The following is a 144,179-nucleotide window of genomic DNA, read 5'->3' as shown; positions in this document are numbered from 1 at the left end:
CTTGCTGGCCCACACCGTAACCTGCTTGACCTTCCTGCATGGGTTGCGGTTGCCAAGGCTTGTTGGTGCTCCAGCCGGACACTGACCCCTGAGCACTCTACATCCTTTGTGAGACAATCACATCCGGCTCCTGGTCATCCTCAACATTTCCTGGACCTCGTGACTGCAGAGTCAATAATCCCTTGTCGCACCTGAAGCACCCAACATCGGTGGACATTCGTCTACCGAGCCCCTGGTCACCCCGAGGTGACCCAGACTCTGTCCCCTCTGCTTTCAGGTTCCTTCCATCACACGTCCACCATTGGATACCTATGTACACTTTCTTCCTTCCTGGCAGCAGCTCTTCTTTGAAGCCCTCCACTGAAAACGACGGCGGTTTACGAGACCACTCCAGACCTATGCACCCGGCTCCTCTGGGATAGGTAACTGGGGTACTCCGGTATACACAGGTGGGTTGGCTCTCCAACCTCCTAAGTTCCAAAGGGTTTCCCGGAAGTCCAACAAGAAGGGTCCTTAAACTTTTAAATTGTAACCGCGACTTCCCCATATAACTGTACGGAGCCAGAGGTCGTGTTAGCACACCGCACCCGGCCTCTGCTGGGTCCCTTTCTGCTCGCCCTGGGTGGTTTCTTGGGGTCCCAGTGATTCTACATGTTCTAGACACTGTCTCAAATCCAGTCGTGGTTCTTATACCACTCTTTTAGTATATTGTTTGGTCTCTCCCTGGAGCCCACTGTGTATTGTGCTACTTACAACTGTTTCTTTGCTAAAGTATTGTGTGCTTTGTGTTGTACCCTCATGAAGAGGATACTAGGGAGTGTTATATAAATAAATACATATTTTTATAACTACTCTGTAGTTCCCCTTTCATTTAATTAACACTTAAGGTGATATTCTGGTAAAACAAGCTGCTTTACATTCCTTCAAGATTAAGCCTGAAGGCTGCTCTCCACAGCTACCACTAGGATAGCTTTCTAAAGGTTATCTTTGACCTCATACATCATAAGGGTCATTTGGACTGGTAAAAGGTGCCCACTTTAATTAGTGAACAGCATATACCAGGCCAACTTCTCACAAATATGATTTTGAAAATTCTCTAATAGAGCATTTGCCTAGATCAATAGGAGGAAAAACAACATTATTCATGACCACAACTAAACACAAATAGCGTCTTAAAGCAAGTACTTACCAAATACTGTGAGTTCGGGTTCTCTTTCCTTAAATGTTTAAATGGCGGATATGCACAAGGGTCACAGGCTGTGGTCACTTTTTTAGCTGGTGTTAACCAAGGCACTGATAATTTGTTGATTACTGTTGCCTAAGAAGAATACCACAAAATACTAAGGAGAGGATGTAGCCTTACGGTTAGAGGTCCACCGTGAAGCTGGGGAACCGGGTTCGAGTCTCGGCAATGACGCTAAAACATCCTGTGATTCTGGGCAAATCACTTAATCTCCTCGTGCCTAACAAAAGAAAAATGAATGTGTCCTTCTGTAACTAAACTGGTGCTCATGTACAGCGCTCTGATACCCGATATCTCGCGTCTAGTTCGCGCTATATAAAACGCTAAAAAAAATTAAAAAAGAACAATGCTCATGTTTACTTCATCATGTAAATGTAAATAACATGATCATAAAACTACAATACGTTTTTTGACTTGTTACCTGCCCCAATATAAAATTGAGTACATTATTTACTGATGAGTTACTTGAAAACATGCCCCACAAACCCCAGTTATTCATTCTGAAAGGTGGCCATTGTTCATAGGCCTTTATATATAAACTGATAATTTCATGTATTTTCAGGCTTCATGACATGAGCACATGAGTATTTCACACTAATTCATTGGTGTGGTTGAACCACAGGAAGTACCTATTCATGCTGGTTGTTTGGTAGCTCTAGGATGCCCATAGAAAACTCTGAATTTAAACTGCATTGAACAAACTCTTACCTACACCAGGCCACAAACAAGGTCTGTGGTCCTTGTAAATGACTGTAAAGTGTTCAGTATTTGGTTCCGTCCTCTGCAACTTTTACTCCTATGTAGGAAAAGGCTTTGGAAGTAGATGGTGGGCGATTAAAGAAGAGTCTGAGCCAAAGGCCACAGGAATGGCTGTTCAGCAAACAGCTACCAAGCTTTGTCAGATCACCCTCTAGCAAAAGACGCGCTAATGGAACACTGCCTTTGCACACCCGTGGCGGCCGCCATATTGCTGCTTGACAGGGCTCTGAATAACATGCTGCGCCGTTTCCTAAGTGATGAGTGCTCATCTATTGACCTTGAAAGGGTGAATCGAGGAGTGCCTTTAGGGGGCTTTTTACCCCTGTCCTCCGAGGTTCCACACATTAGTGAAGGATGTGCAATGACCCTCGTAACAAAAACAATAAGAATACATGTTAGAACATTGTGTTGCTCAAGGACGATACGTATAACCTGCGATCATGTAATAAAAAAACTTGTCTGAAGAAATCAGAGCCCTCCGCTTGATTCCCCCGAGGCACCTGACCCTCCTGCACCAGTGGTCACCAGGGGGTAAAAGTCAGTGGACACCTCCTTGACTGGGGCTTTTACTGAAAGGTGATCAGGGTGAAAGCTGGTAATGGGGCTGAAGATGAAGCATGCACCTCTACACTGGTTTTATGTATTGATGCGTTTTTATATAGCGCAGACAGGCCCCAAAGGTGTTAGAGGGTTTTACAAAAAAACATAGTTCGTTACATGAGATTCTAAGCTACAAAGTAGCAGTCGCTACATAAGGTACAGTATTACGGCTGCTTGTTACAATCACTACATGAGCACATGAGGCACAGACTTGCAGATGTTCGCAATGCAGGTAGTGTATGTGGAAGCAGCGAGCAGGTTATCGACTGGTAAGGTAAGGTGGAACAGAGGTAGTGCGGGTCATCTCAGGGCAATGGTCAGAGGCTGGACATTAGATGTGAGAGCACATTTCCACTGAAGAGGTAAACTGAGGGGACATTTAGCATAAATGTCTTTGAAAGAGAAGGGCTTTCAGCCAATGAGGTAGTAGTTTGTAGGTTCGGAGGAAAGGAGTTCCGTATTCTGCTCTCATTTCCTGAGAGAGATTGTGCCATGAGTCATTCACAATGATCTGGTTCCTCCAGGTAGCTTGCGTTTGTCCGCTAGGTAGCGAGGAGTGGGTATTTATAGGGCCTTGTGGGTGTAACAGGCAGTCTTGTGTCTAGTTCTGACTACAGTGAGCAAAGAATAACCAGCATAGGGTAGATAAGGTCATTCCTGTTGGCCCATGGACGAAACATGCCACCAATTGCAGGATGGGTTTCACTGGGTGAGATGGGCCATGGGGAGACTAGTCAAGAGAGAGCTACAACCGTCCATTCTAGAAAGCGTCCGCGATTGAACAAGAGATGTCAGATCTTGCTCTGGAATGTAGTGGCATATTCGCCAGAAAAGACGCAGTCCTGGCCGTGTTGCTGATTTGGGATTTTAGCGTGATCCTGTTATCTAAAGTGACTCCTAGGGATTTGGCACTGTCAACGATGGTGGGCTTGCTGTCAAGACTGTTGAGTGTATCCATCCGGGATTGTGCTCGGGGTGATGATTTCGCGGAGGAGGTGTTCAGTTTTGAAAGGGTTCAGTTTTAAATGATGGCTGTCAATAAACAGCGCAGAACAATGCGGAAATTCACAACACTAGTGTAACTAACGCGCATGGTACAGACACTACAGCGTGATCAGTCAGCCATCATGGAATGGTGGCAGCTCCACATGCTTGGGGATCCCAGCATGACGGGCGCGTTTGTGGTACTTAGAACCTAGCTCACATGCTCTGTTTGTGCTTAGCATCGTCATTGTCTGTAACACAGACTGACAAGAATGATGCTAAGTACAAGGAATGCATGTAACCCATCCACTCTGGAACTGAGGGGACAAGAGAGGATGCTGGGAAATGATGATCCTCTCATGTGAACTCTGCTCCGTTAGTGTGTGTATGTAGGGGGTTATTGGGACTTCTCTGGTGAAAGGTAAGATTAGATACTAGCAGCACACACAGTCTTGATGAGAGAGGGAGTTACTAGTCTAGGTTTAATGCCAAAGGATTCAATGTTTAGTTATAACTATTGTACAGCACAACTCGTTGCAGTGGCGCACTTTAACTCTGCATTACAAGTCTCTAATGTGTTAACACCGGGAGAAGCAAAACAGAACAAACATCAATTCATGATCTTAATTGGCAGCCTTAAAAGGAGAGTTCGGAGGCTGAGAGTAAGTACAACAGAATATTTGCATCTATCTTTTGACAGGCCCTCTTGGTTCGTGGTGAGGCCAAGTTCACCATCTGTCCTGCACCTCTGTGTACCATTCAACAAGAGTCTACGCTTCTCAGCAAGGGGCCAGCCAGAAATATGCCAGTCTGTCATGAAGAATGAACATTAAAAAACATAAGTCAGATGACACTTGGCACTCGTCACCTAAGGTTTGCATCGAAATGAAATAGTAACACTCCCAAAGTGTGACGTATCAAAAACCTGACACAAAATAAATACAACAGCTCAACTGCTCCAAACAATCCAACACAGCAAGAGATCAACAATACCCTTTGGGGGAAATCAAATGAATTCATATGTAGGTAAAAGATAACAGTTTCTTAATAAAGCACAAAAAAGAAGAAAGTTGACATGGAATTCGCTAATTATATTCATATTGCATTTATTTAGCTCTGAAAGAAAATATTAAACTTTGAAATACCGCCTTTTAGCATTTAACCAAGACACAAGAATTCACCTTTACCTAACATTCGTTTTAGGAAATGTCTTCTTTTGTTTGCAACCTTTGCGCCTTATCTCACAAAGCTTGGTAAATGTCTTGCTTCAGGATAGCTGAGTAAAAATAGTGAGTTTGACAACTATTTACATTGCATATATCTTTAATTATGGCTAAAATAATGGTTCAGTAGAGATAAGCTGGACAAAAAGCACTAAAAGGGTCATTATGACCCGTGCACTAAGACCTAGGTGCTAATACTGTACCCACAAAGTTTGATAATGCATAATATGGTACTTTGAGGTGTAGTATTTGTACACCATCCGAAGTTTCTGGAAAAAGGGATAATGACATAACTGCATGTCCCCTTTCAACCCCACTGGAGCCGGTATGACTTAGGGCCTTATTTAGAGTGTGGCAGATAGGGTACTCCACCACAAATGTGGAGGGGTACTCTGCCCACTAAAATCTCGGTGTGCCCACCTCGCTTGCTCCACTGACGGAAACCCTTCACAGAGAGTACGAATTACCAGACCATCCGCCCTATATAGGGCAGACATTCCAACTTATTTTTTAGGACGCCAGGGAACATCTGGCCGTCTAAAACAGGAAAACAAATAAACGACCCCTTACATAGAGAGAAATCTCCCAGGATGTCAGGGACATTCATATTTTTGTTTTCCGAAAAACAAACTCTCACTTTGAGAATTTGTTTTGGATTTTTTTGCTTTGGTGTACGAGTGCACTGAACATGGCAGCCACCCCTCAAAGCTTCTGACCCTTTAGAGGAGCTGCTAAGGTGGCTTCACTCAAGGGGCTGATATCTCTACTAGAGAGGTGGCAGGCAGTAATCTGCTGGGACGGCGGAGTACATCCCTCCCCTGCCCTGGTGGAACAGACTGCAGCCCACCAAGGACCAAATAATCCCTAGTGTTGTCCCACAATTTCGTACACAGTGGTGCTGAACACTTGAAATTTTGTTTTTTCGAGTAAAAGCTGCCCCCGAAATATAAAGGTTTGATTAGGATGATCTCATACCATTGAGTGGCAGCTGCTTAAATATGCCAGCTAGAGCCAAGGGAGGGCTGACACATGTCAAAATATGAGAAACCTTTAAAGAGCAAGATCTTTCACACCAGAGGTACCTAAGTGGAACATAAAGAAATATACTGCACTTACCTTGGAATGTTAGAAGCCAACGCATTTTTCTCTTTACATGCTTTCTTTATAAGGGGTGCAGGGACCTCAGTGAAAGGGTACCAGGAGAGATCAAGCAAAGGGCTACATGCTACGCCTATGGCCCAACCCCGTACGAGCACTGCTCATTCACAGACATAGGTGAAGGGAGTCTGTACACATCATCCCGGGTTTACTTAATTTGCTTCTTCGCCAGAGTTCAGGAGAAGATGGGGGCGCAAGAATGTTTTTAAATACATTTTAAAATAGTAAAATAATTAAAGAAGATATTGTTCTGATCAGGTTGATTCTAAAAATAAAGAGGATATATTACCTGGAGCATTAAAATCTCAAGCAAGGTCATAAATAAATAAGCAGACAGTAAGGATTAAGTATTAACACCAAGTTAGTAAGAATGTAGCTTGGCAGCCATTGTACAGAATGTGACTGCAGCCGCACAAGTTGCCCTCTCTGCCAAAATCTTGAAAATAACTAGACCACACAGATACCTATCGGAACTAACAGGACTTGTTGCAAGAAAACATTATATACCTGTTACTCTAACTAAAGGGAACTGCCTCGTATTGCTGGTCAGGGTCAGGCCGTCCTGGTGCCAGTGAGGCTTTCTCCGCGAGGTGCATGGCTAGACTGAGCAGGGTGGCTACAGGTTGGGCCCAGCACTAGGCATGTGCTACGTTTGGGCCTATGCGGTGTGATACCAGGAAGGAAGGCATCTGGTGAAGGAGATGAACCGTGGAGGAAGGTGATGGGGACTCCAGACTGCCAGTAAATGTGAGCCATGGTGGCAAGGGTGCAATTGGGCATGACGTTCTTCACTCACCCGGCACTGTGTCTCCTCCTAGAATGTGCTGAAAGGACCACACAATTACATGGGAAAGTTTGATTAATAAAATAATTTAGGTCACCCAAAGCCAGTGGAGCTTGAAAAATTGAAGGTGCCACCATCCATGTTACATCATTGAAGTCAGGGGTTGTGAAAAATCCAAGCGTCTTACAAAGAACAAGAGGAGCAAATGAGCCACGCCCATAAAGCAGGAGAGTGGTATGGGTGTAGTATGTAGACAGAGGTGCATTTTGGATCCCTCTGTTGCAAATATATTAGTAAAGCATGGTGTGGCAGCACACGGCGCATTTTCTACTGAAATGACCACTAAATTGGTACAATCATACAGCTTTACTGATAAACCTATGTAGCCCTCAAATGATAGTATGTAGAAAACGGGATTCAGCAAATATTTATCATTTGTGCTCATGTTGTGGTCCAATTAAAATCTTTGTTTCCATCACTCCCTGTACCCCAGCATGATTGTCATATAGTTCACTTAACAAAAAACCTCTCACTCTGCAATCTGAGAAAGTAAACTCCAACTTCTATGATAAAAGAATAAACATCAATTTGTCAAAATACATAGCCTGACATTTGACCTTTACAGCAAAGGATACAAGATAAAAAAGCAGGCATCTTTATTGCTTATTCCCCTTCTGAACTCCAGCGTGATTATTTTGGGGAGTGCTGCAGCTCCCCGCACCCCTACATCCTGCAGCTAAGGCCTGCGGTCTTTGGTGATAGTTTGTGCATATATAGCAACATTTGGTTCCACCAGTTCTGCAACTATCAAGAGGAAATCTGTAGCCATCTGTATTCGGCACAAGGTGTTGCAATCTGGTGCAAGGTGTGCAGTGCCAGGAGGCATCGACTTGGTCTAGAGTCGTTAGTAATAGTCGACCATTGAGGTCTGGGCATTACAAGTCCGTAAGCTCTGACATCCAGTCCCAAGTGTCCCCCACACAGAAGGCACTTGGCATCTGCCTCCCAGGTCAGTTATCTTAGGACTCTCAGCGAGCAGGCACAATTGATACTAGCAGTCCTCCTGGCATCTCATAAAGATGTATTTTCTGATCACTCATTTCTGGACAATTGGTACTCCGTTTTTTTCTCCTGCTCACAGTAAAACTTGTTCTAAAGGTACCAGGATGTGTGCGCCGGCCTGCAGGTCCAGTTGCTGGAGTGCAGCTGCAGAGGGGTGTGAGTATGCTGCAGTCACAGGTTTGAGTCCCGGAAGGTCGGACCTAGCTCTTCACCCTCGTAGACTGATGAAGTGAGTGAGGTGGTTTGAATAATAAGAGGAAAAGCATTTGAAGCTGTAGAGAGCCACCCGGGCTCTCCACTACAATGCAACGCACACATGCATCCATAAACCCCTCCGGGTGGGCTCGACCCGAGAGGATAAATAAACGGTAGGAGACCGCTCGGGTCTTCCCGCCAGTAACGTGCAAACTGTGTGGCGTACCTTTCATTTCAGCACTGCTGCGGCCTTCACTCCATTTGGCCCCACCACTCTACATTGGCGACGAGGCCAGTCGCATTCCACGCGTGCACCGCCTCCAGGTCTCCGCTTGGCAGGGAGCTTGCGGAGCCCACCCACGACGCTCCATTCCTTTTTGCAGAGGGATCCTCGCCCTGCACCTCTGTGTGTCGCAGTCTGTGGCCGGGGCTCGCATCACTCGCCCCTTGCTGCTGCCCCCACGGAGGCACACATGTGGACCGGCACCACAATCTCCACCGCTGCGCACTGCACCCGCCCGCACATCTCCCCAGAGGAGAGGGAGCGTGTTCAAGCCGGCGGTGTGCGCTGCAGCCGAAGACGTCAGCGGTGATTGACAGGCCTGGGAAGGGTCTTCCCTGCTGTGGCGCCTCACGGTACTGCAGGCCCCTGCACAGAGACTCGGAAGCGTCTCCATAGAGAGTCTCCCACGGGGCCTCTGCCCACTTCTCTCCCTGCCAGCACTTAAGCCAGCCAGAGCCCCAAGGTCACTGCACAGGCCCAGGAACATGTCCAAACCTCAGGCCCCTGAGCACCCACAGCTGCCCTGCTTGTTGCTTGCACCCAAAAGAGATGAAGACAGTTAGGCCCACCAGCAACCACAAGGGCCTCTTATCACCTGGGTTCCTTAACAAGCGAACCAGGAGGGTGTCATCTACCATATCATATGCAGGGGGATAAAGCCACCTCGCCCGGGTTAACAGGGCCTGAAGACCAGTCAGCCACACGTGGCCACGTGCTGGCGCTCAAGCTCACTCACGGGTCCCTAGCGCCAGGACTGCATCACCGCAAAGGCACACAGATACGTGGACACCATGAGCAACCCGGCTCAGGACGTGGGGGAAACAATCCAGACAGGGGTGCCAACGCACCACCCCCAGGATACAGTCACACGGCTGTCGCCCCGCTGCCGCCCTTCAGTGAAACAGATGATCCCGACGATTGAAGGCGTGGGTTAGAAGGCTGAATCATCATTTCAAGGGCACCAGAGAGACTGATGGCACCGTGAAAAGGTCGCTACTCATCTAGACGGAGGCTCAGAGATCTACGACCTCTTTGAGACGCTCCCCAACACGGGTAATGATGACGACTACAAGGCGGCGGTTGCCGTGCTCAACAGACATTTTGACCCTCAACTTAACCCCGACTTCGAGAGGTTCAAGTTCAGACAGGCGTCGCAGTCGGACATGGAGTCCGTGGAAATGTCCTAAGCATGTCTGCGCAGGCTGGCCGGCACGTGCGACTTTGCAGAACAGCGGAAGGAAATACGTGGCCAAGTCATCCAAGGGTGCCGCTCAAAATGGCTGTGGAAGCTGATTCTTCGACAGCCGGGGATCTCGCTGGACGAGATCCTCATCTTGGCCCGGTCCCACGAACTGTCGGATGTCCGGGCTGGCGAAATGGAAGCTGTTCTTCACAAGCCGGTCACGGTGCCAAACACATCTAGATATACGCCCATCAAAGAAGAAAGGGTGGAGGCAATCCAACGGCACCCCAACATGGCTCGCCAAACACCAAGGACGATGACTGGAGGACCATGTGGCTACTGCGGAGAGGACCACTCGGCGACGGCTGTGTGCGGAGCGAGAGGGAAGACGTGCTACCGCTGCGGGAAAGTAAACCACTTCGCCAAGGTGTGTCACAGCGGCTCATCCTGACAGGCTCCTCCAATGTGGTGGGGCATGTCGCAACGCCTGCACCAGGTCTCACTCGATAACCCGCCGTCGCCAAGGGATGACCCGCCACAAGAACGCTGCCAAAGAACGTTGTGTCTTTTGTCAGCAGGTCCGACAACCACCGGAGGCCATCACCGATGTGCTCTGTCCACGTAGAAGGAACGGCCGTCCGAGCGCTCATCGACACAGGCGCATTGGTCAACGTGATGGACTTGAAAAACAGTTCAGGCTCCACATCAACACCACCATGAGGCCCGTTGTCTGAGGCACCGGAGGGTGCCGTTCAATCTCTGCCCGCAAGTGAAAGAAGAGCTGAAGAAGCTGGAGGACCTCGATGTGATCGAGAAAGTGTCCGGCCCAACCCCGTGGGTGTCCCCGCTGGGCGTAGCCCCCAAACTGAAGCAGCCTGGAGCCATCCGGCTCCGTGTGAACATGAGACTACCGAACATGGCGGTCAATAGGGAACGCCACATCACGCCCACCATGGACGACATAGTGGCAGATCTGAACGGAGCAAGGTGGTTCTCGAAGCTGGACATAAACGCGGGGTACCACCAGCTGGAGCTCGAGTCTGAGAGCAGATACATCACCATGTTCTCAATGCACGTTGACCTTAGGAGGTACAAGAGACTGAGTTTCTGAGTGTCGTCGGCAGCCGAAGTCTTCCAGAACGCCATCAGGGAAGCACTGTCGGGGCAGCAGGGTGTGATCAACCTGAGTGACGATATCCTGGTGTTCTCGAACACCCTAGAACACCACACTCACCTCCGAGCTACCCTCCAGAGACTCGAAGACTGTGGCCTGATGCTCCACAAAGCAAAGTGCTCATTTTACCAGGAGTCTATTGATTTTTTCGAGTACACCTTCACCAGGAAAGGACTACAGGTAGACCCCAAGAAGGCAGTGGCCATCCTAACAGCCATCACCCCAAAGTCCCCCACAGAGGTACGCAGTTTTCTTGGCATGGCCACATACTGTGGCAGATTCATTCCAAATCTGTCCGCCCTGTCCGAGCCGCTCCGCGCTCTCACATGCAATGACCACAAGTGGGAGTGGACGGTGGCCGCCAGCGCAGCATTCAACAGCATCAAGGCAGCGCTCCTGGACAAGATGGGAATGGCCTACTTCCACCAAGGGCAGCGTACTGAACTGATCGTCGACACCAGCCCAGTGGGCCTTGGAGCGGTTCTCCGACAGGACCATGGTCAAGAAACCTGGAGACCCGTGGCGTACGCCAGCAGGGCACTCACAGACACGGAAACGAGATATGCCCAAATCGAGAGGGAGGCCCTGGCGATAAAATGGGCGTGCCAGCACTTTCATCTGTACCTCTAAGGCCAAGAATTCCAGGTGGTCACTGACCATAAACAGCTACTCCCACTCTTCGCAGGATCATCTATACCTGCGCCCCCGAGAATAGAGAGATGGGCCGTACAGCTGCAGGCTTACAACTTCAAGGTCATCTTCCGCCCTGGGGCACACAACCCAGCCGACTACCTCTCACGGCACCCCGAAGACATGCCATCTCGAAGCTCACCGACAGATGGGGCATACTCTAAAGCGTTCGTGAAAATGGTCTTGCAGGAAGCGTGTCCCACAGCCATGACGCTCGAGGAACTTGGACAGGCGACGGATGAAGACGAGACACTGTCTAGGGTAAAAGCCACCCTGCTGTGCAATGGTTGGGCACACTTGATGGACGGAACACAGGCTCTCAGAGCAGAAGATAGCCACGCGCGACAACAGATCTGGCAAGTACGCCATGAACTAAGCGTGGGGGAGCACAGAGTCATTCTGAGAGGACATGTGATCATAATCCGGAACAGGCTACAGCGGTGTATCCTTCAGCTGGCACATGTCGGACACCAAGGGATGGCAAAGACAAAAGCCAGGCTAAGGTACAAGGTCTGTGTAGTATCCTGCATGTTATAATGTAAGGTGTTTTATCAGCCCTGCTCTGCCAGTGCCTGTGCTCTGACTCATTAGAATGTTGGAGTCTGATGATGCCTCGGAATGTTGGGACAGAGAGAGACTGAGTGACAGTTGGTCATGGGCTGAGCAGCTGACAGGCAGCTCCTGGTGGGGCTCTGGTCTACTTCATAACTACATGATGTCCTATACCTTACTACATGTTATCCTCATGGAATAAAGCGTCTTGAAATACTACCTCTTGTGTGGACCTTCATCACTACATTTTGTGGCGACGAGGTGACGAAGAACCTACAGCTTCAAGCAAACCACAGGTACCTGACTTACAAGCTAACCTGGATATGGCGCAAATAAAAGAAACTACAGTGGCAACAACCACAATTTTCAGAAGAGGAGGCATCCACAAGATGGTAATTTCTACTTACAAGAAACAGACGTGTAGTACACAAAACTACAAAGATGACTACAAGGAAGATACAACTACTACAAAGAAAAGAAGAGAAGACATCAAGAAACAAGGAAAGATGAAGCACTTCGCCTTTCAGCCCCACCAGTGGCCTCACCATCGGCCAGCCCTAGCCCAGGCATGCTGTGCTTATCATCTCAATTCATCTTGGACGTTGGCTTTACCATCTCAGTCTGCTACACTACCACACGCCTTACTTCATTTTGTAGACACCTGTATGCTTCATTTTGATTTACAACTGTGGTAAGATGTGGCTAATAAGCTTTATGCCTTTTTAATCCATTACGTTGTGGGATCCTCTGCACCTGATTCCAGCATTGTGTTATCTTGTGCACATCGGAGCGCAAAGGTGGCAGAATCTACAATTCAAATATTGTTTTCACCTCATGCATTGCGCTGCCCTCTACCCTCACCTATAATGTTCTTGTGCCTGGAGATGCATTTCTGCTGAAAACTCTGAGGGAAAACATTTGGTGATTTCTTCTCTTTGGACACTGTTCATGTCGTTCGCTGTAATGGTTAGGCAACAACTTCATGTGAGGACTAAAAGAAAAAGAGGTATGTGAGGTGCTAATTTTCGCTACAATCTCACTAAAGAAAATGTTGATGGGGTCTTCACTTCCATATCATTAAGGAGTTCCATCATTCACCTTTCTGGTGAGAAAGACTTTTCCTTATTTGTTTCTTTTTCACCTCTGTCACGGAGTCTCTATTAGTTTTAAGCATAGCACTGTGCTAGTCTACTCACGCGTTTAATTTACCTCAAATAGAAGCGCGAAGTCGAACGCCACTTTAACCGCCTTCCAGCGCATCTCGAGCTCCAACTGTGACGCATTTCTCTCAGTGAATATTTGGCGAATTTGTGCGCCAGTAGCCATCCGGCATGACGTGCCGTGCGTGCCGCCATTTCCAGGAGATCTTCAGGACTTCAAACAACTCTGCTAATGGAAATGTAAACAGTCGGTGCTATACTGCGAAATTTCTTTCATCTACAAGTATTGCCACCATCGGGTCTTGTCTGCTTTATGGCAGAAAAGGAGAGTTTATTACTCAGCGGTGCTTGGGAAGCGTACGACGCTACCGACCTAAGTGGTAGGCGAAATGCCATTGGCATATTTTTTCTACATGTATCGAACTATTGTGGGTGTCACAGTACTACGGTGACACGCACACCTTGAACTTTAATTCTGTCACAGGTCAATGAAGACCTTTGCACATTTATTTGGGACATTTTGAAAAAGTTATTGAATGTTTTTTTCACATATGTTCTTCCTACAATCTGCGACTTTTGCTCTCTGTACCTCATTGCTTCAGTTTGCATTCAGGTACTGTGGGTACGTACATGACTTATGGCATTCGTGGTCCCAGCTACATGTTTTACGTGAGTCAATAGATATTTCCCTACATAGGGGTGGGAATGGGTTTCGCCCCATTTGCCCACATACATTTGGGATGGTTCGATTTGCATGTTCACATTATTTTTACCCTACATTGGGATGGGAATGGGTACTAGCCCCATTTGCCCTTATACTCTTACCTGGGAATGGGTACTAGCCCCATTTCCCTACATAATTTTGCCTACATAGGTAAATTACGGTTTTCACCCTTACACAGGGCACGTGTTATGGGTTACAGTCCCATCTTACATTTACATAGTACCCTTACACAGGACACAATTTTATGGGTCTTTTACCCATTTACATTTACTTAGTCTCCCTACATAGGGCGTCTTATGGGTCACAGTCCCATCTTACATTTACGTAGTACCCTTACACAAGGCACAATTTTATGGGTCTTTTACCCATGTACATTTACACAGTCTCCCTTCATAGGGCGTCATATGGGTTACAGTCCCATTTACAGTGCTCCTCACATTCCTGCACAGGAGTAGAGGGCGGTCATGGGTTTTAGTCCCAGTGACGGAAATTGTCTTTTTACATTCTGTAATTTTGATGTTTTGTATAACGCAAAATTTACATTCACATTGTATTGTTATGGTTTATTGGAAATGGGGGGGAAGTAATAGTTATACTGTATGTATCTACTTTGCCTCTTCTCCGTTTTCTTATTCGTCCAGTTTTCCTTGTGGTGTCATTCTTATTGCCATCCTTGGTTTCTGGATCTATACTCATTGTTGTCGTCTTTTGTCTCCAGCCTTCCCTTGTTCGCACTTTCGTTCTTTTCCTTCCCTGTTTAGGAGGAAATCCGTAACTCCCTCTTCCCTGTGTCTGTGTGGAGGCTGGTGTCCGTTTTCCATCGTGCCTTGTTCTTTCTTCCCTTCCTGCCTGCCTGGCCAGTGGGTGCGTTCGGGGGTTAGTCTTTGGTGCGTCTGTGTCCTTCTCCCCCTGGTTGTTTCCATCTTCTGGTTAATTGTTTTTTCCTCTCACCTTTTCTATGTCTATGAGTCTGGGTTATCTCTGTCGGGCTTCGCTTAACTCTTCCCTTCCTCTTCTTCTTCTTCCTCCTCGTTTTCTTCCACCTGTCTCTTCGCGCTGCTTTGCTTACTACTTTCCTTGATGTTGTTTCTGTTCCTCTGCTGTTCTTCCTTGTTATCTCTTCTTTAGTTCTCTCTCGCTATTTGTATTCACTTATTGGTTCAATGCTTCTGTTAGAACGAAAGGGGATATGTAGTATCCTGCATGTTATAATGTAAGGTGTTTTATCAGCCCTGCTCTGCCAGTGCCTGTGCTCTGACTCATTAGAATGTTGGAGTCTGATGATGCCTCGGAATGTTGGGACAGAGAGAGACTGAGTGACAGTTGGTCATGGGCTGAGCAGCTGACAGGCAGCTCCTGGTGGGGCTCTGGTCTACTTCATAACTACATGATGTCCTATACCTTACTACATGTTATCCTCATGGAATAAAGCGTCTTGAAATACTACCTCTTGTGTGGACCTTCATCACTACAGTCTGGTTCCCAGCAAGGGATTTCATGGTGGAAGAAATGGTGAGGCAATGTCATGCCTGCACCATCACTGGAGGAGACCCGGCGCCGGTGATCACCGAAGAACCCAGCGAAACTCCATGGGCCAAGATCAGCCTCGATTTCGGAAGTTTCCTGAATGGGCGCACCATGTTGGCAATGGTCGGCTACTTCTCGAAGTTCCCTATCTTAGAGGTAGTGGCGTTAAACAGCGTTCACGCATGTCGAAAGAGTCCTAAACAAGACATTTGCACTCATGGGTCTGCCAGAGGAAATTCGGACAGACAATGGGCCACCGTTCCAAGGCCAGGAATTCCAAGAGTACCTGGAACAAAAAGCAATCCTTCACAGGAAGATCACCCCTCTGTGGCCCCAAGCCAATGGGGAGGTGAAGCGTCTCATGCGAACACTCAATCGGGCCCTGCGCATCGCTGTTGACCAAGGGGAAGATGCAGAAGCTGCACTTGATCAGTTCCTTGATGCCTACCGGCAGACGCCACACATCACGACCAAGTGTGCTCCCTCACATTTACTCTTCAGGAGGCCTCCGCGCTATAGCATCCCGAAGGATCCCACGTGGAAGCCCCCAGAACGGGACAATGACGCCGTCCAAGCGAGAAGGGCCATGACTAATCAAAAGGCGAGCGAAGCCCTTCAGACCCGAGAGCCACAGCTGAAAGTGGGGGACCGCGTCGTGGTCAAGGACAGACACCCTGGCTGGAAGTTCAGGACACCCTATGAGCCAGAAGAGTGGACAGTGGTGGTTGTTTAAGGAACCCTGGTCACTGCCCAGCAAGGGCAGCAGTCTGTCACAAGGAATGTGTTGAGTTTCAAGAAGATTTACGATCAAAGTCCTGGCCAAGAAAAGTTGAAATGTCCCGAGGATACTCCAAGTCTTACCCCACCTGGCTCGCCAGGGCTGCTGGGTTCTTCACCGAGGAGCCCGCAATTGGAAAGGGAAGAGGCTGTCCCCAGGTCTGGTCGGCTCCGTCAAGACGCGGTGACTGGATCACCCCCGAACACACCATTGGACGCAGTGGTCAGTTCCAGCTCCCGGAGACAGATGTATGGTCTCCGGCCGAACCCTGCGCCAAGTCAAAGACTGAAAGACTTTGTATGCACCTCTTCGTGAACCTGAAGAACCTGATGGTCGGTCACTAAACGAAAGGAGGGATGTAGAGAGCCACCCGGGCTCTCCACTACAATGTAACGCACACACGCATCCATACACCCCTCGGGGCGGTCTCATCCCGAGGGTATAAATAAATGGCAGGAGAACGCTAGGGGTCTTCCCGCCAGTAACGTGCAAACTGTGTGGCGCACCTTTCATTTCAGCGCTGCTGTGGCCCTCACTCCATTTGGCCCCGCCGCGCTACAGAAGCGAGTTCCCTTTGTGTGCATAAATATAAATAGCGTCAATAATATGGGTTTTCTGCATATTGTTTAATTACTGGGGGGGCGGGCAGGGGTTAAACCCAGCGCAGCCATAGCATGCAGTAGAGTGCAGGATTTCTTCTGAAACAAACCTCTGTCTCAACAAACCAAACAGCAATGCACACAGGTAGAGTCCTGACAACTGTTCCATACAACCTGCTTTAGTCTGGTTCACAAAGCGCTAAATCCAGTAGCGTGGATGTGGCCTGACTGGCAGGCAAAGGGGCAAAACAGCGTCCGCAGAGGTGCAGAGGTGCGCTATATCTGACACAAACAGCAGGATGAGATTCAAAGGTGCGCGGTGCTGGTGCGGGTGGTGCTGCTCCCACAGTATCGTGTAAAGCGTAATGCTCTCCAATTAACCAAGCCCGGGCTCCGTGGGAGTAAATGAGCCCGCGCAGAGGCAGCAGTCGGGAACCAGGTGCTAATGTTGCTTGTACCAACTAAGCACCATATTGATAAATAAGCCCCGAAGAGATACATAATTAATCAAGTGAGGTGATAAATCTTGGAAATGGCTCCTCCGTCTCAGATTACATCCTGCCTCTTCTCCGTTATTGCCAATTTAGGCTCCACTCACTCAGCTCAGTCACTCTGACGTGTCCAGTCCCGCGAGGCTGCAGGCTACATGATGCCAACGCAGACGGGACTCGTCAAACGTGGGCCAGATTGCACACATTTTACACCGAGGCTGGGCACCCGTTCCTCTATCATGGAACTGACAGACCAGGGAAATTCATCGGCATTAGCTCTGCGCCAGAGCGCGGACATCAGCGTCTGGGGCGGTCGGTCGAATGAAATGTTATATTTGTTCTGGGCTGGCCACGTCATTGCCGGCTGAAACTGAACCGTGCACCGGTGTAAATAGGCAATAGCCCTATTCGAAGGCGGGACAGTGAGTGTGACTAGGGAGGACACGTTAGGGTCCCCTCTGCCCCGGTCCCGGATTCACCATAGCAGCCCGTCCCATCGTCCGCTCCAGTCCTATCCCCGCACCCATTTTAAACATGGTAAACATTGCACCTTTTTGTTAGATCACTGTCAGTGATCCATGAAATGCATAACCTGAGTTTTTTCAACCGTGCGCTTTCCCCCAAACACATCACTGTAAACACTCCTTTCTGAGCTGCTGTGTAAAAATCCACATAATTCTAAAGCTGCTTCAGTGTCACCTAACGTGCGTGTGCCTAAAGCCTTCTATTTAAAGCTGTTTACAAACTATTGTGCGCCCGGCTGGAATGCTAGGGCGAGAGCGGTCATGTTTAAATGAAATAAAAGTAAAGGCTGCTGTTCAAAACTGTGCCAGAGTCAAGGACACACACAATAACAGTCCGCGCGTTTACAAAAACAACAGCCAGACCTCAAGCACAAAGATGCGTTTGTATGGAAGAGAAGGGCCCTGTGTGCAGCACATGTGCCTTGAGAGGGGCCGTCGTGTTTATCTGTGTTACAACACTGCCCCCTAGCAGCTTTTTGCAAAGTCGCGCACGGCCATTTCATTCAGCGCCCAGTGTTCCAGGCAGCTGAACTCCAGCCATGAACTGGGATCGAGCGAATGATGATCGTTCTGTTCGCTATGACCTTTTGTCAATGCGCGTGGAGCATGCGTCACAATCGTTGTGTCCGCGTGCCAAATGAAAAACTTACAGGTTACTACTAAGGAATGGTAGCAAATGTAGCAGCCTGGCCACCAAAATGGTCCAATTCACAAATGACACCGCAAAAGAAAAATATATATGTTTACTTTTCTGAAAGTGCAAGTCGAGTAGTGAGTGTGGCATAGTCGATTTACTGCTGAAGAGATGGCTATCGTGAGGCGCACTACTTTCAAAACCCGACTGATTACAGCCCCAAATGCATTGTCAGGCATAGTAAGCTGTGTATAAATACAATTTCAATACAATTAGTATCTTACGAATGTCAAGGCAGGTTATGAAATACTGAAGGGAGGACCACAAGAGTCTTTACTGGTAATGTGTATGTGTAAATCCCACAATCACCTGCGAGGGTATCCAGGTGTTGAGCAGGTGTGCCGAGCCCTGCCTATGGTTGTTTGGTTAATTGAAAAGCCAGGTCTTCAGATTCTTGCAGAATTCAAGAAGAGGAAGAGGCTCTAACGTGAAGTAGGAGGGTGTTCTACATTTTAGGAGTGATGTAAGAGAGCACCCATCCTCCTGATCTGTTTCTGTGTAGGCCTGGGATGTGTGTGAGATGGCACTGTTCAGATAGGCGCGGCTTAAGTTTTGTAGTGCCTTGAATGTGTGTGTAAGGAGTTTGAAATTAGTGTGTTTGTCCATTGGAAGCCAGTGGAGCTCCCTAAGGTGTGGTGTGATGTGAGTTCTGAGTGGGAGGCTGAGGATCAGTGTGGCTTACAAAGCAAACACAAAGAGATGATGGACAGAGCGCTGCAACTTTTCAGACAGTCACTTCGCCGTTTTAGTTCAGACCGAGCTATATGCAAATCAGTCTTGACCCTGTGCCTCATGGGAACAGTCCAGCCCGAACTGCCAAGGCAGGTCTTCCTAGACTGTGTTGGGTTTCAGAGTAACACCCCTCATCAGCCAGGCTAACTTGAATCCAGTGGCAAAGAGAGCAAGGGACCCACGTCTGGGCATACCCTGCCAACTTAGTGCGAACAAAGCAAATACATAAAGATGATGGACGGAGCACCAATACTTTTCAGACACTCACCCCCAGTCACAGATCTGGGTTGAATCCCTCATCGTTCTTTAGCTCACTTCGCCACCCCAGTTCAGACCCAGCTATATGCAAATCAGTCTTGACCCTGTGCCTCATGGGAACAGTCCAGACCGAACTGCCATGTTCTGGTTAGCTTTCAGCCTTCTGGTGAGTTGCTTGGTGGTTCCTGTAGTCTAACTTGCTGGTGACTAGGGCATTATGATGGCTTTCTGGTGTTGTTTGGGGGGCATTTGAAGATCTTCCTAAGTGTCTTCAGAGTGTGGAAGCAGAAGCCAGTGACAGTGTTGACTTGTGAGGTGATGTCTAGTTTTCTGTTGATGATGATTCTAAGGTGCTTGGAATGGGTAAGGGATTGAGTTCGGCTGCTCATAGGTTGGAGTCCCATGGGTAGATGTTCTTGCCGAAGATCACTACTGCTGTCTTGGTGTTGAGCATGAGAGAGATGGCTTTCATCCAGTTAGTGACATGGGCCATGTAGGCACTGAACATTTTTGTATTGGGGGTCTTGTCCGAGAGGGAGAGTATGAGGTGTGTGTCATAGGATGTTGATGTGTGAGTTAATGACGCTGACCAGGTAGATCATGTATGTGTTGAAGAGAGTGAGGCTGAGCATTTAACCTTGAGGGGCTCCGCAGATGAGTTTGCGGGCTTCACTGGAGTGAGATGCTAGGCTAACAGCCTGTTTTATCCATTAAGAAGGAGCAGATCCAGAGGAGAGTGGGTCCTTGGATGCCAGTCTCATACAGGTGCCTGATGAAGATGTGGTGAGAGACTTTGTCAAATATTGCAGGGAGGTCCAAGAGAATGAGGGCTGCCGTGTCACCTCAGTCAAGAATCATGCATATGTTATCTGTGGTGGCAATGAGTGCTGTTTCTGCACTGTGGTTGGGCCGGAATCCAAGCTGTGTGACGAGGAGCTGGTTGTTTTTGAGGTGGTTGATGAGGCAGGAAAACATTGGCTGATACGTTTCTTTAGGAGCATTGCCAGCTATGGTAGGAGGGAGATGCGTCTGTAGTTTGAGAGCATGGCTGGCTTAGCGGATGGTTTCTTGGGCACTGGCATGGCTATGGTGTGTGTCCAGGTGTCCAGGAATGTGACTGAGTCAAAGGAAACATTCAGGAATGGTGTGAGTGCTTCACTGATCAGTAGTAACCCTTTGGGGAAGGCATGGTGGAGGCAAGGGTCAGATGGGCCCCCTAGTGGATGGTCTTCATGGTATCTTTGGTTTTGATGCTGGTGATTGTGGGCCTCAAGGTCAGGGTTTGTTCTTTGGCCATGATAGGACATTGAGTTGCGGCCATGATGGGATCCAGTTGAAGGTTGAAGTTGCTATATATAGCGGTGATTTTTGTTACAAATAAATTGCAAGAGCTTGTTATAAATATCTTGTGAGAAGGCGATGTTGCTGGAGGCGGCAGGGCCTCAGTGATGATGGTGAAAATGTATCTGCTGCTGTTTGTGCCAGCGTCGATGCAGTATGCAAGGGCTGTGCTCTTGGTAGTCCGTATCTGCTGGTGGTAGCATCTTAGTACGGATTTGAAGATGTCTTTATCCATGGTGTCTTGACTCAGCATTTCGTCAGCCTGACTTCCTCTCTACACTAGCTGGCCTGCGGTTGGGCACTTGCCATTGGGTTGTGCTTGAGGGGAGTCAGGGTGTCAGTGCATACAGTGATCCTACTTTTGAGGCTATTGGTGGCTTTTGGCAAGTTGCTAGGTTGCTCTGGCTTGTGCGTGAAGAGGGAGGAAGCCCAATCCTCTTCTGTGATGCTTTTCCTTCTGCAGGAGGTAGGTCCTGTGGTGATAGGTATGTGGTGGTGCAAGATGGGTATGCTGAAATTGAGGAGAGCATGGTCTGTCCAGGTCATAGTTGCTGGCTTTTCGACTATGATGTTGCTTATTAAGGAGAAAATTGAGTCCAACATTCGTCCAGCGGTGTGGGTAGTTTTGGTAACATGCTGGGTGAGGCTGATGTTTCTGATATTTTTTTAGGACTGTAGAGTTTGGGTCAGTGCAGACTTCGAGGTGCCAGTTAATGTCTGTAGGTAGGATGAAGGTACTGGTGTAGCTGATGATTGGTCTGCAATGACACTGGTGAAACTGGTGCAAGTCCTGGTGATCTGTATATGAGTGTTCCATCAGGAAAAGTTGGCTGTGATGCACATCTTGAAAGTGAGGTGTTCCATGTAGTTGCTGGAGGTGTCAATGTAGGTGATACAGCTGATTGTATCTTTGAATATAATGAGGCTTCTGCTGTCAGCCTTGCCTGGCAATCTCATCTCATCTCGTGGCTGCAGCGACATCTGGTGCAGAGGTTGGGTTAAGGCATGTTTCCATGAGGAAGAGCAACTAGAGGCCTGATTGTGTAGTATCTCCCATATCTCTGGGGTGTGTTTTGTGAGTGAGCAGGTGGTGATAGGCATACATGCAAGTGTGGTGTATTGCATGGTTGGAGGATGTCTGTGTGAGTGGTGGCTGGATAGTGTGAGAGTGAACGAGTGGGGTGCTGGGTGCTGTTGATGCATGAGTGGTGGGTGTAAGGTGTGGGAGAGTGTATGAGAATTTGCAGGAGGCATATGTGAATGCTCCCTCCATGTTGCTTGGTGCGGTGTGGCAGCAGTGCAGTGAGCGACGACCGGGGTTTAGAGCGAGGAGGAGCGTGGCAGGATAGAGGTGGGTAGAGAGAGAACCAGGAGTCCTGGTGCAGGACGCAGTCCATACATGGAAGGGTGCAGGCTGATTTGCCTCTGGCGTGCTAGAATTGCACCAGAGGTGCACCTGCTGCACTCATCCGCTGTGCGTAGTCACTTCGAATCGTCATTATGTAGGCCCTGGGAGGGGAAGGAGTGCAGGGGTCGGCGGGCAGTATACCGATGGATGACAGCAAATGAAGTCCTCTTGCTTGGCTTCTTCTTTTAAAGACAGCTTTGGCATGAAACTAGTGATGATCGGAAATGCAGTCATATCACTTCCTGTGCAGATGGATGATGGGAAGTGAAATCCTCTTTTCTGTCTTATGTTTTTTTAATGGTTTTGGAAGAGAACCACTGAAATCACTACGTGTGCAGATGGGTGATGGGAAATGCAGTGATATCACTTCCTGTAAAGATGGGTGATGGGAAATAAAGACATCTTGCCTGACTTCTTTTAAAGATGGTTTTGGCTGGAATCTAGTGATTTCACTTCTTATGAAGATAGATGTTGGGAAGTGCAGTTATGTCACTTCCTGTGCAGATTGATAATGGGAAAACATTAAGGACCCACACTAAAGTGTGCACTAGCCATTTCAAAAGGCAAGAGACATTGCTTTTCAAACCTAGACTTATCCTGGAAAATGTGGCAGGCAAGGCTAGAGTGTACATAAATTATTTGCAGCCATGTAAATGGTGCAATTGAAACATTGCTAACGAAAATGAGGGCATCTGCACTGTGTGTTGTATAATGGGCAAACTCTTATCTCTCAGTGAAAACTTTGGAGGCTGAATCAAGAAAAAGATCTCCTATGCTGCAAGTTTACAGAATGGGAGTTAAAGTGCATATTATGCGTGCATAAATTCACTATTTAAAAAAATGTACATGCGCAAAACTTCCTAAATGTTTATAAAATTGACTTTGCACAAGCATTTTGTTAAAGCAGATGCAACAGGGAAGGCTCTGCGCTTCACCCCATTCATTTTTTAGGTCTTGCTTAGAAATTACGTTCTGCCTCATCAAGACATTTTGTTCACTATCCGTGGGCTTGAAGGCTACTCATTACCTACCATTGGTTGGCTTATCATCACTTGCTTCCGGCAGGTCAGCTCTGGGATGGCCATTTCCTCTTCCTGTGTGTGGCCCTCCACTGGAGCATGCCCCAAGTACTTGTGTCCTTCCACTGCTCGTGCTTTTGGGAGCTATTTTTTTCTTTTTGTTGCAGTACTCTACATATTACATCTTTTGTTGCTGGCTGTGTTCTGTATTTCTCCCCTGTTCTTCTGCTACATCACACCCCCCTGTTGTCTGTGTTTTCTTGTTCCCTCCCACCAAGGTTCCGTGTTTTCCCTACCTCCTGTTGTCATTATGGTTTCCCACACACAATAATAAAAAAAGAGCTGTAAGGCAGACACTGCTCCCCACCTCATATCATCTTTTTACCTTCTCCCTACTCGCCCTCCAATCTTTTATCGCTTGTGTTGTGTCCCTAGTCCCTATCATCTTGCCTCCATTATACAAGTTACATGAGAAAAAAAAGCACTTTGACGCCGACACGTTATAGTGATTTTTCATTTTTTAGGTCTCGGCCTGGCAAAAGCAGCGCATGCGTTGCTCTGCCATGAGAGGCATTTTGGAATCGATACGATTCCAGCGTGCACGCGGGGAGACAAACGAGACAAAAGATGTGCACGCGGGATTGGATGCTTTACTCGTGGTGTGATACACTGAGGACTTTTTTTTTTGCCGCCAGTAAAGGCAGTCCCCGCGTGCACATCTTCTGTCCCTCCCATTACGGGCCGCGTTTGTTCCCTAGAATGGCTTTTGGTGGCGCGCGAGAGCCGATAAGGAGGAGCTTTTAAATTGAGCCTGTAACACGTCTGTCGCCAGGGGCTGCTCTGCTGAGTTCTGGCCCAATAAATCAATGCCGCTCATTTGTGCCCTTCAGATGGTCCTGGGTCCGTTTGGAGCAGGGAGCAGAGGGCTGGAACCCGCTTTCGCCTCATGCTGCGGACGGTGGCTGGCAGAGGTCTTTTCCCGGCACACCAGTGCCTCGCAGCTGCTGCAGATCATAGACATAGCACAGAATTGTGTTCCGGACAGATTTGTAGCCTATGCACCAGGCAGGCGGGTCTTGCACCCGATACACTTACCGCATCCCATAGCCTGCCCCTGTCTAATGATCTGTGATAGTTAATTAAGTTTTCCGTGGTGGTTTCCATTTCCCCCCGTGCAGCACTGCATAGATACATCGACTGCTCGAGATGAAGGCTAGGTCATTAAAGCTTGTGTCAATCCATTTAATTGCTACACATTGTAGCAGCACCTGCTCTGCATTGGAGGTGCACAGTACTCTGCATTACTTTGTGGGTTTGGTGCAGCCGTGGCTGCCTTGTTTCTTTCGACCAGCACGAATCAAAAAGGTGGTGTACTTGATTTACATTTCTTTGTTGGGCTGTAGCCAACGAAATAAATGACTTAAGAGGCATAACCAACAATTCCGCATCTTGAATTGTACATAAGTGCAATGTAAATATCTGCACTTGGCTATAATAAGTAGTGTACTTACTGTCTGTGTATTAATAGATTATCTCCTGAAGAGTGTTTAAGTGGGTTTTACCCAAAATGAATGTAGAAAGTTTCATACAGTATTCAGTTGTTTCTGATTTGCCAACACATGTTGCCCTCGTAATCAGTTTTTTCGCTGTCCACGAGTTTTGATGGAGGGCAGGACATTATAGTTTCATAATGAACACTAGTTAAGGTGTCCTGCGAGTACAGTGAGCGATTTTACTGTCCGTACATTATCCCATCCATGACCAGTCATTTTCACTGCCTCTGTATGTATGTGACCTTTTAGCCATCTGTTATGTAATGCCATGTTACTATGTACAGCGTTTCTGCTATAAATTCATTCATGAATCATTACAAACATGTTGAGAGAGGCATGTCTGTTTTTGGACCATAAGCTGTAGCCTCCCTGTTGATTATTTGTTTGCTACACCCATTAAAAGCACCATCTCCTTTTGGCACATCATGGATAAAACGTTTTTTAAAGTGTAAAATGTTTATTAAAAGTTAAACGTTCAGTTGCCCGGTTGTAATGCTTCACTTACTGTTGTGCAGTGTTGTGCATGCTTGATTGCAAACAGATGAACTCTCCCAGCTATGCAGGGTTGACCCTGAATGCTGTAAAACTGCACGTGCCAGTCACGCCTTGCAGCACGTATGCTCACGTCTAGGGTCTAGCCTTAGGGGTACACCTTCAGAAATGGATGTGGGTGCATTACAAAAGTCACACTGGTGGATGGATATATGTTGGCACATGGGGACTCTCAGCAGCTGTTGGGACTCAAACGCAAGCGTTCTAAATTTTGGATGGCGGAGCTCCAAGAGTTGTGTGCTTTAAGGGTGTGGTTGATTGGGGGCGTTCACTGGGCACTTGGATTGCGGTGGTCTTTGTTTGTTGGAGCATATGGGGAGCTTGGGGTGAGTGTTTGCAGCACAATGGGAGGAGTGTGTGACGTTGGATGGATCTGCCTCTAAAACTCCAAAAGAGGCTCAGATGAAGACTACAGAGGTTGTCTCGCTGGGCAGCAGCACTGGTCTCAGAAGCATTCCACGCATCATGTGTGATCCTCACTACAGCGCTCCTTGGTTGTTGATAAAGCAAGTTCTGCCCATGCAGAGCAGTCTGTCTTTTGCTCTTCTGCAGAACACAACTACTGAAGCCTTTCCCTCATCCCTTTGAGTCTGAGTCCGACTGGAGAGGACAGCTAACCTACTTTGGCTGCGCAGATCTTCCGCCGGGTCACAGGATGTGCTCCTATCCTCATACAGTAGCAATGGTGCAGCGCTTGACTTTTTTGGGGCATCTAATCTGGTTCACTAGCATTTTGCTGAAAATATAGCCCAAGGGATGTTTTGCGTTTCCTACTGAACCGTTGCTGCAGAAACCTGAATCTAGACTTCGGCATCCCATGCATTGATTCCTTTGTTCGCTGGCTATGATACTATTCCTCTATTATTCCCGGTTTGTACTCTTAACTATTCCAAAGACTGTTTAGTCTTACGTTTGTCTGCATTGAGATTGGTGTTCGGTTTGCCTCATTTTATTGCTTTATTTGCAGCTAGTAAAGCTAAGCACATTCTTCGCTTTATAAATTGCTCCATGACCGCAGAGCTAGATTCACAGCACGACAGGGACCTGTTAGATCTCCTTCTGACAGCGGCAGTGAAATTGGTACTTTCCAAATGGAAGGATACAACTAAGGCAACATTCAAAGGTTGGCTCAACTGGGTGACGTACCTCAGAGGCGCAGACAGTACCGCCCTGCAGAACTCACCCTGGAGCCCAGCAACCAGGGGAATGTGGGCATCACTGGACGTGTACCTGGACCCCTACAAACCCCCGTGAACTTAGCTGAGGAAGGGCGCTGGCCCACAAAGCACATCCCCACAGGCCCAGAACAGACCCACGACTGAACTGATCTTCTTGTATACTATCTCCTCCTTTCTCTCTTTTATTCTCTTTCTCTCCCCATTTCGTCCACTCTTATTTTCCTAGCAAGACAGTGGAAAGGGGGACAGCCAAACATATATACCACTTACCTGTATCCTTGACAGTTTGGGCTGTTACCCTGTAATGGTAAAGCGATGTTAACTGTATGTATAAAATTTCTTTAATAAAATACTTTGAAATAATAAAAAAAAATGTAATAGAGTAGAACCTTAAAATGTGCATACATTAACTTTGCTGGTCATGGAAATAAGTGAATAAAGGCATTTAACACAAAATAAATAAATACATTGCTTCACTGTGTCTCTTCGCAGCAAGTTCGCTCCCCTGTGTCATGCTCTTTGTACTGAGCTGCGCTACATTACTTTTCCTCCTGCTGGCTCAGTAAATGGTGGCATTGCAATGTTCCTTCATGTTAAGCAGCTCTGTCTGTCGCCTACTCTCCTTTTCCTAAAAGGTTGATAATCTTACAAAATCACTGTTAAATGTGAAGGCTTTCATTTATCACGGAAGGTTGCAGCCCCTTAGTCTGATGCGCTAATGCCATCAAACTCAGTCACGAGGAGCTCATTGCGAGGGCCGGAGGTCTTGTTTCACTTTCAGATGGAGGTAGAAAGCAGGTTGCCTCCCAGCTGCTTGTTCAGACTTTCAGTAAGCTCAGTGGTAAGCAATGTTCGGAGTACGTGCAATATAATTGGTGTTTGTTTGCCTATATCAAGCGACCCCCTTCTCCTCCGTCGCACCTCATGCCCCAAGTTATCCATTGTTTTTATTCCAGACGTTAAACTGCTCTATGTTCCCTGAAATAGTGGGCCCTTTATCACTGACTTTCTCAATGTGCAGCTAGAAGCAATGACATTTAGAGATTGTCTTGATGTGTCTTGCTACATGCCCAGGAGGATTGGGAGTGTAGAGAAGTAGGAGAGGGAGGGGCAGGTGAAATCGTGCAATGGGCCATCGCCTACTAGACCGAGCATGCTCTGTCTGTTGCGAGACATATTGTGGACTTACCAAGCACACATAGCGGCTTGGAGCCAAATACTTACAACAGTTTGGCTTTCTTGTCTCTCTCCTTTGCCTACTTCTTATTCGTGGACCAGCTTGTCATTCTAGGGTTTTGCCCTCCCATGGAGCATTACCTCTTTGCCATCACTTTTGCGTGGTTAGCTTCTGTTTCCCCTGCTTGCTTTTCAAGTGCTGCTTTTTTCTTGTTGCTTAAGCGCTCTGAGAGTGCGTGTACTTTCCAGCTGTCTAACTCATGTTCTTTCCTCCCCCCTGCAGTCTGTGTTGCTCTTTGTTCATGTACTACCGCCCGTTGGTTTCTCGCCTGTATGCTTCTCCCTGTCAGTTTTACGTTGCTCTCTGGCCCTTTGTTTCTTCTATGTACCCCTGCCCTCCATCGTCGTTCTTGCCCTGCGCTTCTCCATAGCCCGCTCCACGTTGCGGCCTCACCTTTGCTTCTCTCTCTGCTCCCTCCACCAGACCCCCATGTTGCTTTCCCCTGACCCCATTTAAATAATGAAGCCCATAAGTCTAATTGCTTCTTTGGGAAAAGTTATTTCAGATTCCATAGGTCTGACTTGTTCATTTTCAAAATTTGCGGCAGCAGGCATTACATATTTATTTTGATAAATGAATCTTAATGTCAGTAGGCCTTTAAGGAGGGGTAATTACACTTGTTAATGCCTTTCGACAGTTATCTTATTGCCTGGAATATCACGGTTTTCCATTATAGAAAAGGGTTTTGATATTCGATTATTCTCCCACACACAAACCCAGGCCTGGAAGAGTTGCACTGTGATGCAACTTTGTGTATATTCGTAATTTCCTGTGTAGTGTTCATATGTGTATATTAAAGTACCTTTTAGATCTGGCCTGACAATGTTAGCTGTCTGTCAGGTTATTGTAATACAAAAATCAATATATATCTAAATACAGAAAAAAAAGCTGAACAGAATTGCACCAAATTTGGCAAAACGTTAAAACTTAAAAGCGTGCTTATTATGATTTAGTGTAAATCCGCTCAGCTGTTTTAGAGAAATTCACATTGAAATGTATATCTGGGCAATTGCTTCCGGCGGTACTCAAAAAAAAAAACAAGCATTGAAAATGCAATATATCTCGCCTTTTCTCAACCCCTTCCCTGCAGGGGTAATTCCCCCACGGTGCGGGGGGGGGGGGGGTCCTTGGCGCCGCTGTGCTCGTAACGAGCTCAGCTCATCATAACTCACAGTGGATCTGTGCTCATGACGAGCTGAGCTCGTCACGGCCCCGCCCACTGATTAATTCTCCCGCACAGGCACAGAATTTATCGTGCATGGGTGGGCCGCGGCCGTTATGACGAGCTCAGCTCGTCATGAGCACAGCTTCACTGTGACTCATGACGAGCTGAGCATGGAAGGAGTTGAGGTAAAGCCATTTGCTTTGCTATACAATACCATTAGCAATGCAAATGGCTCCAACTTAATCAAAGGCGAGACCTATTGCATTTTCAACTATTTCTTTTTTTTCTATTTCGGCGATGAACCCCAGGCCTGTGAATAGAGCAACTGATTTAAGGAGCTCTTTTGCTTTGCCATGGCGCCCTTGTTGCTTCCTATCACGCGCCCCTAGCACCGTCCCTGTTTCTTCTTCCCCCACTGCCTCTGTTTCTTCTTCCCCTCACGTCTTCATCATGCTGTTTCTTCTCCCCTCCCACCTGCTAGTTTCTTCTCCCCCTCCCACCCGCCAGGTACCTGTTTCTTCTGCCCTCATCCCCCATCCGCTTCAACACTGTTTCTTCCCTTCCCACCTTCTCCGTCTCTCGTTCTTCTCCCTATTTCACAGCACACAGAAGGAAACAAAACGCTGTGAAACCACCGGAGCTACCCTCCCTTTCACCACCAGCACACAATTGCCAAAGCCAGTAGCACAAACATAGGCAAGACCTATTGGCTTTGCCAATGCTTGTTCACTGCATGAGTCCTGCCCCTGAGCCCCATTCCTCTTTCAGTACGCGAACTGTGACCCCCAGCCTGTATTTCAGCACGCAGAGCCTGACCCTTCCCCGGTCTCTCTTTCACTAGGTGAGTCCTGGCTTTCCTTCCATCAGTCCATTCAGTGTGAACGTCCAAACCCTCAAAGTCCCCCTTTCAATGCGCGAGTCCCACCTCGCCCCCTCGTAGTCCCTCTTTCAGAGGACGGCGCCGTGCAGACAAAGGACATATGTGATCTGCCTGCAGCATCTAAACAAGTTCATCAACAATCCTGCCAGGCACAGGTGCCGGTGTGTACAGAAGGGACGCCACCACCCACCACGCCCCCCTAAATTAGATTCAGGAATGAAATCCTAAACATTTGCTTGACGCCGCCCTGCCTTGCTTTACTAGAAGGGTTCTGTGGCAGAGACTGATGATGGGGAACCAAAGAAGCAATCCGACTACATTTAGAGATTACCTGAGGGGTTTCCACTACACTCTTCCAGGTTTATTTATGGCTGCTCATTTCTGCTACTATACTTCAGAGTTTCGGATGATAAAAATGGTTCAAATATTCCCCGGCTCTCTCTGTGCGGATGGCCTGGGTGTTATTGTTGGCTGCAATCAGCCCTGCAAGATCACTGCAGATATAATTCCCCTTCGGTTTGTGTAGGAAAAGTTGTTTTCAACGTCCCGCCTGTTGTTAGACACAGACACCACGACAGAAAGAGCAGCAGGCAGCCAGTAAAAAGAAATGACCAGCACACACGTCATCGACTTATAACTCTTTTCCTACAGTCAGTGTGAAAGGTTTAGTATGTGAATTTTGTCTAGAACGAATGCTCCGCGCTTCGAATGCTGGAAATGATGCATTTCATTTTTGGGAATGGATGAGCAACACGGCTCCACTCAATAGAAACGATGTGCCAGTAAATGCAGCCATCTAGTGGGCAAAGTCAGAATACCCACAAGCAGACATAAGAAACAAAGAGAACGAGCATTGGCATAGCCAATAGGTTTCGCCTTTGCGACCTTGTAAGTGCTTAGCCAGAGCTATTGGCTTTGCCAATGTGTTCAAGCTATGCTGTAGAGCAGTGTGGCTGCTGTCCAGCACGTTGAAAAGATATAATAAACAAGCATTGGCATAGCCAATTGGTCTCGCCTTTGGGACCTTATAAGTATTCAGTTATGCAGCAAGTTCCAAAGGTGAGACCTATTGGCTATGCCAATGTTTGTTTTCTCTTCCATTGCCAAAGGAATCAAGTCCCTGGCTCCAGCCTCCCGACTTTTCTGCCACCCTGAACTGAGCCCCATTCATTAAGCTGGCTTGATGCAGCGAGCCTGGGCCAGGAAGGTATACCAGCGGAGGCAGACAAGGGGGAGGCTGCTCAGTGCAAGGGTACCCCAGTATCTGGAGCCTGCTCGGGAGCTCAGTGTGAGGGCTCGCCGGTGAAGTCAGTGCGAGCTGCGAAGGCACCCCGGTATGTGAAGGCTGGTAGGGGTGGGCTGGCGGGAGCTCAGTGCCAGGGCACCCCCCTATCTGGAGGCTGCTCGGGAGCTCAGTGCGAGGGCTCACCGGTGAAGTCAGTGCGAGCTGCAAGGGCACCCCAGTATGTGAAGGCTGGTAGGGGCGGGCTGGCGGGAGCTCAGTGCCAGGGCACCCCGGTATCTGGAGGCTGCTCGAGAGCTGAGTGCAAGGGCACACCGGTATCTGAAGACTGCTTGGAAGTCAGTGCGAGCTGTGTGGGCAACTCAGTATATGAAGACTGATAGGGGCGGACTGGCGGGAGTTCAGTGCCTGGGCACCCCGGTATGTGGAGGCTGCTGGGGGCGAGCTAGTGGAAGCTCAGTAGAAGGAACCCCAGTATCTGAGAGCCGCTCTGGAGCTCAGTACCCTGGTATGTGAAGGATGCTGGGGCTGGATGGTGGGAGCTCAGTGCTAAGGCACACCGGTATCTGAAGGCTGCTCGGGAGCTCAGTGCTAGCTGTGAGGGCACCCCAGTATGTGAAGGCTGCTGGAGCGCGGCCGGGAGATCACGGTAAAGGCTGATGGCAGATCAGTGCAAGGGCACACCGGTATCTGAAGGCTGCAGGGGGTGGGCTGGTGGGAGCTCAGTGCAAGGGCACACCACTGTTTCACAGGGCACACTTCTCTTACACAACCTTCATTCAGTAAGACACTGCCACAAACACACGAGAGGGAGGGCTTCTGTTACACACCCTCTCACATGCATTCATGGGCCAACACAACCTCTCACGTATTTAGTGCCTGCAGCAACAAGCACGCGAGTGGTGCGCATGCAGTAGCGGTCCGTGGAGGAAGTTCCCTGGGGCAGTGAGGCGGGGCGTGGGAGGGGCAGGGTGGGGAAATGTAAACACCGGAATATGGATGAACGGAGGTAAGTACACATTTAAATAAATAAAACGAATTTCGTTGCGAGCGCTGCATCTCATTTTGCAATGCAGCGCGCGCGAAGGAATTCATTTTATTTATTTAAATGTGTACTTACCTCCGTTCATCCATATTCCGGTGTTTACATTTCCTCACCCTGCCCCTCCCCTGCCCCGCCTCACCGCCCCACGGAACTCCCTCCACGGACCGCTACTGTGCGCATGCCACAGCAAGACATCTGTTTTGAATTATCGCACACGGGGCTGGGCATGATAATTCAAAACAGATGGTGCCTGTGTGGGTAACCGCAAGCAATAGGCCGTGGGCGGAGCAAAGGCGGGACATGCTCCCGCTTTTGCCCAATTGCGTGCTGTCTTTCTTAGAAAGACGCATGCAAAGGCCAATAGCCTCTGACCAAAAACAAACCACACACACAAGCTTGTGGTCAGATTTTGAAGCCACCTTACAAAAAGTCTCGCAGAGGAACGCATGTGCACTAACTCAGGCGAGACCTAAAAATTGCTATAAGCATTTCTGTTTCCTTATACATAACTAAGAAGGCATTCTGTATTACTGAATTACCCTATTAAAAAAAGAAATAACAAAAAATCCTTCTAGATTTTTTGTGTTTGCTATGCTGGCAACTTCTTCCTGCTTGTTGCAATGCTTGCTTGTTATATATGTATTTTTGTGTTATGGTGGATATAAACAATGGGAGGGTAGAGTTTGGCAAATAGTGCTTGAATTATAACACAAGTAGCAGAGGGACACTAGGGGAGAATGAAGAGATAACAGATTCCTAGGGCAGACTGCATTTATGCCAATGTTACATATTAGAAACTGTGTAGACTGAGTCTGAAATCAGTATAATTTAATATATATAGAAGCATTAAGGCCAGAGATAGAGAAGGAATCATCGAGGTAGAGGCGAAGAAATAAACATCTTCAACACCCAAGGTGCACTAAGCATGGCATGTATAACACACGGGCACTGAGCGGGGCGTGGTTAACAGGCAAGGTGCACTGAACGAGTAAAGTTTAACACACGGGGTACACTGAGCACGGTTTGTTTAACACACTGGTGCACTGAACATGGTATGGTTAACACACGGTGTGCACTGAGCTCTGCGTGTTTCAAACAAGGAGTGCTCTGGGCTTTGAGTGCATAACACTACGTGGTACCGTGAGTAGGTATGTGTTTATTACAAAAACCTAACAAATTATTATAATTGGTATTTACTCAAACGAACATACGCCTACAAAAATACATATGGGCACACAACAAAAACGAGGGTTTTATCTACATACTAGACACACGCAGATGTACTTGGCGAGCTATCTATCGCTCTATGACCTATTGGTGACCATTACTGGGTTTAGGAAAGGGCCATAGCTCCCAAGAGGGGTAATTTAGAACAAAAAATGAGGTAATATTTATCTAGGCAAAATATGACCAGAACAACAAAAATCCAATTAATGAATCACATTATATGGACTTCAAAAGATTATATGCAATCAGTGCTTAAATAATCTGGGCTCCTATTATATGATATACTCTAATGTTGAAAGTCAAGGGAGGAAAAACACCAAGACTGTTCCTGGTTCAGAACCACATTAATGTTTATCAAAGTTCAGTGGTCTGTATGGGGGCTGGAAATGCAGCTGCATCAGGTTGTTGGGCAGCAGTGGAGACCGCACTGCCCTGCGTTACAGTACAGTTCCAGAAGTGAAGTCAGTGATCGCCGTACAGTGAGGGGTTAATGAATCAAAAGACATGGAATTTCAAAAGATTATATGTACTCAGTGCCTAAATCATCTGGGCTTGCATTATATGATATACAGTAATGTTCAAAGTCAAAGGAGGAAAACCACCAAGAAGGTTCCTGCTTCGGAACCACAGTAATGTTTATTGTTAAAGCTCAGGGATACATATGGGGGGCTGGAAATGCGGCCGTACGAAGTCGTGGGGCAGCGGTGGAGACTTTGCTAACTTGCGTTACAGTACCTTTCCAGAAGAGAAGTCGGGGATCGCTGGAGGGTGTGGTGGAAGCAGCATCCCTCTGCGCATGCTTACATAACAATAAAAAAAGGCCTTTCAGCATGTTCAAAATCACATAAAAAATGCTGTGTTTTTAAAAAAAAATACTAAAGCACACAAATAAGATGTTAACGAAAACAAACATTACCAATGTAGCGGACATATAGCCATTGCCATGACATCACAGCAGCTTTAGCAAAACAAGCAAACCGTAAGCTTTCAAATATGGTGTATAGCTTAGAAATGCACAGCTGAAGCGTGGCATCCATGAAGCATGTGTCACACTGATAAAGCATACACACAAGAAACACTTGAGGGAAGTGTGCTCAATTAAATGAAAGCACGGTGGCCGTGAATTGGGTGCTGCGCTAAATAGGAAGTGTTCGGTCAGAAATTTAAAAAAAGTTCCAATGACACAAAATGCAATGGCACAAGTGGAAGAGGACACATCATGCACCGATACTCCATGGAAGTTAACAATTGTGAAAAAGGTGGGACACACAGCCAGCATTAGCCACTTAGAAGCAAGGAATTTTGAATGACACTGACAAAAGAAAGTCGAAAGCAGGAGGCAGGCTGCAAGCCCACAGAGGGAATGCAGCATGTCTCAAAGACAGTGCAAGCACTGTGTAGGCTCAACCTACAAAGCATTACAAAGCCAATAGGTCTGACTTTGGCAATTGTTCATTTGAATTCTTTTTTTTTTTAACATGTAATGTGGAAAGAATAGGTAAATGTATTAAAAAAACTCCATTTCATTGGGCTCTGTGCAAGTGATCAGACTGTCTCTCACAGTTCAAGTCCGGCAGTGAATGATGTGGGTTGAATGCCCCATGTATCCCGGAGGTTGGAAAGCTCAACATGAATTGCAAAAGTTATACAACACTTACTACTCTTATGAGGGGCGCTGACGCACTTGTTCACATAGGTAGTATGCTACATTCTGTAGTATGTTTGATTGGATGTGTGTTGTCTTTGTTTTGATCCTATGTGGGAAGTGTTTCCATGTCATGCATGATGACCGCAAGGTATGGTATTGTGTTGCAGGATGCATGACTTAGCAGTGTGATGGTGTGGTAAATAAAATTCCTTTACCGGGACTTAATTTGATACAGAAACATAATAAAATAGCTCAGTAAAATGAGAGGCAGAATCCGTGGTATTAGAGGTTCGGAATGGGCTTTATTCCAATGATCGATTATAATCGGTTGCTCCAAGTTCCATCACCACGGAGGTTCAGGAAGTGAAGTACATACATTATTGACATGAAATAACTTTTATAGATCATACATTACAATGAAGCGAATGCAGTAGGCGTAACAATTGATAAGGAAAATGACGATTCATCTACGTAACCAAAAATGGGCGTAATGAGGAGTAAAACAGAAACATAATTGGTTATGATGTCATATATAGGTGGATCTATAAGATAATACTTGGCATAGATGCGCGCGCAGCAGCATGACGTGTAATTGACGTGCAACTAGGGGGTGAAGGGGACTTGACATTTAGCTCTACATGTGGAGACAAAAAGTCTGGGGGGTCAAGTCAACCTAATCCCAAATCATATCTAACATCCTATGTTTAAAGAACTATGTTATCCACAAAAGAAGGACTCTCGGACAGAATCTATTCTATACTGACTGTGCGTGCGTGTACAAGCGTCTAAGTGTCTACACTGAATGCGAGGGGGTAGAAATATTCCATGGTAACAGGACTATGAATTACTTGCATAAGGGCAGAGAAGCCGGGCCTTTTGCTCGGTAACTGGAAGAATGTTTACTTAAACTACTAGGCAGGAATGCATCGGCTGAGGGGGAAGCAGATAATTCGAAGGTGAAATACAGTTCTTGGCAGAGAATAGGCTGATGTCAGGCTTCGTGAGCCGCGCAGAGAATGAGACAGAGTTCATGGTCACAGATGCAGGCTCAGACTGAAGCTTTCAGAGGCAGAAGGCAAGAAGAGTTCGATGACAGAATCAGGGCCTACTTGCCTGGACTGTAAAATGGAGTAACTGAGCCATATAAAGTCGGTGGCCTTTCATACTTAGGAATAGAATATCCGGCCTATTCATGGCGGATCTGACAGAGGACATGTTGACGGTGGACGCACATGTGTTTGCGTCTTTATAACTGGAACTGGAGGGAACATACATGTACTTGTGACATGCACATAGAACCGTTGGGGTCCAAGATAGGGGACATAACTGACCAGAAAAATCCATATTTCCACATTCCCTCCTTGTCCCCTACTTGCCCGTTAAGAGATATCAATCTTCATCAATCCATTGATCTGTTCATATAACATCATTTGTTCTTCTTTCTTCTTCCGTGACGAATGAAATCTTGGTGGTGGAATACACGATGTGGCACACAGACCACAAATCGCTGGTCCACATTGTAGACATGGACAGCAACTGAATAGTATGAGAAGGCCAATACCTAGGAAGGATAAAACTCTCCATCCCCAGGCTGATATCACACTCCAAAACCAACTGGACCAAGTCCAAGTGCCTGGGTTCTGGTGTATCTGGCTTACAATCTTATGAAGGCGGGTTATGGCTTTATATACAGATGGCGAATTTTCTGGTATGAAAATGCAACAGCTTGATCCGATGACCCTACAAGCTCCGCCCCTATCAGCCAGGATGACGTCAAGGACAAGACGATTTTGAAGCACAACAATCCGCATAGCAGACTGCTCTTCTGTTAAATTGCCTAAGGCGGAAATAGTCTCATTCACTACTGCTTCAAGGGTTCTAGTTAATCTACGTATCAGCTTACTATTAGTAACAGTACCTATATAGGGAAAGATGCCTTTATTAAAATCTATATACTTGTCCCATGCCGTCTCAGTATAATCGACAATTGGGAGATCTCTCCGCTCTCTGTTGTGTACTAAATGAATATTTCTGTAATAATCAGGAGGAGCTAGGAAAACAGGTGGCAAAAGGAATGCAATGTAGCAGGTACCATCCCAATCTAGAGGTAGACGCATATATGCAGTCTGACCACATATGAAATAGGAATGGCGGGAAGCTCTAAATGTGGATTTGCCTTGATCACTGAATTCTACTGTAGTAGTGCATTTACTATGGCCCATATGTATGGAACCAACCTTTCTTACACACAATTCACCCTTTGCTGGGAATACTGACATGGTGGGTAAGACTAGTTCAACTTCGGATTCGACATTTAGAATCATGAGATTAGGTGTAAAATTACCTAATCCATATACTTCATTTTCTAGATCAGTTCCTGTTCTTTTGGGGCGACCCTCCTTGTCAGGGTAGCAGACCTTGAGTAAAACTAGGTTCAGGTTTCCCCATACCCAATGGTCTTGGTAAACTGCTGTGTCTGAATCTATGGAATTGATTAAACTAAACCATGCTCCACAGGATCCATTATGTGTAAACGGATGTGGAAAGAAAGGCAGGACTCCTTCATAATTCTGATAGGGAGTGAGTCGGCCACACACCCAGCAATTAGTTGCATTACTAGTCTGATGGGAATGATGTAACATACTAATGAAAGTGTTATTGCGCAGCGCAAGTCTATAAGACAATTCATGCGGAGGTAAGTCACTAAAAGAATGTTCAGTAGTAACATTGTAAACATGTCTAGAAATAGGATAATATATGTGCAACAATATACTTGCAGTAATTATTAAAAGACTCAAGAAAAACAAGATTAATAATGTCACTATGCAGTGGCTACGCAGGGATTTACAATACGCCTGTCGTTTCAACATTTTCCGCGACTGTCCATGATTCAGGTCTAGAGGATACATGTCAGAGACAAATTCAACCGCTTCACCTTGGAGAGGACTTAAACAATCAAATTGTCTGACGTTCTAGGCCTCAATTTTACTTTATAGAGTTCGGTTTTAGTCTTTTCAACCAAAGGAAGTTTTGAATCAGTCTGTGAGGGAGTGCAGGGCACAATGTCTATATCCGAGGATAGTCCATGAAATTTCTTGATATGACTTGAATGAATCCAGCCCTTGCGGCCCTCGATCTTCACGGCTGTCCTTGTAGTGAGCAGAACCAACTTGGGTGTCTTCCACCTGGGCTCCAGCTGAGTCTTTCGGTCGAAATTTCTCACAAATACGAGATCACCCGGAACTACGTCATGGGGTTTCACCTCAGTGTTGTCGGGAAAGGCTGCAGCTACCTGTGAACGACAAGATTGTAGTGCAGACATCAAGGAAGCCAAGTAATCTGTCAGCATATTACAGTCAACATCAGTTATTTTGCGTGGTATGGGCGTCCCCCACATATTTGGTGGTCTGCCGAAGATCACCTCATACGGGGATAGCCCTGTTCGAGAGTGTGCTACCATTCTCATGTAAAAGAGTGCAACTGGTAACGCTACTACCCAGTCGACACCTTTTTCTCGGCATATTTTGGACAATCTGATTTTCAGTATCTGGTTATGTCTTTCTACGAGACCTGCTGCCTCGGGGTGTCGGACACAGTGGAATCTCCACTGATAACCTAACAAAAGTGAAACGTGTTTCATTAATTCGGATGAGAACGGCTGGCCGTTATCTGAGTAGACAACACGTGGTAAACCGTATCGTGGGAAGAATTCTCGAACCAACTGTTTGGCAGTAGTCGGGGCAGTGTAATCTGAAACCGGGTATGCCTCTGTCCAACGGGACAGAGCGCAGACAACTACGAGAACATATTTGAATCCTCGACATCGTTCCATCTGGATATAGTCCATTTGGAGTACTTCAAAAGGGTGATCAGGAGGCTGAAATCCACCCTGTTCTACGGGAACGCTTTTTCCTGGGTTGAACTGGCAACAGATCATACAGGTACGGACCTTTTGTTTGGCTGCTGCTCGTAAATGTTTATTGAACCAAATGTGTTGAATGCTGTCTAGCATAGCTTTTTCTCCTAGATGTGCAGGACTATGTATAGTGTTAATTATAACTTGGACCATTGAATCAGGAAGGAACCACACAGATTTTTCCTTCATCATCCATCCCTGGTCCGTTTGGATCCCTCCTAATTCAGTCCATTTCTTTATCTCGTCTGGTGTAGCATGTGTCTGTATGTCAATTACGTCAAGAGTAGGATCTTTAACTGTCATACAATGTGTCGGTGTCGGGACTATTGTCTTTGTCATGTCGGAGGTTTGTGTTTGAGCAGTCTGTTTAGCTGTTCTGTCGGCTAGATCATTGCCTTGAGAAATGATATCAGTAACTTTCGTATGAGCTTTACATTTCATAATTGATATTGCCGTGGGTAAATGTATCGCATCTAATAAGGCATGAATGAGGGGTCCGTGCTGAATGTGGGCACCGTGGGAAGTTAAATAACCTCTCTCTCGCCACAGCACGCCGAAGTCATGTACAACTCCGAATGCATAACGTGAATCAGTGTATATGTTGACTTTTTTATTTGTGGCTTGAATACAGGCTTGTGTCAGAGCGATGAGCTCTGCGGCTTGAGCTGACAAGGTATTTATGCGATTTGTTTCAATGATTTCAGTATCTGTTGTGACTGCATAAGCGGCCACTAATTCTCCTGTACTTGTTCTCATACATGAACCATCTACATACAACGTCAGGTCTGGATCTGACAATGGAACATCTGTCAAGTCTTGTCTGGGTTTCGTCGTGATTGTAATAACTTCAATACAGTCATGATCTAGTGGGTCTGTTCCGATTACTGGCAAAAGTGTGGCAGGATTCAATGTGTTACAGCGTCTGATTTCTATATGTGGCTGAAACAATGTAAGTTCGTACCCTGTAAGTCGCGCTATAGTCAAGTGTTGTGTTTGCGTTCTATTTACAAGAACCTCTACTGCATGTGGTACTTGAACTGTCAATGGATGTCCTAACACTATGGCATCGCTTTGTCTGATTGCTAAAGCTGTCGCTGCTACTGATTTCAGGCACGCAGGCAAAGCCTGAGCTACGGGATCTAATGTACTAGAAAAATAAGCACATGGTTTGTGTGCCCCTGCTTGTTCCTGTGTGAGTACCGACAAGGCAGTACCTTCGCGTTCTGTAACAAAGAGTGTAAACTGTTTTCTGTAACATGGTGTTGCTAAAACAGGTGCTTGACATAAAGCTTTCTTTAAGCTTTCAAAAGCTTGTGTATGTTCCTGAGTCCAAGGGAGAACAGTCGATGTGGCTGCCTCCTGTGTGGTTAACTGAATGAGTGATTTTGCTAGAAATGCATACTGAGGGATCCACTGCCTACAGTATGAAGTGAGGCCTATAAAAGCCCGCACCTCCTTTTGTGTCTTGGGTATTGGCATGTTAGCTATTAACTGAATGCGGTCGGGTGTAAGCTGCCTTCCCTCCTTGGACAGCGAGTGTCCAAGATAAATAACTCGCTGGACACAGAATTGCAGCTTAGAAGGGGACACCTTGTGCCCCTTTTCGGCTAGAAATTGTAAAACTGTCAGTGATGCTTTTTCACATTCGGGTTCGCTTCTCGCGGTGATCAGCAGATCATCGACGTATTGGAGCAGAGCAGTGTTAACTGGCATGTGGATACTATCTAGTTCTCGTTTCAGTGCTTGGCTATAGATGCTGGGGCTTTCTGTAAATCCTTGAGGTGCGCGTGAGAATTTAAAGCTACGTCCATTTAAACTAAATCCGAACAAATATTGGCTTTCCGGATCTATTGGGACGCTGAAAAAAGCATTCTTGAGATCAATTACAGTAAAGAATGTTGCTTCGGAATCAATAGCTGTCAGTAATGACGAGATATCTGGGACCACAGGGAATTGTGGCACAATGCACTTGTTTAATTCGCGCAGATCAATAACCAATCGATATACTGGCGGGGCCTTTTGATCTGTTCGTTTAAGAATCGGCATTATCGGTGAATTACATTCATTGGAGTCTGTTTCCACAACTACTCCTTGGGCAATGAGCTCGTCAATGATTTGTAGTAAAGCCACTACAGCATCTGGTGGTAACTTGTATTGTCGCATTCGTGGTAGCACCACTCCTGCCTTTAATGTGACTCGATATGGTGTGATATTCATGCAACCAACATCAGTAGGGCCTTGTGCCCATAGATGTGTAGGTAAAGTCTGCAGTCGGGGATCCATGTCTCTAGACACATAGTGACCTTTAAAATCACGTAAAAACAACCTTACTCCTTCCGGAGAACAACATATTATAGCTCCTAGAGCTTTCAGTGTTTTTATTCCTAACAAGTTTTCTGGACATGATTTAGTAAGCAATAAATCTGTAGTTCGGGTCAAAGGTCCTATCGTAAGTGGCAGAGGTTGTGACACTTCATTAACAATAGGTTTTCCTGAAAAACCAAGGGAAATATTCTGAGAGCCTGAGAGGGGTGCCCCTGGAACTTCACTACGTTTTATAGTTGTTCGACTTGCCCCTGTATCGAGTAAAAATTTTCTGTCTTGACCTAATAATTCACTATGTACATAAGGTCCTTCTTGATCTACAGGAATCTCAATAAGGGGTAAGTCAACTTCCCTCTCTAGGCTAGTTCATGCGTAACGCTGATACTCAGGATATTCATACTGTGCGGTCTGATACATTTGTCGTGTTGTTGTCTGTGTGGCAGCAACAGGCAACGGTGGTGCAGCTGGCACAAACTGTATTGGCTGTTGTGCGGCTGGCATGGCCTGGGCATGCTGCAGAGCTCCTTGTTCATTCTGATCCTGTCTGAGTGGCCGTGATCTTTCTTGTGTTTTACCTATGGCGATATTATGTTTTAAAACTGGACAATCGTGTACGTAATGACCTGGCTTTTTACAATAATTGCATGTCCCTTTTACAGGTCCTGTTGAATCGGAATGTGTCATACCCTTTTTATGTCCTTCAGCTGGAACTGTCTGGGAAACTAGCATTTTCATTTTCGTGTCTTTCATGCGTCTGTGTTCATGTTCTTGTTCCTCTCTAATTCTATTGTGATGGTACTGTAACATTTGTAACATTTGTGATGGAGTGTTACCTTGCCAGGTACTCTCGAATTTTAATACTCTATTCTTTACTTGAGGCAGGGCATTTTCTACTAATTTTGTTACAAACAGATGTGGGTATGATTCGCTACTTGCTTTTATGCCACTATTTATACAAAAACATTTTTCAAATCGGGCATAGTAATCGCTAGTGTCTTCATCTTGCTTCTGTTTACAGGCTGAAATAGTACCCCAATCTTCCTTTTTCGTAGTTAATAAACGTGGCAGTACCTGTACTAGTAAACCTGGTAGTGCTTTAGTTTTATCCCCAAGTCCTGCTCCTGCAGTTCGGGCCCTTTCTTCTGCTTCTAATACTGACCATTCTATCTTTTGGTCTCCTACCTCCCACTCTTTCTCCCTGAGTTTTTCGTAAATGCCAGCAGGCATCAATACCTTCAGTATTGTCATAATGTCGGGATAGGTATACTCTCCCATGAGTAACATGTCTTTAATTTCTCGGTGAAAACCCGCTGGGTCTTTGTCATGACTGGGTACCACTTTCTTCATTTCTAACAATTCTATTTTCGATATGGGCGTATATACAAATACGCGCTTAAACTCGTTGTCCTCGCCTTTTATTGGGTGCACTTCTCGTAAGGGATTCTGTCTATCCATGTGATACGTGGTTCTTTCCTTGACGGGTAATGAGACGTGTTCTGGACATACAGAAAGAATATACTGCTTTCTTGATTCTAGAATTTCTTTAATTAATTTAGTACCTGAACCTCTCCATTTATTCATAAGCAATTCAGTCAATATGTCAGGTAAGGGACCAGGGTCCGAATGCTGACTCCGATATAGTATAATGAGTTGTTGAATCATATAAATCCCAGCTAACCTCTGTTCATCTGGGGTGAGATTCAAAAATGTGCGTGCTACTGTATCATCACTATATTTTCCGGGACTGTCCACCCAATGGACAGCTGCCCTGGCTAAATCTTGTTCATCCATAGAATCGAGAAAATGATAACCCCTTCGTTCTCGGAGTAGTTTGTCGGCGGTTTGGAACGAATGCTCGTTAGACCTTATATTAATTATAGGTATTTGGAAATTCCTGTTATTATCTGGACATATCGGACGTATCGAGTCAGTAAGACATCTATTACTATTACAAGATCTTCCTCTACCTACATAGGCTATGGTGTCCGACTGTCCCGCGGGCAGTCCTGACCCTTCTTCCTCGCTTTGTTCGAACTCGTCTACCTCTAATCTCTCTTCGTGTAGGCGTTCTATTTCTTTACGGATCTTTCGGCACATGGCTATTATACAATTTTGCTTATCATGTCTCCCTTCTGATATATTCTGGCTCCATCTGGTAAGAATTTGCATTGCTTCCGGGTCTACCCCTGGTCGGTCTTGATTTCTGATAACACAATTTATGAGGAAACGTAACAGTTCCCCCTGTATCTCTACTTTCTGGTATTCCATAGCTCTGTTAATACATTCTGGATCTCGCCCTGTTTGAACAAAATGATATATTTTATCTAGATGCGCAGTCATTCCTGGTAACTTCCCTAAATACACTGCGGCTCTTCTGATACGCAATGATGCCAGGGTCATTTCGTCCTCTTTACCGGGCACAGGGTCATATCTACAATCTATAAGAAGTTCCTTAAGCGTACGGGCACTTATGAGTTTGGGTGTACGTGAATGTGCTGACTCTTGAAAAGTAAGTTTATTTATTCTGGGTGGCGTAGAAAAAATGTTGGTAGCACCTCCCGTAGCCCCATCTGGGGTGTCGGGTGTGAAAGGATTCGTTGAACGTGACACAGCAACTACAGGTGTGGACACAGCTATAGAAGTAGCTGTAGGAACGGATGCAGAAACAGATGTGCTTGCCGGAACTTGTGTCAGGACTTGTTGCTGTAGAGATACGGGTACTGGATCTTGGCGTTGAACCTCCCTGGTATGCGGTCTATGTGGGGCGGAATTAGCATACTCGGGAGCTGCGTCATCTAAATATGAGGAAAGAAAAACATCTTCTGCGGTTCTAGGATGCCCCTTAGGGTGTGCCTTTATTGGGAATAATGGGGGTGGCAAGTCTTTCGGTATCTCTGGAGTAGCCTTAGGTAATCCTTCGGTTAGAAGGGGATACATACCATTCATAAGGGCATTTCTTTGTCTGTCTACTTGTTCTGATTTCACTCGGATACCTTCCTCAATTAATAGATTTTCTCGAACTTTATTTGAACTCTCTTTATTCTTTTCTTCCTGTCTACGTGCTTTTTCCATACGTCTATGAGATTCTTTACGCCATAACTCAACGGCATCTTTCTGTGACTGTCTGACTTTCCTTTTCCATAACTCTTCCTCGACTTTCATGATGCACTCTGCATCCCAGGTCCCCGCTGCGGGCCACCTCTGACTTTCTGGTAATCCCTTGGTGTAGTCTACCCATAAATCAAGAAATAATATAGCGTCTAAGCCATGTTTGTGATACATGAAGTGCCCTGGAGTGTCCCTAGGAGGAATAGGGACGGCTTCTTCAAATACCCCTTTTCTAGTAGTGATCTGTCTTAATTTCGAAAAGAGCGGCATATTGAGAACTGACCTTATACTTGATTTTGACCAACTGACCTGATACTTGATTTTGAACAGACTTAATACAGTAAACACGATAATGAACAGTCATTCATACCACAATATGCAGGACGTTTAACACATTAAACATTAAACATTAAACATTTTTACGAATAACCAACAATGATGATCGTCTGCATAACTAATCACCAAGCTTAATTCTTGACAATAACTAGATACTTCGGAATACTTGATATACTGCTAAACAGTACAGATACACTGCTAAAACAGTGCAGACCGGATTTGTGTACCCAAACCCGTCTTGACCGGCACAACCTATGTGCACGTCAGAAATGCCTCCCCAGTAATGGTACTCACCGGGTAGCTTCGGAAACGGAAGGCCTCGGAAACTGAACTTGAACCGGACTGGACTCGACTCGACTCGTCAGAAACTGGACTCGACTCGGGACTTCGGGAACTGGTGGGCCTCTGTATACCTCGGATCTTGCTCTTTCAGCTAGGCTCTGGTCGGGATACTTCGCACTTCTCACCGCCTCGTCTGGGTGTTGATCGCAGCCTCAGTCGCCCCCGCTTGACCGGAGGGAGATACAGGAAATCCTGCTGGTACGCGTAATTGTCCGTCCAGCTGTGGCAGGAGACCGGGCCTGCAACTCACCGCCGAAGCGTGAGATGAGAAAGTGTCCCTATTCGGGCGCCATTCTGTGGTAAATAAAATTCCTTTACCGGGACTTAATTTGATACAGAAACATAATAAAATAGCTCAGTAAAATGAGAGGCAGAATCCGTGGTATTAGAGGTTCGGAATGAGCTTTATTCCAATGATCGATTATAATCGGTTGCTCCAAGTTCCATCACCACGGAGGTTCAGGAAGTGAAGTACATACATTATTGACATGAAATGACTTTTATAGATCATACATTACAATGAAGCGAATGCAGTAGGCGTAACAATTGATAAGGAAAATGACGATTCATCTACGTAACCAAAAATGGGCGTAATGAGGAGTAAAACAGAAACATAATTGGTTATGATGTCATATATAGGTGGATCTATAAGATAATACTTGGCATAGATGCGCGCGCAGCAGCATGACGTGTAATTGACGTGCAACTAGGGGGTGAAGGGGACTTGACATTTAGCTCTACATGTGGAGACAAAAAGTCTGGGGGGTCAAGTCAACCTAATCCCAAATCATATCTAACATCCTATGTTTAAAGAACTATGTTATCCACAAAAGAAGGACTCTCGGACAGAATCTATTCTATACTGACTGTGCGTGCGTGTACAAGCGTCTAAGTGTCTACACTGAATGCGAGGGGGTAGAAATATTCCATGGTAACAGGACTATGAATTACTTGCATAAGGGCAGAGAAGCCGGGCCTTTTGCTCGGTAACTGGAAGAATGTTTACTTAAACTACTAGGCAGGAATGCATCGGCTGAGGGGGAAGCAGATAATTCGAAGGTGAAATACAGTTCTTGGCAGAGAATAGGCTGATGTCAGGCTTCGTGAGCCGCGCAGAGAATGAGACAGAGTTCATGGTCACAGATGCAGGCTCAGACTGAAGCTTTCAGAGGCAGAAGGCAAGAAGAGTTCGATGACAGAATCAGGGCCTACTTGCCTGGACTGTAAAATGGAGTAACTGAGCCATATAAAGTCGGTGGCCTTTCATACTTAGGAATAGAATATCCGGCCTATTCATGGCGGATCTGACAGAGGACATGTTGACGGTGGACGCACATGTGTTTGCGTCTTTATAACTGGAACTGGAGGGAACATACATGTACTTGTGACATGCACATAGAACCGTTGGGGTCCAAGATAGGGGACATAACTGACCAGAAAAATCCATATTTCCACAATGGATGAAGAAATATGAGAGAATGAGGAGCACGGTTTATTTGTATCAGAAAGCTGACTGCTTTAAGCAGCTCTGCACGTCCCTTTCTGGTATTTCTTGGTCCACTTAACCATTTACTTCACTGGGTTGCCCACTATAAGACATTTTATTCAAAGTTTATGGTCATGAGCAGGCACAGATTGGAGGGGGGGGAAACTTGTTTGGATGTGCTTTTGTAATATCATCCCATATCTGATTGTCATTGTGAGGTGTCAAGAAGTGGTCATAGTGTGTAACTGGTTGGGATCCCCAGTGGTGGACTAAATTAAAGTCCTCTGTTTGCCAGTGGCATGTGGCAGATTTCAGATAATAGTTCCTGTTCAGATGGTGATTGGTTGTTTATTGCAGTTGACTGGTATTCTACAGGGTGAACCACATGATCCGTAGCCGTTTTGTCTTATGTGAGTCTAAGTACACATGAATGATTATGCAGCCGGTTTGAACTACAATCAACTGACATACCACTAAGTGTCATGGTATTAGTATTAATGAAGGCCCAGGAGGGTTATATTTTGTATCACAATCACTTTTATATAACGCTTACTACCCTTGATGAGGAGTTGCTTCAGAACCTGTTAAGTGTTTTTTTCAGTGGTTATTGTTGGTTATTGGGACCACTCATGCACTGATAAGAAAACTATTCTATGTATTTACAAGATTAAATTGATGGTACTTAAGGGTGATACTTAGAGGGAGAGAAGGTATTTGCATTCATGCAAATGGTTGGCAGCATTATTAGATTAGTTACAGAAAATAAGTTAGGGTGCATAATTATGACCTTTAAATGATATGTTGCGCTCTTTGAAATGAAGTGAGCTTAGTTTGCAAAAATACAATAATAGAGAATAAGAATAAGGCAAACATGCATATGACTTTGAGTAGGCTGTGCTGGGAGAGATGAAACATGCAGAGGATGGGGAATAAGGAGAGGTTCATTTGAAAGAAAAGGAGAGTCAACAATTGGAAGTTTTGAGTCAATGTCAATTTCTATGGAAATACAGATGAGTCTTTTTTAGAATGAAATGCAATATGACGATGCAAAACTGTAGAAAGAAACAACATTATTTGGAAATGAGATAGAGCTATATTTGGTACTCTTGAGAAACACGGGCATCAAGCAAACAGTCTATCACCAGAAAGGCTACTGAAGAACACCGCTTTTGCAAGAAAAGCTGATCAGCTCAAGGGCTGCAAGTGTAAAATAATGGCTGGATCCATATACAAGGACAGATCAAGATCTTTAGGCTGCATTCAAAGGCAGCAGTAAACTCATGTTCATTGCAAAGCCAAGTGAGTATATGGGGTAAATAATGCAAACGCTGAATAGGAGATTCTGCAAATTTTGGAGCAGATGTCTTCTGATGTTCACCCTTTAAGTGAATAATACTTAAACAGACCAATGGATGAAAAGGGCTTACTGAAAGAATCTATGTATTAGTACATGTACGCAGTTTAATTATGCTTTTTTGGGAGAATATAAGTTTTGCCAGCTTAAAAAACTATATTTTTAGGCCAGGCCTAATAATAATCATGTGGTACACCTCATCAGGCACAGCAATGGACGTACTCTCTCAAGGGAGCCCAGAGATAATTTCAGATTTTGAGGCCCCTGGGTGTAATAAATATGGTTTGCACATAAGCACGTTTCTTAATGTGATGCCATCTCTGAACCTGGAGCCCACTGTGACCCTCCTCTCTTTTGACTGTCTGGGGAAGGTGCTAAACAAGGACAAAACATTTGGCCTCCACCCTGCATAATATTCTGCTCCTGGTAATAGAGGACATTTTTTAATCAATTCATTTCCCCTCCATCTTTAGAACTAAGATATTACCTCAATATTACAAACCTTTTTTTTATATTTTGGGTGAATTTCTATAAAAATATTACTATTTTTTGATAGGATTGCTAACAAAGGAGAGAGCTTTACTTTTGCATCTTTTCAAAGTCGCCCCTGTTGTTTTGATGTCACAATTTTAGGACTATGGAAATGCTCAAACTGGGGTCCAGAACTGCACCAAAAGCTCTTCCCTATTGACCAAGCTGTCCAAGATTAGTGTAATGCAGCTAGGTCCTTGTTGGCTAAGGTTTTGCTCCTTGGTGAGGTTGAGGTGAAATTGGTAAAATGGGATGCCTAACTTGGTTTACAAACTCAGTGTAGGAATGCGCACATTAGTTTAGCATACAGGCAACCACAAGCTGCAATAATCAACTTTACAACATTTTATCATAAATATGGAAGCCAGATGCAGGTCAAGGTATTTAAGAGCAACAGATACATTTAATACACCTGCATATATGAGTGCCATCTAGGGCTTTGCTGCCTCTTGGATTAGATTTCGAATCGATTACTGCACCTGAGGCTAGTTGCCACTAAATTGGCTCAAATGTGTGCATTATGCCATCAATATAGATGTATTGTTCACCTGAGTTCATATAACACATGGCGCCCTCGGGTGCAATGGGCATTTGGACTTGAGTTTTGTGACCCACAGCAGTTTGGTATTGCAGAATGGGCCGCAGATGTTTGTGCAGCCTCTACTGTATGAGGGATCGTGCCAGCAAAAAATGTGCTTCAGTGAGAACCTATGAGGGCATCCCCTTATTTATAGGCCGTGTACTCCACCCTGATGACATGTTTTGGGTTGGGGTTGGTGTGCACGAGCGCAACTTGTGTTGCACTTGTGTCACTCACGATATTCAAATAATGCAGTATATAGTTAGCACGAGACATAAGCACGACATGTATATGCGCTCATATCATCTGTGCGTGTTATTATTTGTAGATGGAGCCTAACTGTGGGGGCAGGCTCGTGGTTTGTTATGTTTCAAATGGTGAGGGAACATATATATAGCAGGCTGTTTATAGTTGACTGGTATTCTTTGTATGACAGGGATCTGATCACAGGTCCGGTACATGTTAATAAGGTATACATGTATTTGTACTCACCAATGTAGTGTTCTGCAGGACACGTTCTAGTGTTTGGCAGGCTATGACATTCCTGGCCACTCCCTTGAGGGCTGCGCACACTCGCACGTCCACCCATCCATCACGCTTGTCACGAGTGACGTGGCCCCGACAATAAAAGGGCCCAGGTGCACGTGCTCGTGGACAGTTACTATAATATACCACCTGGTGTCCGTGTCATTCATTGCCATCATGCGGGCCTGAGGTCTGACACTACATTGGCGACGAGGAGGGTAGCTAACCCCACATGCCTGCTGCTCGGCGCTTAATCGTCCTTCATGGGGAGGAAATGAGCCAGAACCTTGACAGCCCCCCTGTGGTGCTGTTTACGGCCACCCGTGACTACGGAGAGGACTGCACCCCTCGTGTCACCCAACCACCGCCTCTGCAGTCCTAGAGGATCAAGGTAGCCTGCCTGGAGGCTCACACATTGCCAGCATGACAACGGACAACCGCCCAGTAAGTTAATCGGTGTCCGCCCTGCCACCAGTCGCATGCGTGTGTCCCTGCAACCTCCCACAGTCAAACTGGCCAAGGACTAAAGTCACCAGATGCCACAGGTGATGAGGCTGCAGTCGTAGCGCAGTGGCCAAAGTGTGTGAGGGAGCGGCTCCCTGAAGCGTGTCAAGCCCATCCCCACACTGGAGGAAGCCCGCACCGGCAGTCCCAGCCTGACACTGCCCAGTGGTTCACCCAGGGAGCAGTAGCGGAGCCCGATCATGCTGAGAGCGGGCCATCACCAAGTGAAAGTAAAAACTGGCAACGTAGCACCATCGTGCTGTCACCGGGCAAGCAAAGGAAGCCTGTAAAGCGCCACGCTAAAGCAGTACCTGGTCCGCGGACCGCCTGGCACCTGCATCCTCTCAGCATCCACCGGAGACACACCGTGCTCTCCGCAGCGATGAAGGGAAAGGCTGCCGCGGCCTAATGAGAAGTTCCCCACGCCACCTAGCAGTCCAACGCAGCACCGCACCACGAGTCCCAGGCTTCAGTCTCTGCCCCAGAGTGGTCCGTGGCTGCTGAAAGACTGCCACCACAGAAAAAGGAGAAAAGACTCTTCTCCCGATGCAGCCTGGCTGACCTGAAGCCCGGGGCAACCTGACAAACTTCACACAGCGTTTCCTTCCGCCCGGAAGGCACTAAAAGCAACTTGTGAAAGGAGCCCCCAGAGGAGATTACCCTGTGCTCACATGCGCCGCACAACACTGCCCGCAATAGAAAGAAGCTGCTGTGGCTCCAATGCTGCCCACGCCGCAAGGGCACCCCCAGTAAACGGCAATGCCTGCAGTCGGAGGACAGACTACACGGCCTATAATGACAGCCATCAACAGCACCACCTAGCTGCCTTTTCATCACACCAGCACCCTCGGCATGCTGCGAGGCGGTTAGCGCAGTAAATAAAGGAAGAGGCACAGAGACATAGAATCCTGATGGGGTGCACCACGCTGTACCCCTACATCACGTGACACCTGTCAGCCCACACTCCTGCCACCAATACAACACAGATTATAGCACTCAGGCACACTGTAAGCAAAGACGGGCTGGAATTGCATTGCACGCCCCTGGTGGCCATCCGTCGCCACTGCAGGAAGACGAATGACTGCCTCACGCACTGCCTTCACCACGCTCATGATGCACCCCCATGACCTCACCAGAAGCAGCTCATGCAGAACGACCTGCAACAGAGCCTGTGATGCCAACACACACAGCACCTAGTAGAAGAGAGCCACTGTGACCTGACCTGCAAGAAGCGACTGCTGTGGCATCCTAACAAACATTCCTGCAGGACACATGGCACTCTTGCCGCCTAGTAAGCGTTGAGTGAAAGGGAGGCCTGGACCACAGCGCCACCCAAAGACTGACCAGTAATCTGCACCCAACAGGGCAACTCAAAATCCATGCCGCACCGCTGTCTACTGCAGGAAGAGCCCTAGTGGCCCTACAGGGCAGAGGAAAGCACGTCTGACCACTGCGCCCTACAACACAGAGCCCACAACAGCTGCTGCCACCTGTTACAGCGTCCACACAGCACTGCCGTCATCTGTAATTGCATTGCACGCCCCTGGTGGCCATCTGTCGCCACTGCAGGAAGACGAATGACTGCCTCACGCACTGCCTTCACTACGCTCATGATGCACCCCCATGACCTCACCAGAAGCAGCTCATGCAGAACGACCTGCAACAGAGCCTGTGACGCCAACACACACAGCACCTAGTAGAAGAGAGCCACTGTGACCTGACCTGCAAGAAGCGACTGCTGTGGCATCCTAACAAGAATTCCTGCAGGGCACATGGCACTCTTGCCGCCTAGTAAGCGTTGAGTGAAAGGGAGGCCTGGACCACAGTGCCACCCAAAGACTGACCAGTAATCTGCACCCAACAGGGCAACTCAAAATCCATGCCGCACCGCTGTCTACTGCAGGAAGAGCCCTAGTGGCCCTACAGGGCAGAGGGAAGCACGTCTGACCACTGCGCCCTACAACACAGAGCCCACAACAGCTGCTGCCACCTGTTACAGCGTCCACACAGCACTGCCGTCATCTGCAAGGAAGAGTGAAATAACCAGGACAGCTACAAGCGCCCAGGATACTCTCCGGTGGCCACCCGCAGCTACAGCCAGAAGACACTCTGCTACCTGCTGCAACGGCCCTCACCAGTTCACAAAAGAAACATAAAGGAACAGAAAGTCCTGGCAGGTTTACGGCAAGTCCCTCAGTCTCAATGCATAATGGAGGGAGCAAGCACGGTGGGTGCCTGAAATTGCCACTACGTTCACCACTGCCCGCAGCGGCTGGAGCAGCAGCATCAACACCCACCAATGGAACTGATAGGAGGACAATCGAGGGTACAGCAAGCAGGTAGCCCACACCAGAAATACCAACAATGCAACATTCCCAGGAGAAAAGAGGGGAAGAAGGGCCGAAATAGGCCTAAATGCCAGAAAGAAAAGTGGTAAAGCAAAATCTATCAAACGTCATAGGATCAAAAGCACAAGAAAGACTGCTGCAGAGCGCACACCACAAGTGGCTGCCCAACGCCACCGCCAGAGAAGAGATCGCATCACTCGCTTTCAAGGGTGTACAGACACAGCCACAAGATACAACACAGGCACACCAAGTGCCAGAAGAGAACGCCCAAGAAGAAGATGGAGCGCACTAAGTCAGAGGTGCGCAGAAGACCGCACCAGTGAACCTGACAGCATGGGAAGACACCCGGGAAATAGCGACCGCTCCATAAAGAAGCACCGCTGAACGCAGCAGAGAGTGATAGAGATCAGGGTGTGTACAATATTCCCACTACCACGAATAAAGCAATCTCACAGTTACACACACATGCATACATCATACGCTAGGGCCCATTTCACTAACATACGCTCAAATACTCTACCAGCAATAAACCTGTGGAAGGGAAAACACTCCTAAACACCCTGCATCTATACCGAGGTCGATAAGACCTGGTTTTTGTGACTGTCCCTAAGCATAACCTATACAATATATACAACAATAATCAATAATGCAAACCCAATAATTGACAAGAAAGAATATCCAACACCATGTTTAAAATTATATTGCTTTATCTAAAATTAGTCAAAGGAAATCAATCGGAGTAAATCATTTCTCATAGTTACCTATTCTAGCTAAATGTCAGAACGGGTCAGGACAAGTCTCTCGGTAAATGTCTCTCAAGACGAAGTCCCTTCAGCATCAATCCTCAGCAACGCAGATTCGGTACGCGGCAAAGGCAAAATGGCAAGTGGCAAGGGGCCTCTCTAGGCTAACATCTCTTATAGTTTCTAAACAATAGAAAGATACATTGGGAACATAGAAAAAACTATAATGTCCGCCGGACTTGCTGAGCAGAGCGAGAAGGAAAGGATGTAACATCGCTACATTTGAGAATCTCCGCTCAGGAAAAGTACACATAACGAAAACTACGGAACAGGAACCAAGAAAATAAAACATGTATCACAATAATCCTGCTTCTCCTCGGCCATCGAGCCACAGTTCAGAGCTTCTCTCTAAGGCTCCTTTGTTTCCCAAGGCTGCCAAGGACACTTTCACTTCTCTTGGAGACTTCCCAAAAACTGCTGCTGTCCTCATGGAAAGTTTTTCAACAAGGACCATGGTCAGTTAGCTTCAGGACCATTTCCAGCAGGGGTCTCCCTCGTCACAGTTTTCATATTATAAATCACAGCCAGGCTCACAATTCGGCCATCTTTTCTTAGGCCAACATAGGCCTCAATAGACCATCTTAATTAAAAGAGACAAAAACAACGTTACTACAGCATAGTGATTAAACAGTGTTAACCCCACTAATACCCTTATGTGTATGCATTTATCTAGCATTTGCAACATAGAAAAGCATTAATTCAGAAAGCGTTTTGTGCTCAAAAATAAACAGCACATAGCAACGTTTAAACATGAAAACACGCACGTTATTTTTTAAACAGCATATTTATGCACACCCACATGTAACTCTCTCTTCTCTTGTTAGGACAAACGGATTGATTAATATAAACGCACTTGCACAAGACAAATAATTAATTATTAATTATTAATAAATCAGTACAACGAATAGACATGCCAGAGCTTCAAAAAGCCCCAGAATTTTCAAACTGAAAACTCTACTCCAGCAATCCCCCCTTTGGTGATTTTATCACCAAATAAACCCCCAAAAAAAAATTAGTGAAAATTTAGTCCCATTTTAGGAGAAATTGGAAATGTCTTTTCCCCTTTACACAACATTAAACACCAGTCACTCTTTCATCATCCCTTTTTGTCTCTAAGTAAACACTCTCCCTCAATTCTTCTAGTTCAATTTCTTGAGGTTCTCTCTTCAACCTCTTGTTTTTCTTTTCTTTATTCAATTTCTTCCTCCCTCCCCTGTTTTTACAACACACACACACCAATCTTATTATTAATAAAGCAACAATTATACAAGACAAGGGAAACAATATTCTACCTATAATAGTACTACCTATTTTTGCAATAAAATCCTTAACAGCTATCATTTTATTAGCTATTTTAGTCCATAAACTCTCAGCTTCAAGTGGTACTAATTCTTCATGCAAATCAGTAATATTTTTGATATAGACCTTCAGGTCTTTGCTTTCATCTGGAATGTAAGTGCAACAATGTTGAACTTTCAGCATTCCACAGACTCCACCCTCCTTGGCCAATAGAATATCAAGGGCAAGTCGATTTTGCATAGACATGGCACGTACGGCACTTAATTCCGTATTCACCAAAAGAAACCCTCCAGCAGTATTTGTCGATAAGCGATCAACCACTGTGGACAGTTTCCGAATTCCATAAGCATTCAAAGAAATTCCCACTGCTGGAATCAAAACCCCAAAAATATCACCCACTATTTCAGACCAAGTTTCTCTCTTAAAACGCATTAGTAAATTAATATGTTCTACATCTGTTACTTTATCTATATGAAAAATCTTTGGAAAAACTAGGCCCACATAACATGTGCCATACCAATGGTCAGGCAACTTGTAATAAGCCTTATTCCCACAAACATAATATACTCCTGGAAAAATTGTATCTTCTCCACCTCTGAAACCCCAACCTGTTGCAATGAAGTATGTATCATGGCACTCACTAGTCCCGACAAAATATGTATCATATTGGGATTTCCTTCTTGTAATACAAAGTTTACCCTTCTGTGGTGCATCTAGAGCTAAAGTTGGACTAGCCCCATTCTTCAACTCTTTTCCCATCTCAATGTCCCAAATTGTCTCACTCACTTTATGTTTTCCTGCTTTCTCATGCATGTTCAATCTCCTTTCTTCTACCATATCCAGGAAAGCTTTCTCCTCTCCTTTCAAACTGCAAGTTAAATTATTCTTAAAAATGTAATCTAATGTTAATCCCTTTTCTTCAATAAAAATCTCACCAAAAGTATTAACTTCTTTAGCTGGATTCAGCTCTTTGTTCATTGGCAAGTGCCCAAAAATACTATCTCTGTTAGACATCTTATAATCTACTTTCCCTAACAAATAAAAAACACTACTTAAAATACTACAGGAAATACCATATGTAGCTGGTAAATGATGATAAGTAACACCCTCTGAAACGGATGCAGGTAATTGCATACAAACGTAGCAATCCCTTACTTCCATTGTCTTCACATATTCATACAACAATTTCGAAAAAACATTACTAGAAAAGTTATTAATTGACCTATCTTTGTGTATGTAAGTATTACTAATTCTAATTGGAACTACTTTTTGTGAATTCTTCTCTACATTTGTCACATTCTCTGTATGCATCTCAAACTCTACTTTAAAAGTAACTAATAAAACTAAAACACCCCATAGAAGCATTAATAATCCAGTACAGCAGCAGCACATCCTACATCACCTTTTAAAGAAGGCACATCTATTTCTATTATCCTCTATGTTAGCCATTTTAGTTTAGCCTCTACTACTCCACTACTGTTTGAACTTTTCCAATTCTTCTTCAGCAATTCTTCAGCTTTCAGTTTATCCAAATGATCTCTTTGTTCACTTAATCCAAGTGAATCCTTCTTTTACTCAGTTTGGATACTTGTCATTCTTCACTTCAATTTCTTCAACATCAAATTGTATTAGATCTCCAACATCAAAATCTTCAGTACTCGACTCTTCTCCAATGTCAGTCAAGAGTACTTTCAGAATTTCACCAGTATCTTCCTCAACCACTTCTCTCAAGATCTCTTCCGGATTATCTCGAGTCACTGCTTCTTCTTTTCCTCCTTCAGACAGTGCCACATAAGACCATTCCGGTGATCTGTACTTTTGGTTCGGTTTTCTTACTCTTTTTATTTCCACTGGTTCGTTTGACTCCTTTGAATCTTCTCCTTCAGCTTTTGAACTTTGACTCGAAATCTCATTCACTTGTTCAGCTTTCGATGTATTTGCTCTTATTATTTTGTATCTCAGCCTCTTCACTCTGTTGTTAGGCCAACGGTCTCCTCTTAACACCTTTTTCGGCTTTATTTCTTTATTACTTCTTTCTCCGATCCAAGTTCTCTTTCTCAGAACTCGACCCTCTGTTTGTTCATCTTCATCATCTGTTTCAAGTGCCTCTTGTTTCCGTTTTCCAGCAGCTTTCTTTTTTTCCACAGATTTTTTCACCACTGTTTGAGACTTCCCTACTCCTGTCCCTCCTCGGGTCTCCGACACGCAATCTTCTTGCTGTCTACTTGTCCCTTCACCTGGCTCATCAAGAATGTTCCCTACACCTCCTCGGGGGTCTTCCGCAATCTGTCCCTCTCTATCTTCTTCTGACCCTACTTCTTCAAGTATCTCAAGTGGTTCTTCAATCTCCTCCTCTTCTGATTCAGGAGTAGTCTCTGTGTGATTTCTCTTTTCTTTTCTTTTTCCTTCACTGCTGTTTGAAACTTCAGGCTCTTTTACAGAATTCGATCTCTTCTCTGATACTCGCAGTGGTTCATTCGAAGCTCTTCCTACTTCTTTCCCCACTGATTCTGTATCTTCATCATCGCTGGAATCTGACTCTTCAAAATACTCTTTACCAGTCCCTTCTTTCGGGTTTGGAACTCTCAGAGTATGACTTGCATGTACCCAGTGCTTCACTCCAGCACACTTTACTGCAGTCGTCGTAGTCAGAATAACTTGTCTTGGCCTTCCCCACCTTGGAATCAAGCAATTTCTTCTTCTGTGAACTTTTATCCTCACCCAGTCTCCTGGACTCAGATCATGGGCTTGCTTCTTCTCAAGTGTGGTAGCTTCCTCTCCAACCTGGTGAAACACAGAATGAACTGCGTCAGCCAGGCCTTTACAGTAATCCAAAATCATGTCATCAGTTATTGTCACCAATTTATTGACAGGCACGAATGCATGGCGCATAGCACGTCCCATGATTATCTCGTGCGGACTCAAACCAGTAGTTCTATCTGGAGTAGATCTCATAGTCATCAGAACTAGAGGCAAAACATCTGGCCATTTCATGCCAGTGGCTAAGCACATTTTTCCAATCCTATTCTTGATTGTGCCATTAATCTGCTCAACCACACCAGAAGCCTCTGGTCGGTATGCACAATGTAGCTTCTGCTGTATTTTCAATGCTTCACAAATCAAAGCCATGAGCTCATTTTGAAAATGTCCACCTCTATCAGACTCAACTGTTACTGGAAACCCGTACCTAGGAATCAACTCCCTTAACAGTAATTTTGCCACTGTTAATCCATCATTTCTTCTAGTCGGGTAAGCTTCCACCCACCTTGAAAACAAACAGACTACCACTAGAACATACCTCAGTCTGTTTACTTGGGGCATCTCAGTGTCGATGAGAAGTATGCAATAGGCCTTCTCAGTAATCCATGTTTCTGAATTAACACTGAAAGTGCACACCCATTTCTTTCACTGCAGTACAGCTCAAATTCTTTCTCATAGTCAGGCATACCCAAAGCTGGAGCCTCACACATCTTACTTTTGAGCTCTTCAAATGCTGCTATTTGTTCTGCATCTAGATCCAATGGATCTGTCATTTCACTTTTTGTCAGTTTAATCAGTGGCTTTGCTATCAAGGAAAAATTAATTATCCACTGACGACAATAACCCACCATACCCAGGAACATTCTCACTTCTCTCTGGGTTTTTGGAGCTTTCATTTCTCTGATTATTCTGATCCTGTCAGTAGTCACTTTTCTCAAACCCTTTTCAATATTGTGTCCAAGATAATGCACCTCTTTCTTGCAAAACTGTAATTTGGCTGGAGATACCTTTAACCCTCCATCTGCCAGATGATTCAGTAAAGCTATAGTATCTACTTCACAAGCGTCACGTGTTTTTGATGCCACCAGTAGGTCATCAATGTACTGCACTAACACTGAGCTCTCGGGCATGATCAAACTTTCCAACGATTTCTTCAATAACTGATTGAATATCGAAGGACTCTCCGTATACCCCTGTGGGATTCGACACCATGACACCATGCTAAGATACGCTGGCCAAACCTAAATGCAAAAATCGGCTGGCTATCATGATGCAATGGAATTGAAAAGAACGCATGACACAAATCAATCACTGTATACCACTCAGCATCGTGTGGAATTTGATACAGGATCACTGATGGATTTGGCACAATAGGACAACATGCCACCACAATTTGATTAACTTTGATTAACTTTTCTCAAATCCTGTACGATCCTAAATTTCCCATTGGGCTTTTTTAGTCCCATTATCGGTGAATTACACGGACTACTCAGTAGTTCTCTCAGGACTCCTTGCTGAATCATTTTCTCAATTATAGGAGTTATCCCTTCAATTATTTCTGGTGTCATTTTGTACTGAGGAATGTTAGGATATGTGATTCCCTCTTTTACTGCAATTTTCACTGGATCTACATTATTCATCAATCCCACATCCTCTCCAGTAAAATCCCAAACTGTCCTTTTCACTGTGTCTCTCAGCTCTTGAGGCAAATCCTCCGGATTAAACACAGCAAATGCACCAATTAACTCACTTTCTCTATTTTCTAGAGTCACTCGGTACAAAACATCTTCATCTGGTGTCTCAAAGGCTATTCCATCCGGTGTACAAAAAATTGTGCAGTTCATCTTGCACAACAAGTCCCTACCCAATAGGTTCACTGGACTCGTGTCACAGACAATGAATCTGTGCATGTCTGAAAATTTCCCTATCTGTACTCTTACAGGTTCAGTAAGACGTGTTTTGATTTGTGTATTGGCCACACCAACTACTTGGATTGCTTCATCCGAGAGAGGAAGATTTCTAACATCTGTTGACCTGACAGTTGATCTTGTCGCACCTGTGTCTACCAAAAAAGTAACACTCTCCTCATTTATTTTCCCATCCACAAATGGTCCTGCCTGGTCTATTTCTAGAGTTGCACCAAGTATGCACTCTTCTTCTTCTCCTCGGCACCGTCAATAATCACCCTCAGACTCACTCCCTTCACTCTTTAACAAGTACTGCTGTACTTTGTTAGAACATCTTGGTTTGTTTACCTGCTCATCATTGTAGAATCCTGAATCCTGATTATACTTTTGTAACCCTCTATTCTGCGGCAAGGGCGGTTTTGGCTCTTGACTCTGCTGTCTCACAACTTTCTGTTGTTGCTGCTGTTGATTATTTCCTTCGTTCTGCACCTGTTGATTTAAATTTTTATTTTCATTACTCACTAATGGTGGATTAGGACACTCCGATCGCCAATGCCCCAATTGGCCACAGTTGTGACAAGGGAACTTTTTCTTCGCTTCCTCAAGACTTCCTTTTCCTTTTCCTGCATATCTAGGTCTATTCCCTGCATTGTTTCCTGGATTATTTGCCTGTTCCACTAACTGTGCTTCCTGTCTCTCCGCAACTTTCACTTGTGCCCACACTGCTTTCTCTTTCAGCTTTCTTTGTTTTGCTTCAATTTCATCACTGAAGTATTTTGCATGTCTCAGGATCTCATCTACTTTCTTACTCTGCCAATCCACTGTGTGCTCACGAATTCTCTCACCAATTTCAGGTCTAAGGCCATATACAAATCTGTATACAAAATGACTCAAATCTTTGTCACCCAGGTGTTCATCTCCACTGAATTGTTTAAATGCCAGTATCAGCCTCTCGTAAAAAGCATGAACTGATTCTTTCGCTTCCTGTTGTGTTCGATCTATCTTTACCCAGTCTGTCTCTTTTGCAGGTACTTTACTCTTCAGGTATACCATCACCTGATCATACTTTCTCATTACCTCTGGATCTGGTGCCCCTGTTCTTGGGTCTCTTGGATATTCCTCAGTAGGCCAACTCACAACTATTTTACACTCAGTCCACAAGTCTGCTGGAACAATTATATCAAACAGACTATTCAGGTCAACCCACAGCACTTTTGACAATTTCACAAACCTATCTACCTGCCTATACCACTCGACGGGCTTTTCTCTCAATCGAGGGAAATCATTCGTAAATGATAAAATATCCTGTCTGGTCCATGGAACATGTACATATCCTCCTCCAGGTATTTCTCTCATAGGATAATTATCCACTGGTTTCTCCTTTTCTCTCACTGGAAATGCTGAATAAGTTGTTCTATCTTCAGTCTCATCTCTTTTCTTGTACCACCTATCCTTCCACTTTTCTACATCACCCCATCTTCGCAATAATGCTACCATTTCCTTAATCTGTCCTGTTCTACCAGTAGCATTCAAATTTTCAATGTCCTTCTCTGTAAAATCCATCCTATAAGTTCTTTGTAAAGCTTTCACTTTATCAATGTCAACTCCCTGTTCATTTGCTATTGCTCTTAGCCTGTCATGTGTATTCCTTGCTCTCCAGGTAACACTTTTACACATAAACATTAGTTCACCATCATGATGACTCTTCAGAATCTCTGTTGGAACTGTTCCTGTGACAAGCTCTTCTAGTTCTACACGTAACTTAGCTACATCAATTACTTGTGAATCTTTATCTTTTTTCTGTAGAACCTTCATCCAATCATTCAAATCATCAACTGTTATTTCAGCAGTTTTTCTCACTGGAACCACTCTCTTTTGCGGTTCTAAAATCGGCATCCCTGAACAACTAGCTTCACTAGCATCCAATATTTCACTACATGTGTCATGTCTTGATTGTCTCAGGTCATTTCTTTCTGCTCTTTTGCCTGAATCTCCTGAAGGACCAACTGAATTTGTCAGATTATTCCCAACATATGGAATCACCAGTCCATTCTCACCTGTCCTCTGTTTGTCAAACACAGGCATAACTGGACCTATTGTTACAGGCACCGTAACAGCTTCTAAATTCTTCGTTAACTCCCTAATCTTCTCAGTCAACTCTGTTGTAGTTCTGGCTAATTGGCTGGCATTTTTATCAAGGTAATGATCACTCCTTACCTCAGGCGTCTCATTTTCTGTCTCACTAACACAAACTGTATCTCTTATCGGAGAAACAACTGGTGTACTTTTGTCCGGTTCTGGTCTATATGGAGGTGGTCTCTTGTAAATCATGTCATTCAAGACCTCATACTCATTAACTCCATATTTTCTTATTTCTGACTCAGGAACCCTTTCTGCTCCTCCTTCAACTGTTCTCATCGGATATAATCCCTCTGACATACTAACATCTCGCCACCTTTTCATTCGATCATGATGAGTCTCACGATCATGTCTCCTCCCAAACATATACCTATAGTACCCTCCAGATCTTTGTTTCTCTCTCTCATGTACTTCCTCTTCCCATTCCACTAAAGCCTCGAACTGTGTAGGTCTCGGTTTCGGGTCAAGACATAGCATCTTTTCCCGTAAATTTCTCAACACGGCCAGATTAAATGAACCATGTTCTGGAAATGCTAGAACACCATCTTCTTTAGTATACCTAACCCAATTCTCCAACCATATACAGGTATGAAACCCATGTCTTGCAGCCATGAAGGATGCAGGTGTTTTCGGTGGAGGTAACAACTCGCCCTCTCTTGTCTTAACATCTTTATCCTTGCTAAACCACTTTTTAACTTTACCAAAAAATGTTTTCTTCTTTTTCTCTTCTTGGTAATACATTTTAGCGTTTACAAAAAACTCTCTACTCTTTCCGTATTATAAATATACAATACGAATTTTCAACCAATTGCAGCGCGACTCACACTAACGCACCAATCCTGGAACGTCTACGTCACTAAATAACCCTTCCAATCCTTGCGCGGCTCACACTAACGCACCAATCCTAGCGCGAGCACTATTCTGATATACCATCCAATCAGAGCGCGGTCTTTCTGACGTCAACAGTCGCTGCAGTTTGTCTCCTGTCTTCTGTCACTCGTCTACCCCTCCTTTACAAAATCTTTTCAGTAGACTTCGTGTCAAAATTTCTACAAAATCTATTAGTTACAACATAAAAACATCTCCATTATCTGCTTCGCTAACCACAGAATAGTAAAAGAGAGTCTATTTCATAAGAAACCTTTCATTGACACAGTAGCACTTCTTCTACTCTGCCCTACTAACATACATTCATTAACTGTTTCCTCTAGGACTTGTCCAAAGAGTCTTACAATCAACTAAATGTACAAACATTCACGCACATTCATACAAAGGAAATATAGTACATACGCACAGAATCCTGCTTCCCGAGAACAGACAATCTGCTCCACTACAGAATTATAACATACATCAACTAAGCAAACTTTCTTTGCCCAGTTCTTCAAATAAGCTCAGAGAATACCTATTACTCCTCCCGCGATAAGCTTTAACGGAAATCCTTACAGATCCCTGGGACTTAAGACCAGAGTTTCACAGATAACCTTCACTATCATACACACTCCTTATATACCAGAAATATCTAATAGTAACATACGACGATGTCACTGATTCCGAACCCAGACAATGTGACGCGCAACTTCAATTGTCACACGTTATTCCTCACAATTCCGTCTTTCCCGAGAGCAGCATATACTTCCCTCTGCCCTACTACGGAACTGCTACAGCTTCCAAGTTCCAGAAGCACTACATATAACTCAACATTACGACTCCAACATATAGTATTAGTACATATACCAACATGAACCAATAATCAATAATCAATAAAACAATCTTATCAGATCAAGACAATCATCAAAAACCAACCATCCTCTGCTACCAGGAAATTGATAGAGATCAGGGTGTGTACAATATTCCCACTACCACGAATAAAGCAATCTCACAGTTACACACACATGCATACATCATACGCTAGGGCCCATTTCACTAACATACGCTCAAATACTCTACCAGCAATAAACCTGTGGAAGGGAAAACACTCCTAAACACCCTGCATCTATACCGAGGTCGATAAGACCTGGTTTTTGTGACTGTCCCTAAGCATAACCTATACAATATATACAACAATAATCAATAATGCAAACCCAATAATTGACAAGAAAGAATATCCAACACCATGTTTAAAATTATATTGCTTTATCTAAAATTAGTCAAAGGAAATCAATCGGAGTAAATCATTTCTCATAGTTACCTATTCTAGCTAAATGTCAGAACGGGTCAGGACAAGTCTCTCGGTAAATGTCTCTCAAGACGAAGTCCCTTCAGCATCAATCCTCAGCAACGCAGATTCGGTACGCGGCAAAGGCAAAATGGCAAGTGGCAAGTGGCCTCTCTAGGCTAACATCTCTTATAGTTTCTAAACAATAGAAAGATACATTGGGAACATAGAAAAAACTATAATGTCCGCCGGACTTGCTGAGCAGAGCGAGAAGGAAAGGATGTAACATCGCTACATTTGAGAATCTCCGCTCAGGAAAAGTACACATAACGAAAACTACGGAACAGGAACCAAGAAAATAAAACATGTATCACAATAATCCTGCTTCTCCTCGGCCATCGAGCCACAGTTCAGAGCTTCTCTCTAAGGCTCCTTTGTTTCCCAAGGCTGCCAAGGACACTTTCACTTCTCTTGGAGACTTCCCAAAAACTGCTGCTGTCCTCATGGAAAGTTTTTCAACAAGGACCATGGTCAGTTAGCTTCAGGACCATTTCCAGCAGGGGTCTCCCTCGTCACAGTTTTCATATTATAAATCACAGCCAGGCTCACAATTCGGCCATCTTTTCTTAGGCCAACATAGGCCTCAATAGACCATCTTAATTAAAAGAGACAAAAACAACGTTACTACAGCATAGTGATTAAACAGTGTTAACCCCACTAATACCCTTATGTGTATGCATTTATCTAGCATTTGCAACATAGAAAAGCATTAATTCAGAAAGCGTTTTGTGCTCAAAAATAAACAGCACATAGCAACGTTTAAACATGAAAACACGCACGTTATTTTTTAAACAGCATATTTATGCACACCCACATGTAACTCTCTCTTCTCTTGTTAGGACAAACGGATTGATTAATATAAACGCACTTGCACAAGACAAATAATTAATTATTAATTATTAATAAATCAGTACAACGAATAGACATGCCAGAGCTTCAAAAAGCCCCAGAATTTTCAAACTGAAAACTCTGCTCCAGCAAGAGCACCTACATCTCTACTGCACCAGCGAAGCCCCGCAGTGGGCCGAAGACAACACACAGTGCCCTCCTTCACACTACCTCAAGACGGAGTCGCCGGTGACCCAAGACAGGCAAGAGGAGAGTAGCACACTCCAAGTGGCCAGCCACTACCACAGCTCCCTACTGCCCGTGGAAGTCGTTCCCAGAAGAGGGAACAACCGGAGTAGGAGTTTCAAGAAGAAGCCTGAAGAAGGAGCAAGTCACACGAAGTGACCAGTCCCGACAAGCACGCCAGAACGAAGGCAGAAGCAGGCGCCACGACAGTGCCGCCTCGAGGTCCAATGGCAACGCCCTCAAGGGAAGAAGAGTGACAGCCCTGACACCCCGCATAACAGGATGAGCACAGGTACGCTGAACAGACCAACAAGGGGAGACGACCGATGACTCGCACAGCAAGCCAAGAGCATACTCAGACGCACCAGACAGCCACCACGGTGGACCGACGTCTCTGGACACAGCCTCACGGGAGAACCAAACATAAGCCGCAGCAAGCGCGAACCACGTCTCTCCTCAACGCTTCCCCAGGCGACCGTCCAACCCCGAGCATCCGCAGTCTAACGGCAACCCTGCTCCTGACAGCAGATGCCACGGGTGAAGATCAGCACCGAGTGTCCTTCCTCACACCGCCTCAAGATAGAGTCGGCAGTGGCCCCAAGACAGGCAAGAGAGGATTCGCACACTCCACGTGTCAAGCCGCCACCGAAGATCAACCTCAGCAAGGCGGAGACACATGGCTGCTAAGTCCCTCCTGACATCCAGCTCTCCCAGCAAGTCACCACGACCTGTTATACCGACTCACCATAAGGCTGGCAACCGCCATATTGCCAGCCCTCAGCTCATGCATCAACAACACCACTCCCAGAGTACCGATGGACTGGAGTCCCATACTGTTGCCACACCAGCTGACCAAGGAAACCAGAGGCTACCTGCGAACCTGGCCTATACCTGAACCGCGGCAGTGAGAGCGTGTCTTGGCCAAGACTCATCCACCCTTGAGGGTTGTGCGTGCGACTAAGTAACGGCTCCTCGATGGTCCTGCAGCTGCCTCCAGTTGGCACACAAGCACCCCCAGTGCAGCCCTCCTGCAGTCTCATAGGAACCCCGACAATGGGCCTCCCCAGGCGGGAGAGTGAGAAGAGACATTGCCCCACGGACAGGTAATCGGTTACAGCCAAGCGGTTCAACAGAGACAATCGATCAGGCAACACCTCCGTGAACGCTCACCATGGACTCCATCCATGCTCATGACGCATCCCATTGTATGAACTGTTAGAAATCACCACAGACCATCCCCACTGTCAGCAAAATGGAGCCATGCAAGACTGTAAGACATGTCATCATCAGGGAGCTGACAGTATGCAGCGGACGTCTCCAAGCCAGCCGTCGTGTCCTGAACCCCTCAGGTTAAACCACGAGTGCCTGCCGAGTTGGTCCTGCTGCAGGCAGAGTCACCAGCCCATGTCTGACGTCTTCCCGCCACCTGACTCGGAAGGCTGATGGACTCTGTGGTGTTTAGTTGACTGTTTGTTTTGTCCCCACAGGTTGGAATAACATGTGTTGTTGTTCTTCAATAAAGTTGGGGAGGAATGTAGTGTCCTGCAGGACACGTTCTAGTGTTTGGCAGACTATGACGTTCCCAGCCACTCCCTTGTGGGCTGGGCACACTCGCACTTCCACCCATTTATCACGGGTGTCACAAGTGACGTGGCCCCCGACAATAAAAGGGCCCGGGTGCACGTGCTCGTGGCCAGTTAATATACTATACCGCCTGGTGTCCATGTCATTCATTGCCATCATGTGGGCCTGAGGCCTGACGCTACAACTGAGTTGTGTGTTTATTTCTGCAAGTGTGGATTCCCACTTGCAACACTGTAGATGAGCGGGAGATAACCTACTTTGTGAATCGCATCGAACAGCACTGGTTGGCAAGCGGCACCTCAGGGGCTGGCGTAACTTGGCAGTACTGTGGGTGCACCTTCCCAATGGGAGAAGGAACTTACAGACAACTTTAATATTCTTATGAATATCCTGATAGAAAATGCAAATAGAAAAGTGGATAGATTAGCACAAGAAATTGATGAGCAAGAGAAGGAGATTACAAAATTGGATTTACCAGAAGCTACACAATTGTTTTAAAGATCTTGGAGGATATTCTGGGTAGGCATGAGGATGAGATAAAACAGAGGAAAGTCAAGGGAGATGAGGTAGACTTCCTTCATGAGAGTTTTTACATTTGCAAATGTAGTGAAGATCATTATCTACCTATGTACAATGCTAAGGTAGCACAACTGCGTTAGATGTTAGAAAGCCATCTTGCAGCTTTTGTTGCTTTTGCACACGGCACTGTAGTCACAGGTTATTGAATTGAGAAATGCTTGCTCGGCTTTGCTTCACATGAGAACTGTCTGTTGTTAACATCCCAAACAGTGAGCAGCGACCTTGGTCTGTACACAGTGTAAAGGAAACAGTCTGGGTCGCTAGACGGTGCATGTTGTTGAGTTCAGGTTGATCGGCCCACTAGTTTAGCCATAACACGCATGCAGCTGCAAATACCTGAAAGTCGAGTGCTTTTAATATTGCAGTGTTGCATGTTTTCAACTCATTCGGAAGAAAAGCGTTCTTGGGAGCAGAGCATAGCTGATCCTGTGATGTGAACTCTCTGAGCTGATCTTTACGGTATGGGGTTCCCCATTCCAGCCTAGAGACCTTTTATTAGTCTAATAATACTATTAGTGTGTTAGAGAAAGGAAGGTGGCTTAGATCCACTGTCATTTTAGTATGATTGCTCCTTTCATTTTCTATAGTATTGTAACTATGCTGATGGTTTTGATTTTAATTGTTTGTCTGCTAATGTTAGCCAAACTGCTGCATCTTAGGACACGAGGTTTATAAAATAAACTCTTTAAACTTTTACCGTGTCTCTGTTTATTCTGTTGTGGACTGGTACGAGAATAATTACGAAAAGGTATTTCTGATTCCCACCATTCCTGAGAAATATACTAAGTCGCTTGTTCTGGGTTGTCTATACATTGGGACCGCCGAGCTAAACCTCGGATAACGAATGGGACACTGATGCTGGGCGGATAGGGGTTCTGGGTTCTGAGGTGAGTTTTTGGTACACCACAATTCACTGAGGGCCTGGGTTCCTGCGCATAGTTCTGCGCATAAGCAGAATCCCTGCAACATGGCACACCTAACGTTTGGTCTATTAATTTGAGACGCCTTAGTAGTGCTTGTATTAGTCCACAAAACCCTCACTCTGGTTTCCGGATAACGGGAGTGACGGTTTAACCTACCTGTGTTTCGACTAAATAGATTCCTTCAAGCTTGATCATTAAAAAGGTTATTTAATCTGAACCCTAGTGCTACTAATACACTGTAGATTTGTTGGTTGTGTCCTAATGGCGGTCGATATTCCGGCTCATAGCCGAGCACCCCTGAAACGTCATCTGGCACAGTATGGGGTGCCAGACCATGGTATGGCTGTGATTTTTGTGGTAAGTGCCGATGCGATGTTTCCATATGAGTTGTTCTACTCTTGGGTTACTTTGCGATGAGCGAAGACGATGATACATTCCACTCCTATACTGCCACGCAGCTACCAGCCAACTATACGCCTTATAGGACACAGGAAATTCCTATTTCTGCCTGGCAGCATAGCATTTGGATTAATGGCGCCCTTCCCCATGCGGTTATACCAGCGAGAATGGGCCCTTTGTCGATTGCAGGGGCCACATGGCCGGTACTAGCCGGATATACGCCTCATCCCCGCTATCTACAGGTGACGGTGGCTGAGCTGCGTGTACTTCACACAGCCCTTATTACAGTACATAGGGCTTTGGTGCAGTACGTGTCATGCAACGTGCATGTGTGGGCACCTGCTGTTGCTGGACAACCTACGGACCACCACACGGTGGTTATAAGTCCTGTTATGGTTAATTTGGTGGTCGGCAAGTGCCCCCAGAATAGGGATGATTTCCCTTATTGGCTTGCTGAGAAATTTGACCAATTGGAAGCGGTTTATCCGCATACGACTCCTGTGGAAAAACACAGGATCCTTACTATTACTTTGCCGAAAGACTTAGTCCCAGACATGGCCGATTGTGAGAACTGGGGTAAGGTCTTTGCAGCGACATACTCGAAGTGCTTTGGCACACCGTCTCTGTCAGTACTGCCCTCCGTTATAAAACGTGTTCAAGAGAATCACGGTGCGGAGGCTGCTGTAGAATTGGGAATGCGGCTTGTCGAGTGTGTTCGATGTGGTTGCTACCATGATACTGGGCAACCTCAAAGGAGATGCTATGCAGTTCCAAGTGCTTAATAAATTAGACGCAGTGAACGAAGACGACAAGCCGAGGGAATTCGCGAAAATTATCGCGAACGCCTATAAACAAGTTGGTCGTAGCGCTCTGGGTGTTAAACCAACTGTGAAGAATCCTGATTTAATACAGCAGACAAAGGCAATCTCGTCTGGTAAGGACGAACGCCCTAATTTTCCAAAACAAAGTTGGCGGGCGAAAAAACAGGAGAAGCAGCAACAGAAACAGGGGTCTCGTCCTGCCTCTCCAGTACAGTCAGGTAGTGAACGCACTTATGATCTGCGCGATCGTGCTACTATTAAGTCACCTGATCGATTTCAGGTTACTGAACAACGTTCTCCTCGTTCTTCACAGGAAACATCGGCTTCACAGTCCGGTGGCGTAGGCGGATGCAAAAGTCGGGGTGCCCCACAAGCACGTGAGCAATCCCGACAGACTGACGGCAAAGGCAAGCAGGTGGAATCTGCACGTCAAAGACCCCCGTTTCAGAAGAAGAAAGTTGCTGCACTGACAGCGAGGTATGCCTTAGATGGTACGGACGCAGCTTCAGAACCTGACATGGGCGCTAACGCTGCTAGACAGCGCGGTGGAAGTTACAGTAGTGCGACAAGCACTACGTCCATATCTGGTGGCGACAGCAACTGATATATTCGTGAATATTGAAACTGCTGACACTCGGGAGTCTCCCCCTGATAGACTATATAATATAGTCATTCAAATTGAAGGTGACATACAACGTACAATTCAAGGGTTTTTTGGGGATAATCTGACCACTACCTATGATATTCTGTTGGCGGAGGCAGATTGGCCCCCGGCTTTCGTTTTAGATGCTCCTAGAGGGGAGGAGGTAATCCTCCCGTCCTTTGCGCACACAGTGCCTAAGGTCCTAGCTAAAAAGTACGCCGAGGAATGGGCTCAGGTGCAAGCGCCTGCGTTATATCGAAATCAGGTTGGCTGGGATAAAATGTCTCCCGGCCATGAGATTCCGTTGCGGACTACGCCCCAACCTCAACCCCAATACCCCATGCGTCGCGAAGCTAGACCTCACGTCGCGTCGATCCTTGAACAATTGGAATATCAAGGAGTTATCGAAACCTGTGTGTCACCTATGAATAATCCCTTGTTCACTGTGACGAAGCCTGACGGGTCGTACCGCCTAGTTTTGGATTACCGGCACTTAAACTCTCATTGCCGGACCTGTGCAGTACAGAACACCCACAGTTCGGCTCTCGTTGATAGTCTAGTGAGAAAAAGGTTTAAAACCACACTTGACATTTCCAATGGCTTTTACAGCCATAACCTGTCCTCTCTTAGTAGTGAGTGGACGGCGTTCACCTCTGGTGGCAAACAAAAACAATTCAAAAGACTACCGATGGGCTATAAGAACAGCCCGGGGGTCTTTGCCGCTCGCGTGGTCTCCCTCTTGGAGGGTATAGACCCTGATGCGTGCTCGTATGTGGATGACATTTATCTCACAGATGACAAATTAGACCCGCATCTCCGTTGCGTTGATCGTATTATTGTTTTGTTTGCAGACTTCGGTTACAAATTCAACTTTGCGAAGTCACACATTGCGGAATATACAGTGTTGTTCTTGGGGTACGAACTCAACAATGAAGGTCGAGGATTGGCTTCACACTTTCTAGAGAAGTGCGCATGCCTCCGTGCTCCTACTTCACTGAAGAAATTTAAATCTCTGCTGGGTTTTATGAATTTCGGTCGAACTTACATCCCGGATTATGCCCAGCGTATCAAGCCGCTTTATGCCTTGGCACAACCTACTTTTTCCGAATCTTGTTGGCTGCCAGAGCATTCAGCTATATTGCAGTTATTGCAAGCTGATCTTCTTGCTTCTAAATACTTACTGATGCGTGATAACCACACTAACCTGGTCATAAGAATAGTGCCCGGCGCAGTTGGTTTCACATACTTAACGTTCAATGAGGGCAACACCGTCCCCATTGCTTACAAATCTCACTTGTACACTTCGGCTGAACTGCGTTTTTCTGCTGTCGAGAAAGTTCTGACGGCGGTGCAGATGGCGATTCTGAAAGAACGAGCGCTGTCGCAAGGAAAACGCATGTTGGTGGTAACACCCTATCCTGCCCTTGAGGCGGTGATGAAAGCAAGTGTACCGAATTCTAAAGCTTTGCATCCAAGGTGGATACAATGGGCCACTTCCTTGACCTCGCCGGACGTCACTTTTATCTTTGACGCGGCACTTCAGACTCAGGAGTTTTTGCAGTATGAATTTGTTCATCCGGCTCCTCTGTCCTTGCGCCCACTCGAGGATTACCATTGTTTCATATACACTGACGGTTCTGCGCAACCCGCAACTGGATCAAAGCACGCCTATTCAGCGGCTTGCGCAATTGTGGTCGGTACTTTCTTCAATGTTGAATTCCAGTCCGATGTCGTGCATACGCTGTCATTGGGTGATTGTACCGCGCAGTTGGCGGAGCTTCGTGCTCTGGTGCTAGCGCTGGAGTTTGCTGATCCCCGAGTCACTACCCTTATAGTGAGTGACTCCTTTTATTGTGTTCAATCTTACAACGACAATCTACATTTTTGGTCTCAGAATGACTACCATGATTCCAAAGGTAGCACGATTAAGCACAAACTGCTTTGGGTTCGAGTGGCAGATCTTAAAGAACGTCTGCCGCTCGTGAATGTAATTCACACTCTTGGTCACCAACGAGTTGGTGTCCATGCTGTCGGCAACAGCCTGGCTGACGAGGCGGCAAAAACAGCAGTGGCAACATATTTAGTAGCAGCAGTTACAAGATCCAAATGTAAGATCGATGATGACATCTTGGCAGCGATTGCTGCTACAGAGCAGGGAACGAAGCCACCAAGAGGTTTCCCTGCTCGTAACCATTATCACTTAAGTCCTGATAAGGTCCCATTAGTGAGGATTAATGAGGTTGGTGACAGATTGATTCCCAACGCGGACTGCAGACCTTCTTTGATATTAGCGGCTCACGAGGGCATGGCGTCCGCGCATGCCGTCGTTGCAGCTACTGTATCTCTGTTACAACAACGTTACTGGTGGTGTGGTTTGTACAAACAAGCCAGAGCTTATGTTCTTAATTGTGACATTTGCCAGCAGATTAAACCTTCAACTGCGGCGCGCCCACCACAAACTCAGTTGTATATATCTAATAAACCATTGAGTTGTGTTTATTTAGATCATTGCGGTCCTTTTACCTCTTATACTGCGTACAAATACATCTTGGTTGCAGTTGATTCGTGCACACGTTTTCTGTGGGTGTGGCCACAAAGGAGTGCTGATTCTCGCACTGTCATAAAAGATTTGCGTGTCTTCGTTGGGAGTTTTGCATGTGGTACCTTTCATTCTGATCAGGGCCCGGCCTCTAAGGCGTACAAAGAGGCCATGAGAAATTTGGGGGTCCAAGACAAATTTTCGTCTCCATACCGGCATGAGGGCAATAGTGTAGTGGAGCGAATGAACCGTGACTTAAAGCAATCTTTGACAGCCAGAGTTTTGGGTACTGGCCGGAACTGGCTAGCCCACTTGTATGACGTGCAACGTGCACTTAATAATCTCCCTAGAAGGTCTCTGGGTGGGCGGACCCCATACATGATGCTCTTTGGTGTACGAATGTTTGTTCCGGACCTTGATGGTCTAGACATGGCGGCGTCAGCCGCACCCTTTGACGTAGATGAACACTGTGCTGTATTGCAGAATCTTCAAGAAGCCAGAAACAGTCTAGCGAAGGAACACGTACCCTCCTCATCTGGTGCTGAACTTCAGATTCCGGTAGTCGGCTGGCCACCTCGAGTTGGTGATCTGGTCCGTGAGAAGGTGGAGAACAAGAAGGAGTTCGGCCCCTCTTATTGTGCACCGGTTCCAGTGCTTGGAGTCCTTGGTACTAGAACAGTCATTTTACCTCCACTTCCTGGTCAAAAGGATAACAGGTACATCTCGATTGACAATGTCAAACTACAGCGAGTGGCCGATTCTTCTTAGTATGACTCCAGCAGTTTCCTGCCCTTCGATGCTGAGAAATTCTGTTGTGGCCCGAGCTTCTAACACAGTGCCTGATGTTGCCATCGAGATGCAGGCTGTTACTGGTCCCTTGTTACCACCAACACCTAGTGGTATGCTTGAAGAGGTTGAGTATGCTTATCCTGTGGATGTTACCTTTGCCTGTTTTACAATCCACCACAGTTGCCCTCTCACAAGACTCTTTTGATTCTCGTTCAATGACTTCCATTGCCCCGTCTAAGGTTTCAATTTTTGTGGCTTGGTTCAAAAGACATTTTTTAATACCCCCTTGGACTTACATTTGGCTGGTGCTCATATGTGTTTTTTTGTTTATGTCCATTGGCTTTGTGGTAGTGTTTTTTAGACTTATCAATGGACACTACCTGAAAGAAAGATCAAATATTCGCCTGATTGATGGAACTTTGGCCCCCCACTCCTCATCACACATTATGAAGAGGGACCAGACTTTTGTGAACATTACTGCCTGGCCTGTACGTGATGGGATCGCTTGGGATGCCGTTAAATTTCAAATTCATGGCCCCACTGAAGTAATTAATGTGCCAAATGTATTTCGTGTTTCTATGGGTGATGTCGTTAAGCAGAACATTCACTCAGATGACTGGGATGTTCAGGCCATAGAAGCACTGTTTTCTGATTTGAAATATTATGCTGCATTTGATGCTGAGGATTTGTATTTAGATACTGCTAATTATGATGAGCAATTTTGTTATCAACATTATGACACGCCTTTCCTACACAAAGCAAATACGTTTAGAAATGTTGTAAATTATACACAATGGGAACACTGCCCTGCCCCTAAGATGGGCAGCTCTGCCACGTTAGTGGAAAGATTTACCTATTTTTCTGATTTTAGTGTGTCAAACCCGGCCTCCTTTTATTTTAAGGTTGCACCGGAGTCTGCTTCTAAAGTACGGCTGACACACACCAAATTGTTGTATTCCAAGTCCTTTATGGACGAGTTGGTAATTGGCGGGTATGATCTGTGGAAAGCTACTGTCGATCTTAAATCGGTTTGGGGCTCCAAACGATGGCAAGTACAGGGAACAGAAGCTTTGCATCGTGCCTGTCTCATCCCGAATCACATGTTATTTTTAAATTCGTCCATTTTTCAGACCACCTGTTTTGGATTGGCTACTTCTAAAAGATTAAATTCTCCCTCCATTCTGGGTCTGGGTGCTTATCCCAATTGGGGTAATCATACGGATCTATCCCTTGCTATGTTGCAGACACAGGTTTCCAACACGTCCTTCAATATTTCTGAATTGAATCCGGAAGGGTGGTTGGTGTGGCAAACGAGTTCGGACTCCTGTCAACATCGGTTTCTGGATTTAAAGCAGGGGTATACACAAGTTCGTGTGGACCACCGTTTTGAATCTTCTCACACTGTAACTACCTACTCAGTAGGGAAGTTATGCCAGTCTTGGCTGCAACATTCCACTTTAGCGTCTGTTAAACTTCATTTAGCACGATTAAATGACAAGATAGATTTGAATGATTTTGTTAGGGGTCCTGCTGTTGGCAGGCCCAAACGATGGGTGTATGCTGTTTACAACGAAGTTTGGAAGTTATCACAAATTGAGGCTGCATCCAGATTACGTGCTATTGATCAAGCCAATATCAATCCCTGCAACACAAAGAGATTTGTTTATTTAATCAAGCAAGACACCAATACAGTGGATACTAGATCACCACCTGTGAGTGAGAGGAGTGGAGCATCATCCAGCAACATATCTAGTAGTGGGGATGAGGGCCCATGGGGAGAGTGCATCTAATCAAAAAACAGGTAACACTTATTTAAGCGTGCTTTGGAGGATCAGGATGGGAAACAAGGATATGAGCACAAGAACGAGAGGGAGAGACCCAGAAAAACAAGGAGAGGGTGCAGAGGGAGGGACAATTACCAAACAAAGAAGAGGAATGCAAATGAAATCATGGAACAAAAACATGTGAATCAAAATAATAATATGAGTGTTAGAGTGATGAATTTTTCAAAGAAACTACTGTCGGATGACATGATATCTTAAAAAAAGGCATGAGTTTCTGTCCAACACAGATGTGTGACATTGTTAATATTAAGGAGGATAGGGGCGTGGCTTGGTCACAGACCAAGCCCATAATATCTGGCAAATATCCTGGTCCCTGGAGGCACAAATTCACTGCAAAGAAGAACCGAGTGGAGAGCAACCCATTCGGCACTGGATCATCGATCCATAGACGCTCAAAGTCCTGGAATCGAGACGCGAGAACGTCGTGTTGGAGGGCGGGGCCCATGGTGCACAAAGACAGGGTTAGCCCAGTGTCGTCACAGACACTGAGAGAGAGACGTTGGAAGGACCAGGGTGCCGAGTGGAATTACAGAGAGGTGGCGGAAATCGGGGTGCACAAGCCCTGGGAGCAGTGGCTGCCCGACCAGTGCAGGAGAAGCTGCGGAAGCGAGGTCTGGTACCCGATACTGGAGGGAGCGTGGCCGAGACGGTGGCGGAACGGCCAAGTGAGCAGAGCCAGTAGCGGTAATTTGGAATAAAGAGGTAGCGACTACAAAAAGCTTCCATGAGAAAGTAGCCACATACCGGTCCTGGGAGAATCAGGACGCCCAAAGTCGACCCTGGCACAAAGCACATAAAAGCGGGTGGAGCACCGATCACGCCATCAGCTGCAATAAACGAGGGGTACTTTAACTGCATCCTTGCCAAAACAGTGGCCGGAGCAATCATTGGAGGTCAGCCAGCATGTTCCCTACTACACCCAAGGGGCCGCAAGGAGGTGGATGGAGCAGGCAATAGGAGATTATTGCAAACATCAACCAACTTCAGTCTAAAACAAAATGACTAGAAGAGCAGGTTCTCTCCCTAACGCAACAGGCAAAGCTAATTGCAGCTCGGCTAGAAAACCAGGAAGGGAGAGAAAGAAGAAACAACATAAGGGTAGTAGGTGTAGGCGAAGGAGCAGAGGGACAAAGTGTTGACCTGTTGCTGGAGGACGTTATCCTTAACAAGCTCCAACCCCCTCGCTTATCATAGTTCTTCTCGATAGAAAGAGCCCATAGAGTGCTGGTGCCGCCTCCCAGGCCAGGAAACCCACAGCGGAACATAATCGCTAGCATATTCAATCACCGGGACAGGGATGCAATACTCCAAACCGCAAGTGCCATCCACGCTGAGATAGAAAGGGACAAAGTATTTTGCCATTCCTACAGCAGAGTCTATTTTGGCATGGATGGCACTGTGCTAATCCTAAGCTTAACTCCTTGTGTGCTCATGACGGCTCCCGGCCGTCATGAGTCACGGTGGGCGTGTGCTCATGACGGCTGGGAGCCGTCCGAACGTTGCCGCTCCACCCACGGGTAATTAATTCCCCGCCTGTGCGAGAGAATTAATCAGTGGGCGGAGTTCGGCCGGCCGCCGGCCGTCATGACCACACGCTCACCGTGATTTATGACGGCCAGGGCCCGTCCTGAGTACGGGAGCACCACGCCCAACCTCGCCCCCTCTCGCACCGCGGCGGAATTTGCCACGCGGCGAAGGGGTTAAAGACTTTGATAGAAAAACAGACATTTGAGGTGAGCAGATCTAGAGTGTCACTGGTGTTGAGAGTGCTCTATACAAGAGCTGCTTTCCACCTAAACTTGAGAACTATCCAGAGTTCTCTGCTTCTTTTTTTGCATAATTTATGCATCACTCTATGCCTGGAAGGGTATTGTTTTGACTTATACTGGGTGCTCCCTTGTGTCTGGACAAAGTTATACCTCTCTGAAGAGCTCTGATTAGAGTGAAGCACTGTGTCAGGGGTTGCTTTTACTCATTTCAGGTTGGCTTGGTTGGTATTTTGCCAATTTAAGGCTGTGGTACTGTGCCTGGAATGGTAAATGGCTTTTGTCATTTTACAGCTCGGTATGGACAGCACTGTGCTAGTCCTACGCTTAAAGACTTTACTGTAGGAATGGCAAAAGACTTTGTCCCTTTCTATCTCGGCGTGGATGGCACTGTGCTAATCCTATGCTTAAAGACTTTGATAGAAAATCAGACATTTGAGGTGAGCAGTTCGAGAGTGTCGCTGCTGTTGAGAGTGCTCTATACAGGAGCTACTTTCCACCTAATCTTGAGAACTACCCAGAGTTCTCTGCTTCTTTTTTTTGTATAATTTCTGCGTCACTATATGTCTAAAAGGATATTGTTAATATATATATCATAGAACAGATCTTACTACTCTGAACAAGAGTAATCCACTAATTTATACTCATCGATTAGTTCACAGGACACATATGACTAATCACACAACAATAATGGAAAAACAAATACAAATGCTTTTCCAAAAGGTCACAAGACAAGTGCCCTCTGGAGCTCTCTTCTTTGGGACTGTGTTAGCACACAGTTAGACTAAATGTTCACCAAAAAGCCAAGAAGGTATTGAGCAAAATGACGAATGCTAAAGTTTCAGTTGCAGGTCTAAAACAACCTACCACAACCAATAACTCCAACTCATACCATAACTGCACCAGAGGCCAACTAATTTATGAATGTTACACTCACTAATTGCATAGCCTAACATAGCCACTGAATTGCCTTTTTTTCCTTGGTACACTATTTGAGATTGGTTTCTAATGCCAATATTAAACTTTTTCCAAAGATCGTGGCCTTTTTCAATGCCTCCTAGTCTAGAGTAATAAAGGTTAGTAAAGCCTAGAAGTCTCCAAAAGGCAGGCTTCCCCCTACACTGGAGCACCAGTGCTGAGGCAAGGGTCAAACTGTGAAGGGCCTGGCAGTAAAGCCACCAAAAGGTGGAACCACCAAGCCTCCCCCTCCCCCCCAGGGAACAACAGTGTAAAGGTAGATTCCCAAACAGAAGGGCCCAGTGGTGAAGTTGCCAAAAGGTGGAACCACCAAACTCACCCCTGGACACCAATTGCAATGCAATCTTTACTGACTATAAGGCCCAGCTGTAAAGCTGACAAAAATGCAGATTTGCCACACTCACACCCATCACCCTAGAAAACCTAAGCCATTGAAAGCTGCACAGACTAAAGGGCCCAGCAGTGAAGCATCCAAAAGGCAGAACTGACCAGTTCCATCCCCTACCCTTGATGACCAATGACAGGGAAAGCTTGATGGACTGAAGGGCCAGGCTGCAAAGCTGTCACAATTCAGACTTGCTAAGCTCCACTCCCCCCACACTGGAACACTGAAACCAAGGCAAGCTTCACAGATAGAAGAGCCCAGTTACAAAGTTAGTGAAAAGCAGATCACCCATGCTTCGCCTCCAACAGCAGAACATCAATGCAGAGCAAGCTAAAGGGACTGAGGCAACCAGACTGAAAAGCACAGCTGTAAAGCCTCCAAAAGGCAATCCGCCAAATTCTCACCCCCACCCTAGGACACTAACACTAGGGTAAACTTCATGGACTGAACATCCCATCTGAAAAGCCAACAAAAGGGGAAATGCCAAGCTCTTCCTCCATCCTGGAACACCAGGGCTGGGGCAAACTTCATGGACTGAAGTGTCTCTGCCAAACTCTCCCAACCCAAAACACCAATGCTAGAGGGAGTTCCACAGACTGAAGGGACCGGTTGTAAAGGCAGAACCAGCAAGCTCCCCCACCCCAAAACACCAACATCATGGCAAGTTTAATGGATTGAAGGTCCTGGCTGTGAAGTCACCAAAAGGCGGAACCACCAAGCTCTCCCCTACCGACCTAGACCACCAGCGGCAATGCAAACTTCATGGACTAAAAGGCCTGGCTGTAATGCTGCCAAAAGACAGAACTGCCAAGCTCCACCTCTCACACTCCAGAACACCAAAGGCAGGGCAAGCATCATGGATTGCAAAGCCGCCCAATGATGGAACTTCCGAGCTCCTCATTCTCCTCCCCGAGCACTAGTGCTAAGGCAAGCTTCATGGACTAATGTACCCAGGTTCTAAGCTGCCAAAAGGTGGCACCACCAACCTCCATCCGCCCCCACAACAGAACACCAGACCATACCATAATCTCACAGATCCATATCCAGGACATATAAGGTCTCTCATGATTTCATATGTGCAGTTCACTCTCACGTGTTGCACCAGACCTCCAGCATTGCATTATGGGAGGTGAATATCGATTTATTCACAATTCATGTGTTTTACATGCCCGTTTATTATTCTTTTCAATTATTCTAGCTGTCAAATGATTGGTCAGTCTGTACTGGAAATCTCCTGACAAGCGTATCATGCTTTTCCCATTCAATTCAGAAGATTATTCCTTTGTGGGTTCTTCCCTTTTGCTTCTATGTTACTACAGAGAAATTCCAAATGAAGCACGGTGTATTCTACTGGCCAGTTAACTAATGAACCAGTACTGCAATTCTCCTGAAATATACATTCACGGATGCTTAGAAGCTGCTAATATGAAACACCAAATGTAAAGTGGAGCGCCTCACCAGTGCAGACATCCATATAATATGTCCCCATTAACATTTTACATGTGTGGTTTGCAGTCTTACACGTTACGATAGTTCTCCCCAGTCCATAATGGTGTAAAACAGTTGGATTTACTCACAATGAAGTTACTTTTGCATTTCAGTTTAACCAAATTTCAATTATTTTATCAGTTAAATACCTGTTTAGTCAGTACTGGAAGACACAATCTTTTCAAAAACTCTGGTTTTGTTTTCGGTTGACCTGATATCGGCTTGTTGCATAAACTTTGGCTATAATTAGAAGTTGAAACATTTGCTAACATGACCTCACTGCCGGATGAATTGCCTGGTACCGAAATAAAAATATTTGGAACATCAACTTATTAAACAACTTCCTGGTGCTTCTAATTTTACCCCTCGAAGGCTGCAAAGGCCAGATTTTACTAACGCCAATGATATTATTTAGAGCATCTCAAAGTAAAAGAACAAACAACGTTTTTAAAAACTTGAGGTTGAGAATTCAGCTGTGATACATATTTATAATATTTCACTAAGAAGCTGCCATGGGAGTTGACAACCTTAGAGGAACATTCTTCTGCCACGAAGACAACCTTGTGAAATATTGAGGAAAGAAAATTGTTTTCAAATAACCAAGGCTGCTGAAGATGGAAAGCTCAACTTGTGCCGACAGTCAACAAACTGTGAAATATATTTTTTTAAATACAATTTATTGTTGTTTTGACAGTCTCAAGATGACTTCCTCTTTATAAATAATCTTGAATAGTACCTGGACCGCTTTTTGCCGAAATCAATTTTTCCTTTATGGGCTATTTTCCATAATGGAGTAACGGCTCAGTGGTTACAGACCATTCAATCGAGGCTGAGGCTTCTACATTAAAAATAGCTCAACAAAATAGTTTAGCAAAATACGGCTGTGAAAGATACAAGCAACTGTTTTTCTTGAAACCAGACCCCATTCAATGTATGTGGAAGTAGTTCTCCACAACTCCGTTAGCCTCAAAGTATGTCAACAAAATCACAGTTGCCCCCCAGTGTGAAAGAAGTCTGTGGCTGGTGAACATCTGTGAATGACGTCAGTCAATGGCTGACAAAGTTAGCTTCCAACTGACAATAAATGTCAGTCCCAAGCAAGTTTGTGCAATCATATTCAATTTTCTAACTGTCTCAATGATTGTCAGTTCTCTTGAAATACAACTATAGCGACTATAGAGACCCATAAAATAGCCCACAAAGCATCCCCTCTCTGTGTTATGCTTGAAATCTTGCAAAGAAGACTGACTAAAAAACAGAATGTTCTTGGTGGATGTTGGATAACCAGTGTACATATACTTTCAGACGTAGTAGCTTTAGAGCAAATGTGTCAATATGTTGATTTTGACATTTCCTCAGCTCACATATTGCCACTGTGGGGCCCTTTAACAAAGGCCTGTAAGAGTATGTAAAAGAGTTCTTCTGTAGTATCTTTTTACATACCCTTACATGACTTTATAAATCAACCCCAAAACATATAAAATGTGAATCAAATGGCAATATTCAAGTCATAGCCATATATATTGAGTTGAAATTGCACTGTCACTCATAGAAAGTTTGATGTTTTGGGTTGATTAAAAAAATGTGAGTCTACTTAAAACAGTACTCTTGTAGTACAATTCAGGGGCGGTTTCTCCTACAGGGCCTAAGAGTGTAGCCCCCCTTCTGCGAACGCCGCATAGAATAACTTAAAATATAATTTAAGTTTAATAAAAATGCCATTCCTGAGTTCAAGGGCAAGGCAATTCCTGATGATTGGCAGCAGGGGGGCGAGTGCCTATGGTTTGAAGTGTGCATGTCGGATTGTACACTTATCTTTAGCTGGCCAACCCGACATGCGCTCTTCGGGCCTCTACAATCTGCGCTGTGTTCAGGGCACAAGTCCTAAAAAAATATGGGGGGGTGGGGGACTAACATACTTAATCTGCATGCAAGTGACATCACGGGTGCATGACATCACAGCGTGTGACATCACAGCGCATGACATCACAGGAAGTGGCATCACAGGAAGTGGCATCATAAGAAGTGACATCAGATCTCAAGCGCTCACATATATGTTTCACATGTCTATCATGAGCACATTGGAGCACATTTCAAGTATACAGGGAAACCCTCCTGATTTAGGCAGAAAATTCACGGTATTGTGAGCTACACATACAACAATGTTGCCTTTTCTCAGCCTAAACGTCCTCTACCCATATTGCTTTACAAGAAAAAATTGTGAAATTTAAATTATTTTAATGCCTCCTCAGGGGTAGTAAGCACTATATAAATGCTATTTATTTTGTGTAAATACTGGGAAAGACCAACACATCTGACATTCCTACAGGCATGCATTTCTCCTAAACATGTGTGAAGTGCTAACAAGGTGTGAGCCTTTGTTTCCCCTCTGCTGCAGTTGCTTCTAGGTGTGAGGCTCCTGACTGCTCCCAGCCAAGATTCTGGAACCAAAGGAGGCCTGATGACCCCTTAGATCCGGCCTTTGTTATGGGCCCAGCAGGAGTCTGAACAAAGAAAGCCCCTTCCCTGCCTGCACGTTGTTGCAGATCGAAAGCAGACAACAACATGCAGGCCTGCTGAATGTGTCCTGCTGTTTGCAAATTACACCGGTGGGGCCCAACTTCTTGGCACAGTGGATGGCGTCCACCCTGTGAAAATAGTGGGTGGACGAAAGTTGAGAGGGCCCCCCTGCAGGGTGCGTGGAGGGTCCCCCTCCTGACTCAATCTGGAGCTCTCCAGCAGAAGTGCAGTGCTGAGGGGGCCCCCTGGAGGTTGGGGGTTGCCCCGCACTGCAGGGGCTGCGGGGGCCTGTTTTACGCCCCTGCTCCCTGCCTGCCACTGCAGACTGGAAAGACAGTTGTCTCACTGCAAGTTCAACTTTACTAGTACAACTAATGGCAAGGCCACCAGTATGTGCAAGTCTACTCCAAGGGAGGCCTATAGAGCCCTAGGGCCGGGAGCTTTATATTGTTAAGCAAGACACATAGGTTTATATATGACTTAGCTGCAAAACCTCTAAAAGTTGTTGTTTTGCTGAGGAAAGTTAGTAGCCCCATTGGCTAACACAGGGTTATCTGCTGGCATCCTAGCCTGGTTAACTTCTGAATGGGACTACTGCTGGAACCAGCACCTTCTGGTTGGCTGAAGGGGTACCCCCAGCCAGGCACAATCCACCGCTCCTGTCAAGGGCAGGTTATTACACAAACTGTACTACCCACACTCACCCTCAGGTAGCTTGGTACTGAGCAGTCAGGATTATTACAGAGGCAATGTGTAAAGCAAAGGCATAGCACGCCACAACGATAAATACACGGCACGTCACAATAGAGAGACATCGCACCAAATATTCCTTTTAGTCAGCACACAAATTAATCAATGCAACATGAATATCATGTATTTATGGGCATAAATCCCACTTGCCAATATTATTAGCAGTACTAGTCCAATCGTATTGATAGGATTTCAATATATGCACACATGAGAAAAAGTTGTATTCTAAACCCCACACAGCACCCGTATCTGGGGCAACACGTTGTCAGTCTCAAGCCCACCCCCACAATCTTATTACTGCAATATCACACAGTTTAAGGGTGCAACTTAGGCTACAATGGCATCCGTAATATGTACATACAAAGTATGATAACACTTTTTAGCAGCACCGCAAGCCGGGGCCACCCGGGTAAAACCAGTGTAAACTGTATGTACTTTTGGCAGGAAATCAACATATAAACCATCACCGCCGTTTAGTATCATTAATCAGAGGTGGTCCACAGACTGTCACTCCCACACACCATGACATCGTATGCCGACGACACGCAGCTGGCGGTGACACTCAGCGGTGATCCCGAGGTGAACGCTCCCAGATTCCGTGCAGGACTCATAGCCGTGGCAAATTGGATGCGAACTAACTGTCTGCAGTTAAATGCCAAAAAAACGAGGTCCTGATCTTAGGAAAGCAGGCGGAGCTCTGGGGAGACCAGTGGTGGCCTCCAGAATTGGGGGTGACTCCCATCCCAGCTGCCGAAGTTAAGAACTTGGGGGTCTGGCTGGATCCTACACTCTCCTTCACCAGCCACACGAAGAAGGTTGCAGCTACCTGTTATGGTATTCTGTGAGGGCTGAGACCGGTCCTCAAATTCTTCGACCCCCCTACTCGGCAACTGGTGGTCCAAGCCTCCATTCTTTCTCGGCTGGACTATGGGAGTGCGCTGCTGCTCGGAGTGAATCAGGCGGAGGCTACTAGATTGCAAAGGGTGCAGAATGCCGCGGCGCGAGCCATCGTTGGCCTTCCTAGACAGTGCTCTGTCTCTGCAGTTTTGACCTCTCTCCACTGGCTGCCGGTCAGACAGAAAATTAAATTTAAGGCTCTCTGCCTGACATTTAAAATCTTGAAGCTTTCCTCTCCTCCAGCCCTCGCTAAGCTTGTTTCCTCCTATGTTCCTACGCGGTCTCTTAGATCGGAATTTCTCCATCTGGAGGCCAATACACGGTTTAGACTGAGTAGGATGGGAGGTCGCTCCTTTCGAGTATTAGCGGCAGGATTATGGAATTCTCTCCCTGTCCATATTCGAGCCCTGAACAGCCTTACTTCTTTTAGGCGCGCCATAAAAACTTTTTTGTTCCCAACTGCTGACTGATTCCTTCCTCTCCTTCCCAGCATCGATTTGTTGTGTTGTGGTACCTGATCAGGCGCCGGGACGCCCCTTGGCTGGGGCAGCTGCGCGCCTTATAAAAATGACTAACATAACATAACATAACACTCACTCACTCTGCACCGTTACACGATGCAACAGGTACCAGCCCAGTCTGTACAGGGCTGTAAGAAGGCTGTAACAGATTTCTGCTTATTATATCATCTTCAGAGCCATTATACTGAAACTTCAGTGGCAGATTTTCTTATGCATTTATTTACCCATGAATTTATTCATATAACCCACAAGGTAAACATGTGAGGCCGGCATTTTATTTTAGGGCACACACCAACACTATGTGATATCCAGTGGTCGAAGTGGGGGGGAAAAAAGTAGGGGAACTGTGGGCGGAGAATCAGAGGGCAGGAATAACCCGTATATTGGATCAGTGGGCGGAGTCAGAGGTGTGGCAGGGAGAGCAAAATATCCAAATTTTTTGTATTTGTTTCCCATTTCACTGACCAGTTGCAGCTGATTACGTTATTTATTTTAACCAATGGATACACATGTTTACTTAAGGTTTAATATCAGTTATTGACATTAAAATACATTCACAAAGTGGGATATGTTTCCAATCACAGAATGTCCCAAATATCCTTAAAAGTGGAATCGCAAGCCATATGTCTCCCAGCCATGGAGTTTCTGTCATCAGCACTTCTCCTCCCTTTTTCCACAAGAGCAGTTAAAACATGAATGGCAAAATATCTTAGTTTGCAATTGTTTTCCACATAATTATGGCTCTGCCATATTTTCCACATAATACATCATCTGCATAATGTGATAATTTTTAACTAGTAAATTGTTTATAGCTCAAACGGATCAAAGGTTCCTATAAAAATTTAACTTGTGCTGCTGTGAAGTGAAGGGCCCTTTGCAAAGGTTGACTGGTCACTTTTCTCACTGCTGCAGTTTTTTGTTCCACTGGTACTAATATGGAAAAATCTTTGCAGAGCATGTGTAAAATCACAAAATAATAAAGTATCAGAAAATTTACAGCACCATTAATACCAATGTAGGGTGTCAGAGCATTTTACATCAATCTTATGGGTGTAAATCACTGTATAGGAAATGTTACATAAGACAAAGGACTACAAGGTGGAGAAATCACATGACAACCATACTCGTAGGCAGCATAGTTTAATAGTGATTGGTCTGGAGAAACACAAACTCAGAATTTAAAACATAATGCCATGGTTGGTGGTTCTCTTAAATAATCAGAATTGATTTCTACCCAAATCAACCCTTTTTCTGCAACATTAGGATAATCAAAGACTGGGGGAAAAACCATAACTCTCTAATTTATACCTTGCAGTTTGCATGCAGCTCTTACACAACAATTAAGAGCTCACTGTTCTATGTTGGGATTTTAACTTATTAACTGCAAATAACAATAGGGTCTCTCTGACAAAAACAGTAACCCACTGACCTATATACATTATGTGCACTTTGTGATCTGCATGGTACATGTTCTTAGCAGTAGGCACATTAACCCTCTGCACTTTGTTTCCATGAGTCAAAACGTCCACTAGACGAAACAAAATCTCTCTACTAAGAACATTAATCACTGGAGTTATCATGACATTTTTATTGTTGCCGAAAATTGTTGGAGGCCAGAAAGGAGGCAGCAAGTGTTTTTAAAACCATTTAATACTTGCAAACACGACGCCCCCACCTAAAGTCAGCGCCAGCCGCGGTCCATGCAGGTAACAGCGGTGGGCCCGGGTGAGGGGGGATTTAGATGGACGATGCAGAGGGAAAATTAATTATTTATTTAATTTTCCCTCTGCATCATCCTTTGAAATCTGCCCTTACCCGGCCCCTCTGCCCCACCACTGTTACCTGCACGGACCGCGGCTAGTCAGTGCCTGGTGCAGTCACACTGCCCTAGAGCCACCCTGCTCAAGGGTCCTGTGACCTTAGTGACAGAGTCACTGTTACTCTATGGTGTGCTGCTTCATAGGCCTGCCTGCAAGACTGGAGGTGAACTTAAGAATGAATTGTGGTGGACAGGCCTTCAAGGTTAACCCACACTTGCCACTGCTAGGGTCCACCTGCTGGTGCTAAGACACCAGGGATTTTAAGATCTTGTGGGGCCTTCTAAGGTTTAGCATGGGAATGTGCTCCCTCAGGGGGAGTGGTCTGGTGGACTGGTCATGAAAGCTAAACCTGGTTCCCCAGTTCCAAATTCAGCAGCTCTGACCATAGTGTCACATCCTGTCCCCCACTGAACACCATACTGTCCCACTGAGAGAAACTTGCACTGCACTGAGCCGCTATAAAAACCTGGATGTGACTCAATTCAAATTACACACTAAATAGGAGCAATATGCTGCCTAAAACAAAATTAACAACATCCTAGAAAAAGCAAACACTCATAGAGAATGCAATATTAAGTAAAGCATGTGAAATGTAACTAGGAACAACATGGTTACCTTTTTCTTTTTATACTCATTATTCAGAAATTAGTGAGCGCTTTTGCCTGAAAAGTTAAGTCCATGACTACAGGGTCCCGAAGGGACCCGTTTCAATGCCCATTGCTTATATCCATACAAAATGTAAGCAGTATGGTTTAAAAAGACCACATTTGTGAATACAGAGCCGCAGTATGCATTTTGTTTTCCAATTCACCCATCAAGCAGGTATTTCAGTACCTCCAGGAATAGTGCACTTTCCCACCCTGGAAAAACAATGTTGTTCAAAGAGCTAGGAGAAAAAAAAAGTAGCGCTTCACTGGAAAACACTGTAAAGTGGCGCTAATGTGTTTAGGGGTGAATAACTCAATCTGGCTACCTTGCAACCACTCTGTCTTGCTTTAGTTAGTTATTTAGTTATTTTTCATATTTAGAATGTTTTATTTCTCTCCACCCCGAGGCTGCACTTAGAAATTGAAAAATTTGAAAAAAGCCGACGTATCCAGCAAGTGTTTTTCTTTTTTGGATCCATTTCACAGGGGAGCAAATAAACAAAAGGAGGAAAGAGAAGGTAATACGAGTTTCTTGAAGTCTCAGTGTTACTAAATGAGGAGGAGCGCGACAGTAAGAGAGGGAAGAGAGAGGGGGAACAAAAAGGGGGTGGGGGCAGCTGCCAGCGGCAGGGGAACTAGACAATGTCTTTGTCTTCTTTGGGCACAAAGGAAAAGACAGAGTCCTTTTCCTTCTCTGCCTGTTTTGCCCGTACTGATATCGCTTAACAGGTTAATGTGTGTAGGTATTCGGCCGGCTGGCTGGGAATGAAGAGGATTGCTTGCAGCCGGGCTCCGCTGAGTGAGAGGGCCCCTGCACCATGGGGGCTGCGGGGGCCTGTGTTACGCCCCTGTCCTAAGGAGCACCCTGGCTAGCATGCCGCAACTAATCCTGGTGCTGCTTTGAAGCTGATTACAATTAGAAACAGCATTAGAGCAGGTTCTAAATTGGTTAGGTCTGTTGACGGTAGGCTATTCACGTGCCTGCGCACAAGGAAACGCGGGGCGGGGGAAATAGAACATGTACAATGACTGTGTGGCTTTCTATTGAAACCACACACCGATAGGGCATGTTTCCTTGACGGCCTCTGTGGCAGCACCTGCATACAGCACCAGCACGTTTAGAATGGCTTGCCGTCTTGCCGTACATACTTCAAAGGACCTGAACATATGGATCTTTAGAGAACGAACACTAATTCTGTGCGGCATTGCGACATACACATCTACACATACCAAGAAATGGTGGGGAGCACATGCTTTCTCTTCACTGTTGGAGTCAGCTCCATTCGTCATCTGGTTCACAAGTTTGTTCCTCCTAATACTCAGCGGCTCACAAATAATGTGCTGTAAAATGTGCTTTCTATCTTTTTTTCTTAATGTTCTTGCAGGGTCATGTAGTCACCTCCCCTCATTTTTTTCTTTTTTTTTAACTCCTCTACTTTGCCTACCTCTTTCCTTTTGTAATTTACCACTCTTGACTTGACGTCTTTTTAGGTCGAGCATTTGAGACCTATTGTATATACTTTAGTATATACTTATTATATACTTATATGTGTATGTACTATGTGGGCTCTGGAGATCAGCCCTAGGACTTGTCTGCTTCCGCTTAGGGACTATTTATTCTGTTCAACTGCCTCTATTTAGCTGTCTTGATAGAAAACGACCAGCAGAGGTCAGTATATACCAGAATCACTTTAGCATTCTCTAGATACCAGTCCATAGAAATTGTCTTCCACAAGCACCCGTAGACAATAGTATTGTTTTAAAATCTTGTTTTTTCAGTGAAATGACCACCGAATGCCCTGATTTTATATTAAAAACGGAGCTTTGGACTATACCATTTTCCGCTGAAAGGCAATATTTCTTTCCATGTGTTCCCATACCTGGCGTCTCACACAGTTTGGCTCTTACTTTCCCTCCATGTTAAAGAACAGTAGATGTTTCAGCACCCTGGCTAATGTGCTGCATAGTTAAATACATATAAGGTACCAAAGGCGAGACCTCTAGTTGTTCCCTCACTGGTATGGGCACAATAAATCCAGTGTTATTTCTTTCTCTCGCTACTGTTGCATATAGCTCAGAATTAAAAAGGTGTGGCGAACTACAAGTACCAGTATGCAGAAGCACGGTGCTGGGTGAGGTGCTGACACCTGGCAGGGGAGCGGTTAAGATCTCTTGCATTGTTCGGTTATTGGGAGGCAGACACCTTCCTGCTGCTCAAGTGATGCTTTTGCGTTAAGCAAAACAGAGCACGTTAAACCGCTCATGAGTTTCATGAACCTGTGGCTGTTTCCCAGTGTTTATTTTCGGTTTGAAGTCCTTCAAGTGGTGGTGATATGTTTGGACTAACCTCGTGCATCACCACTGCCTGTTGCCACTTGGCCGAATGGCCTTTCCACTGTTGTGTGTCGATTTAGATACCGTATATAGGTTTCCCGATTTGTGTCCTTATATAGGCACAATTCGCATTGCCCATATTTCGGCATATAAATCCTACCCTTATTTAGGCATTATCCATGCTAACCAAATACAGGCATGGCCACCTACATCCGTTCATCTACGTCACAACGAGTTCTTGGAAAACCAGACTCTTAAGCCTTTAGGACTTCCCCTTGCTTGGATACTGATTTCTCCAAGAACTCATTTATTATGCATGAACATCTATTCCTTAGGGGTTCATTCATGACGTTCTTCTGCCTGACTTTTACCTCAATACTGGCATTCCTAAACACCTTCAAGGTATAAATATACCTTCACTTACCATGGCAAACCACAGTTCGGCTGCCTACTTGCACGACGCGAATCGCCATGGCAAGTTCGAGAGGAAGTCAAGTCCCCGTCTGACGCACTGACCAGACGCTGTCATCCTCCTCACAGAGAATCCAGCTCCAGTGTTTCTGACTCCCCTTGCGGGGTGTTAGAGATCGAGACTCGGAAAGAGATTCCAACCTCACTCATTCTAAGGTAGGAGCGGACTAGAACCTAGAGGGACTTTTGGCAAATCTTGGCAACTATAGCTAAAGTAGACTATAGACAAACAGCACCTACTTCTTACCTCGCACTACACTTAGGATAGGTACACTGGGGTAGAACTAGCTAGAAGCATCAGATGAGTATTAACATTTTAGCCTGTGTTATTTATGTATGTATTTTTATGAATATCTGTCATAGCTATAAACCATGCTATTGCAGTATTATTTTATCTTACTGCTAATGCTGTACATATTATACTTCGCATTCTGTCTTACGATTGTAGCAGTTCATATCTCTTGCACCAGAAATAAGACTGTTCAATAAACCCTTTTTATTGAAACGCCCGTCTATCTATTTCTGTGTAACTCTGTAGAAACGAGGCATGCACGATTGACTGAGTGAAACTGTTATCTATTGTTTCCACGATTCTGAGATTGTTCCGGTTCTAAGGGAAACAAAGTTGTCATGTTTATGTGGTTGTCAGAAACTAATTCCTTCTTGTTTATTCAAGAAGTTTCTAGTGACCTCTGAGTTAGCTGGCACACACAAGTAATTAAGTTTAATGTACTCGATAGAGACATACTGACCTCAGTCCTATGTCAAAACTATAGTGTAAATTATTCCAATGCGCAGGGCCTATCAGGAATATAGGAACTACACTACATGGTGCCCAACGGTTTGGTAAGGAACTTATTTAATGCTAGATACTGAAGTTACTCAGTTGTGCTTTTCTCAGAGACCCCTACTCATAATACTCCATAAGACGTCTGGAGTGGGTAGGGATAATATCTGCCATAGCTGAGTAAGACAAAAATCCTATGTATTAGCTGTTTGGTTTGTTCAACGTGGAAGGATGCAGTGTTCCAAAATATTGTGCACCTTATCTTTGTTCCCTTGAAACTTGCTCTGCAATTTTCATTAAACAATGTCCCAAAACGAGGATAATAACACCGGAACCGGTGGAGCTGTACCCGATGAAATCGCAGCAGCTTTTGATTTTACAGGTTTTGATGAAACCGGTGAAAATGTGAAAATCATTGCTCCAAATTTAAGGAGAGCCATCACTCTAAAACTTATAAAACATGGCCTAACACCAAGAGGTGGTAGAGCAGTTTTTGTGATAGGGGCACATGAATCTCACCAGGTATTCTATTCATGGATAGTATCCCCATTCAAATCCAGTAACTAAAACGTTTCACTTCTACAAAGAAATGAACTAATACGGGGCAGAGCCTGCTCTGAATTTAGGTATGAAGTTACTAAAAAATGTTGACCAGGTCTCAACAATAATATTATCTAATATTAAAGGAGAAGCAGCATCAGTGGCAATCCGCCAGAAATTAAGGGAATTTGATGTAACAGAACAACCACAAGAACTAGCCAGAATAATTGAAAAATCCTATGAAGAATTAGTCCGAGACAGTTTGGGAGGGAAACCAGTTAAACCACAACTGTCTGAAAGTCCTGAAAAGGCCTTTACCAAAAACAATCCTACCTCTTCTAAAAAGAAGTGGGAAAATAATAAACAACATTCAAAAGAGAAAGATTCTCAATCCCGAGGTAAGTCTCCTCAAAAGGAGCCCTCTGAAAGGAGGTATAACCTCAGAAATAGGGATAATTTGAGAAAACCTGACAGGTATCAAGATACTGATACACGTTCCTCTTGTACCTTTCAGATATCGTCACAGACATCCAAAAGAAGAGGACGGTCAGATCACAAAGAAGAATGCGTGAAGTCCAAAGACGATCAACACGTTCAGAAAAGCAAACCAAAACCTCAATTCTCGAAGAAGAAAGTAGCAGATCTGAAGATAAGACATGCCAAGGATTCTGAGAACACAACTCAAGAATGGAGAATGGGCTCAGACAATGTTGGACAGCGCAGCAGAAGTAACAATAGCTCGCCAGAACCTGAAGGGACTTCTGGAGACAGTGGACTTGAATGAGGACATTCAAGTTGAGACTGTAGACACCAGGGTTAGCTCTCCACATAGGTTATATGAAATAACACCCCGGATGGAGGGAGACATACCAAGAAAAGTGAAAGCATTCTTTTGGGAGCATCTTTCAAGGGGTTATGACATACTTCTAGCAGAGCAGGACTGGCCACCAGAAATTGTCAGAGAGTGTCCACATGGCGAATACATCATTATGCCAGCCTTCTCCAACCATGTTCCAGTACATTTAAAATATACTTATGCCAGGAAATGGGCAGTGGCCCAAGCCCCAGCATTATACAAAAATCATGTAGGATGGGACGAGGATTCACCTCACCATAAAATCCAGTTAAAAAATCAACCAACTGCACAAAGGCAGTATCCAATTAAGCAAGAAGCTAAAAAAAACTGGTCAGGGAGATCTTAGATCAATTTGAATACCATGGGGTGATTGAAACATGCATCTCATCAATGAACAATCCCTTGTTTCCTGTTTCCAAACCAGACAATACATATCGTCTAGTGATTACAGACACTTAAATTCTTGTTGTAAAACATTTGCAGTGCAAAATGCACATAGTACAGCATTAATGAATAACATTGTGCGTAAAAAATATAAAACCAAAAAGGTTTTTCTAACGGTTTCTTTTGTCAAAACATTGCACCTGAAAGTAGGTATTTGACAGCTTTCTCAATAATGGGGACCCAGCGTCAATTCTGTCATCTCCCTCAGGGATTCAAGAATAGTCCAGGGTTATTCTCAGCAAGGGTAACAGAGCTACTACAAATTTATGATGACAAGGCATTGTCATATGTCGATGATATCTATCTGACAGCCGATGACCTGAACAGCCACTTGAACAGGGTGAATACCATTATACTGGGCTTCACCTCTGAAGGTTATAAATTCAATAAAAAAAAATCGAGAATTGCTCATCTCAACGTCCTTTTCCTAGGATATGAACTATCAAGTGAAGGCAAAAGCCTGGCAGCCAACTTTTTAGAAAAGTGTGCGCCGCTCCAACCTCCAAAAACAATGAAAAACTTACAATCGATTCTAGGTTTCCTAGATTTGGGAAGAACATACATTCTAAACTACGCAGAAAGGGTTAAACCTCTCTACAAATTAATCAAACCTGATTTTAAAATCACACATTGGACATGGAAACACACAGATATCCTGCGTTCACTTCAAGCTGACATGTTAGCAACAAAACACTTACAAACACGCGTAAACGTACGCAACTTAGTGATCCGAATCATTCCTGGGTCAATGCAGATTCACCTACTTAACTTTTAACGAAGGTGAAAAAATACCATTTGCCTATAAATCACATTTGTATACGCAAGCAGAAATGAAATTCACATCGACAGAAAAGATTCTAACAGCAGTTCAAACCGCTGAAGCAAAAGAAAGAGACCTAGCACAGGGGAAACGTATTATGGTCGTCACCCTTGTACCAGCCTTAGAGGCAGTTACAAAAGCGAGTATTCCGAATGCAAAAACTTTACATCCAAGATGGAAACAATGGGTTAATTCTCTTGCTGCAACTGATGTTGAATATGTTTTTGATCCTTATTTGAAAACACAAGCAATCCTGCAATACGAACACGAAATTCCTCTGCCTACTGAAATTCTCCCTCTTGACCAGTAAGAATTTATAATTAATACTGACGTATCTGCACAACCCGCTACGGGGGGTAATCAAGCTTATAGTGCAGCATGCGCGATCGTTAAAGGTCGTATGCTCGATGGCAAATTCAGACCAGTGGTCACAAAAACGCAATCTCTAGGAGATTGTATAGCTCAGCGAGGTGAACTACAAGCATTTAAAATGGCACTTTAAAATACGGATCGCGAATTCCCCCACACTCATAGTGTGCGATTCTTTTTATTGTGTTCAATCATACAATGAATATTTACAGAATTGGCTTCAAAATGGTTTCAAAGATGCAAAAGTTTGCACAATCAAGCATAAAACGCTTTGGGAACAGGTAGTTCAGTTGCGAAATGGACTACAAAACACTTACGTGACACACACGCTGAGTCATCAACGTGATGGCGTTCACATTGAAGGGAATTCATTGGCTGATGAAGCCGCAAAAGGGGCTGTGCAAACGGCTTCCGTAGCTGCAATCACTCATTCAAAGCAAAGGCAGCGGTGCAGCGTTACCTAAAATGTTTCCACTCAAATACTCATATATAATTGATGCGAACAATGTTCCGTTTGCTCGAATCCCTGCAGTGGGGGATAGGGTAATACCAAACATGGAACATAGATTAGGACTAATCCTAGCAGCACATGAAGGGATCGCCTCTGCCCATGCAGGTGTTTCAGACACAGTATCGTTATTAAAACAGAGATACTGGTGGCCAGGCATTAGGAAACAGGCCAGGACTTATGTTTTGGACTGCGAAATATGCCAGAAGATGAAAGTCTCTACTGTGAAACATCCGGCGCAGACACCCCTGTTAATTTCAGATAAACCGTTAGCATGTGTTTACCTGGACCACTGTGGTCCCTTACAAAGGGATGGTAACTATAAATATATCATGGTCGCAGTGGATTCGTGTTCAAGGTTCCTTTGGATGTGGCCTCAGCGCTCGGCTGACGCTCGAACTGTTATAAAAGATTTGCGAGTCTTTATCGGCACATACGTAATTGGCACACTACATTCTGACCAGGGTCCTGCGTTTAACTCTTGAGCTTACAAAGAAGCCATGGCCAGTTTGGGCGTAGCATTGAGGTATCCTTCTCCATTCCATCCTGTGGAAAATTCTGATGTGGAAAGAAAAAACTGGGACATAAAGCAATCTATAACAGCTAGGGTATTAGGTTCGGGTGATGGGTGGGTCAAACATCTTTATGGGGTCCAACGCTCATTAAACAATTTGCCAAGAAGTTCTCTAGGGGGTGTCACTCCATATGAAGTCCTATTTGGAACTAGAATGTTGATTCCGGAACTTGACATGAAAGGCACAGTGGTGGAAAATAAAAAGTTTGCTATCAAAGATCGTTTGGCTGTTTTACAGGACTTAAGTGAACTAAGATCGAAACATAGCAACGTGTTCCTGAAGCCAACCACCACTGGGGAAAAACCAACCGTCCCAGCAAGGCCTGTCTGGATCCCAAAGTTTGGTGATCTAGTCAGAGAAAAGGTCGCGGACAAGAAGGAATTTGGGCCTTCTTACAACCAGTACCTATCCAAGCAATCCACGGATCGAGAACAGTACTACTGCCGCCCATTGCTGGTAAAAAGGAGAAAAGATTTATGTTCATCGACCTGATCAAACCACATTTTGTGGCCGATACTAAGCAGTAGGCCAAGTGGACTCCGACACTGTAGCAGGCGCACTCCGCTAGCTACCATCCAAGAGGTTCAAATTGTAGAGACTCATCACCTTTGAAGATTCTACAGTGAGAAATAAACGACTAAGCAACAAAGCTATGGAACTCATCCCTCTTGAGACCCAAATGACAGTTCGTCCTGATACACATGTCTACAATGAAGTAACAAGTGATCAACTGGTTCCAGCGATTTCAACGAATCCTGATGCAATTCCAACCATTGACAGAACTGCCTCTGGCTATTTCATGAACTTTGATACGTTTTCTGAGGATCCCAGCAAACCTGAAACGACGCCAGCGCAAAGAACTTTCAAAGAACAAGCAACAGACTTTTTTCATCTCCTGAAAAAGACTTATCTGGTTTCACCATGGATTGAACTATGGATTGTTTTGGGGATATTCTTCTTTCTACTTTGGTTAGCTCTGGTAATAACTCTGGGTAGGCTGATAAATGGAACATATATTCAATTGGACACAGCAAGTAAAAGAGTTCTCCAGCCACACAAATCATCCCATTGTGAAGCAAGAGACTTGTCAGCAGTGAACATCACAGCCGTTCCTATATCTGATGGCATAGTTTGGGACAGAACGGAATATGACATTTTTGGCCCGTCAGAACATTTGAAGATTCCACACTTTTTTTAAATTTCATTAAGTGACTTTTTTGCCGCTAGTACCTTTTCTGATGATTGGGACTTCGAGATTGTTAATAACATGATGTCTGATCTAGAGATGTCTGCAGTATTCACAAATCATGAATATTTAGAGGGTTTATCAGACTATGAACAAATGTATTGTTATCACCCCTATGGTCATCATTTCTTGCATAAAACTGCATCACCTAGAAATGTATTTATGTATAACCAATGAGAACGTTGCCCTACACCTCCGAGGGGTAGCTCAAAAACTTTTGCAATGAAATTTCCATATTTTTCAGGATTCAACTTATCAAATCCAGAAACGTTTTATTTTAAGAATGTAAATAAGACAGGAACGAAAAATATGTTAACCAATACGAAACAGATTTATTCTGCAGCCTTTATTGCCCAACTGTCTAGACAGGGTTTCGACTTTTGGAAAGACAACATTGAGACAAAATCTGTCTGGGGTACAAAAGATTGGCAAGTGCAGGGGGTAGAAGCTTTGTTTAGAGCCTGTATCATCCCTGATCAAATTATGTTTTTGAATGACACTGTCCAACAAACGTCTTGCCTTGGGTAAGCTAAGATCAAAGACATGAACACACCGAACATACCTATACCTACAAGCAATAGCACTACATGGGGGAGTTCGACGTACATAATATTTTGCATCACAACAGATCAGATCCAGAATGGAAAAAATGGTTGCTCTGGCCCACAGACACAAACAACAGTCAAGATCGATTCCTGAACAAAACACAGGGTTTCACTATCAATAGGCCAGACCCATGCTATGTTCAAAGACAGCATCCAGGGGTAGTAACAACATACAGTGTAGGGAAACTCTGCCTTGATTGGCTACAGAAAACTGCACTGCAGGATGTAAAACAACACGTATCTTTACTTAAAGAAGGCACAGACCTTAGGGAATTCTTGCTAGGACCAAGAAAAGCGCATCAAAAACGTTTCATATATGCCGGTATCTACGCTGCTTATAATGAAATATGGAAGATTACCCAAGCAGAGACTGCGGAACGAATACGAGAAATTGATCGTATTACTTTAGAGAAATCTCTCTCTGTAGTTGACAATGGGTTAATGACTCTGTCGTCCAGGATATATTCATTGGACAGCATTGTGTCTTCTGCCATAGACATCATGGAACAAGACTTGGTCATGTTGCAACATGGTCAGTCTCAATTATGTTCTATAATGCTATTAGGCTGGATGCTCCAAAACTTGCGTTAAGGCTATGTACCTTGGTGTTTAATCAACACTACGTCACTGTTTTCAGAATTCAATCTCACTGATAAACAGATCAATCTGGCACAAAGGGGAGCAGACTATACGGTGCTGAGCATTGAAAAACTGGAGAAATTACCATTCACGGTGGCAGAAAAACCAGCTACTGAGTGGATCATACATGGTAAATTTACTCTGCCTGTTACAACTTTCCATTTTCAATATTGCCTAAAACATATATCAGCAGGCAAATATGAAAGGTTGGGTAAAGAATGCATAAAGACATCTTGGGATTTACCTTACACACATAAATGTTGGAGTGGGGGGGGCGTGAAGTGTTTCTTAGTGGTGCAAACTGTGAAAACGCACTAAGCGGTTCTCTCGTTTGTCAGGGTATTAATTTACACAGGGCCTGCGATGGTTCCACTACAAACTTATCCTGTCACCTGCAAGGCTCACCAGCAAACTGTGCCACTGACCTCGGCCAAAGAAACCTATGATCTACAAGTTGCAAGGACTTCTGCCGAGATACATGCCCTTTTGAATACAAACTGCCCTATACATTTCTCAGACATGTTGGAACGTATCTTGAACATGTCTGATACGATCGGTATTGTACATGTATTTAAGACCGTGTGTTCAGGACTGTTAGCACCTTTTCAAGCAGTCCTCGGTATAATTCCCAACTTCGTGCACTCTGTGTTTGGCGGACTGCCACTACTTTTTGGACTCGTTGCAGGGATCATATTTTTGCTCCTACTGCTCCGATATAGCAAGCCAAATCACCGACGTCACTCCTAGCAGCATAGAGAGAGCTCTATTGGAGATAAGGTGCTGTGAGCGCATCGTCCAAATTTTGGGTTTACCTCGTCTACGAGAATTAAATACCACATGGTTTCTGTCATTCAGACCAATCTGGCAAGATTGCATTTTACCTGTTCTACGCTGCCTGCTTTGCGGTGAAGAATGTGTGCTAGACATCTGTCTAACACTCCCATCAGTCATGCCTACGGATATCGATACTCTGCTGGACCCGGTAACGGCCCATGATGTGTGTTGTCCCCAGCGGTTACCAATCCTGATGACAGCATTCATTGAGATCTCACAGACGCAAATTGCTACTGCTGAGGTATGAGAGGTAATAACAGGCACGCAGGTAACATCCGATACGAACATTGCTGATGCGACCAATGCTGAAGGCGATGCTTCTCATCTATGTGTGGTTAGTCTTCTAAACGAGGTAATCCAACTTTCACCTACAACGGTAGGCGACTTTTTGTCTACAGGATTAGACGATTTCATATTTTCTCCAGCCTGCTACACTGACTTTTGATTCGGCACACTATGTACCGGGATGACTCTGAAATTGGCCATCATTTTTCAAAACAAAGACTAAACTTGGAACTTTTTCCTATGATTATTTTTTTTTTTCCAAATTTGATTTTTTCTTTTTTGGCACAGTAATCTGTTTCTAGTAGAACTATTCATAGAGAACAGAATTCTTTGATACACTTTCAGAGACAATGGGCCATATGTAGATAGCTAAATACCGGTCGGTAACGGACGAAAATTGGTAATTTTCCCGTTACCGACCGGTATTTAGCCCTTTCCAATGTAGGAGGCAGGTTTTAAGGATTCAGTAATTTACCGAATCGGTATTTTAAGAAATCGGTAAAATACTGATTCGGTAAATTACCGAATCCTCAAATCCTATGTAGGGAGCACTCAAATGAGTGCTTTTTTGTTTCAAGGATTCGTTATTTACCACCAACTACAGGTTGGTGGTAAATACTGAATACCTGTTAAAAAGCACTTTTGTGCTTTTCTAGATATGCCATGTGGCAGACATACATGCCCTTAGGGCATGTATGTGCGCCACATGTGCACACATGCACGATTCAGGGGTGCAACAGGGTGTCAATGTGACACCCTGCCACCCTTGAATCTGCTCCCCCTATTACCGAATCGGTATTTACCGAATCGGTAATAGTCAATGGCTTCCCATTCATTCCTATGGGCCTCCAGGCCCATAGGAATGAATAGGAAGGTATTCCTTATTACCGATTCGGTTAATTCCGAATCAGTAATACCGAATATTACCGAATCGGTAAAATTTACTGATTTTTTACCTACATTATATTTACCGATTCATAAATACCGAATCGGTACAATTCGGTATTTAAGAATCGGTAAATATAAATTACCTACATATGGCCCAATATGTCACCTTGTCAAACACAATTGATTAATGTAACTTGACATGAAATGGTTTCGGCTTTTTTCTTCTGTATTTACGAGCCATTTCATAATGTATATATGTATGTTCATTCATTTAGCATTCAATGTAAATATATGCTTAGAATGAAACATTGCTTTGATGTGTACAACACCAGTGCATTTTATGCATAGCATCAGTTTTTATGCATTTTTCAAATGTATTTTTAGACATTTTCTTAGCCATCCATATCTAGCTATGTTTTAGATGTGTTTCGCATATTTAGGATTTAGTAATGTCGTTCATACGAAAGTGGGGTGGGTGTTGTGTGTCGATTTAGATTCTGTATATAGGTTTCCCGTTTTATGTCCTTATATATGCACAATTCGTATTGCCCATATTTAGACATAGAAATCCTACCCTTATTTAGGCATTATCCATGCTAACCAAATACAGGCATAGCCACCTACATCCGTTCATCTACGTCACAACGAGTTCTTGGAAAACCAGACTCTTAAGACTTTAGGCCTTCCCTTTGCTTGAATATTGATTTCTCCAAGAACTCATTTATTATGCATGAACATCTATTCCTTAGGGGTTCATTCATGACGTTCTTCTGCCCGACTTTTACCTCAATACTGGCATTCCTAAACACCTTCAAGGTATAAATATACCTTCACTTGCCATGGCACACCACGGTTCGGCTGCCTACTTGCATGACGCGGCTCGCCACGGAAAGTTCGGAAGGAAGTCAAGTCCCCGCCTGACGCACTGACCAGACGCTGTCATCCTCCTTGCAGAGAATCCAGCTCCAGTGTTTCTGACTCCCCTTGCGGGGTGTTAGAGATCGAGACTCAGAAAGAGATTCCAACCTCACTCATTCTAAGGTATGGAGCGGACTAGAACCTAGAGGAACTTTTGGCAAATCTTGGCAACTATAGCTAAACTAGACTATAGACAAACAGCACCTACATCTTACCTCGTACTACACTTAGGTTAGGTACACTTGGGTAGAATTAGCTAGAAGCATCAGATGAGTATTAACATTTTAGCCTGTGTTATTTATGTATGTATTTTTACGAATATCTGTCATAGCTATAAACCATGCTTTTGCAGTATTATTTTATCTTACTGCTAACGCTGTACATATTATACTTTGCATTCTGTCTTACGATTGTAGCAGTTCATATCTCTTGCACGAGAAATAAGATTGTTCAATACACCCGTCTATCTATTTCTGTGTAACTCTGTAGAAATGAAGCATGCGCGATTGACTGAGTGAAACTGTTATCTATTGTTTCCACGATTCTGAGATTGTTCTGATTCTAAGGGAAACAAAGTTGTCAGGTTTATGCGGTTGTCAGAAACTAATTCCTTCTTGTTTATTCAAGAAGTTTCTAGTGACCTCTGAGTTAGCTGGCACACACAAGTAATTAAGTTTAATGTACTCGATAGGGACATACTGACCTCAGTCCTATGTCAAAATTATAGTGTATATTATTCCAATGTGCAGGGCCTATCAGGAATATAGGAACTACACTACACCACGGCACGCAGAAACTAACCATTAATTATATGGTACAGGTAACAATGGACACCCGTGTCACAGAGCTACGAAATCCCGTCAGATCGACAGCTCTAGCCATATATAACTGGTATACAGATGTTTTCACACAGCAGTCTCAGTTTTGGTATATCCGCCATCGGCCATATATGCTTTCCTTTTTATTACATGTCATGGGCGTCAATTTTTTATTCATTTTAGAGTGCTGTATAAATTATCAGGGTTCTTCTAATAGAGTTTCGGACTAGCTGCTAGTTTTTATATAGAACGTTAATAAGAGATGAAATTGAATCCTGAAGACTAGGGTATCAAGGTGCTTTATGGGATGACTACATGCTTTAGTGTACAGCTTTGGTCATCTCCTTCGAGGAGTGTGACCTCTGAACTAGCCTCCCAAGATCAGACATGTGCACCATGTAGGTGACTTGGATTACACGTGCTCAGGACAGCAGGGCCTGCTCAGTGTGCACACCCCACAGATGGTGTTTAGACAGTATGTACTAGTAACACACAGAACAGCTGGGCATATACATCTAACGTACAGATCTTGTCTTTTGATATCTTAAATAGGAGCGCTAGTACCTTTAAGTGAAATATACTTTGATTGCGCAGCAGATTTCTCAGATTGAAGAGTGTCAAAAACAAGGAGAGAGCAAGGGAAGGGAAGGGGTGCGTCCGTATCCCCTGTATAATATATGTTCAAACAATGATGGACGAACCCAAGTATGTGTGGTACAATCACTACTAGGCAGTGTTTGGGAACCCACTGGGTTTGTTAAAAGACCCCTCACACACCAACCTGGTTGGTGTCATGCTTCATCATTGGGGTCCAAACCGGGTGGCCGAATGCCCCCCGGTTGTGCTACGACGCCCGATTACAGCGGAGCTGGTGTGGTGCAAAGAAGTGATGTGATGTGGATTAAAAATATCTCTGAGAATCCTTGCCTTTCTAATTTTATTAATGGCAGCTCAGGATATGATTAAAAATTATTCGTGATGCAACTAAAAAAAGAAATAATTATCTTGTAGTTGTCTATGTGATGGGTCTACATGTTTCAGCCCGCAAAGAAATGTAGGTGGGGCTTTCTTCAGGACCGGTGAAAGTGGTGAGTGGCAAAGGGAGTAGTGCCACGTGGAAAGTGAAAACAATCAACCTATTCTGGTCTCCCGTCGTCCCGGATGGTTTTCCGGGACGACGGGAGACCAGAACAGGTTCACGGCGGGTGACGCTCTGACACCAAAGTCTGATGAGGAACGCACTCCTCCCGAGCCCCGATCAGCTACATTAGCTCAGCCACAGTGTCTTTTTTCGCTTTGGTGTCCATAAGTACGCAGACATCTAGTCCACACACCTTCGCGCGTGTGTAGGTACTAAAATATTTTTGGGATTGTTTTCACTTTCCACGTGGCACCCGGTTGTGACCCCAATGAGGAAGCATGACACCAACCAGGTTGGTGTGTGAGGGGTCTTGTAACAAACCCAGTGGGTTCCCAAACACTGCCTAGTAGTGATTGTACCACACATACTTGGGTTAGATTGAAGAGTCCCATCCCACCAAACCGCGGGCACAGTTTTCGCATGCTGATAACTTAAACAGAAATAGCCATGTACATACTTAGAAGTTTACAAATATTTCAAGAGTTCCCATTAGGAATTGCCTTCAGACTATTGCTTTTAAACAATATCCTTAATCCAGTCACACTCATGCTTCGCTCATTTGTCACGCAATCCACTACTTTCAAACGTCACCAGCTGCCACTGGTACTACTAACCAAGCTCATAAATGCCTCTTTGAATCTACCTCATATATGTTCAAGTTTCAGGTAAAAGTTTGAGCAGTGATATGTGTAAAGAATGTGCCTGAAACTCTACTGCAAATTCATAGTGTCTCTACAAAGCACATCCTGTGGGCATATTTAAACTTGAAGCTTTTCATTGTCAACCTGCATTAAAAGGGAATAGGAGAGAATAAGATGTTCCTATAACAGAACAAGAATAAAAAACACTTCTGTTTACCTGAATGCATTTGACCAGTGAAGACTGTGAAGAAGTTATTTGAAAGGTGAAGATTTGCAAATTCCATTCTTAATGTAAGTTTAAAATAAAACTCAGATTCATGTTAAAAACAAGTTATTCTTATGAATTAAAGCCAAAGAAAACACTGAGCTTGGCAAGTTATTGTTAGCTCACCAACCCACAACTCACCCAACAGCCATGCAAACCACAACTCATAGACCAAAAGTGATGCACATGGCCTAAATATATTTATCCCAATAAGCCACTGTCAGTAAGCACAACCTTGGAGTCTAGATCCAACTGAAGAAATGCACTTTTCCACACTTCACCCTATCAGCTCCCATTCACACACTTAGTATGATGTGACTGGGACACAAGGTTAAGAATGCACCTGTTGTATCTGCTCATGTGCAGATTCCCTCGGAATGGGTGACTCCTGCTTTAAGACTATTGTGCCATCCAACCACTGAGTATCTAGGCTTATGGTACAAGTAGGAAGCCACAAGCCTTTGCAGCTATTTGAGGTGAGCAAATTTAACATGTCGCTGGTGTCATATGGTTCTATATAGGAGCTGCTCTCCACCTAAAGTGGCGAACTACCCAGAGTTTTCTGCTTCTTTTTTGCATAATTTATATGACACTGTAAGTATAAAAGGGTATTGTTTTGACTTATACTGGGTGCTGCGTTCTGTCTGGACAGATCTAAACCTCTCTGAAGAGCTGTAATGACATATTAGGTGTTCCTTTTTTTCATTCTAGATTAGCTTGGATGGTATTTTGCCAATCAAAAACTGCAATACTGTGCTTGGAGTGGAAATATGCTTTTGTCATTTTACAGCTCGCTATGGATGGCAGTGGCTAATCTTATGCTGCTTAAAGACTTTGCTGTAAACTGCAAAAGACTTTGGGCCATATGTAGGTACCTAAATACCGGTCGATAACGGCCGAAAATCGGTAAATATCCCGTTACCGACCGGTATTTAGGCATTTGAGATGTAGGAGGCATGATTTCTGGATTCGGTAATTTACCGAATCGGTAATGGATCGGTAAAATACCGATTCGGTAAAATACAGATTCGGTAAATTACCGAATCCTGAAATCATGTAGGGAGCGCTCAAAAGAGTGAATATTAGTATTAAGAATTCGGTATTTACCACCAAATACAGGTTGGTGATAAATAACGAATGCCTTGCACAAAGCTATACTGTGCAGATTTAAAAGTGCCATGTGGCAGACATACATGCCCTTAGGGCATGTATGTGCGCCACATGTGCACACATGCACGAATCAGGGGTGCAACAGGGTGTCAATGTGACACCCTGCCACCCATGATAATGCCTCCCCTATTACCGATTCGGTATTTACCGAATCGGTAATAGTAAATGGCTTCCCATTCATTCCTATGGGCCTCCAGGCCCATAGGAATGAATGGGAAGGGATGCATTATTACCGATTCGGTAAATACCGATTCATAAATACCGATATTTACCGAATCGGTAATAATTACCGATTATTTACCTACATACTATTTACCGATTCATAAATACCGAATCGGTAAAATTCAGTCTTTATGAATCGTTAAATAGTATGTTACCTACATATGGCCCTTTGTCCCTTTCTAGCTTGACGTGGATGGTACTGCGCTGATCCTATGCTTAAAAACTGCTAGAAAAACAGACATTTGAGGTGAACAAATTTAGAGTGTTACTGGTTTTGTAGGGAGCTCTATGTAGGAGCTGCACCCCACCTAAACTTGGGAACTACCCAGAGTTCTCTTCTTATTTCTTTCATAATTATGTAGCATTCTAAGTCTAAAAGGGTATTGTTTTGACATATATGTATACATATATTGTCATTACATTAATTTTGGATGATCTTGTTTTTGGCATTGTTGGCATGTACTGAAGGTGACACAGTACCGTAATAAACATGTAATAAAATAAATTGTCTGTGTTTAAGTTTATTGGTGTGAATCTTTTTTTATTAGATAGGTTGTATAATGCATTTAACTTGTTTACATTTATATTTAACCCGTTCTGTGCTCATGACGGAACCACTCCGTCATGAGCCACGGGTGCGCTGTGCTCATGACGGAGTGGTTCCGTCATGCTGCGGCCGTTGGCGGCCGCTCCGCCCACGCGGCGCTAATTCCCCGCCTGTGCGGGCGATTAGCGCAGTGGGCGGAGACGTGACGGAACCACTCCGTCATGAGCACAGCTCACCCGTGACTCATGACGGAGTGGTTCCGTCACGAGCACGGCGGCACCGCAACTGCCCCCAAACCCCCCCAGCACCGCGGCGGAATTCCTGCCACGGCGAAGGGGTTAATGATCAAGAAAATGAGCCGATCACACGAAGGGATAATAGATGTTGTATTTTAGTTATTGTTCACAAACCTTTGAATGAGGTTACACAGCACATGATTTAAAGTATCCAATAAAAAAGCTTCTTTGCAAAATAAGCCACGTTTAGTATTTTGACATGTTTAGGAAGCAGCATAATGTTTTTTCTCCAATCAGTTGTTGATCTATATACTTGTGGATCTTTTACTGTTTTTAGTGGCCATATTTTTTTATTTATTTCCATTGCCTGCTGAAACTGTGAAGATGACTTACCACAGCTTTCCTGAAGGCAGGATTCCCGGAGATTCCTGAGGTTTCTGGGCAGGACAGTATGCTGTGGATCCTAACTTGGCGACGGATATGGGTGGCGCAGGAGTTATACTGAAGTGTTTTGGATTTTGTGGTATGAGACGGAAAGCCTCGGTTTCAACAATACAAGGTGTATCCGGTGAGTAAAATTCTAATAGAACTATTTTATCAGTTCGAGGTACTGGTGACATATTCCAGATGCACTCCTTTGCAGAGAAGGAAGATCTAGCCTCATTTCAATCTCATGGGTTCCAATACATGCATGGTTTTTCATGTATTTCCTGACGCCAAGAGTGACTCTTCACTACTGATTTCAACCCACATATAGAACATGCCGGATGCAACATCAATCCTGACATGTCATAACTTTTTGGAGCTTAGCAGGTTGAAAGTATTTGTCCTGTCAGTGTGAAATGCAGCAATAGTGATCTGCTTTGCAGAGATGATGTCTTGCTTCGTGATGTTGGTAATTCTTTTTTTTGGGTGCATATTTTGCAAAGTGCTGTGAGATAAGTTACTTAAGGCCAGATGTAGAAAGCTATTCTGCGATTGGAAACGGCCCCAATTGCACAAAAAAGATTTTTACAATATACAAAAGGCAAATTGTGATTCGGTAACTTGTTACCAAATCACAATTTGCATTTGGTACCATATACCGATTCGGTGTTTGCAAGAGGCATCCCCTTCCAAATACCGAATCAGAATGGTATGTATTAATGTTTGTGACCGAATTTGGGGCGCAAAACAGAATTCTTTACCACCAGTCTAAAACTGGCGGTAACCCATTCGCAAAAGGAAGGGACCACGACCACTGCCTACTCTTAAAAGATGAAACCGCAAAGTTTAATTTTTTCTTTTTAAAACCTTTAAACTGCCTTCAATTAACATATTACAGTAGTCCACAAACAAAACAGGAAAAAAAAAATTACTTTTTTTTTATGGAGTCAATAGTCAGTACAGAAATTAGGAAAGTCCTAAAGGTGTACTCATTACAGCGCCAGACTATCTTGGATAATGGCTAACACTTTTTTTTTATGGAACAAGCTTGATTTTAAAATTTTAAATAGGGGATGATTGGGGTTTCTACAAAGGTGCTTTCCAACAGTAGTCAACCAAACAGCTTGGAAAAGCACGAGCTGGCAGATGACATAGCCGTTTACATAGAACTGTAGATTCTGTTCATATCTGCGTTTCGGGCCAGAGAATTATGCGTACGACTTGTGCACATGTTCCCTGGTGCACAGGCCCCCTCCCCCACAGGTTGTATATTTTTCCCATCTATGTGCAGGCAGCGCTCATCTGCACAGCCAGGTTCAGGCTTCACAAACACCTGTATACAAGGGGCGTATTTCTCAATGGCTCAGCAGCTGGAGTGGAACCGGGGCCTAAAGGACCCATCCAACCCTAATGATGACTTTATTTCACTACTCAAACAACAGTAGAGGGCATTTTATTTTCTGTGCTTGCACTAGGGCTCACAGCATCCTTCCGGTGACCCGGGCTCTATATATTTCCATTACGCTATATTTACTCGTGCAAACACTTATCAGCGTACAATAAATGGCTTCTGCTGCAGCAGGCCAGCTCGTTCCCTTTGCAGCAACGCGTGCTCGTTCTAGAAGCCTCTCTCCATTTCCCAGGGAGCCGGGGAAGCGGCGATCCCCGCCGATTTGCAGCGCGCGGACATTTATGAGAGTGGGCATGAATGCCAGTGATCCCGCTAGGAATGCTTGCAACCATGACACGTTCAGTGCCAAACCAAAAGCCCCAATTAGTGTGGAGTTCCGGTCTGACAGTAAAGGCCTCAACCTTTCTTACTGAATAATGAGCCAGGCAATGTCTGGAGCACAACAGTAAGCTCAGGGGGACGAAAAGGGTGCTGAGAACCGCTTGAACATGTGCTAAACTGACAGGCACAGGTGACCGAGCACTGAACTGTACACTTGGCAAGGAAAGCTGCAATGTTTGGTGTACAGAAGGGTCGTCTGGGTTTTGTTATAGCTTTTTTGTTTTCAAATTAAAGGACACATTCTGATTGGTCGGGGTATCGGGTGAAGCTGCTGGAAACAAAAGGGTTTTTGCAAGTGAGATTTGCTCCAGAAATTATGTGACCCTTTGATTAAACAAACTTAGTCCGCTGTCTGCGCTGAAATGTACAAATGTACATCTATGAAATAAAGAATGAACAATGTAGACTATTAATTGCTAAATACTTCTGTAGCCATCCATAGTTAACTGCACACATTCTTCACTGCGAACAGGGAATTAGTGCATATTGCTTGTTTTCTAAGAAATTGCAATAGTAAATGTATTTATATAGCGCTTACGAACCCTGACAAGGCATTGGAGCGCTTTTTTTTGGCAAGCAGCATGCTATGCCGGAACCCAAGATTAGTTGTTAGTAGGTCAATACATTTTTTTTATAGTGAGCTAGTTGAGTTAGTTTTGTTTTTTATTGTGTTAATTGTGTTAGTTTTGTTTTTTTATTGTGTGTTAGTTGTGTTAGGATGTTGCTCTCGACTTCTTGTGTGTTTAGAAGAGTTTCAGGTAGGGATAGAATGACAGGAGTGGATTTGAAAAGGAGACATAGTGAGCTGTATTTGTAAGTAATAGTTGTGTGTGCTTGTAAGTTGGGTGGAATGGCTAAAAAAAGGAGGGGTGAAAGATTGAGAAGGCTCTTAGGAAGTTCATAGTAGTCAGAAGGTTTGGGATAAGTCAGAGAGGTTATGGATGGGAAGGAGAGAAGGTTTTTTTTCTAATAGCAAAATGTAAATAAGTTACATATACATATATTTACACATGATGGTTGGTAATATTTTATTTGCTTAATTAAACCCCTCTACATAATTATGTACATCGAAGGGCAATATCTACATGGTCTGTGTCCACATTTATCATGTGGTACATTTATTTATGTTTTCAAATAACTGTAACTAACTTTTATATATAATCACATGGCACTTACTGTAATTATTAGTAGCAGGCTAAACCCTTTATATATGTATCTATATGTCCATTGTACATGGGAAAACAAACAGGGAAGTCCAGGTTCAGTCTGTCGACTAAAGCAAGCTTTGAAACTGGGTAGCCCCATGCCTCTTTTACTAGAAGCCTGGTCTCTGGGGCAGAATGTGTCTGCAGTGAGCGAAAATCAGTCAGCATGCTGTTTTTATCCTTAACGCTATATACAAGGTCTCGGCAGCCCATTTAAACTCCAGGGCAAAAATTGTGCTTGACATCTTAAACATACAAAAAGTGATGGATGGAATGCTTAAATTAATCTCCGTCACTGGTAATTACTCGGGCCGCATCCCAATCCATCGTTATTTTTCACACTATACCACCTCAGTTTGAACACAGCTATATGAAAATTAGCCTTGACCCTGCTCCAAAGGGAACAGTCCAGCCCGAACTATCCCCCCGGATTCGTAACACAACAAACCCAGGACCGTTTTCTCCCTTGTTATGGGTTCATCAGACGGGTATAGCTTGGTTCCAGTGACACAGTGTGCACGAGACTCGTGCCTGGGCATACCCATCCCACACATGGTGACTATTGGACGTGGCCATTTCTTCAGGATCACCCCCAAACTTTTTGCCTTTTACCCTCCACTTTTTGCTGAATTCGGTTTTGTTGGCCTTAGGACTCTGCACTTTACCACTGCTAACTAGTGCTAAAATGCTAGAGCTCTCTCCCAGAAACATTGTTATATTGACTAATACCCAATCGGCATATTTACTTTACTTGTAAGTCCCTTGTAGAGTGGTATACCATATACCCAGGGCCTGTACAATAAATGCTACTAGTGAGCGATCAGCACTTATTGTGCCACCCACTTAAGTAGCACCTTAAAACATGTCCCAGGATTGCCACTGCAGCCTGAATGCAGTTTTAAACTGCTATCTCAACCTGGCATTTAAACCTCCTTGCCAAGCCTTAAACTCCCCTTTTATTACATATAAGACACCCCTAAGGTAAGCCCTAGATAGCCCATAGGGCACGATGCTCTATAATTACAAAATTGGCCATGTTGTTTTAAGTTTTAAATGTCTTGGTAGTGTAAAACTCCTACATTAGTTTTTCCCTACTGTGAGGCCTACCCCTCCCATAGGATAACATTAGGGATTCCTTATTACATTTCATAAGCAGTCATTTACAATTGGGAGCAGGTGGATATGTCATGTTTGATATCTATGGAATTGTAATGGTGAACCCTCTTTAATGGTAAAGGTGGATTATTCATTATAATTTTGAAAATGCCACTTTTCGAAAGTTGGAATTTTCCTGCCCTTACCCTTTTGTGTCTACAGCCTGTCTTGGATCATATGACTGGCAGTAGCTGACAGTTAGACTTAGTGAATTTCTACCAGACAGTCACACAATAGAGGGAATAGGTGTGCCTCAATGGGCCATCTGCTGGCAGGATGGGGGGATGGAGCTGAGCACAGCACACTTGCAATTGAATATGGTGTGCTCTGCCTTCACACCACGGGCCTAACACTCTCACATTGCCACTGCAGCCAGCTTGGAGGCAGGGAAGGGGAGTCAGGAAATTCTATGCACTTCAAAAAACCTTTCTATAAGCTTCTCCCACTTTCAGGAGGAAAGGCACTGGGGCAAAATAATAGGACCTTCAGACTCACTCTTCAAGACACGTCTGGACTTGTGGATACTCTGCCAGGAAGGACTGCTGTGCTGCTGGAAGGACTGCCACTCTGCTGGACTGCCGCCCACGAAGGACTGCTGCCCTGTTGGATTGCTGCCCTGTTGTCCTACTTCTCTGCTACCTTCTGCCTGGGTACAAGCACTGGATCTTCATCTGTCCTAGGATGTACAGAGTGACTCACAAGGGCTAGTTTGATGGCCTCCTGCTCGGAGGCACAGGGACACAAAAGGCTGCCTCCATCTTGAACCCACACCTGGACTCAGCCTGAGTGAGTCATGTCCCTTCAAGTGGTGCCCTCCAGTCCTGGAACCTTGTATGTGGTGTTAAAGGTGCCCAGATAGCCAAAATCCAAAACTGAGCACCAGGCTCTAAGAACCAGGAGGAGACCAGGACCGACTAGCTAGCCTGTCCACCAGAGGTGCATCACCGGTCGAATTGGCTTTGCAGCTTCTCATCCTATCATCCTCTCCGCAGCAGAAAATCCTTTTTAGCGGCCCCTCCCCAAAGGGGTACCTGACCTCGTGAACTGTCTTCGATCACAGCCTGTTGCCTCGTCCCGCTGGAGATTTTTGACTTCTATTTCAGAGACTAAGTCTAAACATAGAAATCTCCACCGCAGCTTCGACCCACGACTATCAGACAAAGATGCTTCCTCCTCGGACACCCCCTGAAGCCTTTCCCCACTGAACTTTACCTTCCAGACACTTCTAAGTCCAAAGGTAAGTGCTGGGCGGGCCCAATCCACTTTCCGTATCCGAACAGCGCTCCATCGCAGTCAGCCATATTTTTTTACTTTGGCTCAGTGTCCGCGGTTGATGCTTTGATCATTTAGGTGCCAGTTTTCACTGAAAACCTTAACAATTCGTAACTCTAGCTCAACTGATTGGATTTTTGTCATTTTGGTGTCAAATAATTCATTAAAATTCACTCTATTTTTCTAAATTGGTTTGGCATTGTTCTTGTGTTTTGTTTACAGTTTATTACTGTTTGTGTGCTGTATAAATACTTTACACATTGCCTGTAGGTTAAGGCTGACTGGTTTTTGTGCCAACCTAGCCAGGCCTAACCACAGGTTAATTTAGTGACTTTTTGTGTTTCAACCTGCGAGGGATTGTGGCTGTTGCTTGGCCAAGGCTCACACCTCAGTCAACCAACAACTCAATTTCTCACAGCGACATACTAAGTATACAAAAAGTGATGGATGGAATGCTTGAATTAATATCAGCCACTGGTAATTACTGAGGGCTGCATCTTAGTCCATCGTTCTTTTGCACACCATGCCACTTCAGTTTGGACCCAGTCATATGCTATCAGTCTTGGCCCCGCTCCAATGGGAATAGTCCTTAATGAACTGCCAGGCCAGGTCCTTGTTTTTTGGGCATAGCAAGGGAAGTTTAGGGAAAAAAAAGCAAGACCTATCATCTCCATTAATTTTCAATAGCTGTCCTCGCCATGTGTTTGATAGTCTTAGACACCATAGGTCTATACACAACCGTACTGCACCTTCTCCATTTCGTTATTTAGAAAAGTTGTGCAGCACAGTATACCACAGTGGTTGTCAGTGCAGCAGACAGTATAGATATTTTGTGCCAAGAACTAACTTTTCTGTGCCACACACTTCATCCTTTGCAGTGCCTGGCGTGTGTATTTAATCCTTAAACAGATGTCACTGACTCTTGATTTATATTGCGCACAACTTCTGACAAAGAGTTCCCTACCCATAAAATCCACATCATGTTTCTGTGAAAGCCAATTCCTGCTTGCTGAAAAGCAGAGGTGAATGTTCACTCATATGCTTACAGAACAGCCTTTTATTTCAAATTATGCCATTCTTTTAGGTCCGGGCAGGGCTTTAAGTGGGCCGGGTCTCACCGGTGCCGAGCACCGGCAGTTTTTTAAAGGGAGCCTCAAAACGGGTCTCTATCGGCCTATGTTTTGTGCCCTGGCACAGGCGGTCTGTTTTTTTCCGGACTGCAGTGACAGCAGGCACATCGATGTGAGCATGCTCACACTGCTCACTTCTCACTAGTGGAGAAGTTACGGCATGTCGTCATGCCAGCTGAGCGTTGTAGGGGAAGGAAATCCTTTAAAGAGAATCATTTTCTCTCTGGACTTCCCTTCTCTTTTTGTAACTTAGGAGAAGCAACACTGTCATGGTGTCACCAGGGCTGTAAGTGGAAGCTTTTTCAATATTATTTACAAGCCATAGTTCCTGCCTAGTTACCTTATGCAACTAACAACCATTGACAAAGCCAATAGTCCTGACTTGTTGTGAGTATGAGGGTACTTGTTGTATCATATATTTAGATGCAATGACAAGTCGGGCGGCACACTATGCTAAGCACAGATTTTTAGCTTACGTGTTTTAAGCCACACCCTTAATTACATTGGCCACGCCCCTTTAAGAGACCCCCCAGTTTTTTAATCTAATTTAAAGCCCTGGGTCCGGGTACAGGCACCCGTAGCTGAGTGCCAGAGGTCACGTAATCAATACAAAATAAAAACAAAAATAAATCTACAAAACGGGGATTGGGTTCAGCCCTCTTCAACTATTAGCTTGTTTTGGAGAATCCTTCAGCCATTGCTTCCACCAATATATCCTGCTTATTTCAAATCGCTCCACGCATTTTGCATTTTATTTACATTTTTCATGTTAATCTTCACATAGGTGATCCCGCCCATACATTGTGCCATTTCATCGATAAACACATGACACAACCTCAAGCCCCAGCATTATTTCTAACCTGTACTTGGCCTGCACGTTTGTTGTTTGGATTCCCTACAGCATCAAACACATGAAGAGCTGTTTGATGTACGAGATAAAGGCCCCCTACTACTACCAGAGATTGGCACGATATATAAATATTAGGGTAACTTCAGAACATAAACAAGGTGCACTCTGCGCTCTGATAATGACAACCACCATCGGACCTCAACATTGACAAATTTATGAAGACAATAGAAAGGAAGTCAAAATCATTTAATGTGCAAAAGTGTATATGCAAAGTTATGTGTTGAGGTCACGCCCTCTACAGTTCCTAAAGGGAATGATGAGTGTCACTTTCAAGCAAAGGAGATATTCATAGGATGTACGTTGTTCATTATTCTCAGGTACACAGAGATTGAATGGGAGACGGCGTTTGTTTTAACAGGGAATGCCCATGGGACCACTGCTCTCAGTCGGGGAACAACCTTTACAACGCAACTTTTACAACGCACTACACTTACAACGCATTTTTTACAACGCAACATCCACTACAACGCATTCCATTACGTCGTATGACACTACAACGCATTTTTAAAAACTACCTTTACAACGCATTCCATTACATCGCATACTACCTTTACAACGCATACCATTACAACGCATAATATTAAATTGCATTTAAGGTCAGTATGCACCCCCTGGAGTTAGAATAGTAAATTTTACCCCTACACTATCCAACACTTACCCTACTGTTGCACCCCCTGGAGTTAGAATAGTAAATTTTACCCCTACACTATCCAACACTTACCCTACTGTTGCACCCCCTGGAGTTAGAATAGTAATTTTTACCCCTATACTATCCAACACTTATCCTACTGTTGCACCCCCTGGAGTTAGAATAGTAATTTTTACCCCTACACTATCCAACACTTACCCTACTGTTGCACCCCCTGGAGTTAGTATAGTAATTTTTACCCCTATACTATCCAACACTTACCCTACCGTTGCACCCCCTGGAGTTAGAATAGTAATTTTTACCCCTACACTATCCAACACTTACCCTACTGTTGCACCCCCTGGAGTTAGAATAGTAATTTTTACCCCTATACTATCCAACACTTACCCTACTGTTGCACCCCCTGGAGTTAGAATAGTAATTTGTACCCCTACACTATCCAACACTTACCCTACTGTTGCACCCCCTGGAGTTAGAATAGTATTTTTTACCCCTATACTATCCAACACTTACCCTACTGTTGCACCCCCTGGAGTTAGAATAGTATTTTTTACCCCTATACTATCCAACACTTACCCTACTGTTGCACCCCCTGGAGTTAGAATAGTAATTTTTACCCCTATACTATCCAACACTTACCCTACTGTTGCACCCCCTGGAGTGAGAATAGTAATTTTTACCCCTATACTATCCAACACTTACCTTAAATGCAATGTAATATAATGCGTTGTAATGGTATGCGTTGTAAAGGTAGTATGCGATGTAATGGAATGCGTTGTAAAGGTAGTTTTTAAAAATGCGTTGTAGTGTCATGCGATGTAATGGAATGCGTTGTAGTGGATGTTGCGTTGTAAAAATTGTGTTGTAAGTGCATGCGTTGTAAAAGTATGCGTTGTAACGTCATACATCCCTCTCAGTCTAGGGTGCTGAAGGGCCTGGTACAACACAGCCTGGTGTCTGACCCCACAGGGAAGTCTATTAATGCTTGCAGTGCTGCAGCTTTGTGAAATAAGCTTCAAGGTCGTGTGCCTGACTCAAGAGGGACATGTACTGATGGTTGGCAGTATTGCTCCCCTGTGAAAGAATCGTCACACATCTTCTAGACTATGTTTTGCATTGGTGGCTGGCTAACAATGCCTTCTTATGTGCAGTCTCATCTAAGACAATGTCATGGCACAACTGCCAGCCCCTGCCTTTGCAACCAGGGCTGCACACTTTCGTTTTCTCCCTGAGCGCCAACAACCTCACACAGACAAAGCACTGTTTGATGTAGAGAATAAAAACACTTTCTAAGGACCAGAGTCTGGTAATGCCTATAAATAGTAGTGTCTTCACATGCTTCCTGCAGACCATACACGAGGTACACCCAGAGCTGTGCTAAAGAATACCACTACCACCACCCCCACAGGCATATTCTGTTAATCAAAGTAAGAAAGCAACAATCATCAGAATAGCTAAAGTAATGCCTTTTCTATGATCTATTGTGCTCAAGAAGTTTGTCAAGTTTTTTCCAGGCTTTCTTTTAACTTCCAACAAGGTCTACTTTCTTCATATTTCTACTGGGAATGGGGGCGGGGGGGGGGGAGAAGAGCTTTTAACTGGTGACACTGGTGGACCTCTGGTAATGAAGTACCACAGTTTGGTCAAACAAAGTCTTTTATCTGACTCAAGAGGAAGATCAAGCAATGGCTTGCAGTACTGAACCTTTATGAAAGAATCTTCACTGCAGGACTCAAGAGGGAGCTCTAGTCCGGGCTTTCAGACCTCAGGTGCACGCATGATCCCATTTCCAACACCAAAAATAACTTCATCCTTCCTGAGGAGATTATGCACGACCAGAAGAAGTGTCGTGCCCCATATATAAAGCAGCACCCGTCCTTTAATATTACAGAGTAATGTCTATGAGATTTAAGGTCATGGCAAACTTCAAGAGGCCTCAGGACAGTTCTGCCAGCGATCATAGGATAGCACGGCATGTTCTGTGTAGTATGAGTTGATAAAACACTCTCTATTGTTGAATTGTAGTGCATTGGTCAAGCTGGGATCTCTTTAATTTGTGTTAATTGGTGTCATTCAGTGGCCTAATGCATGCAAACAGTATTTTCACATGTTATATTGCATTCATTAGTACAGTAAAGCCAGACCCTTGGCCTTTGTCAGTGCCTGTTTTGATGGTGTGCTCTCACCCAATGTGGTGACTTTATTATTTTTGGACTTGATTTACCTTTTGCATGGGATCATAAGAACCCTTTTCCAACTGTGTTTTTACAGCACCTAAAGAGAACCAGGACTGCAACACTGATTTATATATCTAGCAAAATTTCAAGCACTACCCAGGCAATTAAGTCCATGGCACCCACATGGTATCTTTACCCACGTCGTGAGAGGACTAAGGGTCCGAAAGCAATGAAGTTACTCTAAGCCCCGTGCAACAGGTCGTGAGCAACGAGAAGTGAGAGATCTTGGGCTGGTAGATGGTTGCGCAAAAAACAATGTATCAGGGAAATACAAGGGAATCTGTGCTTTTAGTATACCAGTTTATGCCGTGAATACAGAGCAGAAGTTGCAGGCGTGCAAACTTGAGGAAGACTTTCATAAAAACAATATAGAAGATGCTATCATACAACTCAATCAATATCTCATTTGAGTGGCATTAAACCTAAATGAGCAAATAATATTATCGGCACTCCTATGTCATTGTGATTGTTCCTCTAATTTTCCTTTTGATGTTTCATCTTTAATAAGCCTCAACTCTTCTTTGAAAGGCTCTCTAGAAGATCATATATCTGACCTGGAAGCCAGACATTGATATCACACAACATTATAACACTGATATAGCGAAAATTCTTGGTTCAATTATATTTAAGCGTACTGGAATTTCTTACAACCCATTCAGTTTGGTCCTCTCATGGACTTGCTCATCACATTGAGAGGTGAGGGAAACTAAGGTGTCAACTGTTAGCTTTCTTATGAGGACCACAAAATAGTGGGCAACTTACAGATTCATGATTTGCTTCAAATACACCACCCTGAGGACCATACTATAAAAGTGGAGGATAACTACCGGAAGTTCAAACCTCCTGAAGAAATTCAGTCGGGCCAAAATCATACAAACGAGCAACTCTGCTACCGGCGTGCAGAACAGCAACAGTAAGACTTGCTGTTCTGAAGATAATCTATGCCTGTCCTTACTATACATTGTTTCTGGTCCAGTGAAGACATGGCTTGGCAGTTCGGGCTGGACTGTTCCCATAAGGCACAGGGTCAAGACTGATTTGCATACGGCCATGTCTGAACTGGGCTGGTGGAGTGAGCTAAAGAATGATGATGGATTAAACCCAGATCAGTTGACTGGAAGTGAGTGCTTGCAATGTCGAACACTCCGTCCATCATCCCCTTTGGTTTTGCTTTGTTCGCCCTAAGTTGGCAGGGTATGCCCAGACGTGGGTCCCTTGCTCACTTTGCCACTGGATTCAAGCTAGCCTGGCTGATGACGGCTGTTAGCCAGAAACCGGTCTCAGGATGCTTGTTTCCAGTCCAGTGAAGACATGACTTGGCAGTTTGGGCTGGACTGTTCCCATGAGGCACAGGGTTAAGACTGATTTGCATATGGCTGTGTCTGAATTGGGGTGGCAAAGTGAGCTAAAGAACAATGATGGATTCAACCCAGATCTGTGACTGGAGATGAGTGTTTGCAATGTTCAGCACTCCGTCCATCATCTCCTTGTGTGAACATTTAAATAAGCTCAGTTATGAGTCTCAATATAAGTACAGAAGCGGCATAAAACCACTCATAAATACACAGACAAGAATAAAACTTACAAGTCCAAAAGGAATACAGATTAAAGGAATTTTGAGTGGGGCATTGGGAAGATTTAGTCCCGTTAAAGAGTTCATGACAGTCTATTTAGGCAAAGAAGTCCTGCCACCAGCAAGGGCAGAGGAAAGTTCTCAAAAGGTCTCTTAGCATTTGCATATAATTCGGTAAAATAGCAAGAAAAGTAAGGGAGTTTTAGCTAGCAAGCCTGCCAGCTTGAGTCCATAAGGCAGAAAGGGAAAGGTCCACAGCTGGGCTCTGGACGATGGCTCCACCATAGACTGTTCTCAAAGGAAAAAGGCCAAAAACCCACTCCTCCTTGAAGGCAAATGTCCATATAGTACAAATCCAGAGGTGACATCTACTGTCACACCACTAACGTACGACATTATGAGATCACCTGCCGCTTACAAGATGCAAAATTGGCAACAGTGACATACTTTCCCATGGAAATGGGTTGCCCTTCCTGGGCACACAGGTTAGTCCACAAAGAGTCATTCATCATCAAAGCTTCCCATGTGCTAGGGCAAGAGGTCGAATCACATGATAGTATCCATTTAGGAATTGTAAAATGTATCGACTTCCTCGTTGGAATCTATGGGAGAGTACAAGAAAGTTACATGAAGCGGGCTGAGCTAGAGAATTTTACAAATATCATGTAGAAGAACAGGTCTAAGGAATTAAGTCAAAATTATAGTCAAAAATTCAAAAGTGTCAAATATATTTTATATACATTTTTAAATATAAGCAAATGTAATTCAATTAATACATGAGTCTGGCAATTAGTTATCATAGATCATTGCTTGAAATTCTTCAAGAATAGATGTGACACTCAACTACATTTTCAAAGTCTGTACCTAAAAATGAGGAGTATACATTCTCATATAAAAATTGTTTAGGAAATCTAAGTCTCTATAGTTATAAAGAATTCCTAAAGAAAGTTTCGGTTTTCTAGATAGATGCACAAAGGAATTGCACCAACTTTTCAGGTCAATGGTACATCACAATGAGAGCAAACAGAATAGCTATGTTAGGACATTAAAAATTGGAATTATCATGAAAGTTCACACAATTATGACTGAGGCTTAATGATATATCAATGGTTTGTTACATATATTAATGTCTCATTAATTGCGCAATTGCATAAAATACATTTTGTGAGTTTTCAGTAGGAGTTAACTTACAGACAAAATTTCTGTCTGTTAAGCATGTTAAACACAAAATATTTTTCCCATCTATCTCTACAAATCTAAGCACACTTTTATGGTGCTTGTACTACACTTTTTCTCATAACTTCATTAGTGTTTCTTTAACGTGTGCAAGGTGCACATGCTCTTTATATGTGACCTTAGTTCTCATGTTAAGTTTATATGTCGTGCAAAGAATGGTCAGCTTTTAAGCTGCATCAACATCACGAGACATACAGCAGTGCACCAAGTTGGTGACATCATGATGTGTTTTGTAATGGCAGGGGAATGTCCTAACCGGAAATTAGACCCTGCTCTGTTCTTTTTTCGCCATATCTTCTGTCTCACTTCTTTGTATTCCTGTTGCTTAATTTCTTTCTTGTGTCTTTGTCAGCTATTCTGCCCTTCACACCTTCCCTGCCCTATTTTCCTTCCGTTGCCGAATCTCCCACTTAACCCCTCTCCTCACCTTTGTTTCCCAGTGGTGAGGCAAGAGGATAATTGATCCTAATAGAAGAAAGACAAGCATTGGCATAGCCAATAGGTCTCGCCTTTGGGACCTTGTAAGTGCTTAACCATGCAACAGTGGTTGTTGCACCAAAGAAATTGTGCTGCATAAGTAAATACTTATAAGGTCCCAAAAGCGAGACCTATTGGATATGCCAATGCTTGTTGTTTGTAAAGAAATAGATGCTTGTTTCTATTTCTTTACTTTTACTATAATCGCGGCACCAGCGCTTTATTTTTAACATTAAAAGTAAAGCGCCGGTGCCGCGATTATGCCAAAGGTAAAGAAATAGAAACAAGCATCTATTTCTTTACTTTTGCTATAATCGCGGCACCGGCGCTTTATTTTTAACATTAAAAGTAAAGCGCCGGTGCCCGATTATAGCAAAAGTAAAGAAATAGAAACAAGCATCTATTTCTTTACAAAGAAAAAAGCTGGGGGAAAAATGATACCGCCGGCCACAGCCTGCAGTGCAAGCGCGCGCCCGCGCACATGCACTGCATGCTGTAGGCATTTTTTGAAGCCCTCCTTACATAAGGTCTCCGCCAGACCAGCGCAAGCGCTGGGTCAGGCTCGACCTAAAAAAGGACCTCCCTTCTACTATTTGGGCAGTGAAAAACAACCATTAATGGGTTGTTGTGGCTCCTCATATCCTGGGCCCCAGTGCGACTGCACCTGCTACACTAATAACAGCTTGAATTAGGGTAAATCGCTAATGTGTAGTCACAAATTTCTACAAAGCAAAAACTGAAAGAGCACAAGTATGATGGCATTAATAGAAGTATTAGAGACCATTCATCTCACCGATAAGGAGATAATAACTGAATTGCAGGGTTTGTCAAATTTCCTCTGTGGAACGTTTTCCTAGCTATGGCACAGAGAAATGAGTGGTAGAAAAGAACATTCTTTGTGGCGGAATATATCATGGGATTCCCAAAGATGTCAAGAGTTAAATAGTACCAAAGATGATCTGTAACCATCATCCCAGGAGTCAGCATCTTCATGTCACGCAGAGTCACACAGTGTCATGAATTAGAACTTCTATACCAGGGCCAGTGCAATGCCAGAAATGGGCATAATTATGTCATGGAAACCCACAACTTGCCTAGAATTATCACTATTTTGCAAGGGCAAGCGTTACATCAGATGTTGGCACCATAATGCTATATACCAATAATTACCTCCATTACACCAAAGTCAGCATTATCCAGGGCTGGGCAGTGTCATGACATGGTTATCCACAATCTGCTAAGGATTAGCACTATTAAGCTAGGGAAAGGATTACTCTAGAAGGCACATTTAAAGCCATGGATGCCTAATTATGCCTCGATTTACCACCATTATGCCAGTCCCAACATTATGGTAAGGTTCTAAATGGGATTGGCTCAAAGCTTTCTCTCATTGACAGGATTCTTTTTTTTCTTAAGAGTTTTATAGAGCGCGAACTAGACCCGAGACATCGGGTATCGGAGCGCTTTACATAAGCTCCAGTTTCGTTACAGAAGGACACATTCATTTTTGTTGGGCACGGGGAGATTAAGTGATTTGCCAAGAATCACAGGATGTTGAGCCTCGTTGCTGAGACTCAAACCCGGTTCCCCAGCTTCGAGTTCGACCGCTCTAGCGGTAAGGCTACATCCTCTCCCCAATGGATGGTTTCTAAACGAAGACTGTAACCCATGACTGGACTTTTACATTCCATCTCTTTGTGTTGAAGTATGTTTGCCTCAAGAAAGCCTCCCTACAGGATGGCTTCGGCAACAACATTCCTCAATCTAATCTGTGGGGGATTCAGGGCAAAATGAGGGCTCCATGTAAACTTTTATTGTGATTATCAGACTCCATGAAGGCAATTACGCAAAGATAAGACGGGGATGAGAGGTGAAACCATCAGTACTTTCACCATTAACAGAGATGCGCATTAGGGTAACTTACTAACCCCCATATTTGGCTAATTGTATTAATGATGCAAGCCTCTTACCCGTAGGAGAGATTAATCTTACTTTTTGCTGAAGACACTATTTTACTGTCTAAATTGGTAATTTATCTAGAAAAACCTTTAAATTGCTATGCAACTTTCTCACATTGTGAGGTTTCACTGTCAATGTGTCAAAATGTAAATATCAATCTGAATGGTGTCAGTTTTGAAAAAAGAAAATATCTTAGATAGTGAGCTGAACAAAGCTGACTTAAAGAAGTAGCTTCATACTCATTTATAGGGTGGACATAATTATTTTCTTTGAGAGCTATATTTGGGGGTAAAGCAGTTTTACCAGTCGTAAAGATCTTTTAGCACAAGCCATTATGTGCGGCAGTGTTTAGTTCTAACATATGAAGTTTTCTGATTGTAGTAAGTTGACACTGGGGGCCATGTTTATCAAAGGATTGCATCCCCCTATCCTCACACAGGGTGTCATACGGGCAACACAATGCTCAGGTCAGATTCACCAAGCCATGCAACGCCACCTTGTGTGTCCTGTGTTGCTTGGTAAATCTGGATAACACCAGGCAGCGCAAGCCGCTGCCTCACGTTACTCTGTGTTGGGTAGTAGTTACATGGAGCGTGGGTATTCCCATGCATCTGACCCTGCTTTTTTGATGCATTCCCAGATTGATTAAGACTGGGAAACCTGGAAAGGCATCAAAATGGTACGCCTTCTCGATAGAGGTGAAACGAGAAGAAATATCTTTATTTTTCCTTGTTTCCTCTTTCTATGCCAGCGGGAGCATAGGAGGCATGGGGCACCATTTAAAACCTAAATATATCAGATGGTTGACCCCTTGTTTCATTCTTTCCTCACAACAGCCTTCTATTTGCTGCTGTGTGATTAAGAAAATGACACAGAGTGTAAACTACAAAAACTAAGGATTAGGGGCACATGTACAAGGTCCTTTTGTGGATGCAAAAGGGTATGATTCTCAAAAACAAAGAGTATGGGATCACAAGAGGTCTTTTTACTAGTTACTAAACGCATTTCACAACCTGAAAAGGCTTTTCAAATTGCAAAAGGGGCTTTGTGTCTCATTCGAAATTGCAACTATGAGGAGGCATGAAATAAGCCTTGTGTTCTGTTTGTGCTTTCACAATGAGGCACATCAATGGTTTGTAACCACAATTACGGTCTCAAACCATTGAACAGTTACCAATACCTTGAAGGAAGTGGTAGCTCATCCTCAAAGGGAAAGCTGTCCCCTGAGGACAGCTTCACCTCTGGAATTTGTGTCACATGGCCTTGGGAGGGAGAAGGTAGTAATCCAGGGGAACACTGCCTGCTCATCCTGATGTCCTCCAAAAACGAAACATATTTTTAAAGCAGCTCTTGACCCTTTATTATACAAAGGCTGCTTTAGGAAAAAATGTTTCTGTCAGACACTGAGAATCTAGAGATGATGATCTGCAGGTAATCTTAGGCCTCAATCCCTAAGTTTGTAGCCAACCACAAGGGGTCACAAATAGCAAAATCTAATTCTAAGTCTAATTACAATTCATTAGGCAGGTCATTTTGTTCCCCCCCGTGATTGGCTATTATGTTACCCGATCTGTTACTACATTTGTCACATCTCAAAATTAATCAAAGGTCGTTAGACATCTACAACCTGCCTTATTGCTCATCAAGTCCTTAGAGCCCAGTTAACTTTCTCTTCCTGCCAGTTGGAACAGGAATGTCCCCTGCATGCTGCACAGGTTTGTACCCCTGCTCACTTTTATTATGGCTCTAGTATCTCACAAATCTAAAGTGTGCAGAGGCATCGGCCTGCCCCAGATTAAATGAAGTCATCATTACTGACAATGACTCCTACTGTCTCTGTTGTTGGTACAGCGCACAGAGCCATGGTTACGGGAAATCAACAGTGTGACCAGACCTTTTTATCTATGTCACTCTAGTTGAGTCCTACTGGTCTACATGTGTACTGACATCTCTAGTGTGAGTTAAGCATTTGTAATGTGTGCAACACATGCATCTTCAGTGAGCGAGCCACCCTAAGGGAAGTCAGTGCGATCCATTTTGTATACCCTTGGCCCAGCACAAGATGGAAGCGGTGGACTAACCTCCCAGACAGTGGAAGTGTGGTCTGCCTTTAGAAATTCTTTGTGTCTTCTTGATTTGCAAGGAGCTGCTTATTGGTCTACCTGAGCTCAGTCAATCATGGATGGAAGGGGTCGGGGTTGCAGATTTTCTTGTGAAAGGTGAGGAAGACTCTAGGTGATACCTGTCCTTTTGTCTATCGCTGATTATTCCTTCAATTGAGCTAAGGACAGCCAGGTCCAGAAACCTCACACCCCTTTGTACCTCTGTTGTGAGTTCTCCATGGTTACATAGCCGTCGTTGATGCAAAATCATCCGTGGTGGATATCTTGGAGCAGCATTACAAATTAATTTCAGCAGGCCGCTGTGGATTGTTGTGCATCCATGGCAGCCATCTCTGAATGCATTTCTTGCCTGGTTCAAAGAGGGCTGCAGCGAATGGGTTTGCTAGAATTTTACAAATGCTTTCACACAGTGCAGGCGTGCTGTGTGCATACACTCTCTCAGGTGGCTATTTCGAAATGGTAAAAAGAAATTATGATGGGCGGCTGTCAAAAGCGCAGGAGGCACAAAAAGTAAAAACATAGTGGGAGAGGGGTGGGGGAAAAAGTTGTAAAGTGAGGAGGGGTAGAGGAGCAACGGAGGAGTGGGGGGAGGAACTATTTAAAAAAGAAACAAAGCATAATGGGGATGTGTAACAAATGAGCTAGGTGGTGAGGAAACGCGTGCAATCACTCTGACTCAGAAATGGCACCATGGATGGCATTCAAAATGTCAGTAACTACCACTGCATTATCGGATGCATCACTAGTGTCCTGCAATGGGCACCTCAATAAACAAGCCACTGTAATTCTCTTATGCCTGGAAAGTTCTCTATCTGTTAACAAAATTCTTGCAATCTGCATTGCCACTATTCTTTCTGGGAATCGCCTTCCCTGCAACCTTTGTAGACAATAGATCCAATAATGGCTTGTGATCCACGCATACATTGAAGGCAGTTCTCCACAAATAAGTACAAAAATGGGCCACCAACACACCAAAGCCTCGCGCTCGATCACAGAGAATGTCATTTCCGCACCTTTAAGGCTACACTAAGCAAAGCCAAAAATATCTTCTCCACCCTCTCTAGATTGTACCAAACCTACACCCAAACAATGTTGGTTGGCCTCGGTGATCATGATGCTGGGGTCTCAAGTATCAAATGGCTCCAAAGGAATGGCATTAGAAATTTCCTTCTTGATGTGAGCAAACTCATTGATTCATTCGTCATCCTACAAAGATTTTTTTTTTTATTCAATTACTAGAGAACAGTTGGGTATGAAACGAGATCAGAGCTTCAATAAGCCCAAAAAAGATCTCATCTAAACCTGCATTCCCACTTGTTTCCATTCATGGCCTTCATTGAAACACACTCTCCCTTTATCAATTTAATCTGTAACAGGAGCTCTCTTGAGCATCATTAGGATCTAAAATGATTTGTAAATTGTTTTGTTCTAGCCATCCTAGGAACATATTTTGCAACATACATGGTACTTGGAATAGAATTGCCTTTGAATGAAACCATTGTTCTGAAGTCTCCTATGAACTCTATCAGTTTGCCACCCTTTACTAATAGTCTTACAACTGTAGGTTATAGGACCATTTCAGGAAACATCTTCCACTCATGGTTTTTGGATACCAAGAATCAGCCATCATTCTTACTTCAATATTGCCTACCCCTCTCTGACAATAGGGGCATTTTACGTACACACCACTCTCATGAAAAATTGTATTTTCCATTTCAGTAATAGAATCCAGAAACAAAACCTCACACTCTTCACTAGATTTTGACTATTTAGTAACACTGCCCGTGCTACATAAACGGCTGACAGATTTGTGAGCAGAAAGTCCTATTGCTGGTTTGCAAATATTTGTGCAATGTCCTTTTTTCAACATTTGCTGTACTTTTTGTGGATGGGTGGACTATTATATAAATGATTGCTATTGCATGTTTTGTTTTAGTTTATTGTATAGCAGTTACCTTCAAAGAACATCTTTAATAAAACAACAAATCATTGAACTACATCCCCCAGCAACCTCTGGATATATATATATATATATATCAATGGCATCCCTTTCTGTTCCTCTTTCTTCACTGCTCATCAGTTAAGTCACTTGCCTTTTTCCTTAACTACTTGACATCAGCTAATATTTACCATGTAGACTTTACTGTGGGTGATATTATACAGAATTGTTTTTTTGCTGATCAGATGATTTTGCCCGAGTGCGTTCATTTTTCTCTCTTGCGGGGATCCTAGGAGCCGCTGTTTTGCACCATCAACAGACCTGTCAGGCACACCACGGCCTGTCAGGGAAGCCCATATAGGAAAACGCTGGTGATATTTCCCTTGTGGATTCCCTCAGGGCCTCCCTCCAACCCTCACTTGATGCCACGCTGCGGCAAGATTTCACCTCAGAGCGAGGCTTCGCTCTTTGAGGCAATCAACTGTTGATGCTACCTGGTGGCCAACAGTATATTGATAGAAGGGTGTTTTTTTTAGCTTGTAAGGCCTTCTGCTAGTGCTCTCACCTTCTTAACATAGTGTCCTTTAAGGACCAACAAAAATTCCCACTACTATGAAAGGGAGAAGTAATGATCCCCTGAGGGACGACGTTTGCCTGCGAAGGTGGATGGAGTCCTCTCTCAAGTGGTTTCTAAAGCTCTTTTCCCACTTCAGGACCAGATCGATAGGATAGCAAAATAAATACCCAGAGTTTATGGTGATCCTAGGGCAGTGGTAGCGGGTCCTCTTGGGCATTACTCCTCTTCGACCAAAAAGTGATCCAAGTGTGACCCAGGGCACCTGGAGGGCTTCGACAAACTTTGTGAAGTCTTCTGTAAGAGAGTGCACATGCTCAGAAACATACGCAAGTGGTAGGAAAGTTTCCCTGGGGATAACAGTGACTTAGTTGTGCCAAATTCCAAACCAGATGCAGGGTTTCCTGAAAAAGGGGAGAGGTAAACAAAGGATGAAAACTCTGAGGAGGAGGAGCTGGGCTGCAGTAGGCCCTGGCATCCTGGCTCTAACGCCTGTGATTCGCAGAATGGGGAGTCCTGCCAATCAGATGTGTTTGAATCTGAGGGTCTTTATCACCCTCAGTCCTTGGAGTGTATCCCAGAGCAGAAAGTGGCGGACTACATCACCAGTAAGATCAGGCAACCTTTAGAGAAGGAGGTGAGGTCTCCATTGTGGGCGGAGTGATCCAGGTCTTCACTTAGTGGGAAGGTGGCTGTGACATCAGAAATAGACACTAAGATGTGTACTTTCTTCGGTACACATATGAAAGACCCCAAGAAGGGATTTGACTGCTCTTGGAGGGCTGGCAAAGATAAGCTCTTAGACATGGTGAACCCTCCCAGCAAGATAATAGAGCTAGCGGAGCATTCCAAGTCTTCAGGATTGCCCATACCTACGGACACTGTTGCATTCTGGACGCAGAGAGCCATGTGTATATTGAGCAATGTGAACTGCGCCTTGTCAGAAAAAAGACGAAGACTCCTCCTCATCAAAATTGGTCCCAAATTGGGAGAACTAGCTATGTAAAAAGGCAGTGGCATAGCGCAAGTGAATCTATCCGGGGAACCTTTTGTTAAAGAGCTGGGTAAATTTGTGACCACTTTCTCTGCTCTGGATAAAGTTCAGTTATTCATTAGAAAATTTTCAGACGAGGCAGGGGCCGCTCCTCCAACAAGGCTCCTTCAGAGGACATACAAGAGAAATAACGGACAGCATGATTGATGCCAAGCACGGACCTTCTTTCCCAATAGATGCTAGGCAGAGAAACATGGCAAGCCGAGGCGGAGCAAACGCCCCAGGAGGTCTTATCAGTAATGATTACCTTTTCTTTCCTTTGAAACCTAGGGGTAGGCTCCAATGGTTTATTGAAAAATGGAGAGGGATAAACTCACACCTGTGGGTTATGGAAACAGTAGGGGGTTCCACATAGAATTATATTGCTCCTTATTTCAGATGGTACTCCCAAGGCCCTTGAGTTTCTCAGCACAGGGGATGAGTTTGATAGACAACGACGTCGCCGACCTTTTATCCAAAGGAGTGATTTGTAGGTCACTACTATACCCAAAAGGGTTTTTAAACAACATTTTCCTAGTAGAGAAAAAGGACAAGGGCTATAGGCCAGTCATAAATTTGAAAGAATTCAACGAGTGGCTGGTTTATCTTCACTTCAAAATGGAGGGTAGTCACCTCTTGAGATATATCCCCCTGTCAGGGGATTGGATGGTACAGTTGGACTTAAAGGATGCGTACCTCACCGTCCCTATGTATCCCCCTCAGAGACAGTTTCAACAGTTCTCCTGGAGGGTGCAGATTTATGAGTTCCGGGATTTTCCTTTGGCCCTATCCTCGTCCCCGAGGTGCTTCAGCAAGCTCCTTCACCCGGTGGTAGGTGGTAGAGGTCCTGAGGATAAGATGGATAAGAATGATCATTTATCTGGACAATATCCTGTTGATGGACCAATCTCAGTATCAATTTGAACATTGCTATGCTGATGTGCATATAAAGGTTCTGTCCGTTTAAAAAATGGGTTTACGCACGCTTCCAGATGTGCATGCTGATAAGGTGTCTGAACTACTTTGAAGATCCTCTCAAGATGGCGGTGCTGTGACGACACAATGATGTGGTGGATCAATGGACCTCTAGTGCCTTGCAATGCTGGCAGGAACTCCGGCCTGCAATTCCAACAGGAACTCTACAGCCGGAGCAGAGTTGCATACATGCCAATAGAATCGATTCAAACAGGACAATCTCAATTTTTTTAAGTAAAAATGGCTTTATTTTTGCAGTCTCTCACTTGAAATTGCCTCTGCTTCAATAAAAGTAAATGGGGGAAATACATTCTCCAGATTATTATTTTTTTAAATCTCCCACTTACCTCTTCTAAAATGTTGGCATGTATGGAGATGGTCAGAAAAGCTCTGGGTGATGAGCAGTACAGCAGGCTGAGGTCATTGTCCCCCATCATCATTCAGTCATTGAGTTGTTGAATGCAAGTAATGCTGAATTTCACCACAAAACTGCAGAGCACAATAAAAACATGCTCCAGTACTACTCTGCTGGCAGCTTGTCACCAACTGAAAAGAGGATGAAGGCTCCAAAGAGGGTAGGAGGGAGTTTTTTTTCTTAAAGTGGGAAACACATCCACCAGAGCGTGAAGCAAGTGCTCCAATACTCCAACATTCAAGAATCCCCCTTCAAACCTTAACCCATATAGAATGATCAACACAAAAGAATCACACACATAAAATAACAACCCAACAAAGGCTTATAAGAGGGCCCGCCAATGGTCCTTGCAGTGCTAGATCATGGTTGTGAGACACATGGGAGACAGGAGAGATCCCATCTCCTGTTCCTCGCAGCCATGGTCCAGGTCTGCAAACACCAGGGGAACGTGCCTTTCTCCTAGGCCTCGCAGTACATCATGGCTGTAAAGTACATGGGATGGGGCATTGGCATAGTAATGGTGCCATGGGCCCTGGTGTAAACAAGGTTAATTGCCCCGCACCATCCACTGGCTGGACAGTAAAGTACAGCCATAATTTGGGTGCATTGAGCCCATAGCACCCCTATTTCTCACCGCTATTGCACCTTCTGCACTATTGATAGATACACTCCTGAGAAAGGCACCTTACACTGGGCCTTGTAGCCATGGTCCGGCGCTGTGAGGCCCTGGGGAGTGACTCGTACCCCTGGGCCTCACAGTCCCCTCCCATGAAAACCCATCATGCCCTGCTGCAGCATGGTGCAGTTTGCACACCTATTAAAACTAGCTTAGGGACAGATGGGGAAGGGCCACAGCAGAAATGTAGATACAGAATGAGAGAGTTTGGGGTTATTGGGATGCACAACTTTTATTGGGATGCTACAAGCATCAGAAATGCCTCTACCAAAATATGTAGAGGCACCTGTAGTTGACAGTATGACAACATTTCGGTGGAGAGAGCATTAACCAGGGTGTAGTGTGTACAGGCTTTCTCTGCTTTCCGCTGATGTCACATCCCACCATGGTAACATGATTCCTGCTCCGCACTGGGAGGCGCACATGTGAGAAACAGGAAAAGCAATTGGCGTTGGGCAGTGCCTTGCAAGGATGTGCCTCCAGTGTGCTCTCCCATACACCGCTTTCCACCAAGGAAGTGACCAGCAACAGCCCTGCCATAAATGAAAACTCATGATTAAATTCATAGAATATAGAAATATTAATTGGTGCACTTGTTACTCATTCTTGAAGTTCAGCATGTATATTCTAGATACCACTGCAATGCGTGGGGTATCTGACAAGGACCTTATACTGGAGACAAAATTGGAATCATGCAACAATGTTTGCTTTATGTTATGCTCCTTCAATGCACAGAGACATAATTGTATGATGACATACCCAATGTGATTCTCAGTAATCCGCTGTATTTTTGTCCTTACCAGGTCAATAAAGTATTTTGAACTTATAGCCCTGTAAGCAGAGACCCACCTCTCTATTCCCAGGTGGCATTTTGGACTTGGGGTTACCAAATACTGTGAGTAGTGCATGATGTTCAATTATGATGGTGAAAGATGTGCCATAAAGGAATAAATGAAAATGTTCACAGCACAGCAGGGCTCTCGTTCTCTGCTTGTGAGTTTGCAAGTTCAGGTGTTTTGTGAGGCTAAGGTTGTCACAGGCAATTATTCATCCCAGAGAGTGAGGATCAATATTAATTTGTGCCTAAATAACTCCTAGGCCAACAGGGCTGGCATCAACCCTTAATTCTGTGCCCTGGGTCAGGTCAAAGTATGCAAGGCTATGTTCATTATTGATTTACATGTGAATGCTTTGTAAAGCTCCCTGACAATTCCATGACCATTTGAAATAGACCCTTTTTTGTGAGATCTCTCAAATCTGCACGCACTGATGCTAAGTCGGGTGTGTATCTGGAGCAATACCGTACTAACCAAAGAAGCAAGCAAGGAGCGGGCAAGTTCTCTGGAGGAGTTGTCAGTGTTTTTGCAAAGCTCTCCTCAGAATCAGGACGCATGCCATCTGCCGAGAATATGCGGCCATAGAACTGTAACAAGGACATTTTGAATTGGCACATTTCTTTGTTGAATGTCAGATGGGCATCCTGAAGGGCTTGATAGACTTTAAGGAGTGAGTCATTGTGTTCCTTCTTGGATCGTTTGAAAACCAGGATGTGTCTGCTATAGTTTAGAGAGCTGGGTATGCTCTGAATCACACATCTGTTTTTTTTCCTGAAATACCTCAGCAGCTGAGGGGATGCCAAAGCTGAGGCGCTTGTATCAGTATCAAATCCAATGGAAGGCAGATGTCAATATGTATCTGACTCCTTTGCCCCTTCAAGTGATACCCTTTGTTTAGATCTAGACAGGAGAACATGCATGCTCCATTTAGATAATGGATTATATCTTAGATCCTTGGTGCCAAGAGCCTCTTATGTTGAATGATTTGGTTGGTTGGTGCATATCTACACAAATACTGATTTTGCCCTAGTTTGTTATTTTGACTCTGGAACAATTGGTGACACCCAGGGCGTTGGCTCATTTACTGGATTAATTATGTCTTGCTTCATTAGATTTTGGAGTTCCTGTTCAGCTATTTTGTATGCTGACAGAAATGTCATGAAAATGCTGGCCTGACAGTCTCATTTATGTGAAAATTAATTGGGTGATTTTTTAAAATTGCTAATGCCTTGAAATAGACATAGGAAGAGCTTTTCAACATCAATTGTTCATCTGACGAGACTTTGCTAGTTATTTAGCAAATGACTTTGGGAAGCCCTAGGTTGATTGCTGACCTAAAGCTCTTAAGACAACGAGTGTCTGCTATAGCTTCCACGACATAAACATCAGCCTTGAAGGAATGTGAGCCTTTTGTGAGAAATATACCCCAACTCTTAAGAGGCTACTTTGAGACTTACACGGCGGTTTGACTTGAGTGGCAATTTGGCAAAGTCAGTCATACCATTTCGGATGGCACATGTGTACAAGACCTCTGTCTCTACCCCTTCCTCCATCACCCGATCTTTTCCACTTTTCCAGTCTGTCACACTTGAACAAATCTCCCATCTTATTACAACCATCAAATCAGGCTCACCACTAGACCCATGCCCTCCCTCCATCCTTAACCTCATTCCGGAGGCAATCTCACCAGCCTTAGCCAACATATGCAACAACATGTTCCAAACAGGTATCTACCCAGCAGTGTGGAAAAAAGCAGTTATCAGACCCCTGTTAAAAAAACCTTCCCTTGACCCCACTGATCCGACTAGTTACAGACCTATTGCCTGCCTACCCTTCCCAGCTAAAATCTTCGAGAACCTCATGAACCAACAACTATCACACTACATTCACACCCACAACCTTCTGGACGATACACAATTTGGCTTTAGGAAAGGCCATGGAACAGAGACGGAACTCATCAAGGCAGCGGATGAGATAAGACACACCATGGACAAGGGAGGAGCGGCAGTCCTGGTGTTGTTGGACTTATCCGCGGCCTTCGACACGGTCGATCATAACATCCTAATCGACCGTGTCGCAGCCATGGGTGTGGTACATAAAGCTAAGGATCTCATCGCCTCATTCCTACACAACCGTTCCCACAATGTCAAACTAGGTTCCTTTCTATCACTTCCCCTTTCCCTTCCCTGCGGTGTACCACAGGGTTCCTCGCTAAGTCCGACCCTCTTTAACATCTATGTGTCGGACTTGGCGAGGGTGATTAAGGAACATGGCATCAGCCTCACTACCTATGCTGATGACACTCAGTTAGTCCTTTCAATACACCAGGACGGAGACAGGGTGGCCGCCAACTTCCAAGAGGGAATGTTGGCCATCAGTTCCTGGATGGCGGCCAACTGTCTCAAACTGAATTCCAACAAGACTGAGGTCATGACCTTTGGTAAACTGGAGCCCTGTTGGTCCCCTCAGTGGTGGCCAAACAATTTAGGCACTCCTCCCACACCTGTCACTAAAGTGAGAAACCTCGGAGTCATCTTTGATGATCGGCTTCTTTTTAACCATCATGCTAATAATGTTGTCTCGGCCTCTTTCTTCACCCTAAAGAAAATTAAAAAAGCTCCTACCCTTCATCCCAACCTCAGCTGCAAAGACTCTAATCACCTCCCTGGTATTTTCAAAAACCGACTACTGTAACTTCCTATTCCTCAACGCCCAGGAAAAGGTGCTTCAAAAACTTCAGTTGGTACAGAATGCCGCAGCCAGGCTTCTGCTTAACATCCCTAAACACAATTCTATCTCCTACTCCATTCGCAAACTCCACTGGCTCCCTGTGAGGTGCCGCATTAAGTTCAAGGCCCTCTGCATAGCATACAAGGCCATTAACAACTCTGGTCCTCTGTTCCTGAAACACGCCTTTAGACCTTTAGAAGCATCTAGAACACTTCGTTCTTCATCAGCCCACCTCTTCAATGTGCCACGCACAAAAAAAAGGTCACTTGGGGTGACAGAAGCCTCACAGTTGCCACTGCCAAACCGTGGACCTCACTCCCCCTCAGTATCAAGACATGCCCTACACTGCTTAGCTTCAGAAAACAACTCAAAACGTGGCTGTTTGCACAATAATTGCCTTACCTGTTCAGTTTGATCATCAAAGCGCCGAGACACCCCTGAGTATTTGCGCGCTGTAAAAATCGCAAAAATAAATAAATAAATAAATACAGCAGAAAAGGAATCACAACTCGGTCTACGTTGATGTTTATGTTGAGTTCAACACGTTCCCCTACCTGGGAGTTCTGTTCGACAACAATCTTTCTTGGACACATTTGGTGGTTGGCAGGGGTTTGGTCATGGATAGAAGTTTGGCGGCACTAAAATCATTTTACGGGAGGCTAGGCTCCTGACCTCTTGACCCTACAAAAAATGATCTATCACGCTAAGACAATATCAGCAGTGACCTATGGGGCAGGGGTATGGGAGATGGTCCCCGTAGACACTCCCCAGTCAATCGAAAACACATTTTTTTAAATCATTGACCTCCCTCCTACGATCTTACTCAAATGATGTTACCCATTTGGAATTGGGTCTCCCATATATTACGGACTCAATTTGTATGACCCCACCTCTGTTGTGGCTCTCAATTTGACGTAGGGATTCAGTCCCCTTGAACAAAAGGATTATCAGTGATTTACTAAATTTGGAAAACCACAGCAAGAGTAGATGGTTAAATTATGTCGAGTGGGAATTTAATGCTTTAGGTTTGTCACATCTCTTCAATGATCACGACTCGTGTAAGAAATTTTCCAGGCATAAATTGGTCAAGACTTTTAAGATGAGCGTCCAATATGATCGTAGAGAGAGGAACTATCGGGCACAGATATTTCGGATGTATCAACTGATCCCGCCACTGGCAGATAACGAGTTCTCTTATTTAGCTGAGGTCTCGTTCTCAGCCCATCAGTTCATTTTGATGAGATTTCATCCAGACCTCATTCCTCTGATGCTGGGGTATCCAGCCAGAAGTTTTAAACATTTGGATCGGTCTTGGTGCCCTTGTGACTCTAAGTCACCTCAGAATGACCTACATTTGGTACTCTTTTGTAATTTGTATGCCGGGGAAAGAAAAAAATTAATCATTCCTATCTTAAAGAGAAACCACTTTCGTTCATGTCGGGTAGCACTTTATTATCTGACATCATTACCAAACCCGATGGCTTGTTTCGCCGTGGCATCCTTCCTGTGGGCATGCATGAGGAAGAGGAACTATGTGGCTCAAGAATGAAGTCTGGGGTCCCTTTTATTCTTTATGGTTTCTGTAGGAACCTGGGGTCACCAGGCCCTAAGGGCGGTAACGTGGCGCGAGCCGGTCGGGCAACCAGAGGGCGATGTGTTAAGCAACCATACACCACACGCTTCTCATGGACTAGGGACACACACAATAAGGGACGCCACACCGTTCAAATTATGCAAATACTTCAAGTTTATCCAAGTTTAGCTGGTCAGATGCAGTTCAGGAAATAACAAGGCAATACATGACTTATAATACCATCATAACATTACATTCGACACTCTGGGTGATATTCATGCAGTGCCTAACCTTGTTCTAGCGCTGTGCGCGCTTACGTGAAGTCTTTCCCTGAACGAGCCGTCTAACTAAGCATGATACTCGAACGGGGACACATTGGGCTCACTAACATGGCGCCTGTGGAACTGAGCGCTCCTCGTAATCGATGGCCCCTGATCCTATGAAGTAAAGCATATAAAACAAAGCGCTACGCGCAACCATTTGCAGGTAATTACAGTCGAGCAGAGCATATAATACAATACGTTACTCGTGATCCTGGTATGGCATTACCTTCGTGCAGAACATATAATACAATGCGCTACGCGCATCCCTTGGCATGTAATTACTGTCGAGTAGAGCATATAACACAAGGCGCTACTCGCATCTCCTGGCAAACAATTACTTTCGGGTAGAGCATATAACACAAGGCGCTACTCGCATTTCCTGGCAAACAATTACTTTCGAGTAGAGCATATAACACAAGGCGCTACTCGCATTTTCCTGGCAAACAATTACTTTCGAGTAGAGCATATAACACAAGGCGCTACTCGCATTTTCTTGTGAGGTAATTACTGTCGAGTAGAGCATATAACACAAGGCGCTACTCGCATTTCCTGGCAAACAATTACTCTCGAGTAGAGCATGTAACACAAGGCGCTACTCGCATTTTCTTGTGAGGTAATTACTGTCGAGTAGAGCATATTACACAAGGCGCTACTCGCATTTCCTGGCAAACAATTACTTTCGAGTAGAGCATATAACACAAGGCGCTACTCGCATTTCCTGGCAAACAATTACTTTCGAGTAGAGCATATAACACAAGGCGCTACTCGCATTTTCTTGTCGCTCCGGCTGGGGAAGCAGGGTCGGTGGCGGGAAGCGCCACACGAGGGTAAAGTTAGTCAGTTCTTTAGGCGGCTTCCAGCGGAGAGACTGACCGGACTTGCGGAGCGGGTCCCTATGCTCCGGTGCAGTTCACGTAGCACCGCTTTCAGTCTTACAGAAGGGGGGACACGGACAGGATCCCTCGGCGGGGTCTCTCCGTCGCGCAGGCAGGGGAGGGGATTCCCACGGAGGGGACGACCCGGGCCAAGTGCGGTGCGGTTTCCGGTCCAGCAGGGGGCGCACCAGGGGGGATCTCGGCCTCCGGGCTTACCTCCGTCTCGGCGTCAGCAGGCGTCCGTCCTCACGACGTTGGGGGAACTCGGCCCCGACCTTGCGCACCTCCTCACTCGGCTGCGACGGCAGCGACGGGGCCCCGGGCTTCTCCTGGGCCTCGCGACACAGCAGGGCACTCCTCCAGGCCTCCAGGCCGCAGCGGTGAGCGCGCTGGCTTCGTCGTCGCAGGGGGGGGGCTCAAATTAAGGATGGGGTAAAGTGCTCAGCGGAGCACGCTGCCGGGGGTCCCAGACCAGGGTAGGAAGCGCGGGGGTCACAGCGCTGGTACCTGGTCGATCCCCGGTGTCTTGGCAATCGGCTTAGTATTTTGTTCACTAGGGTAGCTTGGACACGCAGTCTCAGCTCTGGCATTCAAGGCTTACAGCTCGCTCTTGTCATGCAGTCTCAGTTCTTAAAGTTAGATTTCAGTTCTCAGTTGACAGATGAAGTCTTTTGGCGCAGATGTATCTGGCGCCCTTAAGGGGTTCTGTTACAGGGGTAGGGATGGAGAGGGCGACTAGATCCTTCCTAGTCAGGTTGGCAGAGAGTCTCTGGGTCCTCCTACTACTGGGCAAGATCAGTGGGATTCACAGGGCACCTCACTCACTTAAGAGGCAGTACCTAAATCCTGTCACTCTCAGAGGCATAAGTCCCTGGCTAGGCCCTACCGCCTACACTCCTGGTGGATTCTTCCAGCTCTGCTTCACCCCAATGGCCAACTCACCACAAAAGTTTCCCTCCCACTCTTAAGTAGCCCTAGGTCAGGTGACCTCTAGCCAAGGCGGCAAAAGTAAAACCCCACCTCCCTTCTAGAAGGTTCCAGCTTCTTCCAGGAGCTTCCCCACTCTACCTATGGGACAAAAAGGCGGGCTGGTGTCGCAACATTGTTGTGGGTCCCAGCCAGCTCTTGGCAGCTAGGGTGCTACTATGAAAAACGACCACCCTGCAGTAGCAGGGGTCTGTGGCAGCCATCTTGGGCGAAGTAAGCACCTGCACCTTACCATTGCAAAAACGAAAAAAATGAGGGAAAAAGGGCCAAGTCCAACATAACCCCCTTCCAGCCGAAAGCCAGGGTAGACCGATCAATGCCTTGATGGTCTTCCCTGCTTGGGGCGAGAAAAGGTGGACGCAGGCCCGCAACGGCAGGAGCACCCGCAGGTTCTCCTCCGCTCTGGAACCCGATGGTTCCCTAACAAACCTTCCTGGACCAACAAAACCACCCCACTGGGGCTCCCTAGCTAGTTGTGGCCAGGACCGGCCCCTGGGCCGTCCAGATGTCTCTGGCCCGGGTGATCTCGCGGAGTGGGGGGCAGTAGCCCCAGGCCTGTAGTGCCCGTTGACCACTCCGGTCCTCCTCCTTGCAGTCCTAAACTGCCTCTGGTCCTTCCTCCTGGGGTTCACACCCTTAGGCTGACCAGCCTTCAGGGGCGAGGCTCTCCTCCCCCTAACTCTCCTTCTGGGGTTCCTCACCCTACCCTGCGAGGCACCCTCAAACCACCACTGTCTCCTCAGTACAGGGCCTTGACCCTTCAACTGATTCCTCAACCTAGGGTCTAAACCCTTAGACCGAGCTGGTGCCCGAGGCGAGACCTTCCTCCCTCTGCACCCCCTCCCAGAGTTCCGCACCCTCCCACCTGGAAAGGTACCCCTGGAAGTCAATCTTGGGGGGACACTGTGAACAGCCGTCCCACCCTCCAGGTCAGGCAACCCCTGAACCTGGCATCCCAGCACAGGATCTAAACCCTGAAACTGAGCCAACCCCAGAACCTCAGGCGCGCTGGTTACAGTCGCCCTGGGTCCTCCTGACACTAGGGGCTCCCCTGCACTGGATGGCCCATCGGGACAGCCTAGGCTCCCAACCTGGGGCTCCCTTGCGGAACTCTCCAGGCCCTGAGACTTCGGTTGGGGCACCTCGGCACACCTCCCCGTCTCACGCCTTCCTACAGATAGGTCGTGAGGCCCTACAACCCTCTCTCCCTGGGACCTAGCTGGGCTATCTGCCACTTCTCCCACCTCGCTGGGTTGGGAGATCCCTGCACCACCCCCTTCAGGTTCACACCCCAATGCCTCCTCAGACACCCTGGTGATGTCCTCCTGGGGTAAATAAACTTCTAGCTCCTGTGGAGCTTCCGGTATGCTGCCACCAGTGTCCTCACTGGACACACTCATCTGGAGGGCACGCAGCTCCAACTCCTTCATCCGAAGCTCGTGCGCCATCCTCCTCTCCTCCATTGCCCATTTCTGGTCTTCTCTTTCTTGTTCCAATCTGGCTCTTTCCCATCTTAATTGCCTCTCCTTCCTCCTGTCCTCGTACTCCTTTGAAGACGCGCTCCTACTAGACCCTGTCCTACTACTGGCCCCAGAACGTCTCCCTGGGGGCACATTTTCAGACTCCTCTATGTTCACAATGTCTAGGACTTCTTGGGCGCTCTCCTCCTGAGGTGCGTCTGGCGCTTCCTGTCCCTCATCCCCTCTCCCTTCTGGGTGGGCTTCTACCCATGCCCTAATGGCGGTACGGAGTTCCGGCGCTTTGGCCCTCCGCATCCCAGGCACCCCCAACTCCTGCGCGAACTCCCTCAGTTGCCTCACGGTGTACCCCTCGAGGTCCGCTAGCCGGGATTCCATTCTGGCAGGTGGGGACCTAGACTCTAAGGAGAAAATTCCTAGGGTGTAGGCAACAGTCAATAGCTAACCAGGCTTCTAGCACTCTCTACCTGGACAGTGGAACTAATGATCCAGCAACAATGGTTTCTGAGCTGTGGAACAAAAAAAATGTAGGATAGGCGTTTAATTGTGGCGCCCTTCGCCTCACGGAAGGGTGCTGTATGGTCACAAGTCCCAAGGATCCCACCGCTGGCCAACAATGTAGGAACCTGGGGTCACCAGGCCCTAAGGGCGGTAACGTGGCGCGAGCCGGTCGGGCAACCAGAGGGCGATGTGTTAAGCAACCATACACCACACGCTTCTCATGGACTAGGGACACACACAATAAGGGACGCCACACCGTTCAAATTATGCAAATACTTCAAGTTTATCCAAGTTTAGCTGGTCAGATGCAGTTCAGGAAATAACAAGGCAATACATGACTTATAATACCATCATAACATTACATTCGACACTCTGGGTGATATTCATGCAGTGCCTAACCTTGTTCTAGCGCTGTGCGCGCTTACGTGAAGTCTTTCCCTGAACGAGCCGTCTAACTAAGCATGATACTCGAACGGGGACACATTGGGCTCACTAACATGGCGCCTGTGGAACTGAGCGCTCCTCGTAATCGATGGCCCCTGATCCTATGAAGTAAAGCATATAAAACAAAGCGCTACGCGCAACCATTTGCAGGTAATTACAGTCGAGCAGAGCATATAATACAATACGTTACTCGTGATCCTGGTATGGCATTACCTTCGTGCAGAACATATAATACAATGCGCTACGCGCATCCCTTGGCATGTAATTACTGTCGAGTAGAGCATATAACACAAGGCGCTACTCGCATCTCCTGGCAAACAATTACTTTCGGGTAGAGCATATAACACAAGGCGCTACTCGCATTTCCTGGCAAACAATTACTTTCGAGTAGAGCATATAACACAAGGCGCTACTCGCATTTTCCTGGCAAACAATTACTTTCGAGTAGAGCATATAACACAAGGCGCTACTCGCATTTTCTTGTGAGGTAATTACTGTCGAGTAGAGCATATAACACAAGGCGCTACTCGCATTTCCTGGCAAACAATTACTCTCGAGTAGAGCATGTAACACAAGGCGCTACTCGCATTTTCTTGTGAGGTAATTACTGTCGAGTAGAGCATATTACACAAGGCGCTACTCGCATTTCCTGGCAAACAATTACTTTCGAGTAGAGCATATAACACAAGGCGCTACTCGCATTTCCTGGCAAACAATTACTTTCGAGTAGAGCATATAACACAAGGCGCTACTCGCATTTTCTTGTCGCTCCGGCTGGGGAAGCAGGGTCGGTGGCGGGAAGCGCCACACGAGGGTAAAGTTAGTCAGTTCTTTAGGCGGCTTCCAGCGGAGAGACTGACCGGACTTGCGGAGCGGGTCCCTATGCTCCGGTGCAGTTCACGTAGCACCGCTTTCAGTCTTACAGAAGGGGGGACACGGACAGGATCCCTCGGCGGGGTCTCTCCGTCGCGCAGGCAGGGGAGGGGATTCCCACGGAGGGGACGACCCGGGCCAAGTGCGGTGCGGTTTCCGGACCAGCAGGGGGCGCACCAGGGGGGATCTCGGCCTCCGGGCTTACCTCCGTCTCGGCGTCAGCAGGCGTCCGTCCTCACGACGTTGGGGGAACTCGGCCCCGACCTTGCGCACCTCCTCACTCGGCTGCGACGGCAGCGACGGGGCCCCGGGCTTCTCCTGGGCCTCGCGACACAGCAGGGCACTCCTCCAGGCCTCCAGGCCGCAGCGGTGAGCGCGCTGGCTTCGTCGTCGCAGGGGGGGGGCTCAAATTAAGGATGGGGTAAAGTGCTCAGCGGAGCACGCTGCCGGGGGTCCCAGACCAGGGTAGGAAGCGCGGGGGTCACAGCGCTGGTACCTGGTCGATCCCCGGTGTCTTGGCAATCGGCTTAGTATTTTGTTCACTAGGGTAGCTTGGACACGCAGTCTCAGCTCTGGCATTCAAGGCTTACAGCTCGCTCTTGTCATGCAGTCTCAGTTCTTAAAGTTAGATTTCAGTTCTCAGTTGACAGATGAAGTCTTTTGGCGCAGATGTATCTGGCGCCCTTAAGGGGTTCTGTTACAGGGGTAGGGATGGAGAGGGCGACTAGATCCTTCCTAGTCAGGTTGGCAGAGAGTCTCTGGGTCCTCCTACTACTGGGCAAGATCAGTGGGATTCACAGGGCACCTCACTCACTTAAGAGGCAGTACCTAAATCCTGTCACTCTCAGAGGCATAAGTCCCTGGCTAGGCCCTACCGCCTACACTCCTGGTGGATTCTTCCAGCTCTGCTTCACCCCAATGGCCAACTCACCACAAAAGTTTCCCTCCCACTCTTAAGTAGCCCTAGGTCAGGTGACCTCTAGCCAAGGCGGCAAAAGTAAAACCCCACCTCCCTTCTAGAAGGTTCCAGCTTCTTCCAGGAGCTTCCCCACTCTACCTATGGGACAAAAAGGCGGGCTGGTGTCGCAACATTGTTGTGGGTCCCAGCCAGCTCTTGGCAGCTAGGGTGCTACTATGAAAAACGACCACCCTGCAGTAGCAGGGGTCTGTGGCAGCCATCTTGGGCGAAGTAAGCACCTGCACCTTACCATTGCAAAAACGAAAAAAATGAGGGAAAAAGGGCCAAGTCCAACAGTTTCTAAATCTTTTAATTAACTTTTAACCTAATGCACTTTGTATGTATTTGAGTGCATAGTAATGGGGGCCTGTATCCATGAATTTAATACGGGCTTATGATTGATTGAGTTCAACAGCTCTTTGTCAAATATGTCACAGCACTACCTCAGATGTTGAAAACCTCGGCTTTCCGAGAGCTTTCAGAGTCGGTTGATGTCAACTCAGATGATGGAGGAGGTCGAGGTTGTGCAGCCACTTATGGGATCCTTCGGTGAGGACGAGTGCTGTGCATTGACTTCTTAAATGATGAGGATATTTTTTTGGTTGATGTCAGGTCTTTCATTTCCAGCTTGTACCTGCTGTGTCTTCTGCACTGTTTGAAAGTGTCCAATTTGTTTGCAGTAGTGGCATGTACTCGGAGCTAGAGGGCAGGCTGCACTACACGGGGAAACGAAACCTGTAGTGGGAGCTGGTGCTTTTAGATAAGCTTTCAGGAAGATGCATGCTTTCAATGCAATACACTGACTTTGACGCGTCGCAGTCCCTCCTCTTTCTCCTCTCCTCCAGATCTTAAGCCCTTTACTCGAATACCCCCAACCTGACTCTTTGCTTGTTTAGAACCTTTCTCACGCTGTCATTCCCTCTCTGTCAGTCTCCCCTTCCACTCACCTGTCTCTACTCAGACCAAAAGTTAAGGCCCCACAGTGCCACATAAATATTGAGGAGCGGGCTGTAAAGGGGTTAGTTAAATTCTTTTATTAGTATAGGTGTCATTTTATTTGCAGTGTTTCTTTCATGTTTATTCCTCACTTAAAGTTCTACATTCCATCTTATTGTAATGCTGCTGAAGAGTGTATCTTCAAACATGTTTATGTTTGAAGATGCATTTCTCGTGCTACAGTTTCTCAGCGGAGCGAACAGCTGTTGAAACGCCACTCAACAGTCGTGCTTCCCGGGGAACAGCAGCACTCCCGTGTTATGCTGATACAAGGATTAAACCACATAATTGGATCAAACTACATCATCGTGTTCGTGTGGATTTGTACTTATTCACTCTTCTTTACACTGGCTTTTCTGTATCTCAATCTTCAGGTATAATCATTAAATAACTCCTGCCACTGGTCGTATGGACCATTGTCCGAGGACAAGGAGGCCTAAGGAGCAATTATTCTTTAAAGATTTTCAGTTCAGTCAATAAAGAGAATTAGTGTGAGTTAAAGGGTATTATTTTTCAAATCTTTTTAGTCTTTCATCTTGTTATTCATTAGGAATACATTTTTAGATTTTAGCATTAAAACTTAATATAGTTCATCTATCGATATTTGATTATAAAACAGAACAATATATTTGTTAGAATCACAGTTAATATAGTAATAATACAGCAAATGTGTTCCATTAAGGAAACTCCCTGTTCTAAATAAGGTGGAATAATGTAAACTTGTGTCAGTTCAGATACGCATAAAGAGTACTGATGAGAGAATCAGTGCGGAAAGTATCCTCAGGTCAAAGAAGGAGCAAGACCACTGACTCATTGTCAGTGAAATTGCTCTCCCTCCCTCGCAGCTCCACCATTAAGTGAGGCCTTCCCACGAGCCCCTGCACTCTCGAGTGTTGGTGTTCGAGGCCCTCCTCCACTGGCAGGTTTCACCTGCGCCACATCCCTGGTAGTCCAGTGGACCTCTGTCTCCATTCTCTCGCTCTGCTTTTATTCTCCTTTTTCACTCGTTTTTCCCCCTCACTTCTATCTCCCCCCTTCACTCTCCTTCTGGGTCTTTCCTCCATTTTCTGTTATTTTCCCCTCATTTCAAGCTCCCCCTCCACTTTCCTTCCGTGACTTTCCTCCGTTTTTCACTCGTTTTTTACCCTCATCTCACTCTCTCCCTTTCACTCTCCTTCTTTGTCCTCTGTGTCTTTCCTCCACTCTTTCTTGCACTTTTGCTGCCTTATTTGCACTTTTCTCCCTCACTGTCCCTTTTTACTTTTGCCTTTTTCAGCTCGTTTTGTCCCCCGCCGATGCTGCCCCCGCGGCCCCTCCCCCCAGCACGACCAGTGCAACCAGCCCAATCCAGCTCCCCTCCCCGCTCCCAGCTGTCCAGCCCTCCCTGACCCCTACTTAATTGCGACTGCTGCGGGGACAGGCGAGAAAGACCACTGACTCATTGTCAGTAAAATTGCTCTCCCTCTCTCGCAGCTCCACCATTAAGTGTGGCCTTTGCCCGAGCCCCTGAACTCTTGTGTGTTGGTGCTTGAGGCCCTCCTCCACCCGCAGGTTTCACCTGCGCCTCATCCCTGGTGGTCCAGTGGACCTCTGTCTCCATTCTCTCACTCTGCTTTTTCTCTCCTTTTTCACTCGTTTTTTTCCCTCACTTCTATCTCCCCCCTTCACTCTCCTTCTGGGTCTTTCCTCCATTTTGTGTCGTTTTCCCCTCATTTCAAGCTACCCCCTTCACTCTCCTTCTGTGTCTTTCCTCCGTTTTTCGCTAGTTGTTTACCCTCATCTCAATCTCCCGCTTTCACTCTCCTTCTGTGTCTTCTGTGTCTTTCCTCTACTCTTTCTTGCACTTTTGCTGCCTTATTTGCACTTTTCTCTCTCTTTTTGCCTTTTTCCTTTTGCCTTTGTCAGCCTGTTTTTCCCTGCCGCTGCTGCCCCCGCGGCCCCTCCCCTCCAACACGACCAGTGTGACCGGCCTAATCCAGCTCGCCTCCCCGCTCCCGCCTCCCAGCTCTCCAGCCCTCCCTGACCCCTACTTAATGGCAGCCGCTGCACAGCCGCGCAGCGGCCACACCGCCAGTGCGCAAAAGGCAAGCCTGTCTGCGCCCGTCCGTGACCCGACTGCAACCAGCACCAGGAACCCTGGATCTCTGCACCGCCAATGCTACGACCCAGCGGCACACCACGCTCTCAAACCAGGCTGCAACAACATCTGCAAGCTAGCATCACCAGCCGACACCCACGGACCCTTCAGCTGTCACTGCTGCCAGCACACCTGCAGCACCGCCAAGACCATGGACCCAGCGTAACCCGCCCGCAAGAACACAACCAAACCGAAGACCCTGCAATGCATTCTCCTCAACGTCTGATCCCTCCACAAACATGCCACCGAAATCTGGGACCTCCTCGACAGCACCACCCCGGAAGTAGCATTCTTTACCGAAACCTGGACCAACACCACCTCGTGACCGGACATCGCCATCGCCATTCCTCAAGAATACAAGATCTCCAGGAAGGACCGCCCCACCCGCCCTGGAGGAGGAATCGCCATCGTCCACAAATCCACCCTCCGCCTAAGCACACTCCCCGATGAGCCCACAGACCTGATGGAACACCTTCACTTCAAGATACTGGCCAGCCCTACCTCCACCCTCCGAGGAACCCTTATCTTCCGACCCCCTGGACCCCGCGGACTTTTCGCCAACTCCATCACGGACATCATCTCCCCGAATGCCATTGTGTCCACCAACTACACCCTACTGGGAGACCTCAACTTCCACCTCAACAACCAACTCGACCCCAGCACCACATCCCTCCTGGATAACGTCCACAACATTGGACCCCGCCAGATCGTGACCGAACCCACGCACTCAGCAGGACACACTCTCGACCCCCTCTTCACAACAGGAAACTCCATCACCTTCAGCCACACCACCAAACTCCCATGGACTGACCATCAATGCGTCCACTTCACCTTCAGAACACCCGCCATCCACAGACACCAGCACCTGCTCCCACGAAGAAATTGGACCAGAATCACCGACGACCAGCTAACCTCGTCACGCAGCAACTCCACCCCAACCATCGTGGAAAATGCCGACCCCAACACCACAGCCCGAACCCTGGAAAGATTGGTCTCCGAAAGCACCAACACCATAGCCCCCCTCAAGAAAACACCCATGCCAAGAAAGCTAGATGGTTCACCACCGAACTTCGAGAGTCCAGACGCACTTGCCACCACCTCGAAAAGGCCTGGAGGAACACCAAATCCACAGAAGCCCACAACAACTTCAGAGCCGCCACCAACGCCCGCCACCAACGCCCACCACCAACTCATCAGAAAAACGAGGAGAAAAGCGATTGAAGACAGAATCTCCA

This window comes from Triturus cristatus, chromosome 2_1 (assembly GCF_964204655.1).
Source record: "Triturus cristatus chromosome 2_1, aTriCri1.1, whole genome shotgun sequence".
Classification (NCBI taxonomy): domain Eukaryota; kingdom Metazoa; phylum Chordata; class Amphibia; order Caudata; family Salamandridae; genus Triturus; species Triturus cristatus.
Note: the sequence above shows the minus strand (reverse complement) of the source record.